General features: G+C 38.6%; 4 protein-coding genes and 1 long non-coding RNA gene across 5 annotated transcripts; 3 read left to right on the top strand and 2 right to left on the bottom strand.

Moving 5' to 3' along the window:
- Window positions 1-18,660: 18,660 nt before the first annotated feature.
- LOC139730825 (uncharacterized) lies at window positions 18,661-41,357 on the top strand. Its single transcript, XM_071641697.1, has 7 exons — window positions 18,661-21,005; window positions 21,717-22,531; window positions 24,733-24,817; window positions 25,501-25,781; window positions 29,854-30,015; window positions 31,424-31,782; window positions 38,353-41,357. Exons 1-7 carry the CDS (start codon window positions 19,354-19,356, stop codon window positions 39,046-39,048), a joined length of 4,050 nt encoding a protein of 1,349 aa, XP_071497798.1. The 5' UTR covers window positions 18,661-19,353; the 3' UTR covers window positions 39,049-41,357.
- Window positions 41,358-57,540: 16,183 nt separating this feature from the next.
- LOC139730842 (uncharacterized) lies at window positions 57,541-59,043 on the bottom strand. The gene has a single exon (XM_071641713.1). The coding sequence runs from the start codon at window positions 59,041-59,043 to the stop codon at window positions 57,541-57,543; it is 1,503 nt and encodes a 500-aa protein (XP_071497814.1).
- Window positions 59,044-59,067: 24 nt separating this feature from the next.
- Window positions 59,068-62,648, bottom strand: LOC139730840 (uncharacterized). The gene is made up of 2 exons (XM_071641712.1): window positions 62,534-62,648; window positions 59,068-61,765 (listed from the first exon to the last, which is right to left on the bottom strand). The coding sequence occupies exons 1-2, from the start codon at window positions 62,644-62,646 to the stop codon at window positions 59,068-59,070; spliced, it is 2,811 nt and encodes a 936-aa protein (XP_071497813.1). The 5' UTR covers window positions 62,647-62,648.
- Window positions 62,649-69,725: 7,077 nt separating this feature from the next.
- On the top strand, window positions 69,726-72,594 carry LOC139730799 (uncharacterized). Its single transcript, XR_011710942.1, has 4 exons — window positions 69,726-70,101; window positions 70,553-70,699; window positions 71,445-71,537; window positions 72,190-72,594. It is a non-coding gene; the product is annotated as an uncharacterized lncRNA (long non-coding RNA).
- A 5,841-nt stretch (window positions 72,595-78,435) lies between these two features.
- Window positions 78,436-119,861, top strand: LOC139730798 (aspartate aminotransferase-like). The gene is made up of 13 exons (XM_071641668.1): window positions 78,436-78,491; window positions 83,908-84,248; window positions 96,364-96,501; window positions 97,393-97,520; window positions 99,821-99,884; window positions 100,481-100,520; window positions 102,129-102,219; window positions 102,715-102,780; window positions 103,488-103,601; window positions 114,318-114,400; window positions 116,716-116,869; window positions 118,470-118,643; window positions 119,724-119,861. The coding sequence occupies exons 2-13, from the start codon at window positions 83,960-83,962 to the stop codon at window positions 119,766-119,768; spliced, it is 1,386 nt and encodes a 461-aa protein (XP_071497769.1). The 5' UTR covers window positions 78,436-78,491; window positions 83,908-83,959; the 3' UTR covers window positions 119,769-119,861.
- The last annotated feature ends 24,318 nt before the right edge of the window (window positions 119,862-144,179 follow it).

Genomic DNA, 144,179 nt, shown 5'->3' with positions numbered 1-144,179 from the left:
TGGATGGATGGATAGATAGATAGATAGATAGATAGATAGATAGATAGATAGATAGATAGATAGATAGATATGAGAGATTGAGAAAGAGACCGGTTGAGAGATAGAGATAGAGATAGAGATAGATAGATAGATAGATAGGTAGATAGATAGATAGATGGATGGATGGATAGATAGAGAGATGGATAGATAGATAGATGGATAGATAGATAGATAGATAGATAGATATGAGAGATTGAGAGAGAGAGCGGTTGAGAGATAGAGATAGATAGATAGATAGATAGATAGATAGATAGATAGATAGATAGATAGATATCGCATGTGCATAATTGCATGCAGATAACTGTATTCTATGCATGGCTGTTTGAGCAGCTGACAAACTGCCTTTGATTTATTGAGCACCAGACCTTGTGTGGATGACAACAGTACTCGGAATCTTGCATGCTTTTTTTTTTTAGTTCTTGACAGCCACTTTTACTTTTTTGTCAGGACTTTTCATGTAATTAGAGGTAGACAATATTGTGTCCTTTAGGTGCTCTTTGTCTTTGTTTTGTTTTGTTTTGTTTTGTTTTTTCATTGTGGGGCTTTCAGTGACATAACAATTTAGTGGAAACCACACTCTTCATGCTTGGAAGCAAAGGAAGGAGAGAATCAGTGTTGTGATTTAAAAACAAAAACAAAACAAAATATAGAAAAAAAAAGAAAACAAAACAGAAAGATAAATCTTAATTATAGTGACCGAGTCAGCACATTGACGGTTTCATCCTCGTTTGTCTGGAAAAGGACTATAAGATAATATTTCTTAATGTTACAGCACAAGAAATGAAATGCTCATTTCTTGATGGGGGTTGTCGAGAAAATTATACGACAAATGTCGTAAGAGGGCAGCAGATTGCAATGCGATGTTGGCTACGACGTCGGACAGGTAATTTATTCATGACGACGCACATACTGTACTGTCGTTGGTCAAAAATCATTACAAGACTTCGTACAGCTCGACCCTCTCAGGAAATGGTGCCTTCTCTCGGCAGGAATAGGTCCAAACTGGATGAAATTTTAAAAAAGGCAACAAATGAATGATATTAAAAAAAAAGAAGTACTTCCAAGATGTCAGCCTATATTGCACGAAAGTGTACTGAATTTTTGTGAACTGTAGTTGTCTGTTAATGTGAATGACGGTCAAGATCCAGAAAATGAATATTGCGGATTAAATGCATTTTCTGATTTCTAAGAAAGCCTAAATAAATGTCTGAAAATTGTACAGATAATCTGTCACTGACACGCGGAAGTTAAACATGACAAAACAATGATACACAGGTTTACAACCATCGTGAGAAACACGGAAGGGCAGCAAGACAAAATAAAACTTTAAAAGCATCACCCACCCCCATCACATCCTCCCCTCCCCCTCCCGACCAGCCCAATTCGGAGAATCTACGGTACGGATGATTTTGTAATATGGCTATATGTATTGTGCTATAATGTATTGTGCTATATGTATTATAGATTCAAGATTTTTCCATCGTATACCAGCACAATACTGACATGAGTCAAGCTTGTGTGGTAATGGCATTAAGGACTCGAATCAATTAACCCGTTCTGTATGGGAACCTGGTGACCTGCGTATTAAGTCTATGGGCATTTCAGAATTCAGTATATGGAATGGGTTAATGGACATACTCTCGAGATTGCGCCATCACAGTTTTTGACGTACGCAGGGCTTGTGTTGCGCTTTCACTGGAAATAAAAAAAAAACACAAAAAAGACAAAAAAACATATACACATATACATCAGAGCGTAGTTATATCCGAATGGACTCGCTACAAAATGAACGTTAACATTTTCTACGTGTTTTTTAATTAAGAAGTCCAAATACACTGAACACATCATGTAACCATGTCCTGCGTGCGGGTAAGTTTGCGTTTCGGAACTTATATGGCGAGATACCTCGATCGTAATACAATACTCATGCACAGAGTTGTTGCTGCGTAAACTTTTTTTTTCCACTTCAAAACTTTGATACTTTACTTATTAGTTCTTCAGAAAGTAAATCGACTGAATAGTAAATAGCTGGTTTTGTAGGAAATAGGAAAGATTGGTATAGGGGATGAATTTATTTTTCTTTATTGTCATTCCATGCTATCTGAATGGTATTCACGGTGTGTAAATCAGCATTGTTTGTTTGGGGTTTTTTTTATCTCTAGTCTTTCATTGCGAAATAAGTTCGGATGACATTGGGTTGTCATTCTCATCTAAGCGTCACTGTGACTGTGTCACAGTGTTCCACGTGGAATGATATCAAAGCATGAAGCATAGTGCTGCCAGTGACGTCACATGATGTACTGAATAGTATCCCAGGTTACTGTACAGTCAGTGGTAGTAGCATTGCATTGCCATACAGGCAAAGCCGGATGCGTACTTTCTTTTCTTTTCTTTGCATTTTCATTGAACCTCTTTTTCTGGATTTTGAACCGCAGTCGTATATAAGACAGCTAATCGAAGACGTGCTATGCGCTGTATTAACCCGTTCCAAACGGGAGCCTGTTAGCCTGCGTATTAGTGTATGGGCATTTCAGAATTCGGTATAGAACTGTAACTTTGTTCTCTTTCTAAAATAAATCGCAGTTGTCACGAACTCACCAAGGACATTAGTCATACATTCAGATGAAGCTCAAATATTATTAGAAGGAGACTATAATGGTATAGGCTCTACGTTTGTTTCCTTATCTCCCCATTTCCCTTTCTTCTTTATTTCAATGAAAACATCCTGACGAGTTTCCCACTATCCACGTGCCGTCTGATCTTTTGTAGAATTTCATGGAAATTTTATCAGTTGCGATTAAAACTAGGTAAAAGTGACCGGAGATATGCAAATGCTCTTGCGAAAGTGTTAGGATCCTCTTGGCATAACATTTTTGTGCATTACCACATTAAATTGTCATTATATAAGTGCGATGTGATGGTGTTTGAAAATGTGTACTTGCCCAACGTCTGGAATCCAGACTAAGGTGTGCCATTACTCGCCGATGACGTATGTGCTATAAGGAAATTAACTTGCTACAGCTCCCACGACGTGAACGAGACATTATGCATCCACTCGTGTTCACTGGGTTTCTCCATAAGCTTATACCCGCAAATATCAGGCAAAAATTTCACACTTCGAGGAGTGCTTTGCTTCTTGAAATTGCTCATAGAAATATCTTCTGTCATATCTTGAGTCTCTGTATTTCTTATTCTCATTTTTAAAACCAGTTTTATGCACTTTGTCATGGCTCCATTGAAACCCCAACTGTCATATAATTCCAAATCACGTAATGCTTTGAATGTATATAAAATTTGTTCCCTTGCTTGTTTGTTCTGTAAGCTGCTTTAAAAGGTTTTCCAGTTCAGATTAACCTATATAAAGTTAATTGCCTTTTCCGTTACAAATTGATTTAAAGGAACTATTATTATGTAATGCATATCAAATTTGTTATGCAAGATGACTTGTGCTGATTCATGATACCCCCAGCATCCTTTGCGGCCAAATCAATATCTAAATTTCAAGCCGTATCATGAAATATTATATGGATGATACTTAGATACTCTTTTGGGCATTAGTTATGAATATGATCAGAGTATTATGAATAAATACAAGTCAACATGCATTTACACTGCATAGTCCCTTTAACGGTCGTATTTAGTATAGGTCCAGTACACTCCCCTATTACTGGTTTGTTTGTGCAATTTGTAGAACGTTCGATATTGGCGATTAATGATTGTCCACTATTATGAATGTATCGTTTGATATTGTTTGGTTGCGGCTAACGACGCCCTCCCTAGATACCCCGCCTCCCCCACCCCATCCCCGTGTTGTCCTTACCACTAAACCCCCACCCCACCCACCAAAAATGTGAAGTGAAGTAATAATACTCAAAGTAAAATGTTGGGTGGTACCTGTTATAAGCCTACATGTGGTTTCTAACCTTTGGTATACCATTCCTTGGATCTGCATTTTCACGATAGTACTTGAGAACTTCCTTTATAGAAAGCAACAAAACCTAGCAAACACTGGTTAGTGTTCTTTGTGTATGTGTCATTGCGTCCAATTGAATGTGCTTATCTGTGTGTGCCTCTGTGTGTGTGTGTGTGTGTGTGTGTGTGTGTGTGTGTGTGTACTCGTGTATGTATATCAATGTGATCTCGTATATCCTTGTATTGTGCATACATATTCATGGCATGCATGGATGTAATGTGTGTTGTCCAAAATATCAATTTGTCATTTTTTATTGATTGTCTGCCATCGCCACAATCCATCTCCCTCGCGGAATCCCGTTGTTAGTCTGGCGTCCAGACACTGTCTTGTTGCTCACTCATATACTGCAGAACCACAGAGCACTTTCGTAAAAGAACTCAATACTGTCACTATAGTCAAACACTAATCATCGAGGTCCAAGGTTCAAGGTACAGACTGCTTCGATGTTGCAGTGAGCAATTCCTCACAGTACGGGATAAAGACTTTGTGTCCGGTCTGGTACCGAGACTAAACTTTCTTGTGAAGTGCTGTGTTTATTATTATACAACCTGTAATTACAACATGATTGCGATTTGTAAAAAATGTTAAATTTTCTGTCGTACTGCAGGTATCAATGTCATCGGTCCTGAGAAAGCACTCGATTAGTGCATGCACAACTCATATGGACATCTTGTGTGGCTTTCTTGACGGATAAAAAAACAAAAAAAAAAACACACACACACACTCACACACACACGTACTTGAAAGCACACGATCAAATACGATTATGAGCATCGTTCACAGTTACAGTACTGTTTTATAAGGCCTACACCTGTAGAGTCGTTCACTCATAACCTTTGTCCCCGGATCTAACCCCATGTCTAGATAAATAGACACACATATTATTATTCTTTATTCTGGTCTTTCTTTTTTTTTTTTCTTTTTTTTTTTTGATGCTTCAATTTCCGCTACCTAAAGCATTACATAGTATAGACTCTCACAGAAAAAAAAGAAAAGAAAAGACGCCTCACTTTAAATGCTTTATTATGTACAGACAATCATCAGTATAGTGACGACAATACTCCAGTAACCGAGATTATATCACTGTTTACGTATACAGCGGCATTGATGTCAATAATTTGGGCACTTTTTTATACTTATGCTTCAGATTTACTTGATAGCCCTCTTTTGTAATCTTACGGTTAATACCAGTGCTTTTCTTATATTATGTATGGGCCTATACACTTACATACATCATTTTCTGTTTGTTGTAGGGGGTATTGCCATTGACCTTTGAACTGTATAAACGAAAAGCGTCTGTGTAACGGCAGGGAGGTGAGACAAAACACCTCCCTGGTAACGGTGACAAGGGACTATTCAACGCGTGCTGCTTGGAGAAAACAAAACAAAACTATAAAAGAAAATAGACTGATATTTGGATGGCATGACTGACGTTACGTCATTCTCGGCAAGTGAATTATGATATTAGATGTCTCTAGACGAGTGTGACAATGCACAACACACGGACAGGTCCATTATTGATATGTGCAGCTAATGCCTGTTTGTTTTTTGTTTTTTATAATACAAGCCCCAAAGCTACGCGTACGACTGCCGCCCTTAACATGAAGTTATGATTGGATTAGGCCTACGTGTAGGCCTATGTACAATATGCACAACAGCCGTAACAATCGATCATGACTTATGACTTTGGCAGCGTCATTTTTCGTCATATACCCATTGAATGTAAGTACAAGTATTATCGCAACTTCGTTTGTGGTGTTCAGTTATAGTCAAACATCACCACACTCACAAACACACACAACGCACACACACGCACACTCACGTATTATTACCTCCGCCAAGGGAGGAGGTTAGTAAAGTTTCGGTGCCGCCATAGATCGACTGAAGAGAAGACTACTATATTTGTGACGTCATGGTAAAATGGCAAAATATTATTTTTCTGTGGCATAACAATAAGACAATTCACCTGTTTCAGAAAGCAAGGGGAATTACCACCCTTCACAATATGCCACAGTAACGCTCTGCCAAAAGGAACTTTTAATGGATTGTCCGATTTTCCTCAAATTTCACTGATGTGTTCTACTAATATTGCTGCCTTAAGTCACTCAAACCATAAACATTATACCTATTTGTGTTTTGGTTTCCTTTAACATTTACTGAAGTCACAAACTACACGATGCAAATGCCACCACAGCATTAAGAAGCCATAGACTTTCAGAGCTTCAGACGTCTTGGATCGTTTCAAAGGTGACTATAGAGTCCCAAATATTTTAAAATAGACTCTTAACCCGTTGAGGACGAGTCCCGAGTATACTCGGGCAAGTGTCTATAATGGGAAATGCGTGTTGTAGCAAAATCAAACCGTCCTCAACGGGTTAAGGTGGCGTATCTGACACACCAACAGGAGACAATCGCCACTATATTCTCTGCCATCAGGACGTGATGTGCTCAGCATTTCTCAGATCACTTACTTTGTACTGTCACTCCTAAGAGATAATGAAATGTTTCAAAATATGTAAGCGTGGATTATAGTGTGAAAATATACGGATTAAAGGTGAAAGTCTCTTTAACCACAATGATGACACATTTTGATCACGGGGCCGCGTCAATGGTAACCCCACCCCCTTATACAGAAAGAAACTGAACATTTTTGAAATCCATAGGTGCATGTTGTGATTTTTCCCCGATTTTTTTTTTTTTTTTTTTTTGGGGGGGGGGATGGGGACTCACCGAAATGGTGCCCTATAGCCCCCCCCCCCCCCCGTTCCAGGGCCCCTGAATCTTTCAATCGGACGCCATCCCATGCAGTATATATACAAACACATTTACATCTAAGAGATCAGTGCGTAAGTAGAGTTAACTACAGTACTACTACAGTACTATAATTTTACTTCAGTGGTGGACAAAATTCATGATCTTCTAAAATGCATACAGAATTATAGCGCCACCTATGCTAAAATCTTAAGCCCCCGTTCCACTATGCCGTTCTCGCTACGATTTGACAATTTTCTCAGGTCGGGAAGGATCGGGTAAAACCTGAGCCGATCTGGACACAGTACGATGTTAGAACGCTCTAAGTACGCTGCAGTTACGACTACCAAGTGCTTGCTACCAGTGGCGTATCTAGGGAAAACGGCGCCCGGGGCAAGCTCGAAAATTGCGCCCCTAATTTCTGAAAAAGACTAGTGTTCAACCCCAACCCCATCCCGGTAGAGACTTTAAGCAAAGTCCACATGATATGTTTTTCAAGCCCTCAAAAGGGGTCTTTTGAGGGTGATTTAAATGTAATGAAGTTTGATAAATTTTGGTGAGCGAGCGCAGAGAGCGAGCCGAAAATTTGTGTATTTCAGCTGACAAAACATGGAATTCTTGTCATTTTTTGCTTATCAAATCGCACAATTCTAATCAAGATAGTGACGGCCTTATAGATAACGATTTATCTATACCAACAAACTGAGTACTTTAAAAATATTCTAAACCAGAGGGGCATTTCATGAAGCATTTTGTCCGACAACTTGTCGGACAAAATTTGCTTTCAGCCAATCAGAAGCAAGGATTTCAGTAGCTTTTAACAGTTTGTCAGACGAAATATCTGACAAATTGCTTCATGAAATGCTCCCCCCCCCCCCTGTACGCGCGAGTGAGCCGAAATTTGTTTATTTCCGCGTCATCATCACGTTTTGTTCTTATCTCCTTTTTAATTTTGATAAATTTTGGCGAGCGAGCGCAGCGAGCGAGCCGAAAATTTTTGTATTTCAGCTTACAAAACATGGAACTCTTAATTGTCATGTTTTGCTTATCAAATCTTACAATTCTAATCAAAATACAATGTATAGTGACGGCCTTATAGATAACGATTTTTACTAACAAACTGAAGACTTGAAAAAATACTCTGAATTAGTACGAGCGAGTGAGCCGAAATTTGTATATTTCCGCGTCATCATCACGTTTTGTTCTTATCTCCTTTTTGTTTTGATAAATTTTGGCGAGCGAGCGCAGCGAGTGAGCCGAAAATTTTTGTATTTCAGCTTACAAAACATGGAACTCTTGTCATTTTTTGCTTATCAAATCTTACAATTCTAATCAAGATACATTGTATAGTGACGGCCTTATAGATAACGATTTTTACTAACAAACTGAAGACTTGAAAAAATACTCTGAATTAGTACGAGCGAGTGAGCCGAAATTTGTATATTTCCGCGTCATCATCACGTTTTGTTCTTATCTCCTTTTTGTTTTGATAAATTTTGGCGAGCGAGCGCAGCGAGTGAGCCGAAAATTTTTGAATTTCAGCTTACAAAACATGGAACTCTTATGTCATTTTTTGCTTATCAAATCTTACAATTCTAATCAAGATACAATGTATAGTGACGGCCTTATAGATAACGATTTTTACCAACAAACTAAGGAATTGAAGAAATACTCTAAATAAGTACGAGCGAGTGAGCCGAAATTTGTATATTTCCGTGTCATCATCATCACGTTTTGTTCTTATCTCCTTTTTGTTTTGATAAATTTTGGCGAGCGAGCGCAGCGAGCGAGCCGAAAATTTTTGTATTTCAGCTTACAAAACATGGAACTCTTGTCATCTTTTGCTTATCAAATCTTACAATTCTAATAGAAATACTCTAAATTAGTACGAGCGAGTGAGCCGAAATGTGTATATTTCCACGTCATCATTACGTTTTGTTCTTATCTTGTTTGATTTTTTTGGCGCCCCCCCCCCCCCGTATGTTCGGAACCGTTGGCGCCTTCTTTTGATCCAATTGGCAATCGCTTCAGAACGAAAGAAATTGCAGCCGCTGCTCAGTGAAACATTTTGTCTGCTAAATATAAAATGACATGTGTGAACATAATAGACATTGTCATTTTGTCCGCTTCATCATCACATTTTGTTCTTACCTTCTTCTTCTATATAAAATTTAGAGAGCGAGCGCAGCGAGCGAGCCGAAAATTGTATTTCAGCTTACATAACATGGAATTCTTGTGTGAACACAATAAACATTGTCATTTTGTCCGAGTCATCGTTATGTTTTGTTTTTATCTTTTTTTGATTTGGTTTTCTGCCCCCCCCCCCCCACCATTCTTCTCCCCCCCCCCCCTTTCCGGTGAGTTTCTTCTTCTTCTTCTTCTTTTCTTTTTTTTTTCTTTTTTTTTTCTTCTTCTTCGTTTTTTTTTTTTTGCGCCCCCAAGGAGTGGCGCCCGGGGCACGTGCCCCCCTTGCCCCCCCCTAGATACGCCACTGCTTGCTACGCTCTTACTACGATGATCGGGAATTAGACATTGCGATCTCTGCCGCTGCCGGTACGCTTTAGAACGATGTAGCTACGCTGTTAGTGCGATGTTGCCGATGTTATCCGATCAATGCACGCTGTATCTACGCTCTGAACGATCTATACGATCTTATCACGCTGTTACCCCGTTCAGAGAGCTGAAAAGTGCCCGATGTGCCCCGATGTACCCCGATTCGACGGTGGGTCAGCAGTCAGTCAACTTATTAGCATGCAGAACCGAAGAAATATACTGTGGACCTCGAAGATTCATTCTTCTTTTTTTACTTTTGATTTTCAAAGTTGTTGTTGCTTCGTTATTCTCACTACTCTTTCTTCATCAGCGAGCCCGTGCTTCTGTGCCTCCAGTGCCCTGGTTATGACCCACCATTTCCCTCTCCTCTCCCCTCCTCCCCCCCCCCCCCCTTGTCCACCTCGGACTTACGACCTTCTTCACTACTATATCTTTCTATCCTCTCATCAATTTTTTCCTTACAAGAGAGCCGCCATTATTGTGTTTGTTAATGTGCGTACGTATATGTGCATGTATGTGTGTATTACTCTGTCTGTCTTTTTTTTTTTTTGCTACCGCTTAGGGAAATTTGTTGTTGTTGTTTTTTGCAATTATATATTTTTCTCTATGAGGGGACTGCATTCTAATACTACAAGCTCTGCTTTTTAGCAGTCCCCTCCATTTCCAGCAATATTTTGTATGCATTTACCACAGTGACGTAACTGTTATTTGTATCTCTGTTGATGATTTGCCTGTATCTCTTTTACAATGTTATTCTGTTCATCGCATTGTGGTACTGATTTCATGACGTCTGTGCATATGAGCGTTTCTTTGTATTTTTTATTATTCGTTTGTTGGAAGTGAAATAAATCAACTTGAACTTGAACTTGAAGAGCCTCCTCAACTCACGGTTCTTTTGCAGCAATGCATTGTATAAACAAAGACGTGCTGATTTTTCAAAGGATTTTTCTTGATGTCCTTGCTTTTATAGTCCGTCTTCCTCCAGTTATAGATGATTTCATATTCTTCAAAATTCTGCTATGTCCTCTTCCTCCTCTTTCAGCATCACGTGCAGTCTCTCTTTCTTCGCCTTTTGGGTAGCTGCTTCGCTGCTTTCTTCTCTTCTTTTTCTTCATCTCTTCTTCTTCTTCGAAAATTACAGCTAAAATTACTTCCCGTTCTTGTGCCGATGTTACTACGCTCAGAAAGACCTTGTTACGCTCATCCCGCTGCGTTTACGTCGTCATTACGCTCTCCCCGCTGCGTTTACGCTGTCACTACGCTCTCCCCGCTTGCCGTACGATTAAAAATATGTCAATTTTGATCGGGGAGATCGGGAAGAAATTTTGAACCGGTTCAAAATTTCTTCCCGATCTGAAAAACTGCCCGCTCCAACCCCGACCTCTACACGCTGCTGCTACGATGCTTCCGATCCCCGTACGCTTTTGCCGCTCTCTCCCGATCTGCTATAGATCGGGACAGATCGGGGTCCAAATCGTGATAGTGGAACGGGGGCTTTAGGGATTCATGGCGAATGGTGGTGTCATGGAAATAAGCTTTACGATTCCTTGATGACGTTAATGCGACTTAATGACCATCTCCGCCATGCTCGCGCTCGCACGTAATTAGAAGTGTTGTGCAAATAACTAAACTTGTGAATTCTTCCTGTATAACGTGAAGCCCACATTAATGTGCATAGGCCCATAAAATATTCTCTTTGTCCTGTACAGTTGGACAAGGTTGTAATTGTAGTCAGTTTGATATTTAAAAAAAGAGAGAAAAATACGTTTTCAAATTATCACAATCGTGACAGCCGTCGGCACGGACTGAAATTCTTCAACTAAACGTGACAATGGAAAAGTTGTAGAAACAAATCGAAATTACGTGAAATGAAAATGAAGTAAATGAAATTATCAAAGTGTCATAATAGCACTGATAACGACAATGATGATGGAAACTTCATCATCAGTATCATTATCATCATCATCATCATCCTCACGCCATATATTCATCTTTTTTTTCCTTCTTTTTCTTTTTCTCTTTTTTTTTGTGTTTCTTCTTTCTCTTTTTAATCATATTTCCGAGCAACCATCTGGTAAGATATGATAAGACGTATGAAGTGATAATCAACACAAACGACTAACGAAAGTGGGTCGCACCTGAATCAGTCGTGATGTATAAGAGTCACTATCTATCATACACGATGTCTTCATGAAATCTGAAAGGAGGCGTAAGTGAACAGAGGCGGATTCCACCGCTCTAACACATTATGAAGCACGCCCTCTGTGAAGGGTTTATTCTGCATCATCTAACAACCCAGATTCAGACCACTTATAGTTCTGTTATAATATACATGTAACAAAACATTACACAAATATAAAAAAAAACGCATGAAAGAGAGCTGAATGTGTACTAACTGGAGTGACAATAAGACTGATATAAGCTTAAATAAATAATATTACTATTTTGCTGACGAAAAACAAACGTCTATATGTTGTTACAGTCATGGCTTGTATAAGGGTGTACAAGTCTTGCAGCCAGCTTTTTCAATCTTTGGATCTCCAATATTGATATCTTTACTTTTGGCCGCAAACGCTAACTTTCTTTTCGTTGCATTATTTGTTCGTTTGTTTTGTTGTTTGTTTTTCCTTGCTTGATGGGTCGGGACAGTTAAAAAGAAAAGAAAAAGATCTATTCAGTTTAGGTGTTATTAATTTTGATCGACGATAATACGAGTATAGTGGTTTGAGGACATGATGTCAATGCGCCTTTAAAATCAGATAAAAATCGTTTTCTTTTTAAACAATAATTGACAGTGACCTATCAGATCTCAATCACACGCGAGGTATATGACCAACCGAAGAGATCAGCAGTGTAGTGACCTCCGCTGAAATATAACTCCGCCCTTTACAAATGCGAACTCATTGGATATAAGATGAGAACATCGCACTTATTATTTTGGGTTATTTACCGTTATATATAGTTTTCATCATAATGCATGCGTTCATTTACATCATAATGCTCACCTGCACTCTCCCTTTTTCTATGAGAAGGAAATGGCAGCTTTCACTTCACATTAGTTATTTTGTCTTTCTTATCAGAAGTTGCGGAGACGAATGTGAAAGGGCGTTTCATCCTCATTGTTATCAAACTATGACTATAAATACTTATAATGGACCTAGTCGCAATCGACCTGGTACTTCTCTACATTTCTCCTTCTTCTAAACATGCTACGTCTGCCGCTGTCGCACTAAAATTACTACAGTACTGCATGATGCCACTATTACATGGTAATGATGATATTGATAGTAATGTTACACTCTTTGAAAACGCAAATGTTGAATCAACATTTAAAAGGGCCGAGGAGTGACAGCATTTTTGAAGTGTTGCATCCAACTTTTAAAATAACATTTTAAATGTTGAATCTAGCAGAAAAACCAACACTTTGAAAATGTTGTCACTCCTCGGCCCTTTTAAATGCTAATTCAACATTTGTGTTTTTAGAGTGTAATGATGATAAAAATAAATGGTAATGATAATAATAATGACGATGATGATGATGTAATATGACTATACTACTATACTGCTACTACTGACTACTGCTACTACTATAACTAATGATAATAAATAAGAGATAATGATGATAATAAAGTGTTATTATTTTGTGAGTATACTGCTCCTGTTTCTATAACGTTAGTTTTTTTTTCCTTCTTCTTAATCACACCATCCTGTCTCCAGAAGATCAACACTTCGTATTCTGTACATCATGTATTCGTTGGAACCTGAGCTATATCTTTATTACTTTAGTCGTACAGCGATGTATGCGCAACAATATTTTAAAGAATATTGTTCGTGCGACTGGTATGGCATCATTTCCACGTTATAAACGATGCGATTTTTGCACGAGGATGATGATTGTGAATTCGCGTTCATTGTTGGGGTTTTTTTTTTTTGAAAGTCTGTTTCCTGCACGAAATTGTATTAGTCGCGTCTCCTGTTTCAAGAGATCCGTATACTATATAGATGTTTAAATGTGGTTATATAGGCCCTGAATGAAACCCAAATATTATTTGAATGAGTGCATGCAGCAATATCAGAGAAAACCAGTGAGATTTCAGGAAATCGACAAACCGTTTCAAAAGTTATGAATTTTTAAAGTCTAATGGGTGATATGCCACCATCATTGGGTGAGAAGAGTTTGTTCATGACCGCATCATTCCATACAGAACGATATAAATGAAATATAAAGACTGCACAAGGACTTTAGCACATTTTCATTTTTATTATGAAAATGCGATTGACTTAACGTTTCCAGAAAGCAGGGGGAAGGATAATTTTTACCCCTAACATTATGACAGTAACAAGCAGAAGGAATTTGTCCTTTTCATTAGAAAAAAGAAAAATTTTGTGAAATTATACTTATATTTTCTTCATGTCGTTGTAGGCATGGCACTAATCAAGACTTTAAAAATTGATAATTTTTGAACGGATTGTCCGATTTTCCTCAAACTACATCGACGTGATTGACGTATATTTTACCAATATTGCTGCATAATTCAATCCACATTTAAATTGGGAAAAGTGATCCTCTGTATGTAAAGTGTGATACGACTATTAACGGTCTCCATTACTCTCCCTCTCCCATGCACTCTCCCCTATCTCCCTCGCTCACTGGGTGTATACCGTTACAATGCACATGCAGCTGACACCATACAATAACTGGTCGTCTATATTATTATGCAGCTTCATTACTGTGTATAGGCTGCGTTTCATGCATTATTTCACAATTCTATGGTTGCAATAAAGAATGAATGGTTTCTTATATACAAGTCATGATTATGGCTTCGTATTCTTCCTTATATTTTTCTCTCACTCTCTTTCTTTCTCGGGCATTTTTGGGGTTATTCCCTCTTCTTACTATCACAAATTTTCACACAGTTTTTTTCTTCTATATTCTGTATATAGAATGCTGTGTCAGGCCAGACTTATATTCGCGTGCATGAAACTTTCGCGAATTTAGTGAGGAGCCAAGATTTGCGAAATCAAAATGCACTTTAAAGTTCTTGTCTACACTGTGCTTGAATGCCAATGGTGATTCGCAACAATTTCATTCCGCCAATATTTCTGCATGGTTTTACAGGACACAACACAAGTGATTACAGCTTATGTAGTGTGCACGTCTTTTTACTCCCTTATTCCTACTCTTTCTGGTTTGTTTTTGTTTTCCACGTGAGGACTGACAACGCCCATGAGAATTAAGGCTTTGTGGTGTACGCATTGAATCAGAATGTATGCCTATTAATCCGCCAAAACATGCTACCCAGAGTTCACTCAAAATGTGGGTGACCGATGCGAGATAAAACAACAACACCATTGCAGTCGAGTCTGAAATCCCATAAATTATTACAGGAGTTTGTTTGCCAGGTGAAATACAGAGCTCGATGAATTTTTAACGAATATGTTTTCCATGGATGGCTACATTATGAACAAAATGGACGCAACGTATAGGCCTATATAGGTGAATTCGTTTTCTAAACAAGTGTGATAGTACTAATATAAAGAAGAGAATATTTATCGCTTGAATCCTTGATAATGGGATAGATACAGGTTACTCTAAATGCCCCCCCCCCCCAAAAAAAAAAAAAAAAAACAAACACAAAAAACCAACAACAACAACAACAACAACAAACAAACAAACAAGCAAACAACAACAATATTAACAACTTCATTCATGACACTCTTATATCAAGACCTATAACTTGTTTCATTGGATGTCTGGTACTAAGTCTAATCACGTCAGTGTCATCCCACCCCGCGCGATGCAGGAAAATAGTCACACCGTACTGTGTATTGTTCGAAAGGATCAATGACTCTTTTGTTACTTTGTATCGAATTGTAGCACGCTTGTCTTTTTATAGCCGCCTCTCCTGTAACCACGCGAGGCGGAATTCGAGCGTGTCTTCCCTGATTCGGTAGAGGCGTATCTCATTCAAGCGCTGATAACCAACAAAAGCGATCAGCTCTGTATTAGGGATTTCTATCTCCCGGTGAACAAAGTAAATGCTAAACGCACCAAGTAGTATAACTTCGGTATTTTTATCATGGTATAATAACACGTATCCCCTTTTACGGATGCATAATACCATTTTTGATAATTAAAAAACATTTTTAAACACGGACCACAATAAGACCAGAACAAGTATAATGTCATGTACAACATTTACTCTAACCGTCTTGATGGTGAAGTATATGAACACTAATATTTCGAAAGCAAATGTGACTTAAAGTTTTGCGATTGATCACAGGCCTTATCAATGTTACATAATTATTTCGTCCATCGTGCACATGGAATAGGAGGCGTTAAACTGTTACATTCCGAAAGTCATGAAGTGTTAATGATGGCATTTTCCCCATTTCTCATCATAAGTATTATCAAAGTGTTATATCAATTTATTAATTTCTTTATTAATTGATTCGCCCAGCTATTACAAACATTCACCATCTCTTTTTTATTTCTGTTGCCTTTGTTTTCTTGTTTTTAAGGATTTTTTTTGATAAGTTGTTTGTAAAAAAAAAAAAAAAAAAAATGTTAGTGTACAGTGGCGGATACAGAGGGGCGCACCGGCCACGCGCCCCCTCTTTATTTTTAGTTGAAAAAAAAAATAACCAGAAAAAGTGAGGGGGCGCGTGCGCCCTCCTTTATGATACGGAATTTCTGGATCCGCCCCTCATGGTGTACTAGTATACGGTGTGTAGGGTAACTGGATATCATATAGGGACTTGATGTGGACATAAAACCTTATTTTAGAAGCGCCGCGTTAACGGAATTAAGAGACCGTATATGATTGATAATATAATTCTCTCCGAGAATGTCACCTTCCATTCATGCAGCCATAAAATCAATTATTTCATTCTGTGCCTATAGGATAAGCAAGCAAGAGTTTATACAGACACTCAGGATAATTCGTCTCTCCCTTAGTTTTTGTTTTCTCAACCTGTTGTTTCAGAGACTTTCAGTTGAATGTGATAGGTAATTGATTATGGACTACGGTGTTTTTATTCGTTAATATCCTGTCAATATTACGAACACGGAAAGTAAACAATGAAAATGTCTTCTTTTCTTCTAATCGTCAAAATATACATATAGTGTCTTTCTAAAAGACTCATTTTGATAAGAGTGAAATTCATTCAGTCGAGGGTGAATGTATATAATGAATGATTGAAACAGATTCTTTATCTGCTCGAGGTCCGTTTGACAGCGGGGCATTCAGCTCTTACAATGAATATTATGGACGACCTTGCAGAACGTTTGCTGATAGAATGATGATTTTCACACTTTACATGAAATTTAGTCTAGTTATACAAATAAGGTTACCCATAATTTTGTTTTCCCATTTCAACACTCTCACTTGCTATACAATTAATTTGAACAATTTTCATCCTAGTTGCCAGAGTGATCCCACTTGGGTATACATGCGTGCCATAATTTAACAGGGAACAAACAATTTATTTCTTTGTTGATTATGAGTATAAGGTTCTTGCCAGCAAACTTTCGTCATTGATTTTTCCATATGGTTATATACCAGTATAGGACATGCACTTTTAGATTTTAATCTACCACCATTATTGATATAAAAATAGGCCTAATTATGATGACAATTATCATAACAATATTAATGATAACAATAATAATAATGTGCCACTTTATAGGGTTACAAAATAAAATCACTTAAATTGAAAAAAAAAAGAAAGATAAAGGATCACGAAATTAAAGAATCGTCGCAGAGACCTCTAGAGTGTAGGAGAGGGGTCATACCCATGTTGTTATAACATAGGCCTACAATCCCATCGGAACGTGTTTTTTTTTTTCCTCTCTCTCTCTCTCCTTCTCCCTCTCGATCTTTGCAGCCTCCCGTGATGCTGTATGTAGGCCTACATGCTGGTCCAACCCCTCTCTGTTTATAAACACAATATGTGGCTCTAGCTCCTGCGACACGCCTACTTTACTAACCGCGATGTCGATCGATGGGAGACTCACAAGTCCAACCGGAAATCTGCGTGTGGTGTATGACGTCATAACATTACTAAGTACATACTAGTACCTTTTTACCGCATCACTTTGTGAAAATACGAGCCTGTCCGTCACACCATGTGTGAGGATACATATTACTTCGGTACACTTCTGATAATGAACCAGTAGGTCCTTGATTAGTACCCGGCATATGAAGCTATTTTCAGTGTCATGACGCCTTCTCAAAAACAACGGCATGCTGACTATACTAGTAACCAAAGATCGTACGATCTTTGCTATATCTACTAGTTGTAGATCCATAACCATGCTAGCATCCCATACCATGCTCACAAACCACTTGCCCAAACGTGAGGCAGATCAATCAACCGAAACTTTTAAAAATGTCACACGGCAGTCATCCCTGGTCACGCAGATACTAAGAATAATTATTATTTTTTAAAATAAAAAATCCCACTAACGAGCAAAGTGATGTTAGCAAAGGATTTGCCGGGAGAAGTTATATAATCGATTTACATCGGCTACTAGTACAGATTGTACTAGTAATCCACAAAACTGACCTAGCGTTCGTTTCCCCCAACTTCCACCCAGCACTGGAATTGTACTAGTATGCAACATTGTCCTTATCTCGCCTTCAGTTTCCATTCGAGATGCCTTCATTGTCTCTCGTAAACAATTAAATAGTAATTACTGCAAGTCTCAAAGATAATAAATGATAAGCACATTTAACTGTTTCGTTCATTTTAATCAGTTGCATCTGTGAAACGTTCATGAAAATGCTAAAATGTCGGTATATTTTGCCGTTCAAAACGATACGATTTTATACTCAAAAAGTTTGACTGCATTCACCGAAAGCGCGAACTCACGGAAACTACAGCTTAAAACATCACCCCTTTATCTGTGTGCATATCGTACCATTGAATAATACCTAACAGGCTACAATGTTCTAAAATTACAGGAAAAGTGTTACAATGTATTTTTACTGTGAATTTTTAGTAGAAATACACACAAGAGTAGTTGAATTATAGGAATATTTCGAAATTTGAAAAGAGAAACCCAATTCCAGAAGGTTATGCTCGATGTTTAGAAAAGCGTAGACTGGCCAATCACGCAATTGCTCCTATAGGGGATAGCCCAATTGACGTATGGGTAGATATGTTAATGAAGTCGCCTGCATTTTTTTGTTGTGAAGAATGGAGATCAATGCTCCACTGTGCGACGTCGCCATATTACGCAGCGAAAATTTGCGTTTCCTATTTTGCTCTTTGAGAGAAGCGATTGTGCGATCTAGTTCTTGGAGTGACCAATTTTTTCATATCTTACGGAAGGATGTCATTCTCTCAGGGTGATTTGGAGATATGCCTGTCAGTATGGTTGGAATTTGTATAAATTATGGGTGTAACCCGACGGACTAGCAGGATTGTTCCCTTACGAGACGAACGTGGAACCTGGGGTCACGTGGTGCTGATTTCTCTATTATCGTCCATGTTACGTTTCGGTGTCTCGGAGCTACCGTGTTCGCCGTAATGCTTGTTTGGATTTACGCGGAAAATGTCATGTTATGGTCACTGAATGCCCAACATTTGGCTACAGTTGAAGAGGATAGTAACATTCAATGTGATCTGGTAGCCGCAAGTATTGAGGTGTCATCATCAAGCGCGGGAAATCGTGCATTGTAATTCAAGGTGTCACGTGTATGTTGTGGGACCGAATATCCCGACGCGGTGGATTGTTGTTGTTATTTTGTCTACCCAAACTCCTGAAGTGCGGGGAGGAGGTTAGGTGAATTTGTCTCCTCGCTTGGACCTCGCATGTCAACATCCCCACACTGGAAGTTTATGAAGGTGTCTTCTCTGTAATGTCAGGAGTCTAATGCAGAAAAGTAGTGGTCATTAGATCGATGACCACTTGTTTTGACAATATTGAACTGAGCTATCAATAATGATCCGGTTTCGATGACAAGAGAAACGCCGTGCAGAGGTGCCGTATCCTCGGTGCCCCGGCCGCGTAGCCCCTCTCAGCACCTCGCATGTGGTCACAGTTCCCGCTTAGGCTATGTATGGCTGCAATGGCTCCGGCACTGACTGATGCCGCGGCACATACAGGCTCCTTCAAGCTGCCGGCTTCGCCTGCCAATCCTGGCAATAGTGGCCTGCAAGCCAGTCCAGATCAGCCAACCAGTCCAGACCTACCTTCACTAGCAAATGGTCACTCGCCTGCTGTTCCAGGCCTAGGAAATCAATACAATTCCCACACGTCTCTGGAAGTGGACAGCAAAGGTAAACGGCCATCCTCACCAAGAGCAAATTGCTTCAAGATCCATTCACATTTCCTTGAGAACAATAATCATAAGGAAAAGGAACGTGAGGGATGTAATGAAGAGGATCCGTTGCAAAACCAATGTATCGTAAATGGTCATGACAAACATCAGTTGAAAAATAAGTTGAATTCTCTGATTTCCACCATTGGTTCTGGCTTTCTTGTAAATGGTGATGGACATTTAACCAAACAAAACGCACCAAAAACAATGAGTAACTCTGTTGTGTCCTTTGCACAGAAAGAAGTGTTGAATGACATCCATAGATCTACAAAGACACCATCGAAAATGCCGCCTCTAACAATTTCATCAACGGGCAGTTCTAGTCATGCTGGTGCCAAGCACTCGGTTGCTGGCATTGAAACTGTAACTGTGGATGCTAGTAGAAGTAATGGAGATATTGTCGAACAAGATACCAGTGATTCTTCAAGCAATATGTCAAATGATGTGGAAAGCTCTCTTAGCTTGTCACAGTCTACGGTGTTGACAACAGATACCAGTGTTGAACAAGTCTTGTGTGAGCCACCTGATGTAACCAAGTGTGATGATGAACAGAAATCAAAGGAGGAAAATAGATCTAATTCAAGTCAGTCTAGTAGTAGTACCATTCCATCACCCAAAGTGGCAGATAAGGGTGGCAAAGACAAGACAGAAAAGAAACGAATGACAGAGACAGTAACCAAAGTGTCTGATCAAACAAAAGTCAATGGCAGTGGACACTCGAAGCCAAAGGAAAAAATAATATTCCGTGTGATTGGTGAGAACATCTGCACAGTTGGGGACGCCCAAGTGAAGACTGATGATGTCAGTGATATGGAGTACAAACAATCTAGGTTGCAACACAGAGCCAAATACCTGATGGAAAAGTTGCGGCGGTTACAGACTTGCCAGACGGGTGCTCACGTTTATCAGCAAATAGGATCCTTTGTTGAATCAAAACAGTTGAGTCGAGAACACGGTAGCGCTACAAGTACCGCGCCCAATGCCTGCGAGGAATGCCGCAGAAATCGACTCCAACCAAGCAACAGAGCAGGTTATTCAAGAAGCAGCTCGAGTCACAACCACACCTGTACACTGCACGGGGGCACTTCAGAAAGGCAGAGGCATTTGGCCAGACCTTCCTGGTTACCTGCCGGAAAGAGGACTAAACCCAGTACACACATCTCCCAGCACTTACGGGATGGGAAGCAGTCATATAGGGAGGTCAAATCAGTGACGGGTAGACTTCAGGCCAGTCTTGGTCATGTTGAGAGGACAATAGACTCCGATGTCACAGACAGCAGCTCAGGGGGTGAAAGTTGTGACGAGGGAGACGACAGCCTTCCTCATGCACAAGCATCGAGGTCATTTCACAAGATGCCACTGTGAGTCTGTGAAATATACAATAGTACTGTACGAGCTGAAATTTTCGCAGTGGTTTTATTTCCGCAAATTTCGCGAATCGCTTTTGAACCGCGAAAATAATGCGCAAATAAGTAACTTCAGTTAGACCCTCGCAACCGCGAAATCAACAACACGCGAAAATGTCCTCCAAGTAGCAATTCGCGAAAATATCTGTACGCGAAAATTTAAGCTCGTACAGTAATTACTAGTATTAATGCAGTGGAATGCTAGAAAGCAGCCTAGAGGCATGTAAACTGACATTATTAATATATATTGACCAGCTTATGTTTACTTCAATGCAGTTTTTTTTTTCTCTCTTTTAACAGTTTCACTCTGGTACATTGTACTACCGGGTACGCATTATAAATTGTACCTGTGCACATTTGCTGCTGCTAACATGCAGACAACCTACCTGACATTGTTTAGTATGATTTTGATCAATAACAATAAGTCAAACTGTATATGTGGCATTGATTATACACTGTCAATGTACTCTGAACATTATTTTTTTTTTCTGCTAATGAAGAGGTAAATGAGTTCTGCCAAGCTTTTTCTCTTAGTAGTTGATAATATCTGTATGATCTAACAGTTTTGAACTAACTTAGTAATCCATTGATTTCATTGAGAACTAACAGGTGTCTCAAAATTTTGTACAATGTGGTTTTGTTTTCTTTCTTATTTGTGAACTGCAGGCACCGGCGTGCATCTTGGAAATGGGCTATCAACCGGGCAGCTATCGCTAGCAGATGGACTTGGCTCCAAGCTCAGGTATCGGACTTGGAATACCGCATCCGGCAGCAGAGTGACATTTTCCGACAAATCCGTGCTACCAAGGGTCCAGTCACACTGGGAGAACCTCCATCACCCGGGGACTGTCTGAGAGCACCAGGGTTAGGGCACAGAACTGGTAGGAAGCTGACATCTCTTGAAGCAAAGATAGTGATGTTGGAGGGGTCTAACTCCATGTCGCCCTCGAACATTACAAGCCTGCTGAGTAATGTTGACAAGCAGAGTGCAAAACTGAAGCAGTCTCTCCAGAACTGCATTTCTCCAATATCAGGACCATCTGCCCCGAGTGGAACAGGACAAGACTGCAAGACCTCGCCGCCTAGACCGCTGAACGGTCTGACAGACAATGTGAAAACACCAAGCCCTTGCCCCACCCTTAGTGGTGCAAATGCTACAAGCTCACCAAACTACATCGTTGGCCTGGACCAAGTATCAGAGTCTCCGCTTCCAGCAGAAGAACAGTACTGTGCGAGAACTAGACCGGTGAAACACTTCCGCAAACGCAAACTCATCCATTCAGCGGGCCTCTACCAAGTTTGCAGGAAGGCTCAGAAGCTGTCGACTGTGAGGTGTGGCTGCTTTCCTCCGCTGACTCCATGCGTCATGTGTGGGGGACGGTTTAACAACGTTGAGCAGTTTGATGGTGACCAGCTAGCAGCAAATGAACGAATGGCCAGCCTGGACTATGCATTCCATTCTGTGTTGTCTTTCCCAGAAGGTTTGTTAGGCATTCATGTTCTTTTTTGTGTCCTAAAGTTGTATTTATACCTCAAAAAATAGATGGTCAGTTGAGTGCATTGAACTTTATGCTTCCATTTCATGGTTTCTCATAATAGATGCAAAACTAAGGCAAACATTCACTGTTAAAGCAAATTTCTGTGAAAAGTAGTGCTGAAATTCAAGCTATTACTAGTACTTCGACAATGTTCCAACCAGGTTTGAAGAATTACTAGTAAGGCATGCTTCTGATTCTGTTTTTGTTAATAGGTTATTTGATATTAGCACTACAGGCATCAAAATGGCGAAATTGGAAGTCAAATTTTGAATGAAATGGTCATTGTAAAGACATTATTTTGATGACCTACTGTAATTTAGATGTTAAAATAAAAGTACAGGGGAAACTCGGTATAACGAACACTGCTATAACGAGATATCGGTTATTAAGAGGAAATTTTCCCGGTCCCAAATTTCCTTCCACACAAGTCTATGTAAAATGCTACTCTTATAGCGAGATCGGCTATAACGAAATAACTGCTATAACGAGATAAATTTTGTGACTTCCAAACAAAGAAAAACATAGCCAATCAAACCTGTTATAGCGAGGTAAAGCAAAATGTCCTCGGGTAAAGCTTTACTTCGCCTGTGCTATCGCTATCACCTTCCGCGATTGCATGTAAAGCTCGATGCGCCAAAAACTGTCTTGTATACACACATATTTTCTTCAGTGCACTCCAACTAGCACCGCATGTTGTACGTGTATGTGTGTGTGTGCGCGCACACTGATGTATGCAGAAAATGTGGTGGGACGGCCATATGTATACATGACATCATCGTGACGTTTAGCAGGTGTGAGGCAATCTGATGCTGTGATTGGCTTTCTATGTAGGGAATTCCCCATCTTCACACACACGCAGTCATAATGTACATACAGAATGTGTCACATACACACACAGCATTGTGCAGACCTATTCCACACACCCATACCATAACCACATACTAATCCACAGACGATCTTGACACAATCGCAAGCTATATAATTTACAGATTCAAACATCTACAATTAATAAGAAACACATTCTTGATATTGGATTTCATTGGCGAAAAACATCTTCTTACCAATAAAGGTGAGTAATTCCCTCGGGGTCCCTCACATACATTATCAAGTTATCAGTATTGATTGAAAGATGATGGGTAGTCCCACATGTGCAAATTAATGTCTTTATGTTATGCTTTCTTTTATGCCTACTGATATAACGAGATATCGGCTATAACGAGGAAAATGACTCGGTCCCGACCATCTCGTTATATCGAGTTTCCACTGTATTACTAGTTGTCTGATGTATTAAATTCTCCTGTAAACTCATTGCCTATGTTTACAAAATTTCCCTTCTTTATAAATTCTTTGTGAAAAGTTGACCTGCCATTCAAGGTCAAACCGTACTCCTTATGAGCTATCTGTACACAGCTTTCATCATCTTTTATATTTCCCAGGATATAAACGGTAGTCTCTGAGGATTTGTTATATTATCCTGTGTGGGAAAATTGAAAATGTGCCTTGCTGTACATGACCATCTGGATAGGGCATGTAGATTGATAGCAATTGTAAACTCGGAAAAATTCCCTATGTTTGCTTGTTAAGATCTGGCTCGAGTATGATATATGAGTCAGTGTTATTATAATGTTTGGCAGACATACTAACTAGTGATTATTGTTTGGCAGGCTCAGTTAAAAGTGGACTAGGCTCCCCTAACAAGCAGCTGTGTCATGGCAGATACCTGAAATGGTGATTTAATGTTTCCATGCTACTTGTCATGGTAACAATTGAAACCTTTGACCAGAACCCAGGGAACATCGCATATCCTCTGTATCACCATTGCTGTGGTCATTCTCTGCAATTGCAGTGTTATAATGTTGGAGCATGTTGCAGTTGAACTATTTTGCAATACCACAAGTGTGTTGCATCAGGTAAAAGACAAGGGGGTACTAATAGCAGTGTTGCTGGTAGGCTGCAAGGCTAGACGGAACCAGCTGCTGCTTAGTGAATGAACTTCTGATATTTTAATTAGGTTTGTTACAGGTAGAGTATGGCAGCTGAATAATTACTAATAAATGTGTGCATGCAGTCCATTCCCTGTCCCAAGTGTTCAAATTTGTGTACATACTTGTGAATGAAATATTCATCCCTCCTTTCTGCACTAGAAATTCCTGTGGCAGTGCACTTGGGATCTCTCATCAAAAGTGGAGCATGGCAACGGAAACATTCAGCTCGATCCCTTGGGAGAAAGTGAGTTGAGAAATCACATCACAGTCAGCATGGACCATTTACTCAGTTTCTTAAGAACAGAGCCCTCCATAAAAAAAAAAAACATGTGTTTACCACATAAAAATATATTTTCTTAGTATATAATACCCAAGCATCATAGAACAGCTGAGGTGTTCAAATAGTAGTCGTATAGTTGTACGCATGTGACATCATACACTGTAGGAGTCTTCACTTCAAGCAGTGACTGCGCAGATACTTGAAATATTCATAACTTTTGAACGGATTTACCAATTTTCCTCAAACTTTCACTGATGTGTTCTACTAATATTGCTGCATTCTCTCAATCCTTATGTATATGAATGTGGACTTGTCCTTTAAGTCAAAGTTAGAACAATGATGGAAGGAACATAGTAATACATCCACTGCCATGATTTCATTTACTGCTTATAGGTCCCTTAACCAGAAAATGTTCATTTTAAATATGTAGCTCTAATTTCCAGAAATCTGTCATCTGAAGTTTACCACAATTCGTATGAGAGTCCTAGGGAGTTCCTGGTTGCCCTCCATATTCTTCACGTGTATAAAGGCACAACATATGACGGCACTAGAGTATGGTACAGCAACATCAATAAATTGCTATACTTCTTCTGAAAAGCTCTTGTGTAAAACACCCTTTTCTCCCTTAATTTGGACACCTCATCCAGGAAACACAACAGATTACCCAACCGATCTAGAGTCAAGTCACATGGCAAGGACGGCCGCATCAAGAAGTTCCGGAGGAAGGAGAAGCACCATCGGCAGAAGCAGCACTCGGCGCGAGGGTCGGGGGACTCGGCGCGCAAGCGTGAAGACATCAAGAAAGAAAGCAAGGACAAAGAAGCCACCATGGAGAAGGACATTGCTGTCAAGGACGACTTCTCCCTGAAGGAGGAGGATGATGAGGCGGCAAGGTCAAGGAAACTGCTGCATAGGCTTGCGAGACAGAGTGAGTTATAAAAGGGTCTTCAGGTCAAGGGGACAATGCTTTTCCAGTATTGTGATGCCATACAGCCTTTTGCACTCAAGGCCATGTTCACATCTGCTGGACTTCCTCTTTCAGTTCCTCACATTGTAGTTAGTTGTGTGTGTCTTCCTTTTGTATGGTGACATGGTCCTGTTACTTCTGGCATTGCATTAAGTGTTTTTAATTGAAACGTTATTCCCCAAGACAGAACTGCCCCTCTCGACTTTGCTTCATGTTTGTGCAGATGCAAATTCATATATCATCATGCAGACAAAAATTGTCTGGTGATTGATTATTTGTGTAGGGTTAGACTCCTGTGTCCATTGTAGCTTACTTGTTATAACCAAGACCCTGTGTGGAGGTCATGTTTTTGTGGTGTGTTATGCACAGAATGTTGATGTTTATGATTTCAAAGCAAGGTGAAGTATCAGTCGGAGGTGGTAGACCATTAGTGAACATAACAAGTGCAAGAGTCATTATGGAACAGAGTGGCAAATTAAAGCTTCATTGATCCAAGCATGTAAACTAACTTAGCTACATTAACCCCTCACCTAAATAATCTGTGATTTGGTAATTGCCCAGTTCAGGGTTCCATAGAACCGCATGCCTGCATGCATAGGACATCTGAAACTCTTTGTTGGGCAAGTGCAAATAATACCTTGCCCAAATTATGCAGGGCTCGACACTAACTTTTATTTTTGGTGGCCGGATTGGGCCACCAAAATCATTGATTTTTATTTTTTGGTGGCCCGAAAGTAAAATCTGGTGGCCCGAAAAAAAAATCAAGAAAAACATAAGAAATACGAAATCGGTCCTACTGAACATAGAAAATGAAATATTAAGTATTACTGAAGTGATACATGTACCCATGTCTAAAATACATGAAGAGAAAATTCAATCATCTTACCGTTATTCTGAGTTCTAAGATTTAGCAAATAGGCTTATAGATTATTATAAAAGTTGATGCCTATTTAGGTGGTCAAAAGTTACGTTTGAAACGATAGAGTGGGAGCATTTGCAGACATTTGTGAACATCCGACATCTGTTTTGGCATTATAAAGAGCTGGAAGTTATCGTTATTCATTTCTGATTGTAAAAGCAATTATCCAACATTTACTAGTATTTTAACACCGTACGGAGCCGAATGTTACTATTAATTTTTTTTTTTTTCAAATGTAAAAGCAAAGAACTGACATTCATTTTAGCATCTTACGGAGCTGAATGTTATCCTTATTCATTTCTGAACGTGAAAGCAAACATCCCCAATTTATTTTAGCATCTAACTGAGCCGATTGATACCGTTAATCATTTCCAAATGCAAAAGCAATAATCTGTTATTCATTTTAGCATCGTACGGAGCAGAATATTACCGTTTACCATTTTAAAATTAAAAAAGCAAACATCCAACATTTGTTTTATTATCGTACGGAGCCGAATGTTACTGCTGTCCACTTCCGAAAGTGAAATGAATTATCTGACAGTTTAGCATTGTACGGAGCCGAATTTTACTGTTTTTCATTTTTGAACGTCAAGGCAGACATCAGACATTAAATATTTTACCATCAAACGCAGCTGAAAGTTACTGTTACTCATTTCGAAATGTAATAGCAAATATCCGACATTCATTTTAGCATCGTATGGAGCGGAATATTACTGGTATTCACTTCCGAACGTAAAAGCAATCATCTGACATTTATTTTAGCATCTTCCTTGGCCAAATGTTATTGCTATTTACTTTCGAAAGTAAAAGCAAACATCCGACATTTATTATATCATCATTCGGGGTTGAATATCATTGTTATTCATTTCCGAACATCAAAGGGCAAGGGATCATTCGACATTTATTTTAGCATCTTCCGCAGCTTATCTGTTATTGCTATTTACTTCAAACCTGAACGTGAACATCCGGCATTTATTTTACTATCTATATGGAGTTGAATATAATTGTTGTTCATTTCCGAACGTCAGAGCAAAATTAATATCCGACATCTATTTTAGCATCTTCCGGAGCTGAATGTTGTTGCTATATACATTCGAACATAAAAGCAAACATGAGACATTATTCTTATCATTCACCTGAATGTGAACATCCGGTATTTATTTGACTATCTATATGGAGTTGAATATCATGTTTATTCATTTCCGAACGTCAAAGGGATCATTCGACACTTACTTTAGCATCTTCTGGAGCTGAATGTTGTTGTTACTTACTTTCCAACGTAAAAGCAAACATTCGGCATTTATTTTCTCATCGTAAGGAGTTGAATATTATTAGTATTCATTTCCGAACGTCAAAGCTAACATTCCACATTTATTTCAGCATCTTCTGGAGCCGAATGTTATCCTTATTCATTTCCGAACGCAAAACCAAACATCCGACACTTCTTTTAGTATCATACGGAGCCGAATATTACCGTTATTCATTTCCAAAATAAAAAGCAAACATCCGGCATTTATTTTCTCATAGTACGGAGTTGAATGTTATTAGTATTCATTTCTGAACGTCAAAGCTAACATTCCACGTTTATTTCATCATCTTCTGGAGCCGAATGTTATCCTTATTCATTTCCGAACACAAAATCAAACATCCGACACTTATTTTAGTATCATACGGAATCGAATATTACCGTTATTCATTCAAAAATAAAAAGCAAACATCTGACATTTATTTTAGCATCTTACGGAGCCGATTGTTACCGCTGTCCTTCTACAAAAGCAAAGGCAATTATCCGACTTTTTGGAGGCCCGATTGGGCCACCAAAATCTTCATTTCTGACATTTTGGTGGCCCGACGCGCGTTTTTGGTTGCCCCAGGCCACCGGGCCACCGTTAGTGTCGAGCCCTGTTATGCCTATTAGGATAACTTTAAAACACCTGCTGGATGACCCAAGGATACATGTGGAGGTGTGTATGTGTGTTGGGGGGGGGGGGGGAGGAGTGTGTCATGTTGATTTTAGACTTTAAGTGAACTGAATATGAAAGACTCTTGAGATTCAGTTTTCTTCCTCTTTCAGTCTTTGTCAGCCTGCTAAAATATATTGATAGTGCAGTGCCTAAGGAGAGTGAATCCCCAATACTATATGAATTGAGGGAATGCAGCAATAATAGTAAAACACATCAGCAAAGTTTGAGGAAAATCAGACAATCCATTTGAAAGTTATGAATCTTTATGGTGCAGCTATCGCTGAATGAGGAGACCACAACACTTTGTGATGTCATATACGAACAACGCTATAAAGAAATATGAAGAAAGTTAAAAAATTCCCACATTTCTAACACAATGAGGGAGCACTTGACTTACTCAGAAAGCAGGAGGAATAATGTTACCCATCACATGTCAATAACAAGGCGAGTGAATGTTTACTTTTCATAGAACATGAAATTTGACTAGTTTGCAGTATTTTTGGCTATTCAAGGACCCATTTGCTAATTGATAGTTGCTTCCGTCAGTCCATGACACATCAGATCTAATTGGCTTCAGGAGAGTTGATGCTATTGTCGGGCACATGGAGACTTCATTCCGTATAATTGAATTTTATGGTGTTGACCTGGGATTTGATTTGCATTTAAATGCCTATTTTTCTCATTATGAGAAAGGAGAATAAAACAGTGAACCCTTATAAAATGTTTGGGATGCTTGTTGAAAACAGTTACAGAATATGATACAATCATTTTGCTTTTCCTGTTCACTGATTTAGTTCGAAGTTTAGTGTCTTTAAGTTGCAGTGGTAGTGCTGTGTTTTTACCGACATGAGGAAATGTTTGTAGTTTGTTTGTTTGTTTTTTTCCTGTACATTCACCAGTGCTGTAGGCTAATATGCAAAATTAGATAGTTGTGAAACTACATGAAAGTGTAGGTCAGCAGTTCGAAGCATCTTTGCAAAGTGTGTTTGTAGCTTTTTGTATCAATATAGTAGAATATATGCATTTCATAGCTTACAGTGATCAGTCTGACAGGCTTTGAATGAGTAGTTCTCCAGTTTGTTTTTTATGTTGTGCATGTATGGCATGGATTTTTTATATGATTTTCTTTGCATGGTATTCCCAATCACAGAGCTGAAGGCCATTCAGCAAGGCAGGAATAGCAAGTTACTGTCCCGTTCCCGCTCCCAACCAAGCTCTGTTCCCGGAACTCCTAAGAACCCCATGAAGACCTCTGAAACGAGGCAGTGTCGAACAGAAATCAAGAAACGCCGAGCAGCAGAGCTAGCAATTGGTAAGATTGCAAGTTCACATCACATACAGACTGTATTTTAGAAAGGGGGTAGAATGATATTTAAGAGAGAAATGAAACTGGAAATAATAATCGATATGTTTAAATATCATTACGGAATCTTAACAAAAACATGCTGCTTCAGTTTCATGATTTCTGTATCTATTAATATGTTATGTTTAATTTGCTTGGATGATGTGCTTCTGTAGTGTGCTGCAGTATACATATGGAGGCCAATCATTTGACTGAGTAGTTTCCTGGAGTCAAGAGGTGCGTGCATAGCAAATAGCATGCTGGATGTACTGTCAGTGATAAGTACATGTTATGCATGACAAGTAGAAGTAGACTCCTGTAAAATGGAAATTTATGTGTGAGTAATTATTTTGCGCTCAATCAGGTAAGATGAATCTTGCACGTTTTTAATTCCGCGGAAGCAAAATATGATGCAGTGTTGCATACAACAAACAAAATATGTGTACATGTTTGTTTTTTTGTTATGTTTTTTTGTGCTTATTTCATGTCGCATGAACAGCACAAAATTTCCACTTGTACAGTGGTGCATGTATTATTTCGTGTAGCAAGCTTGTTTCATCATATTCAAATTGGCTTTGATGATTAAAAGAAAAAACAGATCAAGAGAATGGGAAAGTTATGGAATGGCATGTTCCATGAATGGTGATATAAGAAGGCACCACATGTGTAATTTGGAGGTGCGGATGATGTCACAAGTGATCTCACATGTCTCCTATCAACCTGACATCAATCTTCAGAAAAATGAACTCTTTTTTACATCAAAGAAACCTTGGCTTCAAATTATTTTAGTCATGGTGAATATGTTATAGTACATTCTTCTTCATAAACCAATGAAAGACTTGTTAGGCAATGGCATTGCCTCTTGTGATTTGCATGTGGTGTTGTGACCAATTTTTCCACTCAATGCATTGATTCCATGGGTCCAAATTTGATGAAACATCTACCGTTTCTGCTCATCAAATTCAATTTAATTAATTAAAGTTAATCTTTCATATGGTGTGGAAGTGCACATACATTCCTCTTGTGGAATGATGCAGATTTCCATGTTGACTCAAGACAATTCAATGTGTTTGCTCCGTGAATCTGCCATGAATACTATCTGTTGAAAGTAAAAATGCTGATGCTAATTTTCAAGTGTACATGGAAGTCTCTTTCAAATTGTAGGACGTCTACAAAAGCAAACTTTATGTACTATAGGAACAGAGTGTTATCTGTTGTGATATTGTGTTATGTTCTTTCATATTTAGTTGTCAATGTTTTAAAAAATGTTCAACGTAACAATGATAAACAAGACATATGAGAAGTGTATGTTTGTCAGTATTAGCCAGTGTAAGTGAATTAAGTACCTATGTGTCCCTCTGCTTTCCTACAACCCTAGCTGCCCTGCACAAGAGTCGGGAAAGAAGCATGTCGCTGCCAAACATTGATGTTGGGGATCCGGCCCTGTCTGCGCCTTCCACGCCAGCATCCATAGATGCCCGCTCCCCCACCCAGCAGCTCTCCCACTCGCTGCCCTCCAACTCTCTCCAGAGCATTCTGAGGAACAAGAAAGGCATTGTGGAGTCCTACGACATCGACAACATCGTCATACCATACTCAATGCTGGCGTCCACACGGGTGGAGAGGCTCAACTACAAGGAGATCGTCACTCCAAAGTGGCGGGAGGTAGAAGTGGAGCTGGATGACAACATGGGCAGAAGCAATCACGAGCACACAGACAGTGAGGAGGAGTTTGAGGTGAGAAAAAAACAACTGATTTTATGCTCTTAAACAGTTGTGGCACGTGTCCTGAATGGGATGCCTTATCAATGAAATGTAACAATTTCTTTGAAGATTGGCGGATTACTGTGACAGGAATTGGGGGAGTCCCTGGAGAACCAAAATGAAAAGAAATGTCACAAACATTCTTTGATCCCAGAGCATGGCATCAGACACACTTCTACCACACACAGCTTGTAAAGATTGCTTGCTAATGGTGCCCCTTTGGTGTGCAGTTTCTGTCTGACTACACAACATTCAAACACCTATACAATGAGCATTGCAAGTGTACAAAGTAGTGAATGGTCAAGAGTGCGATGACACAAGGTTTCGCATGAGGTGAAAGATCTACTCAAGTAGGTGAAGCTAGGTTGAATAGTGCGCCTCATCTTTTACCGAGTGTGAAATCTTGTTCCACTGCATGAGTAAAAACCATACACTATTGCACGAGTAAAGACCATACACTATTTGCTTTATACAACCAGCACCTCAGACATCAACAGATGTGGTCCACACGGATTCTTGAATTTAGCAAAGAAATTGCAACCATTTTCTTGAAAGGCGAATGAGTAGCACAGTCACAGTCAGTCTATAAATTGTATGTACTGTACATTTTTACACAAGCAAAACCAACACGCGATCGGTTGAAGTTGTTTACAGTAAAATGAGTGACAAAATGCGCACTTGTAAGCACACTCGTAATTGTTGAGTGCATGCGGCAAAGGTTTGTTTATTGTGACATCAGAGCCATGCAATGGAACAAAAGCTTCGAGTCAATCGTGAGTTTATCATGGGAGTCATTGGAAATTGGTGACATCAGCCATGCAATATCCATTTTTGCTCAAACAATATTGCATGACTGACAGCGACAGCATGCAATTGAACTTTTAACTGAAAGTTAGGTGATGTCAGAGCAATCTACCAATCGGATAGCTACATTGTTGTATAGTAGTGCTGTATGTGTGGGAAAAGCTGCTCTGGACATTTTTACTTGATTCTCTCTCAAAAGCAAAATAAGAGGTGATGGTATACCCCTTTCGGTCACTCTCTGGTGAGGGCCAGACCCGAGCTAAGTTGTAAAATTTTGAGTTTATGAATGGCACAGTCTATTTTGGCGCTGCTGTAGGCTAGTGCCAGGCACAGGCCTCGCGCAGACCGAAGGGTTCATGAACTATAGCAGCACCAGGCTCCAGCCAAAATTCCATGCATGGTCACAGGTCACAATTACCTGGCCGTGCCTCTACCAGAGCGTGCGTTCAGTTACCATGGCAGTTATCCCTTACGTGGCCCAGTTCGTTAATGGGTATCGTAAAAGAAGTGTGGATCTGCCATAGTTACTGAATGCAATTTTTACTTCTTGGCGCGGGCTATTTTAGCGCAGGCCAGGAGCTGGCCGAAAATACATGAGTTACTGAAAGGGGTAATAGTCCCCCAGAGAGACCAGAATGTTGATGTCTGTCTTTTACATGAAAATGCACTTGTTGAGTGACTGTGGTGCTGTGCAAGAACTTCTGGCTGTTTTACAGGGATTGCTTGTGACTGTAGGTTTGATTCATGGTCCACCCTGTTGTTGTTGTTGTTGTGTTCAGTGTACATGGAGCATGGAGGCAATGGTTCGTGCCTGTTTATCAAGCTGATGCTTTTCTGTTGCTAGAAAGATTTTTGTTATTCATGGAATATGTAAAAAATGAAAATGTTGGAATTGGGTTTGTTTTTTAAAAAATGTATATTTAGAGCACATTTCCTCCTGTGGTAATTAAGTTTCCTCAACATTTTCTGTTAGATTCAGGCAAAGAATAAAATGATAGTAGTAATCACATTTTCTACTCAATAGATAAGTAAAGGATGCCAGTACTTGCAGGAGAGAGGCTGAGCCTGACTCCTAGGAAAGGGATTGCACTGAATACAATGTATTCAATTTTGTTGAAAGATTTCATTTTATCTAATATACTCTGCCATGAATAGTAGCTAGTCACCATGCAGTATGGAGTAAAATTGGACACTTGGAGCCTTCCCACCATGCAGTGGTGTTATTGCCCAAATTTAAGCTGAAGGACTCAGGGAGTACAACGCTTGTATGATGACTGTACGTGACTCCTTTTCATGTGCAATTCTCATACGGCCGTTGAGATGCCTCGAACACTATGGCTTTAGTGGCAACTTAATTCAGGCAAATTTTGTATGACACTGCAGTTACTTGAGGCAATCTTATGCATGATATGTTTTGAGAGATCGATGCCCATGTTTCACTTCATGTCCCTGAAGAATGATGTAAACCAAATTGATCAGACTGAATTCAAAGAAAGAAAGGTGATGAACATGGGTATAACAAAATTTCGATTACTTGTAGCGAAATAAAGATTCAGGCCTCAACGTTATCCACTCTTAGTTTTTTTTTTTTTTTGTGTGTGTGTGTGTGTGTTAATTTATTCGATTAGAACAAAATTAATGATGATAGAAGGAAAGAAAACGGCCGGTTCTGAGGACTTTGTGGAGTCCAATGTGTATCATTTCTCATGAGCTAATATGACCTGCATAAACTGTCTTGTTTGAAATGAGATCGAAGTTAAGGTTTGAAAAAACTAATGATAAAATGTTAATTGATGTAGTTTTCCTTTGTAAGGTTGTGGTTGTTATTCTTCTTTTTTATATTATATATAATAGATTTCAAGGGGTATAGAATATCTTCACCATGAAGTAGATACCTGTGCATTGAGTTTTATGTCCCCTTCTCAGTGGTGAGATGTTGAAGTGGCAGCAAAATTTGTAGAGCAGCTTCACGGGCAAACATTGAGGTGCTGACTGAATTCGGCGTGAAGCAGCCGCATGGTGGAATGCCTTCTCTGAGTGGGGGGCTCGAATTGTGAGTCATCAGTTTACACTGATTACTCACTGAAATAGGAGATGCAATGTAGATCCAGGCTGCAGACAGAAGCCTGTGTTTGGTAGGGTAAGGGAGAGGGAGTGCACAGGGCAAAGGAGTGCAAGAAAGAGAAGATTTGAGAGGTGGATAATCTAAACTTAGCAGATGTGTGTGTTTTTGAAATAACCACCTCCTGGTATTAAGAAGATGAATCAGATATATCGTTGATAGAAGATGGAAACAAAGAGTGAGAAATAGCAAGGCAAACTTTACTCAGAAGACTTGTGATTGGTCTTGTCTAAAAGTTAAAGGCACAATTTACCATTTGAAGACGAAACAAAAACCTAGCTTTTGTGCTTCAAAATAGTTTTAAAATGTGAGTGAGGGATAGAAACAACCAGTGTAAAAAAGTTAATCAGTATAATCAATGTTAAATATTGTTAAATGTTAGAAATGTGAACAATAGATGTAATAAGATTGTGTCTAGACTAAACAGTCTGCAGTTATGGTTTAATGAGAAAAATAGTGATATCTCCTTATACAGATTTTAGGCTTTATTGCAAAATTTTTACATGGCAGGATGTTTTGTGATACAAGTGACCTACACATATGCATCAAATGTGATCATTTTAACATTTTTGAAATCACCGTTCCCAAAGGTAAACAGTACCTGGCAGTTATGTGGTATTGTTAAGAAAGAACGGCTTGCACATTTTGTGCTCCTTTTTCGTTAGTGTTTTTTTGACATTTCATAAATGTAAGAAATGTATAGACCAAATGCTGAAATCCTGAATATCGTATAATTCCGACCTCAGATTTTCATTGGAAATTGTTATCGCACGTACTACATATTAACATCTGCATTCATGCATGTTGCATGTGTGGTCTTTCTATCAGATTCTTCTTTTCTTTTTCAAAGTTTGTGTTCAAATATGCCACAATCGGGATAAAAATTGAGGTGGAATTTTTGTTACAGGACTATCACATCATATATCTGCTCATTATGTTCATTGAATTGTTGCCATCTAGTAAGTAAGACATTATGAGAGTTTGATATGGGAACAAAAGTGAGTCAATAGTCACTACTATACTGGTCATATAGTTACAAGTGAAAAGATGATTTGGGAAGATTTAATGTACGTATGTTACTTATTAAACTGCAAGTATTTCCCACCGAATGATGGGTTTTGTGTATTAGCACCAATCATAAATAAGCAAAGTTTTTAAGACTACACATATACTGACTATACAGCTGAGTAGATGGTGTCAAGTGTTTGTTTTTCATGATGATGTTGGTGCGTCTTAAAAGCTGAGATATTGGAAAACTTCTGCAAAAAACAGAGCAATTATTCTAGAGCATTGGCTTCTGGATTTCAGAATGCTTTTATGCTTGGATTTATTACAGCTTAGAAAATTAAGATTTCTGGTGCAACCAAACTGAACATATTTGTTTCAATTATGTGAGATGAATTTGGTGTAGGCAAGTAAATTTTGATTGTTAACAACAACAACAAAAACATCCGACCGTAATAACATAAATTAATGAGTACTGTTTTGCTAAGGCTTTATTGAGGGCAGGAAAGTGCAAGTGATACGTGTGCAATGTCTATGCAGTCAAATCTGGCTAAAGTAGACAAACTAAAAATATTGAGACAAACATGAGAAATTAGCCTTTGTCTATTATGCGTAAGTCTCCTCACGTGATAACCCAGTCTGAGTAGCATCACGGTTGTTATCATCTATTCCCTTGACGCAGTCACGAATGTTTACCACAGGTTTGACTGCTGTCCAGCAATAATCATAATTGCGGGCAAAGTAGATGTTCAATATGATGTCATGCATTAACTGCCAAGTGTGAGGCATCAGACCTTCGGACAACTAATTAAACCAGCACGGTGGAGCTGCGCAAGTCTTGATCAAACATACCCTTTGACATTCAGATACTAAAGCTGTTGTGAATGGGGAAAGTGGCCAAGGTAAATGTGTGAATATTATTTCACACTGTCTTGTCACAAAGAGGAAAAATTAGAAAAGCCATTGCAAGTACTTGGTAGTGGTGGTCAGTCCTTTGCAACAAGAGATCCTGCACTCACCAATTTGTAGAGAAACCCATGTACATTACTTTACTGTAGTACAATTATTTTGTAGCAGGAAAACACCTTTAATAAAGTCAACCTTGGTTTAAGTCGACCTCGCAGAAGTCAAATAATCGCCTAAGTCGAAGGTTTTTTTCAAGTCCTCTTCTCTTTATACTTTATTGATTTTAGTTCCGCATAAGTCAAATTTTCTCTAAGTCAGTGCTATATATAATGGAACGAATAAACAGTAAAAATACATAGAGTGTACATAATGTTGCTGCCTGAATTTCAACTTCGTTGTAACCGGAATTTCGTTATAACGGGAGTGCGCTGTAGTAAAGTTAAGTATGTGTATGCACTTCTCTCAGTTGCTTCGTCTGCAAGAAATACTGTATATATGAGATGTTATCTTTGTGATGGTTTAATTTTCGTGAATTTTGCGAATTACTGTTAGCCTGCGAATTTTACAACATGCGAAAATGTCGCCATGCGCTAGAGTATCAGTGCACTTACAATGTTCTCGGTGTCAATTTGCGAAAACACCATCTTGTGAAAATGTCGGTGACCTCTTCATTCGCGAAAATGTCTGTATGCAAAAATAGCAGCTTATACAGGGGTCATGTATCAAAGGGACATGTGACATTTAATGGAATCGCATCAGCATCGTCTCCTTGTAATTTTAGAAGTTATTCATGTTTTCTGGTGATCCTCATTGCATCAGTATCATGTGTTATGGCAATAACTTTATCGCAGTCTTGATGTAAAGCCTTGACAGCAGCAAGTTCTGCACAGACTTGATTGCTGTACAATTATTGTGCATACACGTACGTATACAAGCTGTGTGGAGCTTAGCCAGATCATGCGCAGTTTGAGCTTCACTGAGGTTGTGATGTAAAGAATTGTATAGTAGCAGTGAAGATGTAATGTAATTATCTGAATATGCATACTGTTTACTAAGCAAGTGGTCATTACAGAGCAAAAAGAGTTCCCTTGTCTGTTTAAAAGAAGAATGACTCTTGAAGGTGGACATATATTTAGACCAAGGAGGTATCACTCATGTATCTCCTTGTTTAGATATTCATTAGTGCTGGATCCTCAGTGCTGCGAATGTATTTCAAATGTCTTATGCCTTTGTTACATTCAAATATTCACGTTGACATGTAAACTAGGTTTAGATAATTCCTCAAACCATATAGAAATGCATTGTCTATCTAATGTATTGGTGATATGCTTGTCTTGACACACTCATGATTGAGAGTGAAGTGAATGAATGCTGAATGTCGAAGAACCTCGTAAACTTCTCAAATAATCTACGTCCCTGAGTTCTAAAACCTTAGTCATTCGTAGAGTACAACCATTCAGTGATAGCATCGGTTTTTGAAAGACTGAACTGACATGGTCAAGATTCTGCTGCATGTACTGAGATTTACAGTCCTGATCAGTGTGTGCTTTTGTATTGGTTTGCATATTGAAGAGTGATATCCATTATGTTTGTGAATTTTGACATTTTATGGAGCCAATGTGCTACTATTATTGCTGGTTATTAGTTAACTCCTTAAATGAAGTTTTCTGATTATTTCTTCTTCCTTTTTTTTTGTCTCCCATTAGGAGAACACCTCAGACTCTGAGTTTCTACAAAGACACAGCGCCTGTGAATCGATTGAGAAGCAGAAGTTTCTTGTGAGTGTTGTCGACCATGGCATCCCGGGGAGGAGGTCGCGTCGTTCCAGACACAGCAGCATAGGGAGCGGTGCAGACCCCCATTCACCAGATCTTCATGTCGATCACCTGTCCCCCGGCATGCAGTCCTCTGCATCTCCTAGCCCCTCACCTGTCACGACCCCAGACCAGTGGAGCAACAGTGGCGGCAGCAGTGTCTTCAACCTGAGTGGGAGTCGTTCGATGCGCTTCAGTGCCTTAAACCGCCGTAGGTCGTCGAGCATGAGTGAGCCATTGTTTGCGAAGCAGCCCGAGGATGCTGCAGCCAGCTTGATATGGACTCGCAGGCAGTTTCCTCTCAACACGAGCGAGATGGAGGACGTGAACGCCTACCCCGAGTCGGAACCGTCCACTCGTCCAAGCTCCAGAGCGAGTTGCGCCACCCACCCGGAGAGTGTCACCTCGAAAACAGAGTCCCAGGAAGTGAACTTTATTTCCGAGGCAGAGAACTCGGATCCAGAACCCATGGACTTAGATGATCCCAATGATCCCGAGTGGACAGTCGTGGAAGATCAGCATAGGTCACGGAAGCTTGAGGGAACCAGTGCAAGTGAGAGCCTTGTCCTCAAGCTAGCCAAGAGGTGAAAACTCACGTGGCCATGTGTGGATGTGTTATTCATGATGGTCCCACTGTGTTTGACATCTCTTTGAATATGGGATGACTTGATGCAGACCTTAGTGTTCATCTTCTTTTCTTTTTCTTTTTTGCTGTCCCTCATGCTTGTTAAAGTGCTCCCACTCTACCATTTATTTCATCCTAACAAATATTGGACCCCAAATCATTGAAACATACATGCTATTTAACTGTACAGTCTTCAGACTTCCGTGCTAGTGTAAATGCCAGTGATCTGTGACCTCAGTTAGGGCTAACTTTTCGTTTTACATACATATATGTGATTCATCCCCCCCCCCCCCCACACACACACACACACACACATCAATGAGCTAGTAGGTCTTTCATGGGCCAGCAAAAATATGTACTTCTACTTCTTCAGAGAGTTAAATGTAGGTCTGTGTGAACATTTTATTGTAGGTTCTCTATGCGTATCACATGCACTTGGAGGTTATTGTTCTTTTTGTCATGTTTTTTTGGAGCATGAAAGTATATTTGTGAAATTGCCTATCTAGATCGTTTATAGTCAACAGGTGTTGTTGGATGTTCCATTACGCATGCAAGTTTAATTGTACATCAATTTTTTTGGTATTTCAAAAGGTTATTCGTAAATGAGGTTTTATAGTGTAAGATCTTATTGTCTGACTATATGATGATGTTTATCAAATTAGGAAATTCTTTGCTTTGACATCATAGTACAAAAGTGGTTTGTTTGGTTACTGTAAGGACCATTACACATTTATCAAATCCAAATCAGAATTTTGTAGGCTCTTACAAATTTTCAGTTAAATTTTCCTACAGAAAAAAGTAGTACTTATTCAAAGAACCATAAGATTTCAAAACAAAAAATGAGAGAGAATAAAAAGTACCAAAAAAAAAAAAAGAATAATAATTAATTCTTAGAGTGGTAGAATTTTGGCTTGTTTGATATAGTGAGTCATCTGTCAAAAATATATGCATGAACCGACCTGTCACACTTAATTCAGTTCCAGCACTTATTTTTTCTGTGTTATTGAGATTCTGTTTAGCGTGTTGGAGGTGTCACATGGGCACTCACAAGTATTGTTGATGTGTTAATTCAGAGACAAGCTTGACAGGAGGGACAGTAACTCCAGAGGCTGTATCTGCAGCCGAGCGATACAAAACCCACAATCCCATGAAAATGAAATCTTCAACTGCTTGACAGAGACTGTGTTTAATCCACTTTGGCACCAAATGATTGCGTTCAGGCAGTACAGCTTCTCGCTAGTTTTCCTGTTCTACTAGAGCTCGCCAAGTTAAGAGATAGGAAGGTCGTACTAATAATTCTCTGCATCTGCCCTCATGGTGGGGTGACATTGTACAGATTGTAGATACTGTAAATGCCAGTGTATATAGCTCTCTAGTTTTGTTGATTGGCTTGTGAATACGGGAAAATTTCATCAAAACTGAACAGAGTATGTAGGATATATTGTAAATACTAGCTTCTAGTTTTATGGACACAGAGTGAAGTGTGCCTGAAAGTCCCATTCAGTTGTTTGGCGTTGTCCGTAGATCTGTTTGACTCTGAACAAGAGGGAGCGAATGTGCAGCTTCAGTGAGAGGTCTACCAGACTTGTGTTTGTCCCAGTTTTATGAGACTTCAAACTGATTGTTAGGGCAGGGAAATTGGCTTAGCCTCCATGTTTTTCCTTTACAGGTGAAGTACAGTAACCAAGTTTGATTATCGCCTTGCAGTCATGTACATAAAAAGGTTATCGCAAACTCTTGTAACGAGAATGGGAATTCGTCTGTGTGTCTGTGTGCGTGTGTATTTTTGCTCTCAGTGTAGCAAAAACTAGAACTAACTTACAAAAAAAAATACAAATATGTAACATTCTTATAAAAATTGCAAAAATAAGTTAAAAGTTAAAAAGTGTAGCACTCACAGACATCTGTTAATAAGAAAAAGATATTTTGTGCTGCTGTTGTATGTACAATGTATTAAAATGTAATCTCATTTTAACGTTTTGAAGAGTTCTTATTATACATTCACATGTTTGTACTGTTCACTCATTGCAAGCACATGGTTATGTGTACACATGTTTTTATGGTTACCAGCAGTGCTGTTGTACCATGTGTTACACTGAGATTATATTTTCACCTATCCAAAGTCTACCACAATAATCTGTGAAGCTAGTCGAGGCCATGTACATGTAACTTTTACTGTAAGATAAAAGTGGTTTACATGCATTTACATCTGTACATCTAGTGGTTTGTTTTCTCATTTGAATAGAAAATAAAAGAATGGATGGGAAATGTTACCAGGCTAGTAAAACGGCCTAACAGTCTCCTCTCTTTTCGTACTGAGAATCAGAATGGGCAGAACAACGTAGTACTACACATGTAGTTCATTTGGCTCTACTACACACCAAGATGCGTGATGCACACAAAAATCTTGTAAATCCGTTTGTGTGTGTGTGTGTGTGTGTGTGTGTGTGTGTTCGTGTATGTGTGTGTGTGCGTGTGTGTTGCGCATGTGCTCTATTAGAATAGGATTGAGGTTGAGATGTTATCCTGATTATTATGCCTCCACTCCAACAGGTGGCAAATGCATTATGTTTTTGTCTGTCTGTCCATACGTCCATCCATCCATCCATCCGTCCATTCCACATCCTGTTATCAGGATATCGGAAAAACGGCTCCATGAATTTTCTTAGTAGGTTGTACAATGTACTTGGCCCAGATATGCTACCATGGGGTCTAGATGAGCTGAATACTAAGTGGGTGTTGGGCAAAATCTGTAAAGGTCAAAGGTGACTAGACATTTAGCTATTTAGGTATTTTTTCAGCTGTAATTCCAACAGAAATGTCTCGTCATGATATAATTGATAGAAAAAGGGGAAACTATATTCATTTATTTCTATGACATATTAATTGTGAAAGGTCAAAGGATTGTACTTCTGAAGAAACCAAAAGGCATTGGATTTTTAGTCATTTCTTCAGCCAAAAATGTCCTGTGATGATGGTGGATGATGGATGAACATGATAGTGGAGATGGGTCAAAGTTCAAGGTCAAGGGTCACTGTACTTCATGAAAAAATGTCATTCTTTTGTCATAATTTCAACAAAAAGTCTCCAGCAGGAAAATTGTGATAAGAAGGATAGAAATACATGTACATGTAAATCAATTACGAGTAGTTCGTAAGTCTGTGATAAAAGCGCCAAAGGTCAATGCAAAAGGTCACCACAATGAAGTCAAAGAATTCCATGGCTAGGAGTTCCCATAGGTGTACAGTTAGTAGTCATGGTCAACAATGTTTTTCGATAGAAAAGGAAAGTACTGTACAGTATTTCATTTCATTTTCTCATATCATTTCATTTCATTTATTTTCACTTAACAAAACATACATACATAAAATGTGACAATAGTATAACAAGTAAAACATGAAAAGTGACAAAATAGACAAACAAGCAAACAAACAACCAAAGTTATCAAGTGAAGGGGTTAATGAGAAGGTGCTGGCCTTAGTTAAAACTAACCCCGGGAGAGCAAATACAGTGTGTTGTCTCTTCTTTCTACAAACTATAACCAGTAACTGAGAAAAAAAAAGTCAGCACATGCGCGCATATTCGCATACATACACATACACAAACAAAATATACACAAGCACATTAACAATACACAAGATGCCATTTACACAAACACACTTCCTTTGTGTAGATGGGGTTAAAGGTCAATCCTTGGTCAGTGGTCAAGATAAGTTAGTTTCATCAAAACGTAAGTATTGTTTTGGCAAACATGATTTGCGTGAGAAGTAAAGCCATTCCAGTTGACTCTGCAACAGTCCAAATGCTCTGTTTTGTTTTTGTTTTTTTAAGTAATAAAAACAAAGAATGCGTATATTTTGCGCATGTTTAACAAATCACCGCAGGGACCCCTTTTGAAGCAACTATAGCCTGTTAGTGGGGCCCAAAACAAGATTTATACAAGGGAAATGGCTGATAGTACATTGTAATACATGTGAAAAAAACAACAACAACAGTTTGCTATGTATACACACATCATGCTCTTATCATAGCAAAACACACACAGTCGGATGCAGTGCAAGGGTCAAAGAGGTGGAGAAAGACTGAATTTAGTAACAGACAATCTACTCCGTCATGGATAACGGTTTCTTGAAGGTATGGTGTTTGAATAGTGTTCTGAAGCGAGGTATGTTCGTACATGTACACTAAAATCTAGATACATATTATTGTGTGCTGTGTGTTGGCGTGAGTGTGTATGAACAGGGTACATCATTGTTTAGGAAGAGATGGAGGAAAGCTGGGGAAAATAATACTGTTAGCAATGTTATTGCAGTATTGCTTTTCCTTTTCTCGGCATGCTAGATGGGGCATTCTTTCAATTCCTCGGGACTTTTAATTAATTGTACATCAATGTATACAATGTACATATTATCTTAAGTAAACAAAAGTGATATCTAATGACATACAGCTGTAGTAAAAATATGTGTTGATAGGGTGAACATTTATACTGATATATGATGTCACAATTATGAGAATTTACATTTCAATTTCCATTTGTAATTATGAATGATGTTACATTACTGATAAATAGATAGAGAACAGTGACATTCAGTGGCGGATCCAGAGGGGGGCGCAACCGGCGCACGCCCCCCTTTAATTTTCGTTAAAAACAAAGAAAATAAAAAGAAAAAACTGCAATGAAACTCGGAAGTGGCACCAGAAATATTAGTCACGCCCCCCCCCCCCCCCCCCTCTTTACAGAATTCCTGGATCCGCCCCTGACATTGATGATGATGATGATTCTCTTGTTTGGTATCTCTGTGGTAAGCGGCCACCTTCCCTATAGTTCAAGCGCAGGACATGTAGCTTGATGAACTGAAAATATCACTATGGCAACTGAGTACACATCTGCCACATGATATTATTTTTCCCATAAATCTGTTGTACATCTGAATCGTAAAACAACAATTTCACATAATAAAGAATATTAAATTTTTGTTTTTAATAACACCACCCCTAAATATATTTACTGTGTATACATTCCTTAACTCTCCGTATACCACATTAATTCCCATCCATGGGTTTGTGTTTGAACTATTTTATTCAAAATAACTATATTTCTTCAACCTCACTCGACCTTCTTTTTTGACAGACTTTTATCCATTTTTTTAAAAAGTTTTAAACTTGTCATCGCTTCCGGCTAGAGGTGGATTAAAAAAAAAAATGATAAGTTCGATATCACCAAACTCTAGAAAGGGGATGATGTCTTGTATTTCACCCAAGGATCAATGAAAGAATTTCCTATAGAGAGCAGTGCATGCGAGCGTGTCTTGCGCTATACGCAATACGACGAAAGTTGGCGCTATGTCACTTTTCGCTTTCTTTTCAATCAATCGACGCCAATAATTATTGGTTGGCGGCAGTCGGCGTTGATAGCGTACGGCCTCTCGTCCTGCAGCTGCGAATGATTGTAATTGTAATACAATTTGTATCTCGAATAGGCGTGAACTTCAGACTCACCCGATTTTTAGGTGATCCGAGTATCCTTCGGATCACCTTCTATATCTGTATTGATTCTTTGTTGGTGGTTCTTCTTCTTCTTCTTCTTTATTTCTGGACAAAAGTTGTGTATCTACTTACTCAGAAAGTACTCAGAGTATCAACTTCAAACTCATATATGTATCATATCAAGATCACAAATCTCATGTATCATTGTGATCAGTCGACCGTGACGTCACTATGACGTCATTATATGAAAACACATTCTCAATCATATTTCATTAATGGAATGGAGTTTTTCAATGAAATTTACGTCACATATATTTCAAGTTATGCGCATTCTACTCATATTCTCAAAATTCACATTTTCTCTTGAAACGTGCGCGTACGTGCGCGTTGAAATATTTGTATGCTCAAATTGAGCTCAATTTTTTTTGCACACGTTTCAGACCATTTGGAGCATTTTTTGAAAAATTGAAAAAATCGGACGGACGCGTTCGCGCGCGCATATACGCACGCACAGCTCATAGGCAATAGAAATATCCCGTTTTTTCACTTTCATCAGAATCTGATGTCTGAAATGTCAAGGAATATTTATGGTCAATGCACAATCAGGGTATGCAATTGTGTAACAGGGCAAAAATGAAGAAACTTGGTGAAAATGCTTTTTTTGTTGTTTGTTGTAGCTTTTTTCCCCTATATCTCACAAATTGTTCAAGGTATCTGCATGGAACTTAGTACATATGCATGTATTGAGTGGCAGGGATTAGGGAATGTAGGGGTCATGGGTCAAAGGTCATGGGTCAAAGATCAAGGTCAAATCCTCAAAATTTCACTATTTCCCTCTTATCTATGCAATGCCTGCAGGGTTTTCTTTGAAACTTACAGTGTATGTATGCATTACCCATAGAGATTCTCTTGGAAGTTTCTTGCCAAAAGGTCGAAGGTCACGTGAAAGTGCCAAATCTCACTTCTTCCTTAAACTTATAAAAGGGTCAAAAGTCAAGTAAAAATCCTCAAATCCCCAAATACCTGCACTCTTAGACAATAATAGCCATTTATCCAATTCTATCTAGTTCAAGGAAAGTGAACATGCAACACACTGGTGACAAACCTGTCATTTTAATATTTTGCCAATTATGTGAAACTGTCATCACACGCATTGTCAAGACATTGTACTATAGTTATAGACCTATCAAGAGAACCATGCATTATGGCGGAGGCATACCAGTCGCCATAGCGACATTTCTAGTTTCGCTTTGTTTTACTAATTCATTTCCAACACACATGATTACATCATTTGAATACACATACTAATGCAATGAAAAACAAAGTGAACATTTAGACAATTTTGTAAATTTCCATACTGTACAGGTACAGATATGAAAAAATGGTTGGATATGGAGGGGACTCCTAAAAAGCGGAGCTTGTAGTCTGCTGTCCCCTCACAAAAATCCTCTACCCCGGTAGTATACAGAACAGATAAAACGACGCAAAAAAGGTAAAAGAAGACAGAGACCAAGTACACACAGACACAGTGATAAACGCACATACTCCAGACACAGTTAAAACACGAGACAGCGCTCTTGTAATTGAGGGAAAGAGGAAAGGTAAGGTCTTTCCTCTCTTTCTGTCCTTCCTCCTCTTACTCCCGATTACCCCTCGTCTTCTTTTTCTTCTATTGCTCTCCTGCTCCTTGATTGGTCTTCAGGTTCCTTTGTTTCTTCACGAGTCTCCGTCAGTCTCTTCACCCGCCCTCCTGCACTGCAAAATGTCCGGTGTCAAAATAACACATATGAAACACCGAGCTGGTGTTAAATTTCCGGTGTTCATTTGGTGTTAGATTAACACCTCCTTGGGTGTCACTTCAAACAAATATAAAACTGTTTAGTTGAATAGTTACTTAGTTACTGTTCTACTTGTTGATTGAACTTCAACAAGACGATTAAGAACTTTCCGATAAAGTATATTCAAAGGCCTATTAGCTTATACTTGATTTTTTTTTTTTTTAAAGAAGAAGAAACACCAGTTGACGGTGGTCTCCTATTGATACTGGGCGGGTGTTATACCATTGACATTAACACCACCAATACAAAGTAGACACCATGAGGTGTCATTGTTAAAGGACAATTGTCCACCTTCATATACATGTGGATTAAGTGAATGCAACAATATTAGTCGAACACATTCAGTTAAAGTTTGGGGAAAATCCGACAATCCGTTCCAAAGTTATGAAATTTTAAAGTATCTGCGCGGTCACTGCTGGATAAGAAGTCTACTGCAGTGTATAATGTGCGTACAACGATATAAGGAAAATTTCACAAAACTTTTACTTTTTGAATAAAGTACACGTTTCCTCGACTTGTTACTGACATGTATTATGTTAAAGGGATGGTACAGTATTGGTGGAGCTGAGGATTTGGCTTTTAACTTTTTGCGAGATATATACCAAGAAACCACTTATGAAATGGTACAGAGCATGACATTCCAAGAGGAATTCAAAGTTTATTTGATGAAAATCTGTTTTGGAACGGATGAGACATCCAAAAACAAAGTAAAACAAAGCGATCGTAATAAAATGTGGGTCCTACATTTTATTAGTATTGCTCTGTTTTGGGTATCTCAGCCATTTCATAACCAATTTTCATCAAATAAACGTTGAATTCCTCTTGGAATTACATGCTCTCTCATATTTCATAAGAGGTTTCTCATTATCTCACCCAATAATGTTAAAAACCTGAAGTTAGGTCTCAACCAAAACTATACAAGCCCTTTAAGGGTAATATTATTCCCCCGGCCTTCAACAAAGAGAGAAGTCGAATGTTCTTTTGTTTTGCGAGAAAAGTGAAAATATGTTGAATTTTCTTTATTCTTTCCTTATATCGTTGTACACAACGCATTACTGACATCACAAGCTATAGTAGTCTTCTCATCCAGCCGTAACTGAGCAGAACCTTCAAAAATTCATAACTTTTGCTCGGATTGTCCGATTTTCCTCAAACTGTCACTGATGTGTTCTTCTAATATTGCTGCATTCACTGACCCCACATGCATGTCTATGAGGGTGAACTTGTTCTAACACCAGCGTATAGTATTAAAAAATATATCAGCAGTTACAGTATCAAATTAACACCACGAAGTGCAAGGTGAACACTTTTCAACATCATCACAACGGTTACAGCTCGTTATTATGAAGGTTCGTTATACCGAAGGCTCTTCAGTCCGAAGATTCGTTATTCCGAAGGTTCGTTTTTCCGAATTTCATTTTCGGATGAACAAATCTTCGGAATAACGAACCTTCGGAATAACGCCACAAATGTTCAGATTAACGAACCCTTTTTCATTTTCGGATAAACGAACCTTTATAGGTATAATAGGGAATTTGTGTGTTTCGGATTAACGAACCTTCGGAATAACGAACCTTCGGAATATCGAACTGGGCTTCTGAATAACGAACAGCACCCATCACACATACCTTCTACACCTGTCGATGTGGTCCTCTACTCTATTGACACTTGATTGGTGTTAGGTTTAACACCATGGTGTTAAATCTAACACCGTTTTTTGCAGTGTGTTATTTGTGTCATGCTTTCACCCTATATTATAATTTATATATAATATAATTAAGTATCATGATCACCTTTTATATGTTGTTCATTTTCTAATAATCTTATAAGCTAAGCGACATGCTCAAATTTTGCACAACAAAAATAATCATCATGTGCACTCAATATGATCGCGGATATTTTTTTTCGCCCAAGGTATAAAGGAAATTAATCAAGAAATCAATTCTAACTAGGGCCTATTTCAAGTGAATGTGTCGTGCAAAGGTAATATTTGATGATTTTGATGTTCATCTCGACACATCTATTGAACCAATAAAGAAAATCATCTTAGGATATTATGTAAGCAAACCCAAAGTAACTTTATTATAGGTCTGTACTGTCGTTTGAAATTTGCACGAAAAATAGCCCATATTCAGCGATGCCAAGGACTTGTGGCATCGCTGAACTACCATGGGGTCCAGAACATCAAAATTACAAATACCAAAATACCACAGGCTGAACGATAGAAGATGACTATCAAGCTTCTATTATATGGCATCATTTTTGTATTAACTCCGAAGTTAATCCAAAGAAGGAGATCCTACCGAATAACAATTAGTCCATCGTTTGCCTTTAGGTGGAGTAACATGTTAGGCCTAATTCTTTACAAAGTGACAGAATACTCAGTATGTTTTGTAAATTTCGTTACTAGTAACAGTGGCGGATCCAGAGGGGGACGCAACCGGCGCACGCCCCCCCCTTATTTTTCGTAAAAAACAAAAGAAATAAAAAGAAAAACAATGAAATTAAACCCGGAAGTGGCACCAGAAATATTAGTCACGCCCCCCCCCCCCCTTTTTACAGAATTCCTGGATCCGCCCCTGAGTAATAAAGTATACTAGTATCAACTTATTTTCGATTTTTCAAACGGGTTCAGAGAAAAAGATATGCTGATTAAAAGACAAACATACTAAGTATGCTACTGAGATGAGTACTGTATAGGTCTAGCTAGTACACTAGGTCTAGGTGAATTCAAAGATAGGTAAAAAAAAATAAAAATCTCTGCATTTATACTTTGGGAACACCAGACCAGACCAACGCACGCATTCAAGACTCCCAGTACCACTACTGAGTAAACTGGCCTCGATCGTACGATTGACTGTGCGCTGAACATGGAAAAAGGTGCCTGGTTTTGCCGGTGACGGAAATCTGACCCGCTTGATCAAACCATGGAGCTACTAGCTCCATGATCAAACAGAAGAAGCTGTGATTGTCCACGCTTGAACGACCAATGTGTACGATGTTTCTTTGGAAAGAGTTCCTTATGTCCCCCCCCCCCCCCCCACCACCACCACCAACTTGCACAAAATAAACAAACCACTATTCCCCCTTTATACTGATAATAAACTAAATAAAGGTTATGGGAAGTCTTCCCATAAATGGCATAACCTTTATTTAGTCCATTATGATAGTTAAAAAAATAGCAATCTATCCATTTTGCGCAAACCAGTGGGGGGGGGGGGGGGACATAAGGAACTCTTTCCGTTTCTTTAATTTAGTATGCGTTGACAAATCCGTGCACAGGCACATGCGCCGAAGAAATCATCCATTTATTATGTGGCATGAGCAAAATATTATATCAGTACAACGTACAAATTGTACCATTTACTAACTTAGTAGCATGTGAAGGTTTGACATAGGCTGCGTTTATCAACTTTTCCCTGTTTAAACGACTTTCGAAAGCCCTTTCGATAGCCCTTTCGATAGCCTTTCCATAGCCCTTTCGAAAGCCCTTTCCATAGCCCTTTCCAAAGCCCTGTCCACTCCCTGCACTATTAACGTGCCGCTTGTTTTCGTCGGCTGCGTTTATCAACTTTCCCCTGTTTAAACGGCTTTCGATGGCCCTTTCGATAGCCCTTTCGAAATTAAGCCCTTTCCATGGCCCTTTCGAGAGCTCTTTCCAAAGCCCTGACTGCCTGTACTATTAATGTCCACTTGTTTTCTAAGAAGGGATGGCGAAAAGCAATTACCATCATAAAGACATATCTTCCTTTGAAAGAGAGTGACGATCGAGTCATGATACAATGCCACATGAATCAATCAATTGTATTCCTATCTGTGAGGCAGCTCCAGTTTAGCGCATACTTCAAATATTTCCTGAGTGGCGGCATGAGACATGGGATCAAAGGGAATGAGACTGTTGTTACTCTATTCAGGGAGGTGACCTCCCTGCTCTATTTCTCAAACCTTGCTGGTGAAAGAAACACCTCCCTGTTCCAAGCATAATTATGCGTGCATTACACACAGCTGTACCTATGTATACACCTGTGTGTACGTACTCGTGTGCACTTTGCGTGGCGCATATGGTTGCGTAACCGCAGTAATAGGGCGACCTAATTATAAAGGGCTTTCAAAACAGCTTTGCGTTTATCAACTTCGAAAGGCTTTTACAAACAAGTTTCTGATAACCTGTTTAGGATACCTGTTTGGATCGTCACAAATTTGGGGCTTTCGAAAAGGCTTTCCTAAAGGGCTTTCAAAACAGCTTTGCGTTTATCAACTCGTGAAAATTCCTTGAAAGCTGTTTGGATAACCTGTTTCTGCCGAGAAAAGGAGTTGATAAACGCAGCCCGCACTACCGCACCAGCGACCCCTACCTCAGCTCCCGGCAGCGTGTTTTTTTTAGACGGCACAGATTGGGGAAACTAAAAATCTATCGGGGACCCTATCCCTAAACCTAACCCTAACCATCAAACCCTAACCCTAACCCTAACCCCAACCCTAACCCTAACCATAACCATAACCCAGGGCTCGACACTAACGGTGGCCCGGTGGCCCGGGGCCACCAAAAATGAAAATCGGGCCACCAAATTTCAAAAAAGGGAAAATTTGGTGGCCCGCCTCGGGCCACCAAAATTTTTTGAAAAATATGTCAATAAATTCGTAACTTTTTGCGCCGTAAATTAGTGGTTAAATTTGTTAAAGGATGGATGGAAAGGACTGAATAAGTACCTGAGAGTGAGTGTTGCAAGTTTTTTGAAGTTTAAATGAGTATATAGATATGTCCAACTTCTTACTATCATAAAACTTAAATATTTGACTCATTAAAAAAAAAAAGGACTTTTAATGTTTTTTATTGTTTTTTTTTCAGGACACCAATTTTTTCTCTCGGGCCACCAAAAATTTGAAATTTAGGATTTTGGTGGCCCCATCGGGCCACCAAACAAAAAAGTTAGTGTCGAGCCATGCATAACCAAAAACCCTAACCCAACGTTTTTCCCATAGGTTTAACACGCGCCATGCCCCAATCTGTGCCGTCTTTAAAAAAAAACGCCTCTCCCCGGCAAGGGGCCGCGCCACGCCGAGGACCATCTCATGAACTCGGGGTGGTATTCTGTAAGCGCGATCCTTATTTCGATCCTAGGAGCGCGCGTAGGACAGAAAATAGGATACCCTTAGGACAGGCAAAATCGGTATTCTGTAAGCCTGTCCTAACCCTATCCTAGGACAGTCATTTATGAATAATGAATATTAATGAGGAAAGACAGGACACGCCCGACGCAGTATCTATAAGCCAATCATCTGGCTAATTTTACGCAATGCGCGCCCAAGATCTACATTGCTCAAGAGTGCGCTTCACGCAGCTCTACTGTGCGAGGAGTTAAAAATGTATTGTCAGTCTAATTTTACAGTTTAGAAATCAATTTTGATTATCAAAGCTTTAGCACGCACTTAACCCACCATAATAAATGTAGACCTTACGAGTTCCATTAATTTGCATTTAAAGTTTTTGCAGAAATTAGCTCAAATTTTGAACTTTTGGAGGATGTTGGGGTAAACTGGGATATCATCACTGCATGCCAAACTTCGCCCTTAATTCAAAGTTATTATAGGATATGAAGAGTTTGTTCGCAAAAGCCGATAAGTCCATATTTGCCAAATGGAGATATTTGCGATTAAAGGTCAAGAGAAATAAAGAGAATAATAAAAATTGTTTTGCTTCTTTTGACCATAACTTCAAAAATGTACCAGTATATGTAGTGACCAATATATCATTTGAAATGTATTATTTTGTACTTTATGACAGAGACCGTACTTCAAAATCTTCAAAAATGGACTTATCGGTTTTTGCGAACAAGTTCTTCATATATAAGATTTTCTTGAATAGATATAAAATAATAATAATAATAATAATAGATGCACACACACACACACACTTGCGCTTACATTATTGTATGATCGATATGCTTGTAATAATAATGTCTTGCTTATAGTTACTGTTTGTCCCACCTAAACCAAACCAATGTTCCATTTCTCCCAGGAAAAAAAAAAACCAAAAACAAAGATAACACAAATACGACACTTACACAGGAATATAGCGTAGCAACCCGTTATGTGACTAGCATCAAAAGTCTTTGGGTCCGATACATGGTTGTGTGCCCCATTCTAAATATCAGAAAGTTATTCGAGAAGATTCATCAAATCACAGTTTTTTTGTCCCACTTAATTCACCCCGCTAGCTCTCCCCTATCTTTATGGTAGTATAGACTTACATGCAGGGCAATGATAACAGAATAAATAAAGGAGATTACTGATAGATTAAACAAAGATATAAACATGGAGCTACTATAGCTCCATGATATCCTTCTATAAACACGTAAGTTCACTACATTTTGAAAAAAAAAAAGTTAACCCATGCACATGGACTGTTAGGTCACCGGGTTGCGTCACACACTATACGTACGCCTACGTCTTTGTGTGCGTATGGATCGTTGTGTTACTAGTACTTTTCATATTCTACACCCGACCTATTATAGAAGCGCACTGCGTACGTTTCTTTTTCTTTGGTTACTAGATCTTCATAGCAACGACTTCGAGGGTCACGTAAGTGGGCGGCGAAGGTAGGCTACTTGCGCTGCGTCCGCATGACGTTCGGGCCGACGCTGAGCATAATAATAATGATAACAATAATGACAATAATAATAATAATAATAATAATAATAATAATAATAATAATAGTAATAATGATAATAATATTAATAATAATTATGATAATAATAATGAAAATGATAATAATGATAATATTGATGATGATTATCATTGTTACATTATTAATAATTATAATAATAGCTTTTGTTGTTATTGTGTACATAATAATACTTTTGATTTATTTTGTGCCGAATAAAATGAAGTGTGAATTGAATTGAAAATGGCGAACAACAAACAAATAAACAGATACCAGCTAGATAAAGAATACAATTGTTTCGAACATTATAGACTGCAGTTTTAGAATCCTCAGTATATGAGAGGAACAGATAACTCTGTTATACGATTCATGCATTTCTTTTCTTGTTCATGAACATACAAAATAAGAGACACTAGGTCGTCAGTATGGCCTATACACGCAATAGCCCGGCATAAAGCGCCAGAGAAAGATTGCCTAGAGGCTATCCTTATTTTTGCTCCTATAAACTTGTGCTTACAGAATACCACTTATCTTAGTATCTCATTAACATCTAATTATATCTAATTAACATATCAAGTTACGCCCCTATCCTAAGCTGGGAGAGAAATAAGGATCCCTGACGTCACTATCCTATTTCTCCTCCTACGCGCGGTGTTACAGAATACCAATTGCGTATTTAGGAGCGAGAGCTGTCCTAGGATCCTTACAGAATACCACCCCAGGGATCAATCGTATTGACGTACAGTAGCCTGACTAGTTACCGCTCACCTCTTAGCGCACGAGTGTAGTTGATGATGACCGCGAATATCTGCCCTACATTCTCGAATACGCACTGCACGCACTGCAGTACGCGTGTGCGCAATGCTAAGAATTCGATGCTCAAACAAATTGCAATATTCAAAGTATTCACGACTATTTTATGATGTTTAAATGCAATTAGCCACATCTGGAGATTCCCGATGGCCGGAAAGGTCTCGTCTACTGAAGTCAGTGGAATTAGTGAGTAGGCCGTGATTTTTTAGTTAAAATCCCGCAAAGTTGAGATAAGTCGTACGAATATGCGCTGGTCGTCGACCTGACAACTGTCGGCAAATAACTGAACGATAGTAGTGTACGTATTTACGTGGAATTGCGTACGCGAACAAAAAAAGTTCGGAACTCGTAGGGTGGGATATCCAATTACCGGACGCTTTTTTTCGTGGCTTTGATTTCCGTACTCAGTGGATGAAATTTCGGCTAAAAATAACACCACTTATTCACAGACTCCTGGAAATCACGAATTCAGCCAACTTATGTCAATTCTTCGTTCCAGTTTTTAGAAAATATGCTTCAAACATACCCCTCTAAAAATAGTTGTTTTTTGCGCGGTGCTAAATCGCATTGTATTACCGGACGCGATTTTCGTAATCGAATAATCGAGGTCTTTCGCACCTAGTCCTTGCACCAGAATCATAATTCATCCCACAAATCACCGTACACATTCGCACCGAGCGGATGACAAAGAAAAAAATCGGCAAATGAGGCTCAAATTTCGTATTTTACGGTAAAATGTCTGTCTTGAACATTTCGAACAGTTCACGCAATAAAACCTTGTGAGAAATCGACAACTGGTTAGACTCTATACTTCTAGTTTACGTGCTTTGTCTATAGGAGCTGCACGCGCGGGTAATGAGCTGCGGGTCCCTTAGCGCACAACTATTCCGCATCGTTCGCGTTTGAGGACGATAGCTACAAATTTCCGATATCGATCAGTGAACTTTTGGTTTTATTGGAATCTTCAGCATTTTTCCTGTATGTGAGTGGGATTTCATAGAATTTCAGTCGTGAAATGTGATTCAAACATGCATAAATATTAACTATGAAGAGGTGCTGGTCACTCAACTATAAATTTGAGGTAAAATGTGCATTTTTTCGTGTTTTTACATTTTTATGTGGCGTTTTTTGCGATTTCGGTCCACACAAAGTTCTGTGAGGCCAATTTACGAAGTCTCGCGCGTACAGAATGTCAATAGTACGCAAAAATGTGCGTGTCCGGTAATACCATGCGTCCGGTAATACCATGCTTGCCCCTACAGAGATGGCTCTTGACTAGTTACCGCTCACCCCCCCCCCCCCCCTTCTACGTGTGTACAGTATGTGGCGCGTGCGCTTTCAGACCACTGATTTATTACCTCCCCCCTCCTCCCCGCTAACTATCCTCTTGGATTTCCGACTAAGTGGGAGGCCCCCGAAAATTCAGATTTTGAATTATAATCAAAGCAATTGACATTTAATGCATTCCTCTATCGTGACATTATACATACTTATAACTATATATATAATACATGTATATATACGGTTACAACTCGATCGTTATTCATAAGGTTCGTTAGTCCCAAAATGAAATAAGGTTTCAAATAAAAATGTCCCCGTTTCTCGAACATTATATCGAGTTTCCCGAAGTACACGTTCCAGGAAGTCAAAAAAGGAAATTGCAGCTACTGTGGCTGCCTCAGCTCACGAAGACCTCGTTTGCTGAGGAGTTTCGTTCTCTGTTATACGCCCTGTATTATTATTCGCCATAAGATTCAACAGACGACACTGGAAACATATATATACGATTAAATCCTGTTTAATCAGACTGGAATCCAACTTGTCATCGATCTTGAGTGGAGTGGAGTGGAGTGGAGTGGAGATAATAATCTGAAATAGATGTGACACAGACTCACTTCGTATTTGTTTACCCTCATGTAACAAGGTAATAAAACTGCAATACTAAAATCTGCACATATCAGTCTATATTAAATGTTAACTTCATCATGTGTGAACGTACACTGATAATTCAAATTCAACTCTATATTTCCATAAAATAATAACCAAAATAAACTATCAAATAATTTATCTTATTTATGTCACAGCTTTCTGGCTTTGTTATCATAAACAGCATTATTACCATGAATTTAACTTCACTGTACTTATTGAACATTATAACAACATGGATATATGCTATCAAATAACCATCTGAATGCACCCTAATCATGTTATATAACTCTGACTCTCCCAACTAATTTACTGAGATATAATATAATCATCCAAACTGTTTTGACTTCCCATTGGGATTTGAATACCCACTAATGCTGATGTATTATACATATATGTATATATTCCTCTCATTTCTTGAACTAACTTCCTTCATCTGTTTGTGAGATAATGTGTTTATTTGTATATCAAATAATATCATTATATCACCTGTAAATACAGAATGTTACACCTTTCATCACATTATGTTTGTCACTCTCAGTAACTAATAACTTGACTACACAGAGTGCATGTAACTATAAATACTCTCTCACATGCCATCAAAGATGAGTAAACTCTATTATTACAAGCATGAAAGTGACTGAGGATATTGAACATCACCTGTTTATCCCAGTGTTATTTCACTCTAAAATCTGTGATTATAAACGATGCTAAATCATGTGCATAATAATCACTGACATCTATGCTAATTACTTATAGAAAGTTTGAGCACTACAATTAACACAGCAACAGCACTCACCTGATCTCGCCACTCACCACTTATATGCATGCACTACTCATACACAAACAAAGACAAGCACTCATGGGAGCATATACATCCACCTGAATCACAACTCCTTTGTCTACCAATATCTTACATAGTTTGCATCATCTAACTTTCTTACAACATAGAAAGCACACATGGAGTATACAGTGACTACAAAGTGCATGTACTGCGTAACAATAAAGGCATTAAATGTCAGTTCTTACCGAATTCGGGCTTTGAAACACAGAGATCATCAAGTGAATGCTGTATAGAACTTTCTTATACGGTTTCCTCTGCTGCAATGCCTTTCTCTATACAGAAGTGCACAGAAAAGGGGCTCCTCCCCAGTATACCAACCACCTTCACTGAGTTAAAACAAGGGGGTTATTATGGAATGTTTACATTAGCTGGGGACGGAGGGCTTTATCTCCTCCTTGGGTTTGCCTAGACTGACCATTTCAGACCTGTTTACGATAGTTAGTCTTGGCCTGTAACTTCACACAAAAACAATGAAATTGCTAAGACCTCACTACACATAGCTGTAGTGACATGGCTCCTTTAAATGATGTTGTCATTTACCAGCACTCTTGATTTGCAACATCACATTCTACATCACTTATGATATTGTACAAGGCTACTTCGAAAAACCATAGGACAGCAAACATGCCAATATTTCTAATTCTAACACATGTATAACTTTTATCAAGTGCAATTAGCGATATAAACTCTTTGTTTGGTCACAGTAGAAGGTCTTCTCTTTTACTCAAACAAACATCTGTCATACATTGATACTATCGTTTTCAATCTGTGGCTTAATATTGAGGCTGTGTTGGCTCCTTGATGGGGATTCTTTTGTGTCTTTCGCATGACACTTACACCATGTACTACCAAGGAAGTGAAGACCACAGAGCAAATTGTTCGACTAGAGGGGGGCAAAGAGAAGTCGCACTAGCTTATTTACAGGTCTATCGAGTTCTGTAGCAGGACTTGTGCGTCTACCTTTGTGATCTAACAGTCCATCAGACATCAGAAGCTTCACCTTTCTCACTCTCCCATCGGCACTTGGGTAGACGCTGATGACTCGAGCCAAGGGCCACTGGTAGCGGTGTCCATCATTCTCCTTAGAGATGACGATGTCGCCGATCTGAAGATCTTCACCTGAGCGTTGCCACTTCTGCCGTGTCTGCAGCACTTGGAGATACTCCTTCCTCCATCGCAACCAGAATTCATTGGAGATGTGTTGCACACGTCTCCACCACTTCCGTGAGTAGATGTCCTCCCGCTGGAAGACTCCTGGGGGTGGGAGAATTATTTTCGGCTTGGCTGTCAGCAGATGTTGTGGCGTTAACGGCTCTGGAGCTTCGCTGTCGCACAAGTTACTGGTTGTCAAAGGCCGAGAGTTGATGATAGCTTCAGCTTCCGTCATGAAGGTCCTGAATGCTTCGTCATCCAGTTGACTACCAGCTGACTTCAGCAAGGGTTCAAGTGCTCTACGTACTGACTGAATCTGTCTCTCCCATACTCCTCCCATATTGGAAGCATGGGGCACATTCATCTTAAATGGTACCCAGTCACATCCGTTTTCCAACAGATACTCTCGCACCCTCTCCTGGTCCATCTCTGACAAGGCTTCCCTCAGCTCGTTACGTGCCCCAACAAAGGTTGTAGCCTGGTCAGACCGCAACACCCTCACAGATCCACGCCTGTTCATAAAGCGTCGCAACGCGTTGATGAAGGCACTGCTGCTGAGGCTATTTGCTGTCTCCAGGTGCACACTCCTGGACGACATGCACGTGAACAGCACCCCATACCTCTTTACTTCACTGCGTCGTTCCTTGATCAGGAATGGCCCAAAGTAATCAACTGCACAGTAGGAGAATGGTGGTGAGGGTTCTACCCTTTCCTCTGGCAGCTCTGCCATCTTCTGCTGGGACAGCTTACCTCGAAGCCTTCTACAGATCACACAAGAGGAAATGCATTGTGATACTGCTGATGTGCCTCCTATCACCCAATATCCCTTCTGGCGCAGCTCATTGTGGGTGATTCCTCTGCCCATGTGCTGGGTTCTCTGGTGACAGTCACGAATCAACAGTGTGCTAATGTGACACTTACGAGGAAGGATGATGGGATGTCTGACATCCTTGGACATGTTGGCGCGATCTATCCGACCACCAACTCTGATGATTCCCTCACTGTCCAGGAATGGGTCTAGCCTGAACAAGGCACTGGTTTTCTTGATTGCTGCATTTCTTGTGCGGGCATGGCCTCTGTCCAACACATCACCAGTGTTCTCTAGACCTCTCAGTACCTGCAGTTCTTCATGGAAGTGCTCATGCTGTACACTCCTTAGGATAACTCTTTCCGCTTCTTGCATCTCAGCCACTGTTACGGGTGGAATTCTCGTTTCCCTTGTTCCAGTGGTCATCTTTCGATCGTTTCTCCCTTTCAACTACTCCTTCAACTGCAGGCAATGCGCGATTGCTCGCTTGGCTGAGTGCCATGTAGAGAAGCACTCAAGGCGACTTGACTCCAAGTGGCACATTCTCTCTTCCAGCTGTGTTTTCAGGGCAGTTGCACGTTTCACTTCGGGGTCATCATCATCGATGGTGCAGGAATCTTCTGCGGTCGGCTGGAACACTCCATCCTTCCACAAGAAGTCGGGCCCTTTGAACCAGATGTCGTTGGAAGTGAGTTGCTGAGCTGTCATGCCTCGAGATGCCTTGTCTGCAGGATTCTGAGTAGTGTCTACGTAGAACCATGAGTCAGGATTGGTATGGTCCCTGATGAGCTGTACCCTGTTGGCCACGTACACGTGAAACCGCCTGGCTTCATTCTTGATATAGCCGAGTACAACCTGGCTGTCTGTCCAGAAGAATTCCTTCATGTCAGCATACTTCAACTCGGATCTTAGGAATGAGCTTGTCTTTGCAGAAACTGTTGCTGCTGCCAACTCCAGCCTTGGAATTGTAATGAGTCTCAAAGGGGTCACTCTGGACTTGCCAAGCACTAGTGTACAGTGTGTCTTCCCATGATCGTCCACAAGTCGGATGTATGAGCACTGCCCATATCCTGTTTGACTCGCATCGGAGAAATGATGAAGTTCTACAGCCTGGATCTCCCCGAAATTGCTTAGTTTGAAACACCTGGGTATCCTGAGCTTCTCTAGCTCATGTACATCGGTCAGCCACCTTTCCCAGCACGGTTGAAGGTCATCTGGCATCGGGCAATCCCAGTCTAGATTCCTTCGGCAGAGCTCTTGTAGAATCTGCTTCCCCTTCAACATGACAGGGCTCAGGAAGCCACACGGGTCATAAATTGAGCTGACCACTGAAAGAACGCCACGCCTGGTGAAGGGGCGTTCCTTGAGCTCAATCTTGAAGCCAAAGATGTCATTCGCGATGCACCATACAATTCCAAGGACTCTCTCTATTGTCTGGGGGCCTTTGTCAAGGTTAAGGCTCTCAGTGTCGATGGCTCTGTCCTCTAGTGGAAAGCTCTCCAACACTTCCTGGCTGTTTGAGGCTATCTTGTGAAGACGTAACCCTGCCTTCTCACAAAGTCCCTGGCTGCTTTTCAGGAGCTGGATCGCTGAAGGAACATCTGGCTCAGATCTAAGGCCATCGTCTACATAGAAGTCTGTCCTGATGTAGTCGGCTGCTGAGAATCCGAATTCTCCTTCACCATCATCTGCCGCACGTCGCAACCCAAATGTCGCTACTCCTGGGGAACTTGCTGCGCCAAAAAGATGAACTTTCATGCGGTACTCTACCACAGGCCGCTCTGGGTTCCCATCTTCCCACCAGAGAAATCGCAACAGGTCTCTGTCTTCAGGAGTGACGTAGAACTGGTGAAACATGCTTTTCACGTCTGCAGTCACAGCGATGTAGTCTTTGCGGAACCTGCAAAGCACACCCAGAAGGCTATTCATCATATTTGGTCCCTGCAGCAAATTGTCGTTCAAGGACACACCTTGATATTTCGCAGAGCAGTCGAAAACCACACGGATTTTGTTCTTTCTAGGATGATACACACCTGTGTGTGGTATGTAGTTCACTCTCTTCTGGACTCCTAGACGCTCTGTCGGCACTCTCTCTGCATAGTTTTGGATGACATCATCCATGAATGCTCGGTAATCATCGCAGAACTGTTGGTTCTTCCTCAGTCTGGCTGACAACTGGTTCCATCTCTTGATTGCGAGGGGCTTGTTGACTGGGAGATTTGGCTCCTGAGCCTTGAGTGGCAATGGCATTTCGTAGTGCCCGTCCTCACATCTTTGAACACCCTTCTCCAGGATCTCCATGAACTTGGTCTCTTCCACTGAGTAGGGCTCTCCCTTAGAGTCTGTCTCCTTGAAGTCTTGTTCAAGGACCTGGAGGACCTTCTCAGCACTGAAAACCTCTTTTACCTTGCTGGAAAAGGTGAACCTAGGATGTTTCTCTGTCACTGTCATCCTATTACAGACTCCTTCATCACTGGTTGCTGTCAGACAGACACTCCCAACAACTCCCCAGCCAAGGAGAGATCTCTGCGCATAGGGGTCGTCCTCTCCACCACAGATGATCTCCCTTGGCCTGATGGCTCTGGGGCAATTGTTTCCAATGAGTAGAGACACCTCCACTGCAGGGTTATACGGCATCAGGTGGTCTGCTATGGGTGCAAGATGAGTCCAACGTCTCAGCACCTGGCCCTTTGGGATCTGGGAGCGCCTTGCAGGGACCTCATCTCTGGTGAAGCAGTCTGGTAGCTTGATGGTGTGCTCTTTATTGAAGTCCAGCACCTCGAGACCACTGATTTTCTTACTCCTCACTTGTGCACTGTGGTGCATAGTGGTCAGTTGGAGTGTTGTGTCTGGTCCTTCAATGTCAAGCTTTTGCCGCAGTCCCTCAGAAATGAACCCAACATTTGATTGATCGTCCAAGATGGCGTACTGTAGCACTTCCCTTCCAGGATTACTTCTGTGCCTCACCCAGACCGGAACTATCATACAGTGCTCCCGACCGTCCTGGTCTGGCAGGGAACACACAGTTGTGCAATTGGTTGAGCCCTGCGGTCTAACATCCCGATGGAGACAGGCTAGGTGGGTTCCCTCACACACCTTGCACTTCCTTCTCTCTGTGCAATCTTTCACTCGATGGGCATCTGTTTTTGCACATCCCATGCATAATCCCTTTTGAAAGAAGAAGGCCTTCTTGGACTTGTATGAAACCTTCTGAAATTCTTGACATTCATCCAAGTGATGTGCCTGTTCACAGTATGGGCATGAGGAATATTGCCCGTGCTTTGTGTTTGGTCGGCTTGTTGTTCCAGATGTGGAGAATGTTCGCCCAGAGTTGCTGCTTGTGGTTCTACCAGATGCAGGTTTTGCCTGCACATCATGTCTCGGGCTCTCTAGCTCAGGCATGTTGGCCTTCTCAGCTGCCTCTCTCACAAAATTTGCAAACTCTGTGAATGGGGGATAGCAGCATTTTCCACCTTGTGATTTTTTCTTCAGTACTACGTCCCGCCACTTCGAATCCAAATAATGCGGCAACTTAGCCAAGAGCTTGGCGTTCTCTTGTGGGTAGTCCAGAATGCCTAGGTTGGGGACCATGACCTTGGCTGCAGTGACCTTGTCCAGAAAATCAGAGAACTCTCTCAAAGCTTTACCATCCCTGGCATTAAGTTTGGGCCACCTCTCCAGACGGTTCATGTAGGAACAGCTCACTAGCGTGCTGTCTCCATACCGCTCCTTCAGCACAGATCTGGCCCTCTGGTATGCATCATCAGTTCCAAGGAGAAGGTAATGGTCGACCACATCCTTTGGTTCTCCCCTCACATATTGTCCAAGGTAGTTTAACTTCGTAGTGGGATCTACCGGTTTCGAATCGATCAGAGCATCAAATGCGTTATTCCACATCGGAAATTGGAGAGGATCTCCGGCAAAAACTGGAACCGTTATTTTTGGCAATTGACCAGATGCAGCCAGCTGAAGACTGATGGCACCTTGTTGCCTGCTTGCATCTGCCATGTGCAACATACATCTTTCCATTGTACTGGAGATTCGATCCAATGCAGTCGCTGTTTGCTCTGATTCGGGTTGCTTCTCTGCATGAATATGCGCTGTTTCCACTTGAACATGTGAAGGCGGGTTCTGTTGAGATGGCGCTTGATGCTGATCTGACTGTGCATGATCCAAGAACTTTCTCAGATCATTTTCTTTCCCAGATGGCTGCTCTCCTGGCAACTCAGACTGATCCATCCCAAGCATATCACCCATCTCATCAACCACTTTCTGGACTGCTTCATTTTCTGCAATTTCTCTCTCCAATTGCAACTTCTGCAGCATTTCCTCCCCTTTCAGTCTCAGCATTTCTGCCTGCATTTCCTCATTCATTTTCCTCCTTTTTTCTTCCAATTGTTGAAGCTTGACTTGTCTTTCCTTTTCTGCAAAAGCCAACCTGGCCTTCAGGGCTGCTTCTTTCTTTTTGAGCTCAAACTTTTCGCTCTTGATTGAAGCTTTCGAAACGGAACTGACGCAGCTGATGTCACTCATCGCTGCTTCACTTCTATCTGAGGGTGATGCAGACATTTTGTTGCAATGGATAGCAACACAAGTTTGACACAGACAGAGGAAGTGCAGACTTCTGCACTGTATTGCAATTACTGTTCTTGCTTTGCTAGATTGCCTTCGATTATTATTGTGGCTGCCTCAGCTCACGAAGACCTCGTTTGCTGAGGAGTTTCGTTCTCTTTTATACGCCCTGTATTATTATTCGCCATAAGATTCAACAGACGACACTGGAAACATATATATACGATTAAATCCTGTTTAATCAGACTGGAATCCAACTTGTCATCGATCTTGAGTGGAGTGGAGTGGAGTGGAGTGGAGATAATAATCTGAAATAGATGTGATACAGACTCACTTCGTATTTGTTTACCCTCATGTAACAAGGTAATAAAACTGCAATACTAAAATCTGCACATATCAGTCTATATTAAATGTTAACTTCATCATGTGTGAACGTACACTGATAATTCAAATTCAACTCTATATTTCCATAAAATAATAACCAAAATAAACTATCAAATAATTTATCTTATTTATGTCACAGCTTTCTGGCTTTGTTATCATAAACAGCATTATTACCATGAATTTAACTTCACTGTACTTATTGAACATTATAACAACATGGATATATGCTATCAAATAACCATCTGAATGCACCCTAATCATGTTATATAACTCTGACTCTCCCAACTAATTTACTGAGATATAATATAATCATCCAAACTGTTTTGACTTCCCATTGGGATTTGAATACCCACTAATGCTGATGTATTATACATATATGTATATATTCCTCTCATTTCTTGAACTAACTTCCTTCATCTGTTTGTGAGATAATGTGTTTATTTGTATATCAAATAATATCATTATATCACCTGTAAATACAGAATGTTACACCTTTCATCACATTATGTTTGTCACTCTCAGTAACTAATAACTTGACTACACAGAGTGCATGTAACTATAAATACTCTCTCACATGCCATCAAAGATGAGTAAACTCTATTATTACAAGCATGAAAGTGACTGAGGATATTGAACATCACCTGTTTATCCCAGTGTTATTTCACTCTAAAATCTGTGATTATAAACGATGCTAAATCATGTGCATAATAATCACTGACATCTATGCTAATTACTTATAGAAAGTTTGAGCACTACAATTAACACAGCAACAGCACTCACCTGATCTCGCCACTCACCACTTATATGCATGCACTACTCATACACAAACAAAGACAAGCACTCATGGGAGCATATACATCCACCTGAATCACAACTCCTTTGTCTACCAATATCTTACATAGTTTGCATCATCTAACTTTCTTACAACATAGAAAGCACACATGGAGTATACAGTGACTACAAAGTGCATGTACTGCGTAACAATAAAGGCATTAAATGTCAGTTCTTACCGAATTCGGGCTTTGAAACACAGAGATCATCAAGTGAATGCTGTATAGAACTTTCTTATACGGTTTCCTCTGCTGCAATGCCTTTCTCTATACAGAAGTGCACAGAAAAGGGGCTCCTCCCCAGTATACCAACCACCTTCACTGAGTTAAAACAAGGGGGTTATTATGGAATGTTTACATTAGCTGGGGACGGAGGGCTTTATCTCCTCCTTGGGTTTGCCTAGACTGACCATTTCAGACCTGTTTACGATAGTTAGTCTTGGCCTGTAACTTCACACAAAAACAATGAAATTGCTAAGACCTCACTACACATAGCTGTAGTGACAGCTACTGAAGCAATATGAGGAGATGATTTCAAAACTCACATGAAATCCAAACAGAAGAGAGAGTTGAAGAAAAGAAAGGAAGAGAAAGAGAGAGAAACAAAGAAAAAAAAGAAGAAGGCACAAAGACATTGAGAAAGAAGAGGGAAGATCTAAAGAAGAAGATAGAAGAGATGAAGTTGGGTACAGGAAAAAGAAAGATCACAGAGATGGGATTGTGATGAGGATAGAAGAAATGAACCATATATTAGAAGAAATAAAACAGAAGGAAGAAATGAAGTTGGAAGAATCTGAGTGCAAAATAAAAGAGAGAAAAGTGAGCTTGGAAGAAGAAATGTAAAACTAGAGAGAAGAAAACAAAGAAGATGACTCTACGAAGAAGAATAGCGTAGAAGAAAAGAAAAAAAAAGAAGAGGAACAAAAAGGAAGGAATTGAATCAGATGATGTTAGATATGTATGTCCAGCATGCAGGAAAGAAGAAGCCGTGAAGATCAATGGGTTTCTTGTTATTTTTGCGACACATGGTTGCACTTGGAATGCAGTGAACTTACAATAAGGTTGAAGAAGACATATCAAAATACATGTATCGGTGTCCTTTCTGCTGAACTGAAAGGGGAGCATGATCGCAGCCTCTCTCTCTTCCCTTCTTCCTTTTGGATAACCTCGCGTACCAGTGGAAAAAAAATGATCTTGTTCATATTGTGTTTAAATGGAATTTTCAAAATGATATTTTGAATAACTGTATATTCAAAATAGTGTTGAGGTGTGTGTAGATTATATTGACTTTTTCTTTTCTCAGAAGAAATATGTGCGTCGACATTATAAAACAAATAATACGTATGAGCGAGCGGCTGCGAAATACAGGTATTTACAGGACTCAAAAGTGATATTGCTGTTATGACTATATCCCATATAATATTTTTGCTGTATATATACAAAAAAACCATATACATATATATATAGTTATACCACTGAAGTTTGTTTTTATGCATCTTTATTTCAGACATATTTAACGAAAATTACTAATATGACCGAAATTTTAAGCACAAACATACTCTTGCATTCGTAAGATTTATTATCATTATAAGTATTACATGTTTGAAGGTATACAATGTTTGAAAAGATCGCCAGCCTTGCTGTAGATTTGCCTGTTTATGAAATGTTTGCAGATACTTTTTTTTTTTATAATAACATTTTTCAAAGTGCTCATAACTGGTATGTTTTTATTCTTTTTCAGCATTCCCTAAATTGACCAGAATGTCTGGGGGACTTTCCATTCAATATATATAGAATTAAAAGCTTGTGTGGTGAACTGTATAAATATGTATACTTATATAGTCCTTTTTCATATACTTATAATTAATTCCATGGAAATTGGGATGCAATGATCAACAAGAGATTATATCAATGTGTGATCACAAAGGTATGAGGCAACCCCCCCCCCCCCCCCCCCCTCCTCCTCCTCCTCCTCCCGCTGAGCGAGATTGTCGGCGCTAACGAAACAATAATTTTTGCATGCATGAAAAGTCAGTTGTCTTTTCTTAATTACGCACCCCCCCCCCCCCCCCCGCCTCCATAGGGAAAAAAAAAAAGCCTGGTTACGGGCGTGGTTTGACTCCATGACATCCAGGCAATCACACTTTGGTATTTAGAGGTTAATTTAAACATTACGTTTTATCTATGGTGGCCGATTTGAGTGAATCCTGCATGGCGTTATCAACGGTGTTAAGATAATTATGTTTACACCATGTTGGTGTAAGAATTTTAACACCCTGATTTTGACAGTTTATAAGTTATGTGACCTTGAAACGGGTGGTATCTAAGTCCACACTTTGGTATAAATGTTAAATTTATTGTTTTCAAGCTATATGTTTCTGTATTTCGTAGAATGATGTATACCGATAAGCCTTTTGTCTTATGGAAAGTTTTGAGCCTAAAACCAATTTATGCCAGTTCTGAAATCTATACTGTAGGCCTACAGACATTGACAGAGCACGCCGTCTAGGCTTTTAATGGATGGGTGATATAATGATGTTTATAACGAAAGCTTTGTTGAAAAAGTTGTGAGACATTGACATTACATATAATTGAATGGATTTCTTTTGGAAAGTTCCTTGTTTGCCACGTTTGTACAACTTGAAATGATCCTAGAAAAAAAAAATGGAAGAAACAGAAAGCAAGAAAAGAAAAAGAAAAAAGAAAAGGAATATTAGAAAAAAACAGCGGAGGGCACTGGTATAATGCACGTAAATTTATTTGCATTGGATGTATTCTGCGTTTTAGATGTTTTAATAATTGATAGCTATACATCAAAGACCTCACGAATCATTCATTTCAGTACATTATGAATAATGGCTATTTCATAACTTGTATACAGGGGAATCCTGTTCTAACGAGATCGGATACAACGAGAATCCGTTTATAACGAGATAAATCGTCCGGTCCCAAATAAATTTGCATGTTAGCCTAAATGGAGATTTGGAGTTCCGGCTATTGCGAGATAATTTTCGGGCCTAAAAACGGAGAAAAGCAAAGAGAATTTGTGCGGATTTTTATACAACGACAACTTATTCTCTTTTAAGCCGAACTTAACAATGGGCAAAATCACGCTTTATTTCAAAACCAGAAAAGGTTAATTCTCCGTAATTATTTGAACTATCGTTTCGTGCAAACAGACTAACATAATTATGCCAGTGCCAAACAGAAGCAATCAAGGTGATAACGGCGCTACAAGTTCATAAAGTCTCTTTCCGAGGGCCGTGATGGAACAGCATCGGAATATGTAGAAGCTATAGCCTTCGCTATTTATGCCGAAATGTCATCACAAACGCTACAATTCGAATTAACGTTATCTAATGGCTTACTCTCTAAAAAATTTCGAGTGAATAATTCACTCCTCGCAAGGAGTGAATAAAATTTCACTCGATTAAGAGTGACTTTCACTCGTTGTCGAGTGAATTTCACTCTTGTAACGAGTAAAATGTGTGTGAAACCTATTCGCCGAGTGAATTCCGAGTGAAAATTAAGCCGAGTGAATTCCGAGTGAATACATAATTAAACGCATTTGGCTAGGCCAATAGGAATTGAGAATTCGCTTGTCATGTGTTTACTCTAAGCCAATCACCAGCCGCAATTTCCCCTGGCTTGGGCGCGGGCATGGTTTACCTGAAGAGCGACGCGTCGCCTGTGCGTGGACTGTGTGCAATTGCGTGCATGCTGTGTGTGTGCTAGCTGTGCGTGTATTATGCATAGGATCACAGATTTACGTGCGTGGTATTCGTGAGAATCAGAGCCTAGCTGGATGTCGTGATGGACGTGAGAAAATTTCTGTCTTCAAATTGAGTGGGGCGGAGATATCATTCACATTTTTGAAGGTAAGCAAACCATAAAAGATCGATCTAATTATAACTTGTTGAGTTTTTCCAGTATTACGGGCTAGTCTAACGTTATACCTCTCCGTAAGCGAACATGTAAGTTACCTTACGAATAACCCCGGGCCCGGGGCTTTCCTTATACACAGTTAGCTATGGGGCTGGTCGAAGAACACCTTACGGACAGCTAGTTGTAGAATCCGAGGCCGAAACTCAACTGGTGGGTGTTGGGATGTAATAATACACTGTACGTTGAGTCTTTAATTGTACACGTTGGGATCTAGGGCTTGAACTATTCGCGGACTATGTAAAGTCTTTAACTTTTTTAGAAACTAATTAACAAAATAGACCAGTTAATTTGAGTTCTGATTTCAAAAAAAAAAATGAGTGGTGAGTGAAACGTTGGTCGTTAGTCATTGAATTGACATTGTACAAGCATACTCATCACATAACTGCGACAGCCGCCACACGCAGTGTGGCGGCTGCGCCGTGCTCCCATAAAAGATCTTCATGTTGAACAAACGGGTGCCTTTGCGGCGCTATATTTCCTTAATTTTTCAACAGAAACTACTAGGAATACTTACATGGGTCGATGAAACCTAAATGACTATCATCGGCGACTGTTTGATGCATTTCATTGCTTGTGATGCACAAAATGATGTCTTATAAGCAGCTCACCGATGTTCACAGAATTCACAATCACTTGCACAAGCGCACAGAATACTTGAACTATAACATAAGCGAAACTGCGGGGAAGCCGCCAGGACCGCGCCTGGCGGCGCGGTCTCCGGGGCTAACTCATCACACAGAGATTAATGTAGTCGAGTGTAAATAAAGATAGAACTTATAAATACTATAACTGTTACTAAGCTGTGCTAAAGCAAGCGCCTAGCGCTAGACACGTACTCTACATTGCTATTGTTGAGTTGACAGCCGAATCACTGACACTGTGTTGCCAGATGAGATGGTGATCTCGATCAGTACGGTAATGAAAAATGGTGAAATTTGGTGATTTATAATTATTGTTCATTATATACACTGTATGTAGTAAAAAGGACTTTTATTTGCCACTACATTCGAGTATCCAAACAGCTGGGAGAATATACTAGTACCACGTACACTCCCACGTCATGTGTGGTGATCATCTACTACAAGGGTTGTACTGTGTTCTAGGTAAGAAGTACGATGCGTGTACTGTTCGTGTTAAGTGTTGGTCCACTGTGACATCACACTTCTAGCTGAAGATCAGCGTGCTCATCACACGTCATGGAGATCGATCCCCCTTGTAGCAGACGATGACGGGTACTATGTTTCAACATTGTTTTTTTTATGAAAGTTACAGGTGACCTTATTAGGTATTGAAATTTGGCAGAGATCATCTTTGGGTCTTTCTAACGTTAGATATGCTGATGTAGCTAAAAAAGTAATTAGGCCTACTGTACTAGCTTTTGTATTGGTGCTCACTTAGTATTTGTGTGGACAAAACAACTGCATATTGTCTTGTGGAAATGATCGAGTTCTAAATCCATTTCTGAACCTTGTGTTTTCATACTTTCCTCCAGCTTTAGATACATGACAGCTCTTTGGGAGTGGTGGTGATTTAAAGGAACTCGGTGTAGGGGTCATCATTTGGAGCACAAAGACGGATATTGATAGCTGTACAGTCTCTGTCACACGAAGAGGGTGCAGATCACCAGATTGCAAAGTACCAGATGTGGTCAACGACTAGCCATTGAATTCAGGGTTGACGAATGCTGGAAACACCGGGCCAACATCAGCGAAGGAGCCTCTGAGATATGGACTTCCATTGCACTAACCCTGCTGTAAGCTATTCTGTTGTTTTTCACGATGATTAATGAAGGGAGACTAGTTTGAAATTGATTGACATTTATTTTACATTCTAGAGTCTCAGTAATTACATAAGAGGCTACATTAAGAGACTGAATGCTTGGTTGGTTTTATTTTGTTTGAAGAAATGATTTTCAAGATACTTCATGGAGCAGTTTTGGAGCTGTCCTTCCCTCTGAAAATGGATTTCTTGACAGGTTAGTACTTGTATTTAAGAAAAAATGTGTACTGGGTACTTGCCGTATCGATAGAAGTGAAAACATGTTATGGTCAGTCTTGAGTTGTGTAAGTAGAGCTGTTGCTTATGTCAAATATGTATGTTGAATGATTTTGCACTTCAAGTTTATAATGTAAACTAGAGGGACCTACTATCCTCATGCCATTTGTATGATTCATAAAACCATTAAATTTTACTTATTTGCCCAGGAATTCAACACACACACATCACTTCAAGGGGGAGGAGATACTTCAAAAGCTGAGGGAAGGAGTTCTGACTGTTCCGAGGAGACATCTGCACATCCAGATCATTGTAGCATATTTATTGTTGAAAATGGAAGCAGAAAACTGTACAGCGTAAGTTCAATTATTTAAGATATTATTATTATAATTATTGAAAATTGGTCTGGAATACCAGTTTCCCATTGTCATGTCTTGTACTACATTTCCATCCAATATATAACAATGTAATTTGCCTGTTCATTTTTTTTTTAATTGTCTTCTCAAGTACAGAGAACAACAGACTAAAATTTGCCCCCCCCCCCCCAAAAAAAAAAAGAAAGAAAGAAAGAAAGAAAGAAAGAAAGAAAGTAGAAGGGACCGGTAAGTATAACATTGTTAATGAAGTGATGGTTATAGATTTAAAAATAAAGACTGATATACTTGTATGAAACATGTAAACAGAGTTAACGTACAAGACTCCACGCTGACTTATTTTCTTGGTAGCCCCATCAGGCCACATGTATATTGATTTGGTAATAGTCCTAATACTTATGATATGATCATCACAATGATGAATAGTTGATATGCCATGAAGTTCAATGGATAATCACATCTTGTATAAATTTTTCTACTAACTGTGCACATTCACACTTAACCTATCTGCATGAAATTTTCATATGTATTAACTGATATCTGGCTCAAGTAGCAATAAATGTACTTGAAACAGTGGTACTGAATAGCAATAGAAATTAATGCCAAGAAAAAAACATATAAATAGTTCAGTCCCTTAAAAGATTAAGATGAGGGCCCAATTTTTGATGTTATATATTTGCGTCGTATAATATGATTAACATTCTTCTTGCTTTCTTTTTAAATTCAGATACCCAAGTAGTGAGCAAAAGACGTTGTAGCCAAGGCAGTTGCAATGCAGTACCCCACTTTGTGAGACGCCACACAAGGTGCAAAAGGACATGTAAGTTTATACTCATAAGTTTATGTGATCTACAACTTTTTTTAGCCCTTTTTAGCAGAAAGCTTAAGTGACATACATGGTATCTTATTCATCTAGCTTGAAAAAACTTCAATATTTTCAACTTTTCTCCAGAGCTAGTGGACAGAATTAAGCAGCCAAACTAGGAGTTGATCATCCTTGTTTAGTTAGGGGGCAAGGACCCAAAGTTTTTCAGGTCATGGGCATGACCCCCCCCCCCCCCCCCCCCCCCCCCAAAAAAAAAAAAAAAAAAAATGGCCTTTACAGGGAAATTGCATCTATTTCTTAATAAAATCATTGTGCAAATATACAGGCAGTGTGGGGACTTTTTATAATCTTTGATGTACCTTCTCTTAGATGTCTAAAAAGTTTGTGTGCAGATTGGCCTGATTCCATGACTTAGGTTCAATGAACGATAACTTTAACGTAACGTAATGTAACTTGATAACCTCCAACATGCCAGTTGTGCCGTTCATTTATGATAAACCTGTTCTCGTTTTCTTCCATAAGAGTGCCACTACATGTATTTCTACTGCTACCAGATCTTCATCAGTTATAGTCAACTCTGTGCCAAAGTCAAATTTGTTGAGACTCAAGAAAAAACTTTGACTTACAATGCATTCTTATATTTCAGGAGTATACCTGTATGGCAAGGATCATGGATTCATTGAGTATCGTTTGAAGACCTTGAGGAGCTATGACACCACTCATCACCTCAGGCAGAGAGAGAGAGAGAGAGAGAGAGAGTAGTTGCAGCTCCCACCAAGCCCCTGACCGAGCACCATTCCAACGTAAGATTAGAAGCCCAATGAGAAGAGACAGCTACCATCGGTGTATAGGTCTAAATACCCTTGCTCTTTTTCCTCTTTTGAGATACAGTATATGCTCCTCTGACGTTGGAACTTACATTCTTGTTGAAGAGTCAGCCTCATCAGGCTCAGCGGTAGTTTAGCATGAAGCTGTTACCAGGATGTACTGCAGCACTTCAACATAAAAAGTAGAACAGGACTCGCCGATGAAAAGAGTTTCTTAATGCTTTAAATTGTTGATTGTTGTACTAGTAACTGAAAATAGTTTTGACTTATATTGTCAAGAAAAAAATCTCCTCTTCATGGCCACATGTTAATCATGGTCATCCATGCTCTTGGGATGAAGATCATGTCTCCATGTTGTGATTAAGTTACCACATACATTTGTCACCCCTTTGATTAACATTGATGCAGCACAATATGCATGTGCTCAAATTTATTGTATCCATCTTCTTTGGAGTAGGGGGAAAAATATAAACAAAATTGATGGGAATCATTGATCCCTAGGGTTACGGGACCCAGAGTTATTTTGTACATTTTCACCTCTATGTAATTGATGTACTGTACTTTGAAAAACTTGAGGGTAGAAGCTCAACTGGTTCAACTTCTTTTTCCACAAAACATCTGCAGCCCATCATTGATAAATATATGGCGTTAGAGTAGATGGAGCCAAATAGATTAGTTCACTAATGTGCCAAGTCAAACTTATGGATAATTCTTCCCTTGACCTCGTAACAAATTATTAAGATAACCTGCAACTGACAATCATATTTTGATGTGGGTAATTCCATGAAGTTGGGGCAGTGTCCATGTAGCATCATGATATTTAAAAATACATTTCAGCATAACTCAATATTAATTATGCTATACATTTTTTGTTTGTAGGCTTTGCATTTGCATTGAGGCCACACATTTTCCTGGAAATTTTGTGCCATTCAGACTCGATTTTGATGAAGTTATTAAACAATATGAAACAGTGTCCTGTAGCATCGTGATATTTTAAAATTTGGTCCTAAGAGACAAATCATGGCAATTAGCTTGACCAAAATTTGATGCAATATGCATTTAAAAGATATGAATGAGATAGCTAAATATCTCAAATTTGCTGTACACAGTTTGAATTTTAAAAGAAAATCACAAAATGTATCATGATGCTATGCGGTGTCCTTTTTTGCAACATTTGGTGGCCACCGCTTAGCATAGTGACACATTGTGTAATTTTCTTGTAAAAGTAAAACGGTGGAAAGGAGGGTTAAGATATTTAGCTGTCTGACTAATCTAGTAATTATGCATATATCAAATTTTGGTCAAGCTAATTGCATTAATTTGTCTTTTAGGATCAGATTTTAACTATCACGATGCTACATGGACGCGTCACGATGCTACAGGACACAGTTACATATCGTTTTAATAACTTCATCAAAATTGAGTCTGAATGGCACAAAATTTCCAGGAAAATGTATAGTCTCAATACAAATGTAAAGCCTATAAACAATATATGTATAGCATAATTAGTATTGAGTTATGCTAAAATGTAACACTTTGTGCCCCAACTTCACGGAATTACTCTATAGAGTGTTTGCAGTGATGTCACAATTGCCCACCATAATGAAGTCAATTGCCTAAACTGACTAGAAATCAAGCCTGCATACAAAAGCTGCAGCAATGTTTACTTCAGGGAAACCTAAGGCAAAAGAACACCTTTGTTAGAGAGGCATGCATGAGTGAATATTGATCGCCTTTGCTATGGAAGCCACCATTATGGTGGCCAACATGACGTCACATGAAATCACTCTATAAGAAATTCAGTTTGCATGCATTAGTTGTTGCTACATCTGGCAAAACTCAGAAGGATTACAAGTGTTCAATATTGTACAATGATGCCTTATGTAAGTGAGGAAGATCAATGATATGATGCATGTTGTGTCAACTGTATTGATTGCAATTCTTTTTCCATAAATAGTAGGCCCGGTTGGGGGGGGGGGGGGGGCTACGAGCCCTCCTCCCCCTTTGACATTCCATGCCAAATTTCATGAAGGCATGATTATTTTGGGGGGTTATTGATTGTAATCAATAACATAAATATTTTCATGCTGGACGTGTCGCTGACAAATTTCATTGAAAAGGCAGTGAAAATCAAAAAGTAAAAAACAGAAATACATGAGTAAATAGAAAAAATAGATACTTCAGAATTTTTTGATGGCACATTTTTTTTTCTCTTACATTTGCTATGGACACTAAAAAGAATATTTACACCAAAAAAAATGTGCCTTTTTGGAACTTTACAGCAAATGGTCTGATTCATGCTCAAATTAGCATAATTTAGCCAAGTGACTTTTTTTTTTGAAAATCAATATTACCGTTTTATAAATTGTGTCACAGGCAATTTGTGTGTGGATTTTGTAATGATCGCACAGTTGATGGCCGAGGTCGGGGGGGTTCCAGGGAGGCCCCCCTCTGGCTCTATCATCTACATAAATACCCCACCTAAAGACTTAAAGTCAAGACCATGCTTCTCTGATCGAGTATGTTTAGGTGTTTGTACAATGTACTTGTAGAGCATCACTATGTTACATGACAGAGGATCCAAACTTGATTAACCATGCAGTATTGAAAATTTCTGTATTTTTGTCAATTTTTCAAAGCAATCACAATTCCTACTACATGTGTAATTGTTTTTGTATTATAATATAGATAATGGTGACTATACTTTGCAAGTCTTTTGTAGCTTATCATTGAACATGCCATATTCACTTGTAGTCGAAAATTAAACATGTTCAGGAAGGGTACTTGTAAAATTTGTCACTTTTGCACAAACTTTATGAATTTGGCATATTTTCAGGGAAATGTGTGATGTTAATATTTCAAGAGTTTGTTCACAAAAACTGATAAGTCCATTTTTTGAGATTTTGAAGTACAGTCTCTGTCATAAAGTACAAAATAATACATTTTAAATGATATATTGGTCACTACATATAAAGGTACATTTTTGAAGTTATGATCAAAAGAAGCAAACATTTTCTTATTATTCTCTACATTTTTCTTGACCTTAAATCACAAATATCTCCATTTGGCACATATGGACTTATCAGTTTTTGCAAACAAACTCTTCACATGTAGAGCTTTGGGAATGACAGCTAGAATAGCATATTTACAGGGACTTTGTGGTGATTATGGTGACAGTTGTTCTTAAATGATAAAAATATGTAAAATTATTATTGGCCACATAATTCATGGAAAACCAGATACTCAGCACATGAAGACTGTTTGTAATGGTGTACTGCTCTGTAGTTGAAGTGTAGATATTTCAAGAGGTATATTCCTTTCTTTTTTTCAGGTGATCCAGTGGACATCACACATTTATGAAATATAGAGAATCAGCTCATAAAAAAAGCATAACATGCGTAGCATTTAGTAAATTATCTTCTTATATCCCCCTCAATGCTACTTAAAGAAAGAATAAATTAATAAGAAAGAATGAAACTACAGCCATTTGGATTACTAGCTTATATTTATTCAGTTTCATGTATTGATCCAGCTCGGGTAGGAATGACTTTCAAAACTGGAACACAAAGTTGGCAATGCACTGGGCTACCAGTGGTGGATGGTTTGCTTCAAAATACATGCATTAATATTAACAAATATCTATATTATGAACGTTACTTTTTGTTTTTGTTTGTATTAGTTTGATTGGTATTCATTATCCAGAAATGGCTCCAGACCACCTACATTATTCCCAAATCCATCACCATATTGTCACTTTTTCTTCCAGGGTTGAATAACTAGTGCACTGAGTGCTGTGATAGAGATGTGTGCTCATGTAGAGTGCAATTCCGTTTGGGATTGAAAAAAGAATGAAAAAGGAGTGAAAAACCTCCGGAGTAACAAAAGAAGAGGGAAATACAATAGGAGTGAATTGAGAGTGAGAAAGGAGTGAATATCCAAGCAGAAATATTTCCGTCTTTTTTCACTCCTGGAGTGAAAAAGGAGTGAATATCCAACCAGAAATATTTCCGTCTTTTTTCACTCCGGAGTGAAAAACGACTGACAAAAGAGTGAAATACGACAGGAGTGACTTTAGAGTGAGAAAGGAGTGAACATCCCACAAAAAAAAATTCCGTCTTTTTTCACTCTCTTTTGGAGTGAAATTTCTGTTCACTCGAAATTCACTCCACTTCTAGTGATCCTTGACGTCACTACCAAGGGGAGTGAAAATCGAGTGAAAATTCACTCTTTCTTTTTTAGAGAGTAAACAAGAAAAAATATGGTGTATATATACAGTATAATGTTTACGTATGAACTATCCTAAATGTTTCCAAAGATATACGTAACGGGAATATCTGTGAGCGGCGAACACAGCGAATTGTATGTTTTGGGAGCTTTGAACATGTTCAAAAATCCTTTGCGACAGAAAGAACTGCTTGTTAAAATTAAAACTGTTCTTGAGTTTGATCGCAACCTTACCGAGCCCTGACGAAAGTTAGAATCTGCCATTATTCGCTGCATGCTTTCACAAACATTGGCCGCTCAGTTAGATACCCATTTACGTAACTTTGATAAGATGAATTAATAATAATAATAACCAATATTTATATAGCGCTTTTTCTAAACAGACACAAAGCGCTTCAACAATTGAATTAAATGTCAAAATTAAAATACGATGGGATTGTATGATAAAATTTTAATTAAGTCAACTATATATAGCCTATCGAAATACAAGTACTATTTCACTCGATTTTGCAATCCACAGTTAGCCGGTATCTATACGTGGTTTTCGTTTTCTTATAAAACGGCATTGACCCATCAAAGTCATCGGGTAAAACATTCACGCAAGGCACGCATTCATCCTCATGCATCACAACCGAGAAGCTGTTTCCCTGGAAGAAATAAAAGATGAGAGTGTAAATTGTGGTGTAAACTTTCACCATAGTACACGTGGGATATATCAGTAATTTGTCATAGAATGAAGGATACATTCGGATTTTACTCACAGCTTTCATCCACGCGAGTTGCGCTAAACGCAGCGTTGATAGCGCGATACTATTTACCTGTAGTTGCATAAATTTTGCTTCATCTCTCTCTCTCTCTTCTCAGATGTGCAGTTTGATCAGCATGGGGCTAACAAAAGGAAGGCCCCATATACGATATGATTATATGATTTGTCAAATCTGAAATATTTGATAACATGTGTCTAGAACAAAAATAGTAATCATCGCGAGAATGCTCTCTCATTTTCCTGTCGCATTTCTTGTTTTTCTGTTCATCAATATGACGTCGTCATAATAAAATGCAGATACTAGTAGCCCAATTTTAATAGAGCATTTATATATAAAGTATAAATTCCACAAGCGTTAGGATACAACGAGAATCCGGATTATTATGACGAGCAAAATCACCCGGAACGTTAACCGACGCGATCTCGTTATAACGGGATTCCCATCTATAAAATTCTATTTTCGCAACTATAAATAAGCAGACCCGTCTTCCACATAATGATAATAACGACACATGTCCAATGCAGCATACTTACACAATAAAGAAAGTGAACAACAACAAACCGAACATTAATGTGATATTAGATTGTTCGAATTCGGACATGGAAATTGAATACAATTATATAGAATATCCACCACACCGTATGCTGCCAAAAATTTATGTTTATCTCAGCCTCGGCACACGTGTTGGCAGACTTGCCCTTTGCTAGTAAGCATCATTCAGAAAGGGACTTAGCATCATTCAGAGCCTTGTAATGTGCGGCGCGCGCGCCATGTATTATAGTGAGCGGCTACTAGTCAGGGGTGAGCGGCTACTAGTACAGGATGTAACGAGGAAGGTATCGCGCGTTTATTCCGTTATAGGACTTCGTGTGCAGATGATCGTAATACACATAAGAAAGAGCAATATCGCCAACCACATTTCACAGGATTGGATCGGGAAGGATATAATTTGGTAAAGTTATTCACAATAAAGTATCAAAGTGAGCGGTTACTAGTCAGGCTACTGTACGAAGCTTCTGCTTAGTCCGTCGTGTCTTACATCTTCACTTTCTCCTCGTAGCAATAGCGCTTATGGCATTAAATCCCACAAGCTCGAACGGCAAACAGCTATCTTCCACAGGAATCCGGAGGTACAAAGTGTATGTTGTTACCAATGACAAATGTGGTTACTTTTCGGCCTACTTTTCCTGCTTTTTTGACTTTGTTGGTCTTCTTTTGATTTGAAGAATGGGTAACTACCCGCGCATCCCACGGAGTAAACTAAGAGAAGGCACTTGTTATGCCTTTTGCCTTTTCGGCTTATGGAGTTAACTTAATGGTATATTGCCAATATTGGAGATTATTGGTGGTAACCGTTGTTTTTTATGAATTGAAATTGAAATCTGTGAAATACGGAGCGACGAATTACGTGCATGGAAAGAAGTGCATATTTACTCGAGCAATATAAAACTCAGAGTCGTAGCAGTAAATTTTGTACCATATTATAAAATGGACGTATTGAAATGGTCGACCATCGGTTTATTAAACATCAACTAATACATAGAAAAACACTGACAAGTCTGAGAGTGCAGACCTCTGCCAAGCAGCTAATTTCCACCAATTGATGTCAATGATCTTAATTTTTCTTCCATAGAGGTCGGTGATTTCCAGTCATACGTATGCATGCTAAAAATCGCCAGAATTCCCAATATAGAACTTGAAGCCTTTGTTACCTGTACGTCATCAACCCTCAGCTGCGAGGCACGGCGTGCAGTTGACCGAAAGATCTGTCCGTCGGGAATGTTCCGCGGAGACTGCGTCTGGCTTCACGGATCCCCTCCGTATACAGACCGAAGTCAATGATTGCGGCTCCTGTGTGGAGCAGTCGCGCACAGATCAAACGTTACGATAAACCAAATTTCAGACAGCTTTTTTACATTCAAACAAGTTTGACATGACATGACACATTATGCAGCAATATTTGGGATAAATTTCTCAATTGTGCAATCGAAATACTCGCATAAACTCGGTTATAACGCAGACATTTTATCGATATCGCAACATCGCCGTTCGCAAGCTGTAAGTCGCCATTTTGAATCTGTAAGCCAATGACATGCGAGGTACGTGTTTTAGTAAAACAAACACGTAGAAACTACCTCGCATGTGATTGGCTAATAGATTCATAGTGTATGTTTCTGCAGTTTGAACGTGACAACCCGATAGGCCGTGTTTTACGTTGAAAATTCTACTAAAATTTTGGATTATTCATTAATCTGGTGGGTTTAATGTATTCTTAAAGAGCTAATTTCACTATACAAGCTTAAATTTGCCGACCTAGGGCTGTGAATTAGACGCAATCGAGAAGGGTGAGGTACCTCACCCAATTTTCCATAGAGACAGTGGTTAAGAACATCCACACAGCAATGGGTACTGCAACCTTCCGTCTGTCTACGGAGGACAGCGTTAATGGCAAAATATAAAAAGAGTCCTCCAGACAGACGGATCTTTCTGTCTAGGCGTGCAGTAGAGCAGGCACTTTATTACGTGCGTGCCCATAGTTTCCGGATCACTACCAAAATTTAATCATCTGTTCCTTGTCACCTTGTGTCATTCTCATCCTTTTCTGCAAGTTTGATCTACAATGTAGAAGATCTGTTCACAGCTTTTTGAGTTATTTTGCACATGGACAAACAAACTTGGTACTGAACTACTTGGTACAGTACTCTCCGCATAATCGGGTAGGCTCGGGCAGAGTGTTTCATACCCGATTAAGCGGAGTACCCGATTAACAGAAGAACATGTCTCATTCACAATTGACACACACAATGTGTATTTACATGCATTGTATACTGCACCAAACACCTACACTGTATGCTTAATACCCATGCTTGCACGGCACATTATAAATACCTTACACTTGCTCAGTCACGAGCAATATAGTTTACACTCTTTTTTATGGACAAATATGTCTTCAGAACACTTTGTCGTTTGACTATATAGACTCCTCGCTAACACGCAGACTTTTTTCCGAAATGAACACGTCTCTTTGCGTTCACAAGTCACTTGGAACGTCGAGTTACTTTTCGAGAAGTGACTGGGGAAAAGCAAAATTATATGGAGCTGGCCAGATGGTGCATGGCCTGACTTTCGTTGCAAACATCTTGTATTGTGAATGTTGTTGCGGAGCAAGGCAGGAGCGCAAGTGTGTTCAACTCGATCCTGTCTGTCTATGCAGTTGTGAGTGCCAGCTACATTTGTAATGTTCGTTTTCGTGTGGCAAGTCGGTATGTGTACAAGTGTTTGCATGTTTAATCACTCCCAAAATGATCGATCTTTTCTTTGCAAATTACGCAGTAAACGTGATTGGCCTTGAAAAATATTTGACATCCATGATTTCTTAAACTGTTATATCTGCGATGAAATGTGCGTGGAAATTAGATTAAAAGAAAATTTTTACCCATTTATGCGGAGAGGCAACCCGACTATCAGGTAATTTTAATGTGCATTGGAACTGACTCTGACAATACTACCCAATTAAACGGAGTACTTGTTTAAAGGGATCGTACAGTTCTGGTTGAGACCTAATTTCAGGTTTCTAACATTTTTAGGTGAGATAATGAGAAATCTCATATGAAATATGAAAGAGCATGCAATTTTATGAGGAATTCAATGTTTATTTGATAAAAATTGGTTTTGAAATGGCTGAGATGTCCAAAAAAGAACGATTCTAGTAAAGTGTGGGACCCACACTTTGTAACGACCGCTTTGTTTTACTTTGTTTTTGGATGTTTCAGTTATTCCAAACCCGATTTTCATCAAATAAACTTTGAATTCCTCTTAAAACGGTAGGCTCTGTACTATATCATAAGTGTTTTCTTGGTATCTTGCAAAACTTTAAAAGCCTAATTCTCATCTCAACCAAAACTGTACTATCCCTTTAAGCGATACCCGATTACGCGGAGAGTACTGTACTTGGTACTTGGTAGTGATCCTCCAAAAGACCCCAAGCGGAGTTTAAACTGGAGGTGGCGGCAGAGGGTGGACTCAGTTTGGGAGAATATGATTTGAAACCATGGTCTTAAAAGTAACTGAATTAACTTGGGAGATTACACATTAAGGAAGGCTATTCCATGTCCTTGTGGTTCGAGGGAAGAAGGAATTCCTGTACATATCTGTGTTGCTAGTTGGTACGTCAAACTGATTTGAATGCCCCCGCCTACTTCGATCTGGTTTAGGGCAAGTATGGTCTGTGTGATGTATGTCTATTTCCTTATGGAGCATCTTATGAAAACAGGATAAGCGGTGTATTTCCCGTCTGTGTCGGAGTGAGTTCCAATTAGTGAGCTAAGCAGCTGGATGACACTTGCTTCTTGGTCGTATGTGTTTGTAACAAAACGAGCAGCCCGTCTTTGGACTTGTTCGATGGAGGAAATGTTCTTCTTTGTGTATGGGTCCCAAGCAGCGGTAGCATAGTCAAGGTGAGGACGGACAAGGGTTAAGTATAACTTTTCCTTCACAGATGTTGAGCAGTTGGAAAAATTTCGTCTGAGGAAGTTCAAGACAACCGATGCTTTCGTTGAACATTGCTTGGTGGGTCTGGCTGTTCCAGCGCAAATCATTTGAATATTAATGCCAAGATACCTAACTTGTTTAGACTCTTCAAGGGTGATGCCGAGAATGTTGTATAATGTACTGCCTGGAGCTCTTTTCCTGGTGACACGCATTGATTCACATTTGAGAAGGATTAAATTTCATACCCCACCGGTGTGACCATTTTACCAATGTATTGATGTCATCTTGGAGGGCACTTTCGTCGTCACTTGATTTTATTTGGCGATACAACAAACAGTCATCAGCAAATAACCTTGTGGTGCTTTTGACATTGTCATGGATATCATTGACGAAAAGAAGGAAGAGATGTGGTCAGAGGACCATCCCTTGCGGAGTACCACTTAGAACATGGTGCCAATCGGAACACTTCCCGTTGATGCACACACGCTTAAGACGCTTGGTCAAGAAGGCCGATATCCATAGCTTTACGCCGTGACGAATGCCGTAAAATTCTAGCTTGTGAAGTAGTCTTTGGTGAGGAATACTATCAAAAGCTTTGGAGAAATCCAAGGCAACCAAATCTGTTATTGTATTAGTGTCGAGACTCTTAGCCAGATCATTAACTGTCAGAATGAGTGGAGATTCACACGACCGATGTTTCTGGAAAGCATGTTGATTTTCCGCGGTAACGAAAACACAACCCTCTCCCTTGGCCGAGGTAATTAAGTGTGAAAGTACCAGGAATAGGGCCTACCGTAGTTAGCATATTGTAACAACTGTTATTGGCAAGCAAAATGCATTATTTACAATCATAATACCCAGCTATTTTTCCTCCCAAGAACCTGTACTGTACTGTAGTCAAGTGACATTGAAGAATTGTTTTCCATCCAACTGTTTTCAAAGCTCCTTTACAATTTCATTTCAATGCTTGTCTGTTTTGAGGACATTAATATTTGCTTTAGACTCTATATTACAATATGTTGTTGGGCAAGCCTTTTGGACAAACATTCTCGTTTCCAAGATATAGTCTTTGTTATAAAATGTGTGCTTGAAATATGAACATTTGTTGATAAAATGGTCAACTGTCCTATCATATTGAGCCTTCCCTCATTATTGCAGGATGGAGATACATGTAGATATGATGTAGTACCTTAAATTGCCATAGTGATTTCAGGAAAACGAAACAAAATAAAAAGAATTATTCCACACAAAGGAACAGATGATCTCCTCAACCAATAGATACAATAGGCCTACTGGTATACATTTTTCAGGTGGTCATTTGGTGTAGGCATACCTATACCTATACCTACGAAGATTCTGAACGCAGGCTGAGCCTCTGTATTCAGATCCATGTTTAGTCCTTGAGATGAGCCGGGTCATGACCAGGTGGCGTGGTGTGGAACTTAAATTTTATGGGTTCATTGTCCCAGAATTTATCCAAACCAACTTAAAAACTGAAGACACTGGGTGCATCTATCAAATTTCTTGGTAAACTATTCCATGGTTTCCTGATATGCATGTAAAATGAGTTTCTTCTTGTAGTGGTATGTATGATCGAAAAATATATAACATTTTACCATGTCCTCTGGTGCATTTTTTTATTGAACCCAAATCAGGCACTACTTCCTGATGATATTTATGAAATGATTTAAAAACTTCAATCATATCACCTCTCACCCTGCGGTATGCTAGAGTTGAAAGTCCGAGGTGCCTCAATCTCTATTCATAAGATAAAGATCTTATTTCACGTACTAATTTTGTGGCCCTCCATTGGACATTTTCTAAAGCTATATGTTTGTTTTTTTTCAAATAAGGACTCCATACCGCATGGGCGTATTCTAAATGAGGTCCAACCAAAGCTTTATATTACAATAAAAAATTTAGATAAACAAATGTGCATAACAAACCAATTTACTCAGTAGTATAGAAAAACCTTAATCAAATAAACAGGTTGCATGAAATGAATTATTTCAATTTTCTTTTTTAATATACATGGATTTATGTACATTTTTGTAGACTGTGCAAATAGGCCATACTATAGGAGGAAAACCAAAGAGGCATCAACACTATGGATGCAGTGAAATCACAACCAGGGCTGAAACCAGCCGACAGTGGGAAAACCAGCGTCACATCCCATGGTTGTCCAAGCCAGTCCGATAACAGCTTGGTGCGACCCCACCTGGCCAACTTCCGGACGGCCTCCAACCTCTTCTTCAACGAGGCCATCAACAAGATGAGGGCAGAGGGACGCCAGGTCTACCACTTTGCCTTTGGCCAGTCGCCGTTCCCCGTCATGGAAGGCGCCAAGAAGGTGCTTCGAGAACACGCTGGAGAGAATGCCTATCTTCCAGTCCAAGGTAAAGCCAGTAAATATACAGTGCACTCCCATTATAACGAACACGGTTATTGATTACAATGAAGTAAAAATTCAGGCCTCAACATCATCTATTCTGTGTATCTTTATTGTTTATTTGTTCCGTTACAACAAAATTTCGATATAACGAAAGAAAACTGCCAGTCCCGAGGACTTGGTTATAATGGGATTCCACTGTGCATGTTCTCTGTCATGGCTACTCTGTAATTATGATAATAGTAACGATGATAGTGATCATAACAGCAGTCATCGCCATCATCGTATTACTACCTATGCCATTTATTTTGTTGGGTTTATATTTTCACAAATTACGCGAATTCGATGCTATACCATTCCCAAATTTAAGAACACGTGGAAATATGAACTCTGATCGCAATATGAATGTGACATGCATGTGCCTATTTCTCTGTTCATTAGTGCACTCTGTAGTCACAAATTTAACCACCTACGAAATTGTTTGGAAGTCCTGATAAACACACACAAAAATACTAAGTATAATACTTACTATACGTACTCACTAGATACTAGCTGTTACAAAGAGCATTTCCCACGTTTTGATCCTTAATAGTTCAAAAACTATTATATCAGATAAAACTGACATTGATATGAGCGATAGCTGAATAGTGTACAATTTTGTTGGAGGTACTTCAAGAATGAAAGCATAAATCAGTTTCATTAATTTATTCAAGATTTATTTTTAAGTTAGGTTTCAGATTTTGCTCATTTTTCGACCCTCTGTACAAGGCTTTACTTTTGCACAGGGGTCAATGGGTGTGTATGGGAGTGTGTGGTTATCACCCAGACAATGGTCCTGAACAATGGCCAGGGTTTGAATGCTCTATTACATTTTCATGAGAAATTCCACCAGCACAGCTAGTCTTTATTCATCCTAAAATGTAGTGTATGCAAGCACATGAAAACATGTGCTTCCTTTTTTCATGTGCATGCATTTTAACCTTTACCATGAATTCAGACTAGCAGTGCCCAGGGCAATCCATCATGAGTTATTAATAAAGCATTCATGTGCCTTGGAGCAAGAGACCAGAAGCCTAGTCAGCAGAGCTCTGAAAAGGTGGTATTCGTGGTATTCATGTCTATTGTTCAAGGTCATTGTAAGCACACACTCACATACACATCATTGGTTCTTGTGAAAAGTCCAATTTTTGTACAGAAGATTCAAATTTGACCAAAATCTAGAACTTAACTTTAAAGGGACTGTAGTTCTGGTTGAGGTGGGGATTCATGATTTGAACATTCCTAAGTGAGATAATGAAAAGCCTCTTGTGAAATATGAAAGAGCATGTAATTTTAAGAAGGATTCAACGTTTATTTGATGAAAATTGGTTTTCAATTGGCTGAGATGTCCAAAAAAGTGCTAATAATAAAAGGCGACATGCCACACCTTTATTAGGATATCTTTGTTTCACCTTGTTTTTTGGACATCTCAGCCATTTCAAAATCGATTTTCATCGAATAAACTTTTGATATCCCTTAGAACTGCATTCTCTTTGACATCTCATAGAGTGGTTTCTGAATATCTCGCAAAACATTAAAAGTTAAATCCTCACCTCGACCAGAACTGTACACACCCTTTAAAATTAATCGTGGATTTAACGAAACTGATTCAAGCTCTCATATTCAAATAACCTCCAACAAAATTGTACACTATTCAGCTACTACTCATATCAATAACAGTGTTATCTGATATATACTGAATAGTTTTCAAATTATTAAGGATCAAAAGTGGGAAATTATTTTTGTAACACCTAGTATATGCCATATATACAGATCACTTAGTTATTTTGTCGTCATCATCATCATCATCCCTTTGTTTGCTGATGACAGACAGCCTCTTTGGTTGGACAAGAGTGCTCTTTGCCTGACCCTGCCATTATTTCTGCCCTAGATATTCCAGAAACCCATAGGTTGTACTCATTGGCCAAGAGCCCTCTGCTACTTTTATGATATTACTCAATACTATGGATGCCATTCTGAATGCCATATGGAAGAGTAATATGCCTGAAATGTGTGGAAGTTAGCTATGATTGAACACCATATGGAAATCTCTCCTAAAAAGGAGGCGATGTGTTTGGCTTACAAAGAGGATATTTGTAACAGGTGTTTGCATTCCCATTGGGCACACCCGTGGATGCATTCTCTTTTGTATCAAGGCATCTGCTCAAAGCATTAAACTTGATAAAGAATATAAATGTCAACCATACCATCATTTTTTTTTTAAGAGAAAGAAACTGCTTGTTTGAGCATTTCATATTTAATGAACAAGACCATGATTCAGTGCTACTGATAATGATATCATTAGAGTAGCACTGAATCATGGTCTTTTTTTGGGGGGTGTTTTAAAGTTTTACAATATAAATGGAAATTTGCTGAAAACATTCTTTCACACCTTTGCCTGCATGGCGCTTGAAGCTTGATTGAATTTGATTAGATGTAGATTGTACACTTCTGCACATTATATATAATTTGTGCAATGCTCAAAGTATACATTTTTGTAAGATCATGCACAAGCAATCCATTTCCATGTGTTTTACAGCAATGTGTTACAAATATTGTGATACACTAGATATCCATTTAAGAAAGGTAATACATACATGTACTTGCACCCTTTAAACAACAGGTACACAATCATATTCGATGAATCTTATGTACAAAATAATGTGCTGGTGACTTGATTACAGGCCGTTATTTTGACCAAGGTTGTTCAGCAGAGAGGATTATACATTTTTTTAGACACACAATGACAGGAGGTTGAGGTCAAAGGTCACTCGGATAAGCGATTCATTGGGAAGAATTCTGTCTGTGAACATTATGACTGGTGGTGTGTTGTATCTTTGCCTTCTTGTACCTTTCATCACAAAAGGAAACAGAGCCTGATGAAAATTGCAACCTTGAAATAGGTGAATCCTTATGTGGAGAATTACTTCAAATCAAGAGCAAGCTAGGTTCATTCAGTGCCTCGCCACAGTTCAACACCCTTATGTGAGCACACTGGTGCTTCAGTTGAAGGGCTTTTCAAACTGGAGTCTTCCATTGAATTGCCATTGAATGATTGTGAGTTATCATGAGGGTGAGGTGAGGAGGTGAGAAGTTTTGCTCACAGTTTCTTCACTGTGATCATTGATGGTTCAACAAGAGTTTAAATATATCAGAGAGACTTCAAACTGGAGACATTCAACAGTTGCGCCCATAGAAAAATGCTCAGTATGAAAGGGGTATGAGGGGGTGTGCCTCGTGTGTACTCCTGTGTGTTTGATTTGTACTGTTTGTATGAGGTCTGTGTGCTTTAGGGGAATGGTTGAATGGAAGGAGAGACATTAGACAAGAAAAAGTAGGGTATGCATGGACGGCGTTTGTTTAAGCCAAATTATCCATACAGCAGGGAAAAATGCAACATCATTCTATGCTGAAGGTATATGCGGTGTTCAACAACACTTTTGTGTTGGTAGAACAGACTCTGTCCATGGAGCTGTGTTCAACCATGGACCTACAACACATGGACATTCATCGCCCGTTAATTAATTCGTGCACCTGTTTCTGTCAAAAGCGTCACAAACACATTTTGAACATGCTTTCCTGCTTTGATCCAGTGTTGTCCACCGTAGGCCATGGGGTGAAGCTGAAAAAGAGGCTTAGAAAATGGGTTTCGTTCCAGCAACACTGGCACTACTTTCTGAACGCGGAAATGTGATGTTTTGTACATCCTAAATATACTGTAAAAAGTTCTCCTCGAAATATCCTGCAGTTTTTGCGAAAATCCATATTTTATAAACTGACCAGCAGCCCAATACACATATCGTAATGGGGCTGCGGATTGTAGCATTTAGGATCATGACAGGGAAGTATCGCGGACAAATGTCAACCTTAAATCGAACAAAAATTCTTCAATTTGAAGACTTACAAGTAAGGTTGAAGTATTGACAACAGGGTTCGTGCAAGGTTTGGTTCTACATATAGTCATTTTCTGTTCGATTTGATGACTTAATATGACTAGGTCGAGAGGAATCTGGGAGAGCTACGCTGAATTGACGGTCAGCGCAGGCGCACACATCACTGCGCACAAATTTCGTATCCATTGACTGGATATTAGATGTCTGTGTGTGCATGCGCTGGCTGTCAATGCAGTGTAGCTCTCCCAGTTTCCTCTCGACCGAGTCACATTTAGTCATCAATTTGAACAGAAAGGAACTATTTGCAGAATCAAACCTTGCACGAACTCTGTTATCAATACTTCAAATTTATTAATAAGTCTTCAAATTGAAGATTTTTTCCCGATTTTAAGTTGATATTTGTCCGCGATAAAATATTCGTCATGATCCTGTATGCTGCAGTTCACAGCCCCATGACGCTATGCGTATGGGGCTGCTGGCCGCAGTTATGCGTATGGGGCTGCTAGCCGCAGTTATGCGTATGGGGCTGCTAGCCGCAGTATAGTTCCCATAGTGTTTCTAAGCTGAAATGCATATGGGCAATTCCGCGGTTAGTAACGTTACATTTAAAGAAATTTGGATATTTATTTTTACTGCTAAATCACTATTTATTCATTTCAACTCAAAATCATGTTAAAACATGTTCATCCTCCCCAGGTCTATGATATAGAAAAGAATGAGTACAATCCAATAAATATTAGAATTGCTATGGCAACTAAAAGGGCTGGTTAGTAACGTTACGAAAAAAGGACATGACAAAAAAATCAATGTCTTGTAACAAAAAGTGTGCAAAATTTCAAGTTACTTCAAACAAAGTGTTGCATTAATTTCAATTATTGCATCACGTCAAATGTTCACGCAAATATTTTTAGCAGTTCGACCGATAATTCATTAGCTAGACCCCCAAATGCATGGTTAGTAACGTTACGGTTAGTAACGTTACATTTGTCCGGAGTAATTCCGCAGGTCATTTCACCCTTCTGTAATTGACAAAATGTCACATGACTTCTGGAGTATTTAAATGTATTCATCTTTTACCTTTTAGCAAAATTTTGAGGAAAAAATTTTAAAGCAACCCACTGTAATTTGCATTTAAGTGAATTTCAGCATCCCCAGTCCCACATGTACATTTTAAATGATGGTTTTAGATCTCGCAAAATCAATAAATACGAAAAATAAAATCTACTGAATTTGAAAGACCTTAGTGATTGGTGAACATCCACGGCATTAGTTGATACCTAAATTAAAGAGTAAGATAAAGAGGCACATTTCTTTTATCCATGTCATGTCCACCTAACTGCGGAATTGCCCATATACACATTTGTAAAGCACTGCTTTTAGCCATATACCTAGAAAAAAAAAGTGAAGTTTTGGTTTAATAGTTGCATTATATCTCATGTTTCAGCTTTTCCTGATGCTGGCTATGCAAAGGAGGACAAGAGCAAAGTGGTTCAAGACCATATGAGAGAGAGCACTAACTGACCGTCAGAGGTCAAGGCAAATGCCTTATATTCTGTTCAAAGACATGTTATTAATCAAATGACTAATCATTCAAGGCAAAAAAAAGAAAAAAATCAGTGTGTTTGTTTGTGTGTGTGTCCGCGTGCATGTGGGAGAATCTTATTGTACACACACACACACACACACACACACCCTCACATGCACACACACATATGCACACACATAGTTATGAAGATTCAATATACCCAAGTGTATTAAAATATTATTCTACATGCCTTGGCCATTTATCACATCAGCATCATAAAAAAGATTATCATAAACATGAACACACACAATGATATAATACATGTACTGATCAGTGCATTACACATACACAGGTGCATAAAAACGCTGACATATTATTTACACTCACACGCACACATACAAACTCATTTACACACATGAGACATTACTATTAAACAGATCATATTGTTTATCAGTAAACATGTTTTTCTTTTCTTCTTCTTCTTCTTAAGAAGCTTTAATATACTTAGATCACATAGCAATCACGTTGTTCATGAAATATTATACATTACTTTAGCACTAGAAAATTTAATCTTCATAAAATTTCCTGAAGTTTTCATAGCTATCATTAGGTTACAACATGGTGGGACACTACCTCCTTTCATGTATGATAGCTCAAAATGATAATCAGTCAAATTTTCTAGTTTTAATAAATTTCCTGGAACATTCCATGGTCCAAATATCCTTGAAAGGATGTAAAAGTTTTGAAAAATGCCAATGTATAAAATAAAGGCAAAATTATAGTTTACCCATTCATGAGTGAAAACTGTTGGATTCTGCATTGGAGGCAATGTGTACCTGAAAATCTTGGAGAGAATAAAACAGGTTTGGCATTAAAAATTATGATAACATTGCAATTAACATCCAATATCAGAGGATCTGTGCAAACCTGACTCAACTTATGCACAATTTTCATTTGGCTGGTGTGTATTAGTTTTAGCAAAGTGATTTTGTACTCACACCTACATTGTACTGACCTTTCTACATGAACATTCTGTTTCAGTATTAATAATAGTTACATATGTTTTTTTTCCCCAGAGTGGGAGAAACAAATTTTAATCGTAGTCATTCAGTTTTATGAAAAAAAAACACACTTAGGAAAACATCTTTGTTCTTAGAATAATTCAACCCTAATCAAATCATAATAGTGGGCAGAAATGTTTGCTAAAGGGCGAACAATCACATACTGAGGCAAGGAGTCAAAACATGTTGCATAAACATTGGCATTCAAAATACAGGAAGCAATCTGTATTACAAAGACATTTTATCATGCACAACTTTGGTAAGATGTCAATTCTTGAATATCAATCACATTGACCAAAGCATTGGTGCATATACAGTACATTCTGTTGTTTCTGAACTTTGCACTGAAGTTCTTTGTGTATGAGTGTGAATGTTTCAGTGGTGTATAGGCCTATATATTGCTCCATTTTATCAAGGACAACTTATAGTAACATGACAATGTTTTCATGCTTCAATATCAATCATATTAACCTATTTCCCTTGGCAAGTAATGAGCAGGTTGACTCTGTTGCAAATGATGCATTTCACAGGCAACACAGCAGAACCTGAAGAGCTTCCAGAAGAAAATCTTGATCTTGATGTGAGCGTCTTAGGGGAGGAAACAGATGCTCCTGCTGACGGACCAGGCTCCTCCTTCAGCTTTCGTTTCCTAGCGAGATTCAGGCGTTTGCTATCTATAAACCTCTTGTAGCATGGAATCCTATTTAATACAATGGAGAAATGAACAGCAATGATTAGCCGTTGGATTTTGTTAGGGGGAAAAAAGGCTAAATGCTAGAGGGAGGGGTTGAACATTACACTCAATATATCATTAAATGTACGGTAGACTATTGACTGCCAATATTTGAATCTTGTAATTACCAATACACAGGCCCTAGTACTATGCCAGGTAATCATTAACGCCTCATGATCATTGTCATCATCAACTACTTCAACTTGTACTTGCAGTGCAATTACTGATTTTAAATTACATCTACAGCTTTCAGCACCTGGTCACATGCAATATCAATTATCATAATTATGAATACAACTGCCTTATCATCATTAATACTAGTAATCCTTGGCCTTTCACTATCACCACCACCCACTGCTTTATAGTTTGGCACAACATAATGGTAATCATATGTTTTAGGGAGTTTAATTGTTGCAATTATGTTATTGTCATTGTTGGTCTTTTAGATCTATTTATATCAAATATTAATAAGTTAATTTAATGAGATGCTAAATGTGTGTTTTGAGGGAGGATTCACCAATTTCGGGGTGAGAGAAACAGGATGGATTTTTAATATTAATACTCCATGGCCATGATTATGAAAATATAAATTTACATGCAGTTTAGACCTTTTTCAATCCAGTCCTGTGTGTCAAGACTTTTACAAAACAATATCACCGATCAGCTACATCAACCTAACCTGGGCTGCACATAGAACAACATGTAAAATTACATCTAGGCGACATTATAACGGCGCTATGCCATGCCAAGGTGAAATTAAGATAATTTATCTAAGTAACAGACACGCTAACGGCTAAGCTACTGCATAGCGCCCATTATAACATACACAAGCAACGTTCATAACATAGCTATTAAACGTTGTACAATTGTACTTGTAGTCATCATGGTCATTAACATTATGAGTGAGACTGCACTGCAGTGTCGACTGCTACGACTCGACTGTACGCACATAAACTAACCTGTAAATTATCCTACTACGTAGGTTGCAGTCAGTCCCCCTGAGCAGCTGAATCACTTCGTTCTGGTCTGCGATTTCACGGTCTCCCCCACTCAATTTGATCCACTCTTTGGCACACAAAATAGGTTTCGTCTATCTTAGGTTTGTCATAGCCGTGAAATTTTCAAACTTCATCGCTGTTACATGCATAATAACGCATACTAGTAATAAGTTTCGGCTGAGCAGACGACGTAGACGCGTCGACAGGCTCACAGGGGGCGGCCATTTTGACTCGTAAACAATAATTCTCGATTCGGATTGGATAACATACATCACATGATCGTTCGCGAATGAATATCGTACACGGCAAAGTGTACATTATTCAGCTCCTCAGTGACAAAAAAGTTCACTGTTTCCCCCTGAATTACCAAAATACTGCAGGAGGGTTTGTGTCGAACTTTTTCCTGTAGCCTTTTTGGTTATTTGTTTACACATAGCTGTGGAGAAATTTTAGTGCCGCAGTTGTCGGAACGAAACAAGCAAAAAAACCAGCTCACCCCATGGCCTACCGACAGCCAGCCTGGATAAAAACAAGACGGCGCTTTGAGAAATCTAAAAACTACATGCGCAGAAGCTAATAACTCTCTTAAATCAAGAAAAAGGCATGTGCAGTTGTAGTGTATATTGCGAAATCATCGCTAAAGCAATTTTATTTGCGAAATGCAAGTACTTTACAAGAAAAAGCAACTAATTAAGCAGATTGATTTGTAATCTATTTTTTCCCCATTTGTCGCACATTGTTTCAGAGTAAACATGGGCAGTGCTGTAGACGACATGCTTGTCTTGCCATTCAGGGATGTTACATGCATGGCCGCAAGTGGCCGCTTCAGTAATTACCAATTTTGTGACGCAAAACTTGTCCTTGTTTCAGGTTTGCTGCTCCCCATCATTGGTGTTTATTCAAAGGCAGTTGAGTCTGAAAAGGCACCTCAGCCAAATATGACTGAAATGAGGGAAACCGGGTTCTTTTGTCAGTGATGATGCACGATTACACAATCGTCATTGTCCAAACGTCTGAATGTACTCATTAAGATGCACATAATCAGGTGGCGGTGGTGAACATTGGATCAAAGAAAGACCTCCGTTCATGGTCCATATGTGTAGTAGGTCCATGGTTCAACTGAATCAGTGCAATTATACAGTGATTTTTTTCTCCCAAAGTATTGTGTACTGTAAAAGTGGAAATTTTCGCGTATTTCGCGCAACCAGACATTAGCGCGAAAATAAAAGCACGCAAATATTTTTGCTTGCTGTATGTTCCTGTGCGTGATGTCTTGATTCCGCGGAATTAAAAACATGCAAAACTCTTCTTACCCGGCGTAGCGTGAAAAATTAGTCGCGCGAAAATATCCACTTCTACAGTATTTGATTACATTCAATACATGGTATGTTGCATAAATCATAAACATTAACTTGAATATGGAATCTAATCAACACAGGCATATGAAAATTTCAATATAATCATCATTTGAACATAAACTTAGATTCCTCTTGATAAAAAAACAAACAAACTATATCTAAAGAATGAAATCAGTAGTCAAACTATTCATCCACCATCCACCCCACCCCATTCATACATTACACAGACTAAACTACCCAATTCCAAATACACCCCCACTCACACAGCCACACACACACACACACACACACACACCTACACACACACTACCACCACCATTTCCACCAAACATAATATACCCATGTTTGTGATAAGCAATCACACACACACACACACACACACACACACACATTTGCTTGTGTCAGAAGACCATTTTTGTCGAGCCCACCGGAGGTGAGGGGAGACTAAGGGATCGCCTGTGGCGTCTGTCCGTCCGTCGTCCGTCCGTCCATCGTCTGTCTGTAACGCTATAAAAACTTGAATAACTCTGTACTCTGGGCTTCAATTTGAATCAAACTTGGAGGGAAGAGTGGTCATACAAAGTTTTACCTTTCACGAAGTATGAAGGTCACCTCAAGGTTAAAGGTCACAGGCAGGGGTCAATGAACTTTTAGGGTCCAATGTTAAGTTTTTAGGGCATGTTTCGATTATGGGCCATAACTTTTGATCCATAAGTGTATTTGTGACCAAACTTGGATGGTAGATGTACTGTACCTTGGGGAGTTGATGGTCACTACGAGGTCAAAGGTCACAGGCAGGGGTCAATGTTCTTTTAGGGCCCAATGTTAAGTTTTTAGGGCGCGTTTCGATTATGGGTCATAACTTTTGATCCATAACTTTTGATCCATGAGTCCATTTGTGACTAAACTTGGGTGGTAGATGTCCCTTGGGGAGTTGATGGTCACCACAAGGTCAAAGGTCACAGGCAGGGGTCAATGAACTTTTAGGGCCCAATGTTAAAGTTTTTAGGGCGCGTTTCGATTATGGGTCATAACTTTTGATCCATAAGTCCGTTTGTGACTAAACTTGGGTGGTAGATGTCCCTTGGGGAGTTGATGGTCACCACAAGGTCAAAGGTCACAGGCAGGGGTCAATGAACTTTTAGGGCCCAATGTTCAGTTTTTAGGGCGCATTTGGATTATGGACCATAACTTTTAATCCGTAAGTCTATTTGTGACCAAACTTGGATGGTAGATGTACCTTGGGGAGTTGATGGTCACCACAAGGTCAAAGGTCACAGACAGGGGTCAATGAACTTTTAGGGCCCAATGTACTGTGCATTTAATTATGACTCCTAACTTTTGATCCATAGGTCCATTTGTGAACAAAATAAAAAAAAAGGTGTTGTACGTTTGTGGGCGAGACACATTACGGCACTTGCCTTGTTCTTTATCTCTTTCCTCTGCCCCAAGAAGGTTCTTGTCTTCAGATTGTCTGCCCGGCTATCCAAACATCTTAGATCTCACTAATATGATCATTTGAAGAAAAAAAATATATAAAAACTTTCTCAAGGTATTTTTATTATGTCTATAGCCAAGGCATGCTACATGTGGCATAGGCCTACATGGGCTAGGCAGATTTTCTGCAAAATCCTGAGAGGTGAAAGGTCAAAGTCTCCACACTTAAAGTGCAGAACATTTTGTGTCCCCTCCCCACCACCCCCCCCCCATTTTAGTTAGTATTACTCTGTTTTGCTTTGAATGAAAAGAGTATATGTGACCGTGCACCTCAAAACGAACATAAAGTCGCACACACTGATTTTGCGTGAGGACTGAAAATAAGTGAAATGGGTCAACCTAGCCGAACTTGACTTTTTCATATTTTCTGAAAGAGCAGGTCTTCTTTTCCATAATGATAAAATTTGGTATCATAAAACGGGCAGGAAAGTGTGTTTTTTTTAGCACTTTATCTCGAACATTTTTGGTAGAATAGTGTGATTAGGTGTGTCTTTAGAATCCCTTTTTCATTTCTGAAGAAAAACCTTGTCCACACTCTTCACTTTCCACTCTAATAACTTTTGAAAGGATAGTGCTACTGCTTTGAAAGTTGGCATTGATTATGGACAGAATGTGTTAATGAGGCATGCTTAATTTCAGTTTAATCTGACAATCCCTTCATTGTTGTTACTCTGGTGGTTTACTTCCTGTTTTTTGTCCCATTCATCCCACAGCCAGCACGGTTTTGGTAAAGATTAAGCGCTTGAATAGACACTGTACTTCAGAGCCTCTTTTCTCAGTTCACGCTTTTCCTGAGTTTGTGCTTTCTTTCCAATATTTAGATAGGTTAGGAGAGTCCATTTGATATGAGTTATACATCATTTTAAAGCTTAAAGTCTGCTCTTTCAGAATATGGTCTTAACTAAAAAATCATGTCTGGCGACTTTTTGTTTGTTTCGAGGTGCAGGGTCACATATATGCTGTGGGTTTTTTTTTCCTATCCTGTTTTTTTTTTTTTTATCCTGTTTTTTTTTTCCAGGTCTTGCAGAGCTGCGAGCCAACATCTGCAGCTTCCATGCCAGACTAGATGGGCTGACTCATCTGGACCAGGACCTGGTGGTAGTAGGACCTGGATCTAAGCAACTCATCTACCTCCTGATGAATGTCTTCAATGGAGGTAGCTGTCCAGAATAATTCACTCCTTACCGCCCATTACTCATTATTATCATTATTATTATTATTATTATTATTATTATTATTATTATTATTATTATTATTATTATTATTATTATCCTCATCATCATCATTTCTCCGGTCATCCATCATCAACACAGGAGGTCCTGCCTTTTAGATCTCCTTTTCAAATTTGTGCTAATCTTTTATCTCTTTTCATGTAGGCATTTTTAATGAGAAATTTTTGAATTTTGTGAAATAAAAACTGCAAAAACTCATGGTTGACTACTCATCCTGACATAGATTCCATATATCCTTACCTCTGTGACAGTAGATTAGGTAATGTAGGGAAAGATGTACATGAGATAGCTTTTGAGCTGCAAATGGCAGTGTAGAATTATCTTTGTCTGGTTGTCTTGACAACTGCGACACCTCTGAAAAGTCAAAGGTCACTGTACTTTTGGCCAAAAAATATAGTGTCCAGCCATGACTTGAGCTAGGAATATGCAGTACTGATGCTGTTGGATTACTTGGTTGAAACCAATGTTGACAGCCTGCTTTTGTATGTGAATGCTGTATTACATCTTAATGGTTAGTCATCATTTGTAGGAGCTTTTTAAATTTAAGTTAGACTGATTATGTAGTCATCAGAAAGATGATAAAAGTTTCTAAGGAATTGTGAAGTGATAGAATCAGGATTCATTTGTCTTGCAACTGTTATAGGACTTTAGTGTTTACAGCTGACATACACGTAGCAATTGCACTTACAGCTAACATTATACATGTAGTGATTGCACTAACGGCTGACATTATACATGTAGTGATTGCACTAAGTGATGGCGAGTTCATAGCTGTAGTTTGTTGTTTCTTTCTTTCTTTGTTTCTTGTCCCACAGATATTCTTCTGCTGTCTCCCACCTGGACCACCTACAGGCCCCAGGCTGTGTTCTGCAATCAGCGTGTTTTCATCATCCACACCAGTCTGGAACACGAGTGGAAGCTCACCCCAGATCTCCTTGAACAGGTACCCCGAAATGTGCCCCTTTTGGCTGTGAATGAAAATTGATTCAATCGTGATTCAATCGGGCCACCCATGAATGCCCACATTACCAGGTCTTTAAAGCCATCACTTGTACATGTGAATGCTAATCATTCTTTCACACAAGTGTATGCTGAGTGCTTACTGTATGTCAAGCCATATGTCTATTTATGTTTCTTTTACAACAACAACAACAAAAAGCTGTGGGTGGTTGCCATTGAATTTAAATACATCTGAGCGTGATAGTGAGTGAAACATTTTGGTGGGTGACCGGAACGAACAAACTTTGCTTCTGATGAGTGACTGATAAGAAGAAATCTCTGTGGAATAGAGGTATTAGGTTAGACAGATTCTTGTAAAAGTGGATATTTTGGCTAGGTAAGATGGATTTTGCTTGCTTTTAATTCCGCAGAATCAGGACATTAGAGGACACTTCCGGATGATTTTCAGATTTTTACATTTTAACAACTGTAAATTAGTTATACTGAAAACTGAGTTTCAGAATCTATGATAATTGGGATGAAGAATGAGAATATTTTCGAAATTTATAACAAATTGCAATGAACAAGGATGATGATATGGCAGGATCACCATTAGAATGCATGAGTTGGGGCACAAGGAGGCAGAACAAAAGAAGAAGGCATGCATAGATTATATACAGGTGAACTCGCAAGCAAGCGGTATTGTAATGGAATGACACTACTACATTTTTGAAATATGTGAGCCTGCTATGTCATGATCCTTATTCAGTGTAATTTGTTTAAGGTTTTTCAAAGTATTGTTTCTCTGCTCAAGAACCACAACAAATTCCACAAATCCATGCGTGGAGCTGTTGATTTATGTACTACATGATGTGAAATTATGAAAATCGTGTGGAATGTCCCTTTAATTACTGGAACATATGGCATGCAGAAATATTTATGTGCCTTTTTTTTCGCAGAAGCATCTGGTTGCGCAAAATGCATGAAAATTTCCACACCGCAAAAATTTCCACTTGTACAGTATTCTCTACGGGTGAAACCCACTCGGGAATAAGCATACCTCATTCCAGTCATCCATGTAAATACCAAGAAGAGATGGGGTTCCAATTGACTGTAATTATTCAAAGGGCTGCCAATTTTCTTTTGATGCACAAAAGAATTCCACACGTGCATTTGTGCCTAAAGAATTCCACAGGTGCATTTGTGCCTGTGATGTTTGGGGTTTGATGCCAGCAGCTTTCTGAGCAATCTGAAGATTCATTTTACATGCTAACATAATGCCGGCTATATTTTGCTTGTACGAAACTTCACTTGATGATAAAGCATGTGAAACAAAAGTAAATCCCATCCAGAAATTATGCAAAAGTGTAAATCTGAGCTGTATGTCGTGAAAGTATTTGAAACTGTTCCCTCAATGGAAAGCTGATCTTATCATCTTACTGATCACTTCTGACAAATGGAACTAATATGGTAAAATCTTCAAGTATATTTCTCTATTAATTCATATGTTATTTTAGTGAAAAGTCAAGTAATTTTTATATAATATTGACTGGCCTCGAGGGAGATACCAGAAAATATTCTTTAGTGCGGGCAATATTCATCTGGTATCTCCCTCGAGGCCAGTCAATATCATAATTAATGCCTATCCCCTAGGTAGATTAGGAAAATATGTGAATACAGCTATACACTATTATATAGATCAAGCCACATTTGACTACCTGTAGATCATCACCAACATGTCGAATAATTGAAAAATTGTTCATCAATGTACATCATTCAACTCCAACTTCAAAGATACAAAGTAGTTGTAACAGGCGAACTTCAAACATGTGAACACTTTTACACTTTATTTTTGCTTCTGTTTCAATTTGGAGAGTTGCAATAACTGATGGTCACTTTGCAGTTATTGAGCACAAATGGAATAGTCATTGTTTGACGCGTAGTGCTGCTGGTATAGGTAATAATCATTTTTATTTCATCAGTTATTTGCACAATTTTTATTCACACATCCCTTTGTACCTGTATGTACCGCTCATGTTTTCTAAGAAGGGATGATGAAAAGTAACTACCTTCATAAAGACATATCTTCCATTGAGAGTGATGAGTCATGCTGCAATGCCACATGAATCAATCGTCTTCCTATCTGTGAGGCAGCTCCAGTTTAGCACATACTTCAAATATTTCTGAGTGGGGCATTAAACATGGGATCAAAGGAAATAGACTGTTGTTGCTCCTTCTCTTAAACCTCTGTGGTTATACTCATCTCTCTCCTGTTATGTTTATTCACCCTTCTATCCGTCACAGACTATCCTGCAGAACGATGTGAAGCCAAATCGATTGCTCGTTCTCTGCAACCCTGACAACCCAAGTAAGTTATATGCCCCTCCGATGAATACACAGCAACAATATGAACCACAAATCATTCCGTTACCCCATTGTAACAGTTGTTACAAATGTGAGCCTATGGGGGGAAATGGAACAGCAATATTTTTGCCATCAATCCACCTTTCTCTTTTTGTATACCTTCATCCTACAGGGTGCCAGACATATCTTATTTCTTGGTTTTCCCTCTCTTCCTCTGTCTCATATATCACTTGCACAATTATTTCAGAAAAGATTATTCAGCAGATTTTCATGTTACCAGGCCCTTATTTGCTGTGTTGACACACTGATTACAGAGGACAGGTCCCACAGAATAACACTTCAATACCTTAACCCGTTGAAGACGAGTCCCGAGTACACTCAGGCAGGTGTCTATGGGAAATGCATGTTGTAGCAGTATCAGTCCGTCCTCAACGGTTTAAGTACAGTTTTTATTTCCTTCCTTAAGATTACCCAAATTTGTCATGACAGTTAAAGAAGTTGTATAAAGTTTTCAAGAGGTAGCTAGTGGTATTATGTTTAATATACAGACTGACACCATTCCATCACTGATTTCTGGATTGTGTGTCTTTCATGTTTCAGCTGGAACTGCATACAACGAAGATGAACTCATCGCTCTCAGGTATAGTAACTTCCATGCATTTTAGTCATCAATCCTCGTCATGAATTTTAGTTCATCATCTTCTCTGACTTTTCTATGCAGCTGTGTCTGGATGCATGCTGATACCAGGGGCGGATCCAGGAATTCCGTAAAGGGAGTTGGGGGGGGGGGGGGGGCGTGGCTAATGTTTCTGGTGCCACTTCCGGGTTTCATTTCAATTTTTTCTTTTTATTTCTTTTGTTTTGAACGAAAAATAAAGGGGGGGGGGGGCGTGCGCCGGTTGCGCGTTGGGGGGGGACGTGACTAATATTTCTGGTGCCACTTCCGGGTTTCATTTCAATTTTTTCCTTTTTATTTCTTTTGTTTTTAACGAAAAATAAAGGGGGGGGCGTGTGCCGGTTGCGCCCTCCTCTGGATCCGCCACTGGATACAGTACAATTTTTGACTAGATGTCAAAGAGCATGCAGTTCTAAGGGGTATCAAAAGTTTATTCGATGAAAATCGGTTTTGAAATGGCTGAGATATCCAAAAACAAAGTGAAACAAAGAGATACTAATAAAGTTGGGGCATGTCGCCTTTTATTATTAGCACTTTTTTGGATATCTCAGCCATTTGAAAACCAATTTTCAACAAATAAACTTTGAATCCTTCTTAGAATTACATGCTCTTGCATATTTCAAAAGAGGCTTTTCATTATCTCACTTAGGAATGTTCAAAACATGAATCCCTACCTCAACCAGTACTGTACAGTCCCTTTAACACTAGAAGGGTTGGTGAAGGGAGGGCGTTTTCATAATACCTTGCTGATTCTTGCCAATGTGTGCAACTACTGAACCTTTTCATAACTGTATCTTTCATGACTTGTTTGCCTGATGCACATTTTTATACATTGTACTATCTGTATGAATGTCAGACATTGGACAGGGTCATAGGATTATAATAACTTATCACTTACCATCAAGATGTGCATGAAAGAAATTTGCCTGCATGGATCTGTTTCCCCCAGAGGCAATGCAATGCATATTTTCTAAATCAATTCCTTATCCAATAGTTATTATGCTGTAATTGGGTAATTTTGCCATAGTGCTAGTTTCAGTTTATTTAAAAAAAAAAGAAGATATATAACATATGTTGTGCCAAAAAAAAAAAAAGACATAAACATAGGAAATAACTGAAATTGTACAAAATAACAAATGTTGCAAAATGTGTAGATATGTTGTTTTACATTTATGAGGTAATGGATAAGTGAATGAAAACATCAAGTAGAGATGCAGAGTGTTCTTTAACCCTTTTGAACAACAGGTGCATTGCCAAATTCAGTATCAAACCCCTATTTTTCAGCAAGCAACTTAATTTAGCATAATATTCTAATGTGTCATGACAGTTCATCTTATCAAAATGCATGACATTTTGGGTTATTCCTGATGATGTCAGTTGAAAGGCAGAAGGTCACAACTCCAAAGTCTTTGTAAAGTACTATGACCCTTCCTATTTTCATTGGATGAAAGACAAGTAACAGAATATTTTAGCAATTAAGTGGAATGCTAATTTTCTTTCCTTTTTTCTGTTATACTTCTTGGTCTCCAAAACTACACTTGGCTGCACCCTTTTCTCTTTGTTTGCTCGCAGTGCGATGTTCCGCAAGCATAACGTCACTGTCATCAGCGACGAGATCTACGGTCGACTCAGCTTCGACGGAAGACATCACAGCCTCATCAAGGTAAAATGATGTTGTAGATGTGACAACTGCTACAAACTCTGCAAGAACTAATGGTCTGATTTAGAATACAATTTTTACCCTGGATATATTTCTGATCCCAATAATGTGGCCTTGAGCAACTTAGTTTTGCGTGCAGTTACAATGATTGGAGTAGTGTTGAGTGTCTTTGTCTTTTTGTGTTATTCAAAAAGAAAACTTTGCCTCCACCGACACCAGCTGCTTTCTGAAAGGGCACTAATTGTGATGTGTTCAACCTTGAACCGTGACTTTCATTCATGCAAGGTTGATTGTACATATTTGTGTGTGTAGGTGGGTTTTCTGTCTTCATTTGTGTGAATTAATCTGAAAATCGAAGGTGTTTGGCTTTCTAACTTGATATTATCTCTTTTGCAAGGTGTCACAGATACAAATTCTGTACAAAAAAAGAAGAAAAAAAAGATAAGAGTTAATTGTTTCATGTTGTGAAGACTTTTGCATACCTGTTCAAACTGACAGTACTACCCGGAGGGATCTATTCTTACCAGTGGCATCTCAAAGTGGGCAAGTGCTGGTGGATGGCGGGTAAGTGAATCTCTGGTGATTGGTTCAACTGTAGTTTACCCCCTTTAGTAGCCCCATGTGTAATTTCTGAGAAGCGACATGAAACCAATGGGCCTATTGTTTACAACATGGAACACAGCGGGATCAAGAGAAATCCTTTGGGTGTTTCTGTGGGACCTATAGATATTCTATTTCTATGGGACTAACAGAAATCCTGTAGGTGTTTCTATTGAACCAATAAAAATGCTATGCAGGACTGTAGAAATATAATAGTCTGTAATGAAGTGACAAGGAATGTACCTCTAAAAAAAAAAATAAGGTTAGAATGAATGCATTGAGATACAAGCAGCTCACTTTGTACATTCTTTGTCAATTGTTTGTCATTTGTTTGTCATTCTTTGTCATTAGAAAAAGAATGAAAAGAGTTTGAATTGAATTCAATTGATATGTGTGAAAAAAAAAATCAGATGATTTTCAGCTGGTCCAAATCAATGAGTACTTGTACTGTATTTAATTGACAGGGGTTCATCTAAGCTGTGGCATTCTATTAGCACCTGTAAATGTGTTAATGGTGATGTCACAATCACATTATTTTGAGTGGAATTTCTCTCTTGCTTTGTATGAAAGTGACCAGGATCAGGAGAGCTCTGTACACTCATCCGAGATTTGTTATGTAACTTGATCCCCCTCCCCCCATGTTTTTGTTACTCCTGTCCCTCCCCCCTAAGCTTGGCTACAGCATCTACCCTCGTCGTCTGGAGGCCCTATTCAAAGCTGTGTGCAGCGGAGCCAGCAACACTTACTCCTGTGCCCCTGGACCTGTCCAGCATGCATCCATCAGTGTGAGGAAAAAGACGTCTCTTTGTCCCTAGGAGTGATATAGATGACATAATATAGAAATGTGGTTTCCACTTGATTTGCTTGTGTTTGTATGGTCTCCCATGGTTTTTAAGTAGTTTCATGTGACATCAATTCCTGAACTGGCTAATAGTAGACCAGCCAAACCTAAAAAAAGGCTCTAGATAAGGATTCGACGGCATTTTTTGTTAATGCTCCGTTCTCATACTGAAAGTCTTGCAAAAATACTAAGGAATATCGTACGGCCGGATGTCAAGCGTACTTTTGCCGAAAAATGTCATTTTTAGCCCAAAATTCAGAAGCATGTCAAAAATCACGATTTTGATTTTTTGCTTGCATTCAATTCATATTTGAAAGATCATGAGTTTCAATTCTCCCTTTTAATGAAATTGCAATTTAAATGTGTTTCCTTATCATTTTAAAAGGTCATTTTGTACAGCAATATATGGGGCTCTCAAATGTTTAGGTGTTGTTTTCTCGAAATAATATTCACAGATTAATTAACGTTCTGTAAAGTTTGTTTTTCCAAGCTAATTAGATGATCTTCCAAAAGTAATTTAATGTTTTATAAAACTAAAAATGCTTCTTTAATTGAATGTGTCAATATCATTTCTAGTTTTCTTGAAGAAATTTTTACTTTTAATAAAAACTCTGAACATGTTGGAACTCAGAAAATGCATTTTTGAGCATTTTCCAGTAGCCCCGCGCGGCTTGTGTGCGCGCAAATACTTAATACGTGTGCGTACGTCGATTAGCTACAGGTAAAATCTCTCGCGCGAGAGTTTAGAGCTGCATGTTTCGGTCGTTGAGTTGGAAACGTGGTGACTGAAGAAGGGACAATTTCCTTCAAATGTAAGTATAAATTAGGAAATAAATACATAGTTCTTTATTGCACTGTATAAGGGAACTTTTTTTAAATCTGTTTTGATCTACCAGTTAGATATACACCTTTGATCTGAGACTTGGTAAATATCAAGGTTTAAGCGCTAGTAGAATCTAACGTTAGGCCGATGTCTTATGACTGTATCGCACCGATCCCGTGGGCATGCCTACCAACCCCCGGGCCGCCGCCCGACCGTGCCGGCGGTGCTTGTTAGTGGAGTGGAACACCGATTACTAGTTATTCCGTAAGGCACGTCTTGACACGGTGCGAAAAGAGGCCTACATATATCGGTCTACGTTTAGATTTAGGTGTCTTGTTCGTTCGATCTAGGTTTCTAATCTATGGCCTCATCACATGCAGTTAGACTGAATCCTCGTCTAACGTTAGGTCTAATCTATCTAACGGTTACACTCTCTAACTGTCGACATTTTCTATCGTTAGGGGTTACTGTTCAGTGTTAATAGATGTACATGTAGGCCTACGGCTACGCCTGTTACTAGTATGCCAAACCCAAAACAATTATTCAATCGGGCTAGGCCCTAATCACAATAGCACTAGAACTAGCAGTTGTATAGACAGTACAGGCCCACTACTACTAACGTTAGATGTATTTGTAGGGCTAGAGCCAGGTCCAGGGCAAGGGACTGTAGTCTATACAGAAGGTGTAACTAGTTACATGTATATGTAGACTAGACTTAACTGCGAACGTTTAGAGTCTAATCAAATACTAGACCTGTATAAAATCTAGCGGGTCTGAAGTATAAATAGCTGGCGTCTAGAATTAGGATCTGACCTTAGTCAAGATCTGGGCCTCTGATTCTACCTAATGTTAGAGGTGTCTAGTATCCTACTAGATATCTAGGCAGTTTTGTTATAAAGACCCAGCTAACAAGGCCTAGCTAGACCTAAGTTTAGACATCTAGTGGTTCTAAAATGTATGCATGCTATTTTATATATCTAACGTTAGGCTAACTTTTGATCTAAGTAAAAGTTCACGTTAGATCTAACAATTCTATCTTGATCTAACATTAGAATATCCTAACATTAGCTCTAACATTAGCACTAATACTAGTCTCTAGAGCAGAGGTTTAAGGTTGACTCCACTCTTTATGGTACTGTAGACCTACATGGGTTTTAGAAAAAGAGTCTAGGATTTAGGCCTAGGTGTTTTATTTATAAAAGCTAGTCTACAACAAATAAGTGATCTTGCCATTTGAATATGCCCGAAAGAGAGAGAAAGAGAAAGTGTTCAGTCCTGACTGCCAACCTCTCCTAATCTGTGAATCATTTACATGTACTCTTCTAGTTTATAAATAGCCCGACCAGACGCTGTAAGTACGCTGTCGCGACGTACCTACGTACAGCAACTGGGCTGTGTGGGCTGTGTATAATAGTTTACAAGTAGATCTAGTCAAAAAGGAACTATTTAGAAATGTCTTTAATACTCATAAGTACCAACTTCTCATGTTAATGTCTCATAGAATAAAGGTTCATTTGAAAAAATGTAAATATTACATTTTTAATGGATCGTTTATACTGACGCACTGAAACCTGAATATCTTTCTTCTTCTTTTTTAAATTTTCAGAAAGCTGAAAAAAAGATCACATCTCAATAAAAGAGATATATCTATAGTTATAATTGATTTGCATAGGGTATAAAGAAAATTATGTCAATGCCAAGATGCCTTTTCAAAACAATCAAATTTCAGATTAATTTTTTTTTTGTTCACTGTTAGCTTATAATGCTCTGCTTTAAAGATGAAAAAAAAAATTATTTGAGTCATGTTGATTTCTGTTTTCAGCTAGATGTACCAACAAGTGGACAGACTGAGTCTTGTCTTCAAACTTCGCCAGAGAGAGACATATCCTGACTTGCCAAAATCTAAGCTCTTTCTACCTGCAACAAAGTGCAGAACAACCAGAAGGTAAGAAATGGTAAATGTGTGAAATATCTTTTAAATACTAAGTTACTAAGTGTTTGATTATCAAATGTATCAGTTAAGTGCCCAGTTGAAAATAATGCCAAATCTAAATACATTGAGTATTAAATATTCCTATTCCATTTGAATAAATTGAAAGAAGCATGTTTTCACTTTGACAGTTGCATTACAATACAATGTACAAGTACTTTGCAAACAAAGAGAGGAGAAGAATTTTATATCTCCATTTATATACAAAGGGGAGCAAATCTATGATCAAATGTGTATTCTTGTTTTCTTGTAAATTCATTGCATGTTCTATTGCAGAGGATCATGAAAGAACAGTATTCTATCCACTGAAGAGGAGATGATATAAAAATCAAACATAAATATAATCAAGTAAGATATTATATGTAATGGAATATTTCTCAACCATGTCAATTGGAAATGGCGGTGGCACAAGTGTTTAATGTGTGCACAGATGAAAATACGTCTGTAGTCTCAAATCAATTTACTTTCCATTATTATTATGTTGCGTTAAGTATGACGTAAGGGTAATATATGCTGTGATCTATTGTTCTTTATTTTTATCAAGGTGTCAGCAATAAATGGACATGCTGAGTTTGAGATCACATCTACTAGAGTGAGGGGGAGATAGAAAGATGTCTTGACTGCGATGTAAATGCCCTTTCCAGCTCACAAGTAAGTGTCAATGATTTGAAATTAGGAATATTGTCTCATGAATTCAAACCGATTTATGTAAGGAAATCATATCCTAATCCACATACAAATGAGAGCATGATACAATCAAATATTTGTGTACAGGAATTACAGGTGTCAAGATGACTTCCATCCTATATATTTCATTTTCAGTAAGATATGGCTTTAGAGCATCAAAGATGATAATAACAATGACATGATTAATGTATTACATGTAATACAAATGTTGACAGTGACCTGAAGATCCAAAATCTCATACAAAGGGATTCATGAGATCATGATGATTAATTCTCTTTCATGATGAATGTGTTTGTTTTTGGTTGCAGTGTAAGTCCATGTATCCTGTTTCACTCATAAAAATGATAATTTATTTAAGTTTTCATTAATTATATTTTCGACCAGAATTAGCACAAAGTGGACAAAATGGACCCTGCAAACCACAGCCAACTACGGACAAGAGAGAAAAAGAAAGAGACAGATGTCCTGACTACCAACTTCTGATCTGTGCATTCTGTACTCTATTTCGAAAAAAAATACGGGAGGTAAGCAATAATGCATGTAAAATGTAAACCCCAAATAGGTTGGAATATTTTGTCAACCCTTTGACATCTTTACCAAATTTTTGACTGTCGATCGTTCATTGGGCAGAAAATTAATGCATGTTTTGCTAAATGAATGCAGTACTGCATATGCATGTAGTCAATCACTCCAACAACCAAGATTCACATGAATTAACGCTGATTATTTATTTATTTTTTTGCCTCTGTAAAAAGGGGGTTGCAGGAGTCTTTATGTTGTTGCAGTCATCCATTCCCACCGTGGCACATCTGTCCTATTCTCATCTTGCAATAACTTAACATGTACTCAGCAGATCATCTTCAATTTTGGTTTTATACAGAAGAGATAAATACCTAGGCCTTTTAGCATTTTAGTTTCTGTTGTGACTTTGCTGCTGATTGTAAATTACATGGAAACCCTGATTTCTATTGACTGTAGAGCATTGCTACCATAGTATTGTATGTACCTTTGGATGGCAAAGTTACCATAACCTCTAATCAATTTGACTTTCATTAGTTATGAGGGTATTGATGTGAAAGGTCACGGGGTTACTATATGCACGAAAGTGTTGAATGTATCCAGTTGCAGTATCAGGCAAGCACTACCTTGAAATTCTTCTGAATGGAATAAAAAGCTTAATGGAAAGAATTGGATATTTGGATCATGAAAATTTCCTACATTTTATATTTCGTTTTGTACTCACGGTTAAATTGCTACAATTAGGATCTACTGTATACAATATACCTGGTACTTTACCGTTTTAAGGACACACTACATATGGAGGAAATCAAGTAACCGTATATCTTTAGCGTATATGTCACTGTGTCTTCACCAAAGATTAAAATGCCCATGTCACTTTCCTCATCAAGTTAAGACAGATACACCATTCTTTTTTTTTTTTTCTCTCTCTCTCTCTCTCTCTCTCTCTCCAGAAACAACCCTGCCAGGCTATCCGGTCGGCATCCAGATTCCGTATGAAGGATGTCATTAGAACCTGAACTTACATGTGGAATGCATCCATCTAAAGTTCTCAAATGTAATCACATTATAGAAGTTGAATACAGCTGTACATATTAAAGATTTGTGTATATATTAGGAATTTCTACTAATCCAGATTAAATGCTTCTTTTCTAATCTTTTGTGTTCTTTTTTGTCCCCGCCGAACGAGTTCGAGCAGGGGACTATGAAACGGGCTCCGTACGTGTGTGTGTCCGTGTGTCCGTCCGTCTGTCCGTCCGTCCGTCCGTGTGTCCGTGTGTCCGTGTGTCCGTGTGTGCGTCCGTGTGTGATCAAAATCTTCAATTTGCTACTTCTCTGTCATTTATGAGCCAATTTTGATTCTGTTTGCTTTATATGATAGCACTACATGGGAGCTTTGAAACTTCTACACAGAATTTCAGTCGTGACCTTTGACCTTGACCTTTGACCTATATTGTACATTTTGCTACAAAATGCTACTCCTTCGCCATTTCTAACCCGATTTCGATTCCGTTTGCTTTATGTGATGGCACTAGGTGAGGGCTTCAAAACTTCTACACAGAATTTTGACCTTTGACTTCTTTGACCTTTGACCTTGATTTTTTGACCTATATTGTACATTTTGCTACAAAATGCTACTCCTTCGCCATTTCTAACCCGATTTCGATTCCGTTTGCTTTATGTGATGGCACTAGGTGAGGGCTTCAAAACTTCTACACAGAATTTTGACCTTTGACTTCTTTGACCTTTGACCTTGATTTTTGACCTATATTGTACATTTTGCTACGAAATGCTACTCCTTCGCCATTTTTAACCCGATTTCGATTCCGTTTGCTTTATATGATGGCACTAGTTGAGGGCTTCAAAACTTCTACACAGAATTTTGACCTTTGACTTCTTTGACCTTTGACCTTGATTTTTGACCTATATTGTGCATTTTGCTACAGAATGCTACTCCTTCGCCATTTCTAACCCGATTTCGATTCCGTTTGCTTTATGTGATAGCACTAGGTGAGGGCTTCAAAACTTCTACACAGAATTTTGACCTTTGTCTTCTTTGACCTTTGACCTTGATTTTTGACCTATATTGTACATTGGCTACAAAATGCTACTCCTTCGCCATTTCTAACCCAATTTCGATTCCATTTGCTTTATGTGATGGCACTAGGTGAGGGCTTCAAAACTTCTACACAGAATTTTGACCTTTGACTTCTTTGACCTTTGACCTTGATTTTTTACCTATATTGCACATTTTGTTACAAAATGCTACTTCCGGCGGGGACATATGTTACGCACCGCGTAATTTCTACTTTTCCTTGTTTTTTCTTTAGTGATGAAGTAAAACAAGGCCTGATATCAAAATGTGCACAACACTACTTGGCAAACAGAATTTACAATATGATTTGATATAGATCTCCTTCCAATTTTGATTGCAGCATTATAGGGATGAGGGATGGTCTACTTTTGGTTGAGATGGGGGCTGAGATGGAGATTTTGTGAAATAATGAGAACCCTGTTATGAAATATCAAAGAGTAAACAATACCAAGAGGAATTCCAAATTTATTTGCTAAAAATTGGTTTTGAAAAGGCTGAGATGTACAAAAACAAAGAGGTCCTAATAAAAGGTGGCACCCACTTTTAATTATTATCATTCTGTGTCACTTATTTAAAAATTTCTCGGCCGTTTCAAAACCAACAACTTTAATCAAACAAACTTCAAATTACTCTACGAATTTGATGTTCTTTCATGTTTTATAAGTTGTTTTTAATTTGCTTGCAAAAAGTTAAAGTCTGAATCTCCATCTCAACCAAAACTATACCATGCCTTCGAGACTAACAGTTACAAGCCGCATACTAGTAGTTCATGAAAATTGATCTGTTATATCCTTTGGAGCCCAAAACACCAACATTTTAATCCTGTCAGATTGGAATGTCTTTTGTTTTTGTTTTTATGGGGGGGGGGGGTCAACAAAAGGGAAGTGATCTTTGCCTTTCTTCATCAGATGGAGGAAAATATAAGACATGTTGGTCAGAAAAAAAAGAAAAAAACTGCACGTTGAAGTGCTTAAAAAGAGAAAACTTCACAAAGGAACAGTTGGTGAATCTGAAGGGAAATAGCACAGAGCATGTTTTTTTCTAGTTTAAGATATAAAAGACATAAGTAATAGGTTTCAATCCAAACACCAAGTACAAGAAGTAGTGAAAAGAATATGATCTGGTCAAGATGTATGTTTAGCCATTTTTTTTCACAAGTGCCATACTGTATACGCTATAATTTTCGCGTACATAAATTTTCGCGAATTGCCGATGTCACACATTTTCGCGAGTGGTTAAATTCGCGATTGGGGGACCAGAGAAAATGTGAAGTGGCAAAGAAAGTGTGAATTTTCAACTTACTAGCATATAAGAATGATACTAGTTATACACTGCATGAAAAAGACTTGCCAAACTCTGCGAACTAGTAAGTTAGAATTCAACATTTTTGAAGTGGTTAAGTCCATCGCGCTAGATTTCTGACGAGTGGTCCCCTTGCGATAATGGATTGGCTCTCTACAGTATTCGTAAGTAGACGTGGACGTGCGTAAACAAGCTTAGCCAGTATGGTCTGTTCGGTAAGCCGTGACATGGTATTCTAGTACTGAAATGTTCGTATCATCAAGGCAAGGGATTCATTTTGGAAGGTAATATTTTCGCGTGTTGTTAATTTCGCGAATAGCTCCCGACTCGCGAAATTCGCGAAAATAAAACCCCCGCGAAATATATAGCGTATACAGTAATTGTCATGATGTTGGTAATACTGTAATATATGTTAGCTATTCACGGCCCCAGCAATGTATTCTGGTACAATCGGTGTACTTGGAATAAGGGAAAGTATTAGAAGGAAGCATTACCCACGTGTGTTGGAGAGGTGATTTCTTTTTTTCTTCACTGAGAGACGAATACTCGGTACAGATATCTTATCACACTGGTCTGCAGAACACAAAAATAATATCAGACTAAAAGTAGAATTTAAAAAATGTGGCAGTCATCATTCTAATTCAGTTGTACAGTGACGAAAGTTCAATGCAACAGCATACAGTCATAATTAGCTAAGATATGTAACCACAAACTGTGAAAAGATAGAGATATTGAAATATTGCCTAAAGAAAAAAAAATTGTTTTTCCAGCTGGTGTAACGTTTGTGATGGTGGACACATAGTATATGTCACATTAAAAAAGAAATGAGTTTATTAATGCAGTTAACGTAGTCAGCGCAATTTGTATTGTTGATTTTCAAAGTTTTTGGATGTATGTCATAGAGACTTGTTCATGGTAAACTTTTCACTGAGGACTCACTCTTTTTTAATGCTTTTAATCATTTTAGAAGATTGCTTTCAGATGGAATTTTTGTTTTTGTTTATAGATATCCACAAATCGATACTGAGGTTCTTTACCTTCCAAAACGAAATACTGTTCAAGACAAATAATTATTTATATTTTGCAGGATTCAAGCATGCTCTTACTGTGTATAGTATTTTTATCAGCATTTTGGTGACCAGCAACATAGATGTCAAGATCTGCTATTCTAGTAAATGTACGCTAATGGCAAATCATCATTTTAAAAAAGAGAAATTGCCTCGTTTACTGTTTACTGTATTTCATTGTGTGTTGATATAGTCCGTGAACGCTGTTTGAGACGGTGGTTGCGGGCGTGTGCACATTGTGTAGTACGTTTTTTTGGTTGACTGGGAATTTAGAGTGTTGGTGATAACTAAAATGATTTTTTTTTTTCACAAAGATGTGATAATACAGCAAAAAAAAAAAAATCGAATTGCAAACAAACAATTTGTTGTACTTACATGTCTGCTCTAAGGACATAGAACTTGGCCAAGGATAAATATAATCTGCACTATAGAATCAATGATTTAACCGACTTAATGATGGGAAGGGGAAATGAGGCTGTTTGCATTGTACGCATTTCAATTCTACTTCCTTTTTACTTCTTGTTTTCTTTTTTGAGGGTGATATTTGCCTTACTTTTTCACACAAATATCTGGGATACATAATATTCTGATGTCGCCGAATAAGTGTGCGTTCCAAACAACGTTCATGTAAACAATCAACCATCATAAAAGAAACATTTAGTAAGTCTTCTGCGGGAGGATAGATCAAAATAAAATGCAAACACCTCGCCTTAGAACATTATAAAAGTAAAAGTGATTTCGTGCCTATCCCTTGCAGGGCTGCGTTTCAGGGCCTGAGAATGCAAACTTTAGCATTGTATTGATAACCTTGAATTCCCAAGCATTCTCGGGGGAAGGGGTGAGTATGCAGGATGGGAGATTTGGTATCGTAATTTCTCCCAGTAAAACGTGATTTGTTATCACGGTTTCCATGACAACGATTTCCAAACACAGTAAACAATTTGTATATAACTCTTAGGTTTCATTGTTCAACATAGATTAGTTAGATGGATACATTTTTCACACACACACACACACACAAACAACATGTTTTAACACTTGCACGTTTTAAAATCATGAATATTTGAAATTTTCAGGGAGTGACCTAATAATGATCAGTTGCCATGGTAACAACACTACTGACCACCCCTCTTTGTATTTTTTTTTTTTTTTTTTTGGGGGGGGGGGGGGCAAATAAGCGCATTTCAGTCATATCAAGGTGCCACAAAGGGTTTTTGCAGTCAGCTATCCAACCTGTCCATTGACTTCGCCGATTATGTAAGATAAATACCTACACTCACTATAGCATGTACAATATATATGGGCCTACGCTATACACTCGATTTTTCATTCAAAATGCGCGTCCAGTAAAAATACATCGTCCCATTTAGGAAAACATAAAACGAGTTATCTTTCGCCTTATCTTATAATTTCTTTACTGCATAAGATATCAGGACATATATTATATTTCGAGAAAATAAAAACTTTTGAATAGATTGATTTAGGTAGCTTAAAAAAACTTTGAAATATTGGTAGATTTTACAAAGTACAATTTTGAGTAAATCACGGTTTTATGTTTCACTGCGCCATATATGTGCGTGTAATATTCTACATTCAAATGTATATTAGTCAGGTTTTAAACTTGAAATGGAAGATAACACATTTCTAGTTTGAAAGTTACTTATCAACCATTACTTATTTCGATAAAAAAATAAAAATCGTGATTTTTGACATTCTTTCAAATTTTGGGCTAAAAAAGGCATTTTTCGGCAAAAACGCGCTTGACATCCGGCCGTACGCTAAACTTCAGTATTTTTGCAAGACTTTCAGCAGGGAAACTTAGCATTAACAAATTTTGCCGTCCAAAGTAAAAAAAATCGTCTTGGCTGGCCTACTACTAAGTCTGTCATTATGATGATATTTTAATCGGTATAGGATATTGCATTCTTCTTTTTTCTTAAGAAAACCAAAATCAATGGTACATTGTACTTCTTGCCACTTTGTAGGCACATTTTATGAAAGAAATTTGTTCCAGTTTTTTTTTTGCAGTTCATTCAGTTCAATACACCGACTGATTTAATCATTGTGTGTATGTGGAATATCTCTTGTCTAGGATGAATTCAATTTGTTATATATTTCTTGAATAGAGTAAGTGCTTTGTTATTTAATAAATGTATTCTTTTCTTCCTCATCCACAGCTCTTCAAGTTTGAAGATGAGGAGGAGCAGTATGTGCACATCGCGAGGAAAATCCTTCACGCCGTGGCGTCCTACTGTTACAGGTGAGTTGAGAATCCCAGCAAGCCTTGCGAGAGTTTCCCAGCATTCCCTGTAGGGCTGATACTCAAGTCTTTTCATCTTTGCATTGCCTCTAATAACAGATTCCCTGGATTTCATTCCCATATTGTTTGACATGTACATACATCTCTGTTATTGAAGTTACCTCTGCCAAGAAGGTTATGTTTTGGCCAGCATTTCTTTGTTTGTTTGTCTTTTAGTAATAGTACTTTGAAAAGTTCAGTTCAGTTCAGTTCATTTCAGCAACTTTTTCATCATGGAGAAATCAAACGAAAATGCAATAATCTTAAAGAGCAAAATACATACTGTAAATACATAAAACATGAACAAAATATACAGTGATGAATCCAAAGACTTACCTGAAAATATATGTAGATATCTAGATATGTAGATATGATGATGGTTGTTTTTTTCTGAGTAAATAATGTAAAAGGACAAATCACTGATTTATTATAACATTGTCTAAAATAGCTGTATTATCTTTTGTAATAAAATGAAAATAAAACTTGTCTAGGGTGCTGTCACAAAGAGCAAAGTTTCTTGATAAGATGACTTGACAGAAAAAAAATATATATATATTTTGGTGAAATATTCAGGATACAATTGTTGTGGTATAAAGAAAAGGTAATTACTTTTTGGTGTTGATAAGGATCATGATCTGATTCCAGGATTTCTTAAAATGATTCGTGCACAGTTCTTTGGCATTAGTGACCTATGACCTTGTTGAAGGTTTGCGCTCTCGCAGCAAAACACACTTTATTACTAACAGAAAGCAATATTACATAGAGAAGTGTTTTGAAGCATCATTTTATGTGTGTGAGATTTTAGTGAAAGTGAAACATTCTCCATGTGTGATTGTGGGGGAGTAAGTGTAATTATCTCTTTCATTGATTAATTATGTTCTAAGATTAATGTCTGACCTGTGTAAATAAATGCTTGAGTCCTTTTCTCACATCACAAATAGCAACAAACTTTACATATCCATGTATCTCTAGATCTTTGTAACACTGCTTTATTCAATAGTTTGTCATGTATGTTAAGTTGCTTAAGTACATTCTAGGACCATGACACTATCTACGGAACTAATTTGTTAATATATCTTTCAGAATTGAGAATGAAAAAACTGAGTTATCCATTCGTTGTTTGTGTGTGTTTCCTGATTGATTGTTTTTCCTTTCCTTCCTTCCTTCCCTCCTTTCCTTCCTTTCTTCTTTCCTTCCTTCCCTCTTTCCTTCCCTCCTTTCCTTCCTTCCCTCCTTCTTTCCTTCCTTCCTTCCCTCCTTTCCTTCCTTCCTTCCTTCTTTCCTTCCTTCTTTCCCTCCTTCCTTCCCTCCTTCCTTCCCTCCTTTCTTCCTTCCCTTCCTTCCCTTCCTTCCCTCTTTCCTTCCCTCTTTCCTTCCTTCCCTCCTTCTTTCCTTCCTTCCCTCCTTCCCTCCTTCCTTCCCTCCCGTCCTTCCCTCCTTCCTTCCCTCCTTCCCTCCTTCCTTCCCTCCTTCCCTCCTTCCTTCCTTCCTTCCCTCTTTTCTTTCTTTCTTTCTTTCTTCCTTCTTTCCTTCCTTCCCTCCTTCCTTCCTTCTTTCCTTTCTTCTTTTCATCCTTCCCTCCTTCCTTCCTTCCTTCCTTCCCTCCTTTCTTTCTTTCTCTCTTTCTTTCTTCCTTCCTTTCTTCCTTCCTTCCTTCCCTCCTTCCTTCCCTCCTTCCTTCCTTTCTTCTTTCCTTCCTTCCCTCCTTCCTTTCTTCTTTCCTTCCTTCCCTCCTTCCTCCCTTTCTTCATTCCTTTCTTCCCTCCTTCCTCCCTTTCTTCATTCCTTTCTTCTTTCCTTCCTTCTTTCCCTCCCTCCCTCCTTCCTTGCTTCCTTCCTTCCCTCCTTCCTTCCCTCCCTCCTTCCTTCCCTCCTTCCTTCCCTCCTTCCTTCCTTTCTTCCTTCCTTCCCTCCTTCCTTCCTTTCTTCCTTCTTTCCATCCTTTCTTCCTTCTTTCCTTCCTTCTTTCCCTCCTTCCCTCCTTCCTTGCTTCCTTCCTTCCCTCCTTCCTTCCCTCCCTCCTTCCCTCCTTCCTTCCCTCCTTCTTTCCTTGCTTCCTTCCTTCCCTCCTTCCTTCCCTCCCTCCTTCCTTCCCTCCTTCCTTCCTTCCTTCCCTCCTTCCTTCCTTTCTTCCTTCTTTCCTTCCTTTCTTCCTTCTTTCCTTCCTTCCTTCCCTCCCTTCCTTCCTTCCTTCCTTCATTCCTTTCTTCCATCCTTCTTTCCTTCCTTCCCTCCACCCCTCCTTCCTCCCTTCCTTCCTTTCTTTCTTTCCACAGAGAGTTGACAGCTGTAGGTTTGAAGGCAGTGAAACCGACAGGTGGGTTCTACATCTTCCCAGACTTTGAGATCCTCCGTCCAGCCCTGGCCAAGCGGGGGATCAACACTGGAGATGCCATGTGCAAGGCCATTCTAGCCGAGAGATCTGTCGCTGTAAGTAATCCCAAATGTGATAGGGCAATGTGCAGTTCTATACCACATTCAAATTGATTTTTACAGATGGAGTGAAATCTGGTCAAAAATTTGAAACAGTTTCATCGAGATCAAAGAAGGTTATACATGTATCATTTTTCATGCTTCCATGCCATGTATTTTGTTTTAAAATCATATTAATAACACAAAAACATACAAGTTATGCTCAGTCTAGGGGAAGGTACATTCCAATGTCTTCCAATCACATCAGTACTTTAGCAGTGATTGACTGATGATGTCATGAGCAGAATCTTGGTTTGAATGAGGGTTTTTTGTTGTTGGAGTATTCAAGTAATCTGAGGAAAAGTTGTAGAGAAGCTACTTTAATGTCATGAGCAGAATCTTGGTTTGAATGAGTTTTTTTTTTTTGTTGTTGTTGGAATATTCAAGTAATCTGAAGAAAAGTTGTAGAGAAGCTACTTTAATGTCATGTATTTAGATATTCATGTGGCCAGATGCATGGTGTTAAGGGTTTCATAGATTACAACAAGTCAACATGCATTTGCATTGCAGAGATCCTTTAAAGAAGCCTATTGTGCTATTCCATTTGGAAGCAAGAACAGAAATTGGTGAAACAAGTATGGTGTGTTTGTTAACCTTCCCATTTTTGACAAAATATACTCTCTTTGTTGACACATGAATGGCAGTGAAGTTGTATGGAACCTCAACTGAAGGTGTTGAGGTTTTGTGAATTGTGCTCTGTGCTTTAAATTCAAAATTGTAGAGCTCAAGTCCTGCCACTCACTCATATCCACGATTATCATCTCAAAAAATCTGATGAATAGGTATGCAAGTATGCATGCTCTCAGATTTACAATGTAGCTTTAAAAGGCATTGTTTACCATTTACAGATGTAGCAAAAACCTAGCTCAAGTGCTTCAAAATAGTTCTGAAATGTGAGTTAGGAATAGAAACAACCAATGTAAAACTGTTAATCAGTATAATCAATGTTAAGTATTGTTTGGAATATACCAAATGTGAACAATAGTTCTCATAAAATTGTTTCTAGAATAAACAGTCTGTACAGTTATGGTTTAGTGAAAAAAATAGTGATATCTCCTTATATTTGAGGCTTTATTGCAAAATTTTTATATGACATGATGTTTTGGGATACAACTGACCTACACATATATGCATCAAATGTGATAGCTCGAAAATCTCTTAAAAAACTGCTCCCAATGGTAAACTGTACCTTTAATTACCTCCCAGAGAGTGGTTACCTACTGGTAGCTGGCATGCTTCCAAGTGGGTTGAATGACTGCACTGAAGGTGCTGGTATGATTCCATTGACTGATGTAATAGTAGTATCTTGTGGTGGAGAGCCAATATATATTTAAAAAAGAAGGAACAATCACAAAAACTGGTCGTTGTTCATTTGCAGGAACACTCTTAGTTCAAATATTTCTCAAATTTGTGTTTTATCCACTTTGAAGTCTTCTGTGACAGTTGAGCTTGGGGTGTTGTGAAGGCACACAATTATCCTAAATCTAATTCAATGACATAAGCCATGAAGTCGTATTCCCGTTCTCTCACTGTCCTCTCTTGCCATCGTCACTTCCAGCTGATGGCCGGAGGACCGGACTTCCTGCGGCCGGGGTCAGAGTTCACCGTCCGCCTCTGCTACGTGAACTTTGACGGGACAGACGCCATGGAGGCGGTCAAGCTCCAGGGTGACGAACCAATCACGGACGAGATTCTTGGACTCTACTGCAGGCCTGTTGTAGAAGGCATTCAGGTTGGATTAGGCTTCAATCGTAGTTTGCATATTTCCAATTCTGATGCAAAATAGAAAAAAAAAATGAAAAATGATAATTATACAATAGTGCATGAGAATGTGAATTCACAGTACCAGTACTTCAGAACGTGAAAGAAGAAAGTGAATGTCAGGTAAACTGATTACAACTACAAACAGCTATTTTTGATGGGAGGGGAATCAACATATACTAGTAGCTTTTCCTGGGTACTGTATACGCCAAATATTTTGCAAGGTTTTTTATTTTCGTGAATTTCGCAAATCAGGTGCGAATCGCGAAATTAAAGACACGCGAAAATATTGACTCGGATCCCGATGTGAATGTGACGGCATGTACACTAAATTCTCCGTTCAGTACAGGACTCCATTATGGCGAATTTAACCACTCGTGAAATCGTCGGGAATTCCCGATTCGCAAAAATTTAGACTTGTGAAATATATGGCGTATACAGTAAGGCCAAACATTAGCGGTTGAAGATAGCCAGCGACTTCAATGTAAACAAACAGGTTAAAAAGATGTGAAGGACAAAAGACGATGCATGACTTAAGATGTGGTTTTGATTGTCACAACCAGGGTAATGATTTGTTGTAAAGGGATTTGAGCTTTGCACGATGATGAAAAGTATCATACAAAACAACTATTGTTAATATCATCATTATTATCATCATGGAGACAAATTCAGTGATATTTCCTGCAGTAGTACTTGTGTGTTAAGATGGACTAGGTATACATATTTGTGCATGTTTATTCCATTGAGGATAAAGCTGATTTTGTAATAACACACATTTCCCATAGACACCTGCTCATGTACACTGTAAAGGTTGAAATTTTCTTGTGAGTTTTAATCACGCTCAGTCAGGTGCGATGAGTTTGGCATGTTTTTAATTATGTGAGGTCATAGAGATGGAATATTACTACATATCACAAGCAAAAATATTTGCGTGCATTTATTTCTGTGCATCTTTCATGTCGCCCATAAAGTGCACAAAAATGTCCACTTTTACAGTACTCAGGACTAGTCTCAGATAGGTTAATGGTTTCTTCTTCTCTGGTCCATGCAGGCTCTTGTGTCTTGGGTGCAGGACCAGCTTCAGCCCAGTGACTAGCTTTAGCCCAGTGACTAGCTTCAGCCCAATGACTAGCTTCAGCCGAGTGACTAGCTTCAGCCCAATGACTAGCTTCAGCCTAGTGACTAGCTTCAGCCCAGTGACTGGCTTCAGCCCAGTGACTAGCTTCAGCCCAATGACTAGCTTCAGCCCAGTGACTGGCTTCAGTCCAATGACCAGCTTCAGCCCAGTGACTAGCTTCAGTCCAATGACCAGCTTCAGCCCAGTGACTAGCTTCAGCCCAGTGACTAGCTTCAGCCCAGTGACTAGCTTCAGCCCAATGACTAGCTTCAGCCCAGTGACTGGCTTCAGTCCAATGACTAGCTTCAGTCCAATGACCAGCTTCAGCCCAGTGACTAGCTTCAGCCCAGTGACTGGCTTCAGCCCAGTGACTAGCTTCAGCCCAATGACTAGCTTCAGCCCAATGACTAGCTTCAGCCCAATGACTGGCTTCAGCCCAGTGACTGGCTTCAGCCCAGTGACTAGCTTCAGCCCAAAGACTGGCTTCAGCCAAGTGACTAGCTTCAGCCCAATGACTAGCTTCAGCCCAATGACTAGCTTCAGTCCAGTGACTAGCTTCAGCCCCGTGACTAGCAGTCTGGACTGGATTCTTCCCTTGTTGTGACCTCATTGATGACTAAAATCTATCATCCAATTCGTAGAGGAGATCACTTCCTTAACCCTTTGGGGACTAATGTCTACTAGAAGACACCAGATGACTTGTGCTTATCAGAGAAGAGCTGTGGAAGCTGATTTCTCTTTCTATTTCTAGCAGAAATGATATCATTTTGAATATTAAAATGGTCTATATAGATACTAGTTGGTGATTAGTCTCTGGGCAGTGATGTCACATTAAATAATATAATTCCAGATCTTGAGTGATTGCAGATGGGGCTGGAATGAAGTTATGTGTATTTATGTAAGCCATATAATATATATGATATAACAAATACTATATAATGTATTGTTGTAATATTACATGTGACGGTTCCTTGGGAGCTATATTTCTACCCGGAGACAAAATTTAACTTCCACATTGATGTCATGTGTTAAGCACACCTCTAGAAAGATGATATCTGTATAAAGGAGCTACATTTGGCAATGATTACTGAACCTAAATAGTGACTCCATCTTGCCTTTACAGTCATAAAAACAATAAAGCCTACCAGGCTCTGAGAAATCAAAGTGAGTTGCCATAGTTTTTCAAAATTTGCATGTATGTGTGACCCTGATGAAATCAGCTCGTCTGCAAGGATATATTAGAGGGAAATGTCATTCCCAATAACTATTATGTAGCAAATACATTCTTGTATGTTATGAGTTGGGGCCAAATGTTCTTGTGTATAGAAAAACTTTTAGATGTGGTGCTTTTATTTTTCTAGAATTGTGTCTTCCATGAAGATGAAGAGAAAAAAACATCACATAGAGTATTATAAATGTCTTCTTCAGCACAACTTTAGAAAGAATTATGTAATCTTGCATAATGGAAGGGAGAAAGAGGAATTTGGGCATTCATACATACTATATAAAGAAAATGCTTAGAGATAAATGATTTTTAAAAATAAATATAGAAATAAAAAAAGTGATGTTATATGGTGTAGTTCAGTTGCCTTCAACAAATCAAACCAAGAAAGTATCATATAAGTGACCTCCACAGGTTTCCTTTAATTAGGTATCCCTACATGAATCTTATGCTCTCCTATAACTATCATCGAGTCGTTGGCATTGCAATATCATTTCATGTCTCTTGTTATTTGTCAAAAATGCCAAAACTTATAGAATAACGTCCAATGAATGATTACTAGTCTGCCAATAGTGATAAACTGATGGTCATCAGATTGTTTTGCCAGTGCCTGCTTAAGGGCCATTGCCTGATATTACAACTGTAGTATAGTTGTGTCAGGATTATGTACGCAGGCAGTAAACTTCTCATCAGTAAACTTTGTGGAAGTCGACATTGAAGTCAACAACTCACCAATAGCAGTGATGATGATGGTTTACACTGTTGACCAGGAGAGCATTTGTGGTCGGTGATTCAATTAGTACGTGTTCAAAGTAGGCCTTTAAGAAACACAGTACAAATGTACTTATACTAATACGGGCAGGCCCACGAATACTTGTACTTACTGACTCAGGGCTCTCTTTATTTCAGCAAGTGTCTGTCATAAAGAAAATCATATGAAGTGCACAAATGAGCAAAGACCATTTGTGACCCTGCACCTCAAAACAAACAAAAAGTCGCTAGATATGAATTTTTAGTTAAGACCATATTCTGAAAGAGCAGACTTTAAGCTTTGAAATGATGTATAACTCAAATCAAATGGACTCTCCTAACCTATCTAAATATTGGAAAGAAAGCATAAACTCAGGAAAAGTGTGAACTGAGAAAAGAGGCTCTGAAGTACAGTGTCTATTCAAGCACTTAATCTTTACCAAACCGTGCTGGCTGTGTGATGAATGGGACAAAAAACATCAAGTAAACCACCAGAGTAACAACAATGAAGGGATTATCAGATTAAACTGAAATTAAGCATGCCTCATTAACACATTCTGTCTATAATTAATGCCAACTTTCAAAGCAGTAGCACTATCCTTTCAAAAGTTATTAGAGTTGAAAGTAAAGAGTGTGGACAAGGTTTTTCAGAAATGAAAAAGGGACTCTAAAGACACACCTAATCACACTATTCTACCAAAAATGTTCGAGATAAACTGCTTAAAAAAACACACTTTCCTGCCCGTTTTATGATACCAAATTTTAGCATGATGTAAAAGATGACCCGCTCTTTCAGAAAATATGAATAAGTCAAGTTCGGCTAGGTTGACCCATTTCACTTATTTTCAATCCTCACGCAAAATCAGTGTGTGCGACTTTATGTTCGTTTTGAGGTGCAGGGTTACATATAGTTTATGAGGTCAGGAGTGAATTTGAAGTGAAGGAGTGAAGGAACATTTCAGGTTCCCAAAACATCATGTATATCTCTTTGTTTGGTTTGTCGGTTTGCCGGTCTTGACAACTTCATTGTAGCAGAAGTACACTCAATGTGCATTGAATGTGAAAGTTATTTTAGTATTGTGAAGAATTCTTATCTCTATTCAAGATGATTGCCAGCAAGTTTTGAGAAAGCCATCATTCAATGACGGTGCTTATGTAGAGTACAAGATATAGAAGTATGTTTTTGAGAAATTGTCATATCATTATTTTCACTGTATAACATTGTGTAATATTAATACATGTACTGATATATGCATATATTGATTGCTTACAGCTGCAGGTAAATTCTGGTTATGTGGGCATTATATTACTACATGATTAGATATTGATTTTCTAGTACACACATATATATATATTTACCTATATACATTGTACTCATATATTGGTGAAATATATGTTCATATGTTTGAGGAATATTTGTGTAATTGTGGAACACACTTTGAGTATTTGTTTTAGTATTGTCAAGAATAATTAGAGGTTCAGTAAATTCTTATCTCTACTCAAGATGATTGCCAGCAAGGTTTGATAAAGCCATCATTCAATGACGGTGCTTATGTAGAGTACAAGATATAGAAGTATGTTTTTGAGAAATTGTTATTATATCATTATTTTCAATGTATAACAAAGTATATTATTAATACATGTACACGTACTGATATGCATATTGAACTCTGACAGCTGCAGGTAAATTCTGGTCGATTGGGTATTATATTACTACATGATTGGATATTGATTTTCTAATATGCATATATATATATATATATATATATATATATATATATATATATATATATATATATATATAAACACACACACACACAGTATATATCTACCTACGCTCATATATTGGTGAAATGTATGTTCTTATGTTTGAGGAACATTTGTGTAAATGTATAAACATACTTTGAGTATTCTACACTTGTCCGTCAGTTATTTCAATAGTACAAGTTCTGTATTCTATACGCAATAATGCCAAAAATGCATAGATTATATTCTATCAGTAGTTTTACAGTACTGTGTTGGATAAATCCGTGTTTAGTAAAAGCATTTCACAGCATAAACACAATTTAAAGACCTTTCTAGCCTTTTATTCTTCAGTAATTCCCAGACTTTGATTTGTACCCCAGGTTGCATGATGTTGTCAGTACAGCAGAGTGTACTGAAATTAATTACTGCCATACATTACATTCATTTAATAAATGTTGTGAGACAGGTTGGTATGGTGTAGATGTAAACAGTGTGTGACAATCTTGTGGACTCTGATACTCGAATGAATGAACATGCACACCAGAAGTTGTAGTCAATGCACTGCATTTAACTGTACACAATTTCTATCAAAAGTTGACAACAAACAAACAAACCTAGGTGTGGGATGTACTGTCCTGAACCACAAACCATGCAAGTCAGGAGGACATTACTCTGCCAGAATAGTGTTGCAAGTACTGCTGGGTTACAACTATAGGGGGCTCCCGTTTACAGCAAACGAGGAAATTTCATTACAACGAAGTAAAAATTCAGGTCCCCATATCATATTCACTAATGTCTATGGTGCAAAATTCCCCGGCCTTTGGTTATTATGGAATTTTGATGTAATGAGAGAAAACTACCCTTCCGGAGGACTTAATTCATAATGGGAGTCACCTGTATATAATGTTGTGTTACATCCATCTTCTGGCATCTTCCCTGTGTGACGAACTCACACAAACACAATCAAAATAACGAAAGGTAAATCAGATCTTCAAGGTCATATTCCATCAGGACCAGCATGTGGCCTGAGGGGCCATTCTACATCCCCCCCCCCCTCCAAAAAAAAAGACATATAGATAAATACATTTAAGAAAACTCAAATCATGTCAATGACCTCATAAACACTTCTAAGATGGAAGTATAGCATCCTCTAACTTCTTGTTTCAATGCATGACTTTTGTCCCATCTGAAGTCCATGACTAAAATTGTCTCTGAAATTCATGTACAATACTAAGCTCGTTTCATGTCAAGGTAGTGATTGACATATCTTGAAGAGTTTTATTGCAAAGTGAACTAAGCGCCATTTTTAAACTTTTCCAAAGTAAGTCCATCATTAATCAGATAGAGCAAAATTAAACCTTTCTGGTTATACCTCACTTATGACATAACAAGGAATATTGTAGAAGTCATGGTAAAAAATATCCTGCATTTTCTAATTATTTTCTTTGTTGTTTAGCAGCTTTAATCACAAATATTTCAACCTAACAAGAATGGAACTAGCTCGTTTTGTGCTGAAACTCTTCATGTACACACTGGAAAAAAAATGAGTTGTTGGAGCTAGAAAGAACTTAAATTGTACACGAAAAGGAAAGAGGTAAATAGCATGATGGAAAGAAAAGAAATCATATCAACATACTATGCGCATGGTTTTTTCGTTATTGCGGATGTAGGGAGCAAAGGAGGGTTTCTTGGAATCCCCTTGGGGGCTTCTCATCAATCATCTCAGTAGTCGTCTGTGATCAACATTCCCCCATGCTTCGAAATTTGTGAGTAAGGTACAATTTCGATATCCTAATTTCATATTGTCCAGTAAACATGGATTAACCAGGTCTAAGGTCTAGGCATGGCATATTTTTTCATCACGGAGTAGTAAAAAAAAAAATACTGAGGAATATGAAATGGAAGGAGATTATGCGCTTATAATATAGTTTGCTATCCTAGCTCTGATGCGGAGAGAACTGCATAACGCCACCTCCATTGGCTTTAGCTTCAGAATTTTTTTCCTTTTTATTTTTTAATGCAACCAAAACACAAACAAACAAAACAAACAATATAAACAATGCACGAATGACCGGCCTATAGCAATAAAAAGGGTTTAGTTAAAACAAGTCACCTTAAACTATCTGCCATAATGAAATAACAAAACGACGATGGATGTCTATGAAATATATAAAAGTAGAGGATCAACCATTACAAAAACATAGACCACTTCCTCAAATGACATTGCAATTTACCTTTCTTTTGTGCTATAACATATTCACTTTTCAGTTTATACTTTACTAAAGACATGAATGCTTCAAAATTCAGAGTTGAACCTTGAAATCTACTGCTATGATATAAAACTTCAGACAAAGAAATAAAACATTTATGCATGTACAAAATTCTATGTCATTATCTACACCAAACATCATATCAAATAGCGAAAAGGTTTATACCTTTTTGTTTTTTTCCGCTGTAAAATCAAATAATTTTGGCCATAAAGGCAGTGTTTTAGGACATTGTTCAAGTAAATCAAAAGCACTTTCCCGTTCTTGACTACAAAACATACAATCTAGGTGTTCTATATTTTTAATCTTAAATAAGAATGCATTTAAACCGATAATATCATGAAAAACCTTAAAATAAAAAGAGCGGAGTTGCGTTTCAATAGTACTACAGAAGTTAACTCTACTCGTAGATTCTACTTCACAAGTAGACGTTACCATAGAGTAAACTACGCCCATTCTGTTTCTTAGGATGGTAAATGCAGGGTTTCATTGCAAAATGAGTTAACTCCACTCTAAGACTTCCAAATTTGAGATATTTGCGATTCTACCAGGTAAAAAAAACAAAGAATACAAGAAATTCATGGGATATTTTCAATTAGAACTTTAAGAATAATCCTTATGCAGCAAATTAATGAAGTGTCATTGGAAAGGTTTTATTTTGCTCTAGCTATCTGGTGATGGACTTACTTTAAAATGTCTCAAAATGGCGCTTAAACCGTTGTGCGATCAAACTCTTCAAATTTTCTGTGCCTCGAGCCACGTGACATTATTACCTTTTTTTTTCCAGCCGTGTTCTTGCTGAGAGTCGAACATGGAAAGGGGATACCAATTTATCACTTTTACAAACCATTGGTTGTTATCTCCCCCCCCCCCCCTCTCTCTCTCTCTCTCTCTCTCTCTCCCTCTCTCTCTTTCCTTCCTTTTCTTCGCTCTCCCATCTCTCCTGATATACGTGGGAAAACGAAAAAGATTGTGGGTTGAGGGGAACTTTTCGGCTCGGCGTTTATAGGAGAATATAATGACCTGCCCCTTCACAGGATCAAATGAGGCGTATCTATTCCCCATTGAGGTTTATGATTTATTTCAGTTGGGGTCCGTGAAAGTGGAGGGATTACATTATGTACAAATGCTAGCTGCTGTAATGAATCGGAAATCCTGATAAGCGCCGGAAAATTCGGTGACAATAATAACGTAAAAAGACGAAACTTCTAAAAAGAAATGAGGGGAGAACAACGCAGCGGGTTATTTGGTGGGAGAGTGACGCATAATATACATAAAATGTTCTACGGTTGGGGAGACACATACTGATTGCGCGTGACATATGACTTGTAAACGAAAGCGACTGTCCTGAACGGATCATGGATGTAAACCGTTATTACATTGTGTAGCAATAGCTAACTGTTATGATTGTGTGTGGGGTGGCCTCATTCGTGTATTTGCATAGATTATCTGGATACAACAAATAAGAAATGAAAGTTTTCTGTTTTATTGTATTGTTTTTATGCCCATATTCTGTCTTATGTATTATCTACTCGCTCATAGTCAAGTTCTTTTTTTATCAGCTACTTCAGGCTATTGAGACTCGGCATAATCCTCTTTACTGATGTACCTGAATCATGAAATTACTCTAAGGTCGGTATTTAGTACATCGACGTACAGTGTGACATCACATTCTACTGATTTAACGAGAAGGAACATATCTCTGTGTGGCAAGTTACGATGAACATAATTTTGCAGCAAATAAGAATAAAAATTTAAATGCTCATTACTTTTTTTTATTTGGTAAATAATGACATGCTTGTCCTCCTCTTCCTCCTCGTCTTCCTCCTCCTCCTCTTCCTTCTCCTCCTCTTCCTCCTCTTATCTCCTCCTCGTTCTTCCTGCTGGGAGAACACAGCGTCCCACAGTGTGTTCACAATGTTTTCACATAGTCGACTATGTGAAAACGCCCGAATTTAACGGTGTGAAGATGATTTTTCACAGAGTGTTCACATAGTCAAGTACGTTGTAATGTTCTATAACTGTGAATTGATGATTCACAATGATTGTGTTCACAATGTTAAAACGCTCGAATCTAACAATATGGACTTCATACTGTGCTCATAATGCGTTCACATTGTGTTTCACTTTGTGTTTCACACTGTGGGACACCGTGTTCCTTCTAGTGTTCCCCTTCTCCCAGTCCTTCTTATTCTTCACCGTTTCCGTCAAAGTTTTCCTCTGTAAATGGCGTCGCTGTAATGGGTCTTAAAATGTCTTGCCCTTCCGTATAGAATATAAATTATGCATTGTGTGTATGTAATGATAATGTGTGAGTTCTTGTGTTTATGCATGTGTCCATGTGTTAAGTGCATATAATGTCTCTGTGTTGACATACTACATATATATATATATATATATATATATATATATATATATATATATATATATTTATATATATATATATATATATATATATCCGTTGGGTATATATCCGTCGGGAATATATGGTTTGTTGAGGGTCGAAAGAGTCTGCCTGAAGATCGCGACAGCGTGAAACCGCCGGTAGCAGACAAAGCACCAAAACACATGTACGCCTATATATATATATATATATATATATATATATATATATATATATATATATATACATTGTTGGTGCATAATTGTATCTGTATAAAATGGGATATTAACGCATTTATAGAGATGAACGGGAAAAATAGGAGAAGCTATCATCCCCTTTTCTCCTGCTTGTTGCTTCGTTGATTAGTCATGGTTACATACACAAGATGTGGAAATCCCCTTATACAAAATGTATTATCAGGGGTTGGTCTCTCGCCCTTCTGCCTGCGGCCCAGACATACCCAATATAACAAAGACTGGCGACAGGAATATCGACAACTTAACAATGTTTGCGGATCCCTCGCTGTGAAAGACGTTGCGACCGAGAACAACAAAATCATATTTCCATTTCATTCGGTAGCTGCTTCATTTCCTGCAACACAAAACAGGGTTCCGTTTAAACGACTTTGAGTTCATTATTTACCTATGTACGCTTAATCACTTTCTTGGAAAACAAAAACAAATACAGAAACCGTTCATGTGCAGACACGACACCATGTCGTGTTGAAATCCGGGGGTTTGGTGCAAGGAGTATATCAGTGCTTTAAACGACATAGGAAAAAATACCAACAAACAGATCCAGTCGAGACTGATTTAATGTTTACCCGTGCAAATATTTTGCGGTAATGTAAATCAGATAAACCCACACAAATCGCCTACTCCGTACTGATGATAACATCGCTGTATGAAGCAAACGCATAAAAATAGAAACTGTATATTACAGCTCGACAAGAACCTGCAACTTTCAAGACATCGATATGTAGACACCATTTTACACCAATTATATCATTCCCTTACTGGACGATGTCCTAAATATGGACCAACACTGTCATGACGTCATTTTGATAGCCATTTCGATGTCTCAATCTTTGCCCATTCCATATCACACTATAGAGCCCCCCCCCTTTTTTTTAATTGTTGACAGAAACGCAAAACACAAGAAATATCAACAAGCTTTCAGCTCGCGTATGAAACATCAAAGCTTTCATATCCCATACGCGAGTAAACCAACCATGCAGGTTTGCTTCAAACCTGGCATCCTTTTGATGATGAGTTCGTGTCATAAACTTCGCTACAGATGTGGTGGTTTTATTTTACAAGTTATACATGTATGAATAAATAAATGAATTAATATATATATATATTGTTATGTTTTAACCGAACTGAATGAGGCAGCGGATCATGACCAAATGCGTCCTGACTCTGCATGCTGATGGATTCTGTAATCACAACGTATTCAAAGTGAAAACAACAGTATTATCAACAGAGGAGCGTTAATGTAATAAAGGATTTTTTTTTTCAGTGAAGCAGACCTCGTGATCAAACTCTCAATCGACTTTCCACTCGACGTAAGCTAACGATTATGGGCGGGTAATCCTTCTGGTCACCCGTTCAGCCTTTAACAAAAATGCTAATTATTGCACGCTAAGTCAACACACTTTTCTTCTCGTACATGTAAACATGCTCAGCGTGGGGCTGAAGAGTGGAACCAGAATGAGCCCAACTATAGGGTCTCAAAGAAACTGGCCTTGTTATATTAACTCTAATGCATTATAATCATAACGACATTTAGGAAAACAACATTTATAATCACCAGTCTGCTCGATAACACTGACAGGTGCTCTTAGTATTTTGATCAAAGATAGAGTAATCTTTTCTTGTGTATCAACAAATAATACTGTATCAAAAAGAAAAGAAATCATAATTATGGTCTCTTGAAGAGTATTATGGTCAAACATAATATAGTAACTAATTTAATTTGTAATGCATTGTCTTTGTATGTGGCATACCCTATATGGAAGCCGAAAGCAAAAAGGTCATTCAGGTGATTTAGAAACTCATCGACTACTATTTTATTATGTACGTGCTAAGCTTGCCGCCTTTCAAAATGTAATTGGCATTTAATTATGTGACACGTCCCGTTGTGGATGACATAGATGTCTCTATTATCCTGCATGGTCTCTCTAAAAGGGCTGTGTTTTGTCGGGTAATTTTCTTCACCAGTGCTGAAAGAATACACGCTTTCAGTCTAGCAATCGATAAAACTTTCCCAACAACAAAAGAGATATTTAACTTCGCATAGCACCATTGTGTATTCATCCACAGAGCAAATATTCTCAGCTTGACAGAGAGAGAGAGAGAGGGAGATAGAAAAAGACAGAGAGAAAGAAACATATAATGAGAGAGAGAGAGAGAGGGGGGGGGGAGAAAGAAAAAAAAAACAAGAGGGGAAATATTGTCGAGACCTACTTTTCTCGTCATTCTTTGTCCCCGCCGATCACAGAACAATAGAGGCATTTTACTGCGCGTTTCGTCTTGTTGAGTTAGGTACACAGTGGCGCTCTGAGAGACAGACACGTTTGTCTACCCTTCGAAGGACACTCTGGGCCTACCGTGGAGTATATATCTCCCCCCCCCCCTCTCTCTCTCTCCATCTATCTGTCTCTATCTATATCTATCTATCTGTCTATTTATACAAAATTACATCATCATTACAAATACATATGCAAGTAACACCAACAACATGTAAGGTCATTACTGTGTTCACATTATGTTACAATAAAGCACACATTATCATTGTTCTATGTCTCTCGCACAAAAGCATAAATACATATATGTATGCATATATATATATATATATATATATATATATATGTGTGTGTGTGTGTGTGTGTGTGTGTGTGTGTGTGTGTGTGTGTGTGTGTGTGTGTGTGTGTGTAATAAACTTCATTAATTATTCACTAGTATATTATGTGCGCTTGTGTAATGCATATACGTGTTTTACCAGAGTTTTGACAAGGCTCCAAGGCTGAGCACTGTTCAAAAAAAGAAATGACTGCAGCAAAAAAGACGATCAGCTGCTGATACCATAGGGCGTCCCACACCACAGAACACTATACAGAGTTTTGTGCCCCACACTGGAGTGGCGCCCCAGCTGATAGTCTTGTTGCAGTCGTTTCTTTATGAAATGCCAAGTCACGAAGCCTTGTCCAGAGACACGTGCACATTGTACTAAACAAAGACAGCAATACACCTTTATCACACATATTGCCTCCTTCGTGTTGAAAAAGACGAGTCTTAGAATTAATGACAGAAATAAACAATAGGAAGAAACGCGGAAAGGAAAATCTTTTTCTAGTGACCTCAGTTCTTCTAAATAATAAGAGCATAGTGTATGGGCCACGTCATGATTATTGTATGGGTGTAGAAGCCCTGCAAAACAATATAAGCAGAGCTGTAAAATCCCCTCATTCTGCATGTATTGCAAAGTCTTTGTTCCTTCACAGTCGTGCCATTATTATGTGTGGTTTTATTTTGTTCTTTACAGACGTGAATACCCAATTCACCTCAACCAAAACCCACTCACGGAGCATTACCTGAATCACAGCAACTATAAATCGCTGTGTGCGTGTGTGTTTGTGTGTGTGTGTCTGTGTCCGTGTGTGTCCGTCTGTTTGCTTGTGTGTGGTTCTTTTCGGACAGTGTACTGTTTTATAATGTAATATTAATTTACTGCAGTTTTGCGAATATCTCACAATGATATTATCACTAATTGTTATAAGTGTTACTGTTACACACTTCACAACTAATTCTTTTGGAGAAGGAAAATGCCCTCTCTTATTTCCCCGTCCCTGTATTGAGCTAGCTCTTGTTCTTGTCGTTCATTAATGCATATTTGGACAAAATTCGGTATATTTCTCCTCCATGATGTTCCAATTCTTGTGTGATAGATTATATTACCTCTAAACTAATTTTTACCTCTCAGCCTTTTGCCATTTATTGGAGGATATGGCAGTTACTCGAAATGGTTGCAAACATCCTCACCTGGGCCCCGTTTTATCAAAAGAATAACAATCGATTATAAATTTTCTTACTTCACTGGCTGCCATAATAGAAATCAACTATGTAATCAATTATAACTCTTCATAAAACAGGGCCCTGGTTCATCCACTGATTATCCAATACATTTCACCCCCCCCCCCCCTCCTCAATTAAAAAAATGTTACACTTGCGAACAGTATAGGGCTAAGATCTATTTTGTCTTCAAAAGCGTTCTTTTTTTATCATTTCTTATACTCTCCATAATCATGGTTCATACACTATACTTTATAGAATAATGTCTGAAGAAACTGTAGAGATGAATAAACATTGTAAATTGATAAACTGATCGATAAATACATAACTATAAAATTATGAGCCAATAAAGCGGGGTTTTGACAAGGGAACAAAAACACAAACACACATCGATAGATAGCATTGTGAAGCATTGGATGACATATATTATTGCGGTCATACCTCTCAAAATTTGGTGCCAATATCAAATCGAACATACACAAATTCATCAGAAACTATTTTGCATAGTATTCACTACAAATCGAATCGAGGTTCACAGCGTAATTCAACCAGGAAGCAAATGAAACTTATAGATTCATAAGTACTACAGCAGCACTACTCTTTTGGTGTATACTCGAGTTTGAATGTAGATCATGAAAGAATTAAACGTGATTCTCATAACCCGCGCCTTTAAAAGAAGCCTTCAAGAATTCATATTGCCTAGAAAGTTAGTTTTTTTTTTCTCCAGTTGGCACATCACACCTTGAAGTAAGGAAAGTGCGACAGAATTCGATTACATCACAGCAAGCATTTGCACGAGTCATTAGCAAAAACTGCAGTTCTCAGACGTATTGGAAATTGACTTCAAAAAGGAATCATAGAGTTCAGGGATTGTTATATAGTTTAAGATTCGTTTTCACAGACTCTGCAAGCACATTGATTTTGATGGGCCCTAAATGGCAGAAGAAACAACAAAAACGCCCCAAAATTATCGTACAGGTGTAGCAATATCACTCAGCTATCTGTATCTATAACCACAATGGAACCCCTTACACAATTTATCATTGTATCGATGAAAAGATTTTTATTTCATTGTTAGTTCTTTTCTTCTCTATCATTCTGACAGAAATGGACTGTCACCCTCATTTCCTAAATAAGAATATAGAACGCTTTGTTCTTCAAAATCCTGAAAAAAAATAATGTAATGATCCTTCTTGAAGAGGGTGCATGATAAAGAAAGCAGAAAAGCCCCAGTTGGCACAAAATAACCGGGCTCACTAGTATCGAGCTCCGCATTCGTAGCACTGACTGTAAAAGAACCATGAAGGCCCCTGCGATGGTATCATACATCAGTGTATCAATACATTTTTTCGTAATGTCGCATCATCTGTTCTATATTATAACACTTCCAAGTAAATGCCACGGGAATATTACTCTGATACTCTTGTTCTATAAACGCGAGCTTTTAAATCACTGCGTCGATCGCCATTATAATTGTGAGCTTCTCGGAAGTATAAAGGAAGCTGGTCAAGAAGTTGGAATATGAAATATGATATCATTGTCTTTTACGAATGGTTCTTGGTAGATTACGTGTGGCTCCCGATCTCTTTGCTTTTGTTGTCCCATGCATCAGAATTATGTTCAAATTTCGTTTGCCATGTTGTTCAATATAAAGAGATTTCTCTGGTTACTTTTTTTCATAAGAATATTTATCATAAGTGAAACAATTTTTAGTAACATTCATTTGATCTTATCCTGATCGAGACAATCTCGTTATCAATCATACAATCACTGAAGACATTTATAGCCAAGCTACTCATTAGAAGAATGAATCAACAATATTTTCAACATTACTGCTGGCTACAGTAAATTGAATACTCATGAAGCGAACAGTGCTCAGCAAAATCTCTCACCTATAAGCATGTCCGGATCAGGGCGTAACAAAATGAAGGCATGCTACAGCTACAGCTACAGCTACACTGTGTGTAACTTCCAAGATAGGGATGCGGTAAGAACAGTTCGGTTTCTCTTCTAGAACAAATTTGCGGAACCACTCTGATCAAATTGTGTCTCAATTAAACATTCAACATTACGCAAAATTTTTGATATTACAACTGACGAGAAATGCGCACTTTCACGCAGTTGGTGACAAAAATAACAAAATACTCTTTGTCTGTAAGTCCTGAAATTTCAAAGTCTATAATTGTCCATGCAAATCCATATTGGTATGACCATAATTTGCCTTCCTCATATATTTATAACATTCTAGTGTTTGCAGTTTGCACAATACGTGGACTAATTTTAAACTACCTTTGATGATTCAAGTCGTTGTGTCGTGATCAAGGTCACAGAACTCGTACATCGCTCTATCAGAATGGTAAATATCGGAAAGCCCCGAGGCATGACAATCGAACATTGCCGAACAGGAAGAGACGCGCATGCGCAGGATCATAGGAATGACGTCATCGCGTCTAAAGAATGCATGAACGCTGTGAGAATTTTTGGAAGTCTTCTGAAGAGAAATATTCGTTCTAAACAGTAATTTTTCTCTATTGACAGTATAAGTGAAAAAGAAATGCAACTCGGAGAAAATTTGAGTAAAATCAGTCAAATTAATGTTAGTTCATATGACTGTTGGATTGTCAGTAACTCAAGAAGCCAATTTTCATCTCGACAAAACTAACAAGGCTACATTGATCACTAAAGCGCAAGTATTCTTTTACGCAGATCATCGTCAATATTTCGTTTTCTTTATCAGCAAAGAAAATGATTGTGACACTGTCAGGTGAACAAGACCACTCTTTTCAACCCCATCCCCATGCCCCAATACATGAACCCGATCTATTAAAAAAAAAAATGTTGTAAGAACTATACATTGTGTGCGTTTTTACCCCCCCCCCCCCACGTCTTGTTTGGCTCAGTTTTCACTGCTTTGTTTCCATCTACAACAGTCACTGCTGAGTACTCCTTTAATCATCAAAACCTCTCATAAACTTAACCGCTGTGACGTCAGAAAAGTGAGAGTGCAGTGTCGTATCACGGAACAGCCAGACACGATGGCTTTGTATGCGCTCGCTTTGAAGCCGTATCAATTAAACACGTCCGTGCTTCCAACGTGACTTCATGCCCTTTTTCTCGATCCAAACAAAGATCCAACTGCCATAATTAAACGAGTTCACGTTTTGGGAAAATAAAGGGCCCCTTTCACCCGGACAAATATGGGAAACTCAGTAGTATGCATATACTCATCAAAAAATAAAAAGCAAAAGGACCAACTCAAATCAAAATTACAGCAATTCAAGTTTGTATCAGTTTCGGTTTTAGAATCGAAACAAACAAACAAACAAACGAACAAACAAAAGGTAAGAGTTTCGTTTTGCAATACCTTTGACGACCCTTTGATTCTCTTTTCAAACAATAACGAGCAAAAGCTGACGATAGAACGTGAAACATTTTCCTGATTCTGTGACAAAGTGCAGGCCTTATGTCTCAAAGAGGATATTTAAAAAGACTGGAAACATAAACAAACATTCAAAGATTACCAGAGATTATTTTGCGAAGAAATACAAGCTACCTGAAAACCCTGCATTACGGTCGTTTCCCGCAGAGAAAACATAATATTTGAACAGTCTCAAACTGAGCTTTGAATCATACCTATGCATACTTAGACACAATAAATTCTTGTACATAATAATCATATTGAGCAAAACTTAAAACAACGTCTAGACTAAGCAACAAATCACAACTGACCCTGCTCAGCAGGGCGTTTCCAAAAAGCAAAATAGCAAGGATCAATAATATCTCAGTTACAAGGTTAGAGTTCATTTTGTTTCTTAAATTCACAATGACAGGATGGACGCATTGTCGTACGTCTGCTCCTCTTGACCTTCGCTTTGCGAGCGGTCAAACGCAGCGACGCGAACTGACCCTGGCATAGTTTTGCCGGCTTGCGCCGCTGTTTCTTGTTCACACTGCAAAAGCTGCATCTCACGACTACAGACGAAAAGAATACAAATAGTTAGAGTGTAATATCTCCTCTATATTGCCATGATAAGTCCATAATCCTGGCGAAATGAATAAAGCAAATTGTCCTGGTCCTGTCCGTTCCGACAAAAGAATTACAACAGTACATGTAATTTTTCTTCATTAAGGAATCGTTCTCAATTAACATTCACGCGTGTTCTACCCCTCAGGACACTGAGCCCGGGTTGCTTGGAAGCCATATTGTCATACTTTGGCTTGGGTCTCGAACCTCTGGGCCAGTTCGGCCAGGCTGGTTCTCTTTCGCACTTCTTTCATCTTCCCCGATCTCGACACGCTCAGGTGTCGCTTCACCTTTCTCGTCGACTGCTCTTGCTTGGAATCGGCTTCGCCGACTTCGCTGAACGATGCCGATCTCGTGATCGTGTTGTTGTTGTTAGGCCCGACCGAATTGGACGTCCCGCGGTCGTCGTCTGCGTCGGTGTGTGTTGTCGCTGTCGGGGGCTCCACAGTGACGAGTGTGATCTTCTTAGACTTCGATTTGTCGCCCCTCAGAAGACCGAAGAACCCCCTTCTTGATTTGGATGGGTTTTGCGGATTACCGACGTCGTGACCCGGACGATCAGCGCGTGTAGAAGGCGGGGCGGGTGCCTTAGCGCGCGAAGACGCTTTGCTTGATTTATCTCTTGCCATTTTGGACGCCGTTTTTCTTCCTTTCTCTCTCGACACGGGTTCCGTTTCAATCGCTGTCTCCACAAGATATCTCCTGGAGTGTTCAGAAGGCAACGGAATGCGTATTATTGCTTGTCATAAATCTGTTAGTACAAAATGTATAGGAAGATGTCAAATGTCAAAAAGTGATGGCAATCTCGAAAGAAAATCCAGGAGCACCTGTAAAGACGATATCATAAGTATGCTTCTGTAAACATTGCTTCAAATCGTCGAGATATTGATGCTACTCCAGTTGTTGCAATCGTTCAACGCAGCACATACATGGGTAGCTAGATTCGCGAAGATGATCAAGTCGTAGGTGTTTTAAAAGATGTTCTTCAGCTGAAGTCAAATTTGTCCGTCGAACCGCCTGGTAACAGGAAAGTGAATATATTGCTGAAAACTTCGTCGAAATACATGTATGTGTTAGATCAATCTTGCCCATCAACTGTTCTTCAACCGTCTGTGTGACTTTACATGGTAAGAATCACGAACCAAACACATTGTCTTCTGCAGCAGTGTAACCATACACCACAGACTCTGGCCAGACACGTATTGCACACTTCCAATCGATAATTCCCTAGGAACTCCTTTGGCAGGTGTGGGAAGAAACAGGGGCGAAAACAACTTCAGCGTGTTGGGAGTAATCCTTCCGTTATTTTTTTACGCCAAACAAGACAAGGAGGGAAGATACCAGTCCGATTCGCAGCTATAATAGAGGGAAGATGCATCCAGGATGTAGGTTATAGTGATTGGATCTTGTCCTGCACTGTTTATCTCCTCTGATGGCGAGCGCGTTTCTTGTCGAAAGCGCCACTCTGCGCGACTGGTCCGTGGGAAAACGGGTCGACCTGGAATCCTACCGGGTGCGAAGTGTCACCGTTCAATGCTTGCGTCTTTTGTTCACCCATCTCCGAGCAAGTTTGCACTATTCAATGCCACCACCGGCCACGCCCGAGTGGTCCTCTTAAGGCCATGCTAACGAGTCCGAGACCGAAGAAAATGTGGTATCGTGACTACAGATGCAGCGTGAATACAGTGGGCTCTCCCAACCACTCGCGGCCAATCGATAGATAAAGGGAGAGAAAAACAAGTCTACCCACACAGGTAGCGTTGTCAATTAGGTGTCGGCCACTATTACAACCAGCCTGGAATCCTTTTTCATCATTTCAAGCTTTGCTACACTTCACTTGCGCTCGAGATTGCTCCTCCGGGCAAGAATATCGACAGCATGCTTTGACAGCACGTGCATCAATGTCGTACACACCTCGAGATACTTCGAGAAAAATCATTCATTGAGTAATTCCATTGAAAGAAACTGCAATCAATACGGAGGGAATGAAAAACATCCATCAAAATAATGATACTCTATAGCGATAAGTGTTAGGCGACTCGGCGTTACGGAATTGACACGGTCGTGCGTAATCGCAAGCCAAAAATAGACCACAGCGAGACTGCATGCAGCCGACAGATTCGGTTTCGTTACCTCAGAAAGTGACGGGCTTCTCTCGATGAGAGTTTGCAATGATCATTTACAATGACAACTCGATGTTTAGCTAACGATAATGAGAGCACGACGGAACAGCGTGTTCGTCGATAGATAAATAGAAGAAAAAATGATTCCTTGTTTTGTTTTCGGTATATACCCTCGGTCATGAGTGGATGCATGCCACTCGGAGCGAATGAGAAAGTAAATAATAAGAGACCTTATGAATTGGTTGACTCACTCTCAGGTTAAATGTGTGTGATGTAACTATACAGTATCTTAAGAAGCATCTAAGCATTAAAAACAAAAATAGTTCGCTCTATAAGTCCTGTGACAGGGAATCCATTCATCATGTATACCCACCAACGCGAACAAACATTTACATGTAATCATGCCAACAACACCCCCCCCCCCAAAAAAAAAAAAAACAAAAAACAAAAAACAAAAAACTATCAACATGTTGTTGTCCACATGGTGCCAGTTAAAAACATCAGAGATTAAAACGTTTTAGTACAAATGCCAAAGGTGAAGGGTCAAATGTAAAAATGCCTAAAATTGCAAGGTCGCAGATTGACATATCGCAGACAAAACATAATTGACTGAATGATGCTAGAGGGATAATGTCAAATGTGAAATGGCAAAGTTGAAAAAAAAAAGGTCAAAGGTAAGAGTGTCAGGATAAAAACGCCAGAGATTTAAGTAAGATGGAAAAATTCATATAGAAAATTGAGCAGAAATATTAGTTTAGATTTATTGGTTTGTATAAAATACCAGTTTAGATTCATTAGTTTGTATATTTACCTGTCACTACCAAGGATCCAGCAGAGAATTTCATTTGCACTGCACTTGACGATGAACATGGGAGTATAACTTTGCTCTTTGATATGTGACACAAATTTATGACCGCCATTTTACCAATTAACATTACCTCTGGCGGTTTTTTTCTTAGTGACATAATATGGTTAACTCTAATTTTGACAAGTATATTCGAAGACATGTTTAAAACATATTGCACTTGTGAAATCCTTTTGAAGAAGTAATAAGAAAAGAAAACAGATACATATCGACGGACTTTTCACTGGTGGGGATATAAAGTAATGTGAAAACAAACATTTCTCAGATTTTGATCAAAATATAACATGATTTTACTTTTCATTCCATCGAACACGATTTCTTTGAGGACAAGTGCTTATTTACACGTTTTTGAGTACCACTCGGTATGGTGTGGTATTATTCAGATATGGTCCGAAGTTCTTTACCATTTTTAATCCATTTAATTAACCCTGTGCAAGAGTTTTACATCGTTGCCATCATCGAGTCCAATCATAAATTGTATACATATATTTGTATGTTTCTTATTTCCTTTTTTTTTTTTTTAGATTCTGAGGCTGCCATCACTATCAAGCATGTGCTTTAAGACGGCAGGCTCCTACATGTTTTTTTCTTCCTCTTTATTCTGAAACAAGTGTATCCTCGATTCCTTTGATCTTATTGTTATGTTTATACCTTAAAGACTGTGACTATGACACTATGAATGCATATTTCCCTTTTTTGTTGTGAGATACACGTGTTGTCATTTTTTCAATATTTGATTTCCTTGAAAAAAATGCAGAAATAAAATCGAACTGAACTGAACTAAATCCCGCACAAGTTATATGGACATAGACTTCGATACAAAATCACCACAGCGTTTTGCGAAACATTCAGCTTTCTTCACGAAATTTGTCTTTTGTTTCTTATTGAGCTGATGGGCTAATCGCGATTCATCCCTAACAATTTTCATAGTTTTGATGCTTTCAATATTTCTAGATTAAAATGCATACGGCATATTTTTAAGCATATGTCGAAGACATTGGGTTCAGGATAAATTTTCATGTATCATAAACGGGTATTGATTCTACCTTTTTTTGGCGGCAAAAACAACATATAAACAGGATTATAAAGACAGGAAGAAAAAAACAGAAAGAACGAAATAGGTAAAGATAAGTAAGACACAGAAACACTGTGTCTTGTTTGTCGTGTACATTCGCATCTAGCTAACAGTCGCACTTTGTGGTTATTTCAAACGAATTCACCAATTGGTTTTCTTCAGTGTTCATTAAAAAAAAGTGATGCAGATTAGCGTTGAGATTGTATGAAAGGGACAATGATGAGCATTTATACAAAAGTTTCACGATGCAGGACACGCCATTTCACATCATAAACTTAATTCTCTTTGAAATAGACATTTATTTTATCATCAACTTGTGCTGTCGTATACGCCCACCAATCAAGATTCCAGTTCCGGTTCCAACGGCACGTATTTTTGTATGCCTGCTCAAGGAACAGTAAAGAATATATATCATGGTGTCGAGCGAGTTGGAGGGAAAGTTAAAGGATATGATCGCCACTTGAATGTTTGTTTATACATTGTTTGTTTTGTTGTTTTGTGCACCAACTTCTGTTTTTCCGCAAGGTTGTGAGTATGAGTTCTGACAGAACACGGCAGTTGCAACATTCATTTGCATAGAAACAAAAACGCTAGCTGTTTCAACAATGATATAGAACCATCCTTTGAAAGGATGGCGTATTTTTCAACCATACGTACAAGATAAATCAAACTGAAACAGGATGGAATGTATTTTATCTGCTTGAAGTCATGTTGTGATCGTGTTAACTATTTATCGTAATAACGATTCTCATATGAGCATTGTTAGCAGTATTTTCTACTGGTTTTATTATCGTTCCTCTTATCACCACATCACGTAGAATTATGATTTTTTTTTTAAATCACCATGTACATAAGTGCTTAATGCCTTAATTATGGGAAGAGGAAATAATATATCAACTATATACAAAGAAATTGCGAGGACGAAGCAAAAACCGACAGTATTTTTTTTTTCTTCTTCTTCTTCATGTGCCGATAAAGGTGACACTTTTTTTTCCTCGAAACTACGGGTGAGCCAACGCATGAACAATCATCTGAGTATTTTAGTTTTTGCATAGTGTTCGATCTATTGCAAAACGTGAAATCACAACCGTGAACGCGATGAAAATAACCCCATGGACTGCAAATTGTCACGTATTTTTTTTTTGCCCCTGAGAGTGATCGGGCCTCAAGTTTTGTAGAAAGGTCTCTCAGGAACCAATTTGGCAAGAAAGAGAGGGGATCTTAACTATTGTCACTCAGAGAACAAGGCTATTCATGTGATGGTGGCATTAGAGGATTCTTTTTTCAACCAACGAGAATAAAGATGGCGTTTGTGTTCTGCGAGTTGAGATGGCTTTAGTTGTGGTGAGCTCAAGCTCTGCGAGCAAGGTACTCGAGAACAATGCAAAGGGAAACTAGGAACAATCGATGATCTATTCTTCAAGAGGAACAGTGTACTCAGAAGGGTTCGCTCTGGTTTGACCCCGAGAAAACTCTGAGCAGTCTCATGCCTCCGTTTTTGTATACCTTTCTCTCTATCTTTACCTATGTGGATAATCTACTTCTGCCTATCTATATTGGTATCTATCTATCTATCTATCTATCTATCTATCTATCTATCTATCTATCTATCTGTCTGTCTATATCTATCTACCTACCTATCTATCTATCTATCTATCTATCTATCTATCTATCTATCTATCTATCTATCTATCTGTCTGTCTGTCTTTATCTATCTGTCTCTATATCTATCTATCTATCTATCTATCTATCTATCTATCTATCTATCTATCTATCTATCTGTCTGTCTATATCTATCTGTATCTATCTATTTATCTGTCTATCTCTGTCTATTTATTTACCTATCTCACTCTTTATCTTTCTCCCTCTTCGCGTGTTTGTTATCGTTTGTGTCCTGAATTTTGAAACACAATTATCTACCTCATTTATTTATGATATATTCTACTTTATTATGTTATATATAGCAGACCAAAAGATGGGCAGATTGATCGAGAGTTGAGTATTCGACTGACTCATTATTTTGATCATGCCGGGGATATATACCATTATGCAGAATCATTAAATCACAATATATTGTCATCAGTGTAATCTGTGCTAAATCATAGTTTGTGTTATTTAGCAGAGACAATGCATTATTTTTCTTTGGGCCCGTACTTGCACGAAACATATACTTCTACTTATTTTTAGATAGTCATTTTGTTTGTATCATTTCAGATTTGTGACAAAAGTTATTTGAGGTTTTTGATGGCTAAATATTGACTATCATTCATATTCTCATGACAAAATATTCATGCAGTTTGTTCTACTCCTTCTGTGATCATAATCTTTCCATCCATCTGTATCCATGCATCTTGTAGATATATACGACTTGATTTCTATGACCGTCAATATTGCGAATTTCCGCGAACACATCTATGACAGATTATTGAACAGCCACACTTACTAAACATCTTGTCTCATCTTATCTTATCTTATCTTATCTTATCTTATCTTATCTTATCTTATCTTATCTTATCTTATCTTATCTTATCTTATCTTATCTTGTAGTGTGATATATTTAGCACAGTCCATCCACCCAGTACCTTAAGGTTTACCGCAAAAAAAGAAGAAGATGTTATTCCACATTTTGTGGATAAAAGTAACATGTCTGCCGCTTGTGTCTGCCATTTAGCTCACGTCAAGTATAAACATTCGTCAGTTAATCATTGTATACAAGTGTATATTATAGTCCTTGCGCTTGCCAGAGTCTCCTAAAAGGTCAATGTCTGTTGATTTTTTTTCAAGTTCATTACAAGGCATGAATTCAGGGCCGGCGCAGCCGTGGGGGCCGTGGGGGCTCGGGCCCCCACACTTTTTGTGCACCATACAAAGGAATACATAAGGTGTCATCACTTTGTTAGCTCATGAAACCCGGAAGTGGGCCTCCACACTTTTGAAAACACTGCGCCGTTCCTGAATTAACTGTGATATTTAACACAATTTCGTTTTTATTACAAGTACCGAAATAAGTTTTTTTCAGACCATTATCAGGGGCGGATCCAGGAATTCCATGATAAAGAGGGGGGCCTTTACGAAATTAAAGGGGGCGCACGCGCCCCCTCCCCCTTTTTTTCTTTTTATTTCTTTTGTTTCGGCAAATAAATAAAGGGGCCCCCGCGGCCGGTTAGCTTCCCCTGGATCCGCCACTGATTATCCTTGTGGCGCGCCCATCAAATCAACAGCCGATCGGCATGCAGATGTCATTTTTAGGTCATACGATGTTCTTGAAATGAATAAAATAGCTGTGACTGAACAATTAGCTTGAGAATATGAATTCAGGAGTAAAAATTATAATTCCTTTTAAAACTATTCAATGACGATTTCGTTACTTTCTGTACATTAATTGTACAGAAAGTAACGAAATCGTCATGGAACTATAATTTTTACTCCTGAATTCATATTCTCATTTAGAATGATTATTTTAATTGCACCTAGATATGTCTTTTGATTTGTTTTTTGTTCTGTCTTTTTCTTTTCCTCTTTTAGTTCTTTTCTGTACTCCCGATATATTGTACACAGTATATATGTTTTCTAGGGGTCAGCGATCTTACAAGGCTTATTGCTCTTCTCTGCTGACCCCCCATTCACGTCAATTTACGCATCGGTTTTTGTTCATGTTGTTGTTTTGTGTATGTGCATGTGTGTGTATTTCTTTTGGTAAAGTGTATCTACTAGTATGTGTTTCATTGTATGAATTGTTTGATGGTTCATGTCGAATTGAAATAAACTTGAATTGAATTGAATTGAATTGAATTGAATTGAAATAGCAAGGAAATGGTGGTAAAACTTTAGACGCTAAAATCATAATAGTACACTAACAGTG

Source organism: Diadema antillarum, unplaced genomic scaffold, assembly GCF_040938485.1.
Source record: "Diadema antillarum isolate AM-2024a unplaced genomic scaffold, OU_Dant_1.0 seq00000338_RagTag, whole genome shotgun sequence".
NCBI classification, from domain to species: domain Eukaryota; kingdom Metazoa; phylum Echinodermata; class Echinoidea; order Diadematoida; family Diadematidae; genus Diadema; species Diadema antillarum.
Note: the sequence above shows the minus strand (reverse complement) of the source record. Positions and strands in the feature narration are given on the sequence as shown.

Coding starts and splice junctions, on each gene's coding strand:
- LOC139730842 (XM_071641713.1), bottom strand. CDS start 59,043: ATGACCACTGGAACAAGGGAAACGAGAATTCCACCCGTAACAGTGGCT.
- LOC139730798 (XM_071641668.1), top strand. CDS start 83,960: ATGGATGCAGTGAAATCACAACCAGGGCTGAAACCAGCCGACAGTGGG. Junction 96,502..97,392: donor GATGAATGTCTTCAATGGAG/GTAGCTGTCCAG, acceptor CTTGTCCCACAG/ATATTCTTCTGCTGTCTCCC. Junction 102,781..103,487: donor CAAGTGCTGGTGGATGGCGG/GTAAGTGAATCT, acceptor CTCCCCCCTAAG/CTTGGCTACAGCATCTACCC.
- LOC139730840 (XM_071641712.1), bottom strand. CDS start 62,646: ATGGAAAGATGTATGTTGCACATGGCAGATGCAAGCAGGCAACAAGGT. Junction 61,766..62,533: donor ACGGTTCCAGTTTTTGCCGG/AGATCCTCTCCA, acceptor CATGGGATGTGC/AAAAACAGATGCCCATCGAG.
- LOC139730825 (XM_071641697.1), top strand. CDS start 19,354: ATGTGGTCACAGTTCCCGCTTAGGCTATGTATGGCTGCAATGGCTCCG. Junction 22,532..24,732: donor TGTGTTGTCTTTCCCAGAAG/GTTTGTTAGGCA, acceptor TTTCTGCACTAG/AAATTCCTGTGGCAGTGCAC. Junction 30,016..31,423: donor AGCAGCAGAGCTAGCAATTG/GTAAGATTGCAA, acceptor CTACAACCCTAG/CTGCCCTGCACAAGAGTCGG.